Source organism: Cimex lectularius, unplaced genomic scaffold (assembly GCF_000648675.2).
Source record: "Cimex lectularius strain Harlan isolate CLEC.00 unplaced genomic scaffold, Clec_2.1 scaffold141, whole genome shotgun sequence".
Classification (NCBI taxonomy): Eukaryota; Metazoa; Arthropoda; class Insecta; order Hemiptera; family Cimicidae; genus Cimex; species Cimex lectularius.
The window spans coordinates 593,828-715,723 of NW_019392838.1; the positions used below are offsets into that span (position 1 = coordinate 593,828).

Here is a 121,896-nt window from a genome sequence, read left to right on the forward strand (position 1 = left end):
ACAATTTTTGTGATACTAAACCAAAAATTATTAAACACCAGTCTGAGGATTTTTTTAAAGTTATTTAAATACCTATTAAATGTACTTTTTTGCCTTAATTTTCATTTCAAGGTTATTATGTATAAACTGATTTTTGGGTTTTAATGTACTATAACAAAATAATAACTAGGATCGTATAAATACTAAAAAAAATATTTTTTAACCTACTACATAGCTTGGTCAGAAATTATGTACCGACTTTCAATAGATAGCTCGAATTTGGATTTAAATATATTTTTTTTAGCAAGAAACAAACTTGTTAAATAAATTTTGCACCCCAAAATACACGCATAAAAATGTTTTGTAAATCTAAACGTATATTTTTTATTTTCACATTTTTCATGTATATCGATCAAATTTCGTTTCGTACAAAAATCACAAAAAAATTGATAACTTTAAAACGACTGAACTCATCCACGGGAAATTATTTGGAAATCGATAATCTGCATGTTTCCTTAAATAAATAAGATCTGTAGATAAAAATAAAACATGAGAAATTTTATTTATTTCATCCTTATTTTTCTCATTTATAATGATCAATAATATAAAATTTATTTATGTCGGCGGAAAGAGAAATAACTTTTTTTAACGGTTGTGTAGTATTTAGTGACCGTTGATTACCGATTATTTAGAGATCGGGAGATAGAGTCTGGTGTGATGTACGTTTAGAAATACATTTCCTTTATCGTGCCAACGTTTCGACCTTTATTGACATCATTTTTAAGGCCTGGGATTTATTGTTTAACTTATACAAATGTGTAATGATTGTTTTCTATGTTGAATTAAATGTTTTGTGTGTTATATGTATGTTTTTGATATTGAATTTGTTTTATGATATTAACGTAGCTGCGGCTGAGTTTACATGTGTCTGTTCTGCTTGTTTGTACATGTTTTTTTACGAGGTTTCGCCACAGCAGAGGTCATGCAAACGCTCAGGGTGCTGGTGTTTTTGAAAAAAAGCCCATTTGTAAGTATGTCCAGCGGCCCTGCATTCGAACCCGGGACCTTTACCTTACGAGCGCCGTGTCGCGCCTACCCTTTTTATATATTTAATCTCATTTAATACGTTTTAATATGATAAACTATATAAAAAAACGGTATTAAACTGATACATATGAATTAGAAAGTACGATGTATAGCTACAGCTTTTGTACTAATAAAAAAATAAAAATACACTCACGAGAAAGGCTGGAAATCATTTTTTAATATTTAAGTTTTTTTTAAATTATGTAAATTGGTTAAAATATTTTTTTCAGTTCCTTGGGCTCTTTGGCAAGAATTCGGATAAGTGAACTACTAAATTTTTGACCTAGTAATCAAAAATTGATTAATCGAACATTTTGTTAGTCTATTTAGAAAAAAAAATTCAACAAGCAAAGAAATATAAATATTCACCTTTTAATTAATAATTGTTGATTAATATATTCAGAACTGAACCTATGAGATCTCGTGGCAAATCGAGACTCAGTCACTTCGTGTTTAGAGGTCATGTGTCAGATCTCGGTCTTCAAACAATTGTATTAATATTAACCCATTGGTCCTCTCACACTGACCAATCACTCTAATAAATACATATCGTCTAAATGTCAAGAAACACAAGAAGAGATATCTACCAAGTACTACGTACAATAAAAAAGCCCTTTTTCCTACGAAAATTGGACAAAAAGTGCCGTACTCAAGCTTAATTCTAAGTTCAATTAATTATTCTTTATTCTCGGCAGAATCAGAATCGAATCCCGATTACACGACATTTGAAAAATGCCAAAAAAGGAGGGAAAATTCGAAAGGTTGTAGGTTGAGATGGGGAGTTGGTGTCCGAGTGGATCGAAGTCACGATAGCTCAAGTGGGAGAGCAGCGGCGTATTTAGCCGAAGGTCGTAGGTTCGAATCCGCTCGTGACACTAACTTTTTCATTTCAACCACGACCTTACATACAAAGAATAATTAATTGAAAGAATCAAGATCAATCAGACCACTAAACATAATGGACTTAATTAATATCGGCTGGCATTCCTTATGGCGCCAAAGAATGACACCCTTCAATTAAACGGATCAACGAGGGTATTTCAACTAAGAGGTTATATAAAGCCTCGAAGTACTTGTGTTTTTTAAATATATTTTTTAAGCCTATTTGTAAGTGTAATGTAGGACTCCTGGATTCGAACCCGGGACCGTTACCTTACGTGAGCCGTGTCAACGCCTAAAGCCAGGAACACACTTACCCGATGCTACACGACGCAAATCCAAACTCCGATTTTCCCTAAGGTTGCATTACCCCCGTGCACATCTACCCGATGCTATGCCACGCTAACTTACCCGACGCTCTGCGATCCCCACTGTCCAGATTTTCGTCGGGTCGCATCGAGTACAGTCGAAGACAAAAGAACCGGACACTCATATTTTTATTCAAACTACATGTATTATTGTCGTTATATTAATTACAACATACTTATTTTAATATAAACCAAATTAACTGTGATTAAAAATTAATTAGTTTTTATTTAAAAAATTAATTTTAATGGTTTGGTAGAAAATTAATCAAAACACCGGAATACGATTTTTTGATATAATGAATTTAACTAACAATTTATTGTACTCGCTTCGGCGGTACATATACTAAAATTGGAACAATTTATTACACGGTTTTGCTCATAAAATTTAATTAACAATTTATTTCATAGTTTTGCTCGTAAAATTACACCATTTTGTAATGTCGGGTAGCATCAGAACAGGACACTCATATTTTTTGTAGTTTATTTCAAACTAAGTACATGTAATTTTGTCGTTATATTAATTAGAACATGTTATTTTAATGTAAACTAAATTAAACGAGATCAAAAATGCATAACTTTTTATAAACATTGTTTAATTATGATGGTTAGAAGTAACTTTAATTAAAACAATTAAGTTTAACAAACAATTTATTAGATGGTTGTGCTCATAACATTTAACTAACAATTTATTAGAAGGTTTGGCTCAAAATAGTGCATTAAGAACAAAAGAGGCGTTGCGATTGTGATAGTGATTATTGTGATAAACGCTGTGGACTGTACGCGACGTATGCTTGCGTCGGATAGATGTGCACACCCCACCAAAACGTGGCAAGGCGTCGGGTAGCATCGGATAGCGTCGCATGGCGTAGCATCGGGTGTGTTCCCGGCTTAAACCGCCCCCCCCCAAATATAAGTATGTTTGCAGTGCTTCATTATCAAAATCACGTATCTATATTTTTAGTAATTTTTGAAAGTTAGGCTTATCCTCGTCAAATGAAATTACGCATCAAACCTCGCAAAAATATTTAATCAATAATGTTAATTAAATAAGCAAACGTAAAAAGGGTTTACATACCCCAACCATGCCACAAGAAATGAGATGAATTTATTTTCCACGAAAAATCTTTCGTATCTTTCTGTTATTAAAATGATAATAAAAGGATTAAATTGATGCGCTCTTTGCATGGCTGAATTGTACTCTGACGTCAACCTACATTCATCAAACTGTATGAAAGAGAAGTCCTTATGAACGGTTTATCCTTATCAAAAATTCCATATGATGAACTCCCTCTCCATCGCTCATTTTCGCGAAATTTCCTATCTCTACACGGGTGTATTAAAAATGAAACGAACAGGCGTTAATCACATTTAAACATTTCGTTCCGTCGTGTTGTCTTTGTATGTGTTGGAAGAAAAGGAGGAAATTTATAGACATGAAGAGACAAGTCTGAAAGTCCTTTTTCTTTAAGTAAGTTGTTCCTTTTCTTCTAGAGTTCGAACTTAGTAGTTGAACCTAAAGGTTAGAAACTCAACTACTAATGTTACAGAAAGGAAACCCCCCCAGCATATAAAACATAAGTATTAAGAAACATGTCCAGTTTGCTATAAAATAAATTTAAAATTGGGCTATTGCCTGCGACGAAAATTATTTTTATGGGGAACTAGACATTCTAGCTTAAAAAAGTGATCTTGGGAACAATAAATAAGCCAAAATATATTTTGGCATAACTTATAACCACGTTAAAAAATAAATAAAATTTTAGGCTACTAAAGAACACAACAAATACGATGAACGTATACAGGATTGAAACAAGTAAAAAGAATAGTGATAAGAGATACCCAATGGGAAAAAATCCTACTAGACAGTTTTATGGGACATGCCTACCCAGGAAGGAAATTTTTATGCAATATAGATACCATACCCATGAGAACAATACTTCACTGGCAACGACTTTTGACTATATAACCACGTATAATACCTATTTTTGAGGGTAAAACTGGTATAAAACAGACATGGGAAGGAGTCAAAAATTAGATACAAAATATAACTTATAACGGCTTAAACGTTTATTGAACTGAAATGGTAAGTTGAGACTCGTTTAAAAAATTCCTAAATCTCAGAATTAGAGCAAAACCAACATTTGAGGTTAAAACCTGATATAAATATACTACGGAGGCCTAAAAAGTTTTCCTAAAATATGAAAAATACCGTAACACTTACTTTTGAGGTTAGATCTGGCATACAACAGACATGGGAAGTTGAGACTCGTTGAAACGAATCTTGAGTCTCAAAATAATTGAAACAGGAAAAAAGGGGCAGTTCAGATCCAGCTTAATTAATGCCAAAATAAGACTAAGTAAATTGAAAAAAAATTCTATTGCAGACAGTACAAACATTAAAAAAAGAAAGGACATTCAGAATTCTCTAAGTTTTCAGGATATATATCCACCAATTTCTTTGTGGCTTTAATGCTTGATTTACGTGATTTTTTGCATCAAATTCTTGCCTTTATGAAACCTCATTCTGAATTAACCCATTCAAGAAAAGAAAGAAAAAGATGCCCAAGTTAAAATGAAAATGGGCGGAAACTGAGCTCGAAAACGTTTCTTCTGGAGTTGAACCATGAAATCGATTATTTTATTCTTGAAACTATCAAAAAAACCAAAGATTACATTGAAACACCATATTGACTTTCAGTTTTTCACCTCTACTGAAAAACCACGTTTTCACGCATAAAAATACACTTTCTCCAAGTCCTATCAACCTATTATGCTAATTAATTTTTACAATCATTAAGCAGGTGTTTTAGATAAGTTAGGGCCAAGAAAGTATAAAAATGAAACATTGTTTATGATAAAAAAAATATTCAAGTTCGAAACAATTGTCCTTTTTCCAAAATTATAACTCTCTTAGGAAAATTTTGTTTGCTCTAATTATTCGAGGTACACGCATCCATATCATTACATCAGTAAAATATGAGTGTAATTAATTGAACAATTTTTTGAGAACAGGGTACCGATGTGGAGGGTTTTCATATATTAATAGTTAATATTCGTCTGAATGTACTATTCTTCGGGTAATTCTAATTGCTCTTGATTTATCTGAGCATTTCAAATATTTCCTGGCAAATTTAATTTTAATTCTCTTTCATCAGAGGCTGGATTTAATTTCTTTCCTTTCTCGTTGAGAGAATTAGTTGAAATTTACAACTACAATACAATATCAGCTATCAAGTTAAACGTAATTTTACCACCAATGAGAACTTTGTACTAAATACATACAAGTCCAAAATATAAATATTATATTTTTTAAGTATTGTATAAAATTTAGTTAAAGTGCTATATAAAATAAAGGTGATAGATTCCAGTTTCTATGCAAGTTTCTTGTCCGGAATCTGGTGTCAAGAAACTTTTCCTTTGTAAGGAAGAGAGCACTTTGGTAGCTTTCTTTGTACATAATACAATATTGGATTCGTATTTATATTGGATTATATTTTCTAGAAGGCGGAAATAAAGATACCAACATAAAGGTACCCAAAGCACACATGAATAATATCTCTAACTGCAAGGAATTTGCATTAATAACACTGAATTTAAGATGTTTGGACTACGACGTTTTTCAATATTTCATCGGAGTAAAACACCAGTTTGTCCATATAGGATAATATACACTGAAAGGCAAAAAATTCCACCCAATTGAGTTGTCATTTCTCATTGTGTTTCCCAATGTTTGTTTAAGCTACGCTCAAAATTGGAAATATCAATTAGAGGTAAGCACACCTAAACCTTAATCCAAAAAAAGGATAAAGGATTTTTTAATGTTTAAATTTTCTACGGAATTTAAAAGGATTATTCAGTTTCATTTGAATTCTGAAGGAATAAATTGTTTTCTTAATTTCAATTTGTAAATTTAATAATGCCAATTAGTACTGAGGATGTTGCGCGTGGTGTGGCACTTATTGGTGATGGACGTTCCATCAGGTATGCGGCTTCCATACAAAACATTGCGACACGCCGTTAGACGTTTTCAAGAAACTGGGTCATACTATGGAAGTCCCGGTTCTGAACGCGCAAGGGTAACATAACTACAGGGTGACAGGTTTTTTGACTTTGAGAATTTTGCGAAAAACCAACCTTACTGTTGTTCAAGCAATTCATTAGAAGTTCAAGGTGTCCCAATTTCTGAACGCACTGCTCGAAGCAGATTAAATCCGTATGGACTGATGGCTTTTCGCCCCGTAAGAAGTCCAGAATTGAACAGAACACACAGAGCTCGCATTTGCTCCAGAACACAGCCATTGGTCTTTAGACGATTGATCTGCTGTACATTTTACAGATGAATTCACTAGTTTTCGTGGTCCGCTTGACCAATTAACATCTTTCAATTAATTAACGTTTTTAGTTGAGATAAAAAAGTCAGTGTCACGAGCGGGATGTGAAACCACGATCTTCGGCAAGATACCACTTGAGCTATCGGGACTTTTGATCCACTCGGACACTTACTTCCCATCTCAACCCCACCTTTTGAATTTTCCCTCCTTTTTGCCATTTTTTAATTATTCTTAATTAATTGAATTAATTGGTCAAGCGGACCACGTGAATTAGTGAATTCCTTAATGATTAACCGCGACTGCTGGCACAAAATTAGTCAGACCATTATAAAGATTAACTAAGTCTTATTGTCATAAATACTTAATTCTAAAAACTGCGACCTACCAAAAGTTTCCTTTAGAAAAACTTACAACTAGCTGAAACATGCATGTATAATTATCTTCCAGCTAATTCCCAAGCCAGAATAAAACTTATATACTTCCTTATTAAAAAAAAGTTGTCAAAGTATTTTAATTTATTAATTAATAAAGCCATTCTGACCTCGTAAGAAATAGTCTGAGCTACAGCACGAAGTGATCCTAATATAGCATAATTAGAATTTGAAGATCAATGGGTTAATAGGGCTTCTTTAACTAATTAAGGGGTTAGTTAAGAAGTTGATTTAAATATTATTTTTCATATCGGAGCTATTTCTCCTCGTTTTGATTATTTTGCCTGCGAAATTGGGAATGAGTGTAGGATTAATGGGTTTTACAATCGATACCCTAAATATTTGATTTTTAACTAATTAAGGGGTTAGTTAAGAATTCAAAAATGGGTTGATAGGGCTTCTTTAACTAATTAAGAGGTTAGTTAAGAAGTTGATTTAAATATTATTAATTCTAGTACGAGAGGACCGAATAATTGGAATTTTTTTTTGTTGATTATTATTGCTATTTTGGCAGATTAGTGCAATAAGTTTAGAATTTATTTATGTAACATAGGTTACAGATAGCACTGAATTTAATAAGTAAAAATAAAGTATACCTTCACTAAAGCTCTCGGTGGTCATTTCATTTGTCGCCGAGAATCAAATAGATTACACGACATTTGAAAAATAGCAAAAAGGAGGGAAAATTCGAAAGGTGGGGTTGAGATGGGGAGTTGGTTTCCGAGTGGATCAAGTGGTAGAGCAGCGGCGTATCTAGCCGAAGATCGTGGGTTCGAATCCCGCTCGTGGCACTTTTTTATCTCAACTAAAAACTTTAATTAATTACAGATGAATGTTGATTTCCTCTACGATCTCCAGGTGGGCGTGAAAGAGTGTGGAGAAGGCGAAATGAAAGATACGAAGCTTGTACTGTCCCAGAGCCAACCTTTTCAACGTAGCTCAGTGATGGTGTGGAGGGGAATTTCAATGGAGAGTCGCACAGAGTTGGTTGTTGTTCGCAGAGGATCTTTGACGGCCACTCGCTTTGTGGATGAAATTTTGGAAATTTTTCATGCGTCGCCTATCCTGGATGAAATCAGCGACAATCCTATTCTAATGCACGATAATGCCCATCCGCATGTCGCTCGCACCTTTCCATTGCTATAACCATATTTACAGTAGGATTCCCATTTTATGAGATAAGGGAGGTATAAAGGAATAAAATTTTGAAAGTTGAAGAAACGCGAAAAGGGAAATATCTCGAATAAAATTGAGAATCAGTCTAGTGAACAATGAAGATTTTTTAGTCCTATTTGACATGTGGGATAACCTCCTATTGACTTTTTCCTCTGGACATCCCGTATAAATCAGGTCGACAAGAGCCGAAATTTCAAGCATTTTGTTTCAATATAAAATTTTATAATGGTGATTAGTGACCGTCAATGATTATTCGGAAATCGTGAGATGCGGTCTAGCGTGACAAGTATGTTTTAGAAAAACATTTTCTTTATCGTGCCAACGTTCCGATCTTTATTGAGATCATCTTCAGGGCTCAAAGTGTCTGTCTTCTGTATAATTGTGCCATTCTTGCGTGTCGTGTTGTTGGTGTACAGAAGACAAACAATTTGAGCCCTGAAGATGATCTCAATAAAGATCGAAACGTTGGCACGATAAAGAAAATGTTTTACTAAAACCTACTTTACACCAGACCGCATCTCACGATCTCCGAATAATCATAAAATTTTATTATCAACGGCTAGTTTATACCAGGTGTAAAGAGACTATTTGTTTTATGTAAGTTTTCCCTACTCGACAGGTATAGAAAGGGACGTCTCAATCGGTTCAACTTGGAAGGTATCTCGTTATAAAATGGCTGTTTGATATCCCACGCCTCAATCGAATCATGAGTTGACTCAATTAGGAAGTGCGTGGTGAGCGATGATGAGGGGTGCGGAATAGCCGCTCCTTCGGTTTTCCGGTACGACCTGCACGCCTGGAGGTGAGAATGCCGCCCCCAATCTGAAACATTTGACGTTCTCACCTTATCAGGAAATTGGCGGGATCCCTGGACTTTGGACGATTGGACGTTGATTTGGACGATAACAGAAGGTCTACTCGTACAATTAGCTAATTTGGTCGAGAGAAGTCTTCGTGACCGTATCACCAGTTTTTTTTTTTCAATGCCGTTACCCCTTTAGGCTATACAGGAAGTTAACTCCGTTTTGTTTGTCATTCACCTTCACTCAGCAGGCTTATCAACAAGAAAGCCCGCCTTGCGAAATGGAATATCTTATGCTTTTCAGATTATCCGAACAAAGAGAAAAAAAAGGAAAAAATGATGTCATATTGTGAAATTTTTCTATGAGATTTGATCTCAGTTGGCCATTACAAGATTGAAAATCTTCTCTGTTCATTTGTTCGACAATAAATTAATAGATTATTGATGCGATGAAAGTGTTGAAAACATGTTTTGGAATCTCTGCAAAACGCCAGATAAAAAAAAGGACGACGGGCTACCCCCTTTCAAACTTGACCCTCAGCTCTCCTCATTCCTGGCGCCACGGACGATAAATCTTAGCTGTTGTTTAGGAAAGGGGATGGAGTGAGAGAGCATGAGGATGAGGGAGTGTGGGCCGACAGGGGGAGGCCCAGGAGGGTCGATAAAGATCGTTGTGTTTGTGTGTTTGAGGCTGACTCAGAGAGGGCGGTGAACCAATTTATAATTGGCGACAAATGAGCGAGGAGTGAGTTGAGTTTGATGTTGGACGATGTGTACACTTTCTCAATTTCGTGCCACTTTGGAGATGATTAAAAGGACAAACAATCCTACCTGCTTAAAACGCTCGATTAAATCCCAGTCGGACAATATTTTTTATGGATAAAGAATCTTTCCTGTGAAAATTTTCCTAATTAACGTTTATTTTCGGAAAAGCAACATTTGCAAACAGAAAGTAAGTAAAGAGTTCAATTTTTGAAAAGACTTCTTTTCCTGAACTGTCTACTCTTGAAAATAAACACTACTTTTCCCCTCTTTTTTCCTCTTTATAAGAAATATCCTTTTTCTTTTTATTATTTTTATTTTAACAAAATTGGCTTCAACTTTGTTTACTCATAACTATCATTCTTATTTGTGAATGATACTTAAATATTATGAACCAAATCCAAAACATAGCAAAATTAAATTGCAAATTTTTCTTGACCGCTCATTTCAGTTGTGTTGAGTGAAGTTGTCCGTTTTGTAAACGGATTTACTATCCATAAAACCATATAATTAACATTGAAAATTGGTTTAAAGCTTTATTGATATTCAACCTTTGATGATGGAGTTCCACCACAAAAGTACAACGAACCTCGAAAAAATCGTAATTGGTTTAGAAAACGGTTTAACAAAAAATTAAAAACAAATCGTTATGGTCAAAAATTAAGCTTTTGTTGCTCAAAAGTCATCGTCAAATTAGCGTTAATTCTACGAGGATAAGGTTAATAATTGCGATTACAGAACAACGCAATTTGGAGTAGTAAAGAAATGATAGGTCGAATAAATTTGGTCAATGACGTGGTGGTGGCAAAATTAACAAAAACAGGAAATATTTTTAAGTGTTATCTGTCGCAAAATTTTTAAATTTTGATTATTAATTTGTATTGAATAAATTAATAAATTGAGAAATCGCCTGTTTTGACCGTTCAAACTCAAGGGACCGGACTAGGCATTGGGTTAATTAACAATGAATTGAAAAAAATTAAGACCGTACAAAAATGAAAGGTGTGCTTAAATTAAGTGCTGACGTTTTAGATATGATATGAAGCGATTTAGAAGTGTCAAATTTTACGCTGTTCTTTACTTGCCTTATTAGAAATTACAGGGGTTTCCTCTCGTTAGAGAACTGTAGTATACCAACTTTCAAACTCCCAATTCGCAAATTGTTGTACTTACAACCTATTATAATACTATAGTAGTAATTAGTTAGTAATTTAACTGCACGCTTCATCATTAGTATATGTTTGGTTACATATATCATATTTCACTTCCTAGTTGGACTTAACTTCAATCTTAATCCGTGGATATAAAAATCGATGTTTTTCAATCATAATATTGTATCATAATTAAGTCGTCCGATCAAAATCGATATTAAGAACATCCATGTTTATATGATGTATATATGATCAATCATAATCGATGGTAGAAACAAACATTAATGTGTTCCGATCAAAACCAGAATTAAGAATCGACGTTTTTTCAACCATAATCGATGGTAGAAACAAACATTAATCTGTTCCGATCAAAACCAGAATTATGAATCGACGTTTTTTCAACCATAATCGATGGTAGAAACAAACATTAATCTGTTCCGATCAAAACCAGAATTAAGAATCGACGTTTTTTCAACCATAATCGATGGTAGAAATAAACATTAACGTATTCCGATAGACACAATATCCTTGTCGATCCTTAGATCGATTCAATCATAACCGACGGTTGAAACAGCTATTTCTTTTGACAAAATTTATATTAACAATCGATACATTTTCAATCATGAACTATGGTCAAAACATTGATGTGTTCTGAGCAAAATTGCATTAATATATTACAGATATTTTGTGTGTCATAATCAATGAGAAAAACATTAATGCATTTCAATGACGATAAATATCAAGAAATCGAGGTTTTGTCAATGATAATGGGTGGTAGAAACAGTAAAGTATTTTGACCAACATAAATATTAAGGAATCGATGTTTTTCAGGCATAACCGACGGTTGAAACATAAATGTGTTCTGAGTTATTGGAATCGATCTGTTTTTCAACCATAATCAATGGTAAAATCTTTAATACATTTTAATCAACATAAATATTTAAAAAATCGATGTTTTTTCAATCATGATCAATCATTAGAACATTCATGGGTTCTGAGCAAAATTGATATTAACAATAAATACTTTTTCAATGACACGATGGTTAAATCATAGCTGTATTCCGATCAAAATCGATATTAAGAATTGATATTAATTGCCTTGTTAATCATAGTCGATGTTTTTGAGAAAAATTGGTATTAACAATCACTATTCAATCGTAATTGATGGTAGAATTATCAACGTATTTCGATCAACATAAATATTATGAAATCGATGATAGAAACATTAATATATTTCGATCAGCATGAATATTAAGACATCGATGTTTTCTGAGCGAAATTGGTATTAATAAATATTCCTTTTCGAATCATAATCAACTGTCAAAACTTTTTGCATTTCGATTAACATAAATATTCAAAAATCGATGTTTTTTCGATCATAATCAGTGGTCAAAATAGTGATGGATTTCGATCTAAATATATATTAAGAACATCCGTATTTTTCAACCATATTTGATGCTTTAAACAACGATATTTTTATACTAAATCGATTTTTAATCACAGATACCCGACTACACAGTAGCATACTACGTGAAGCCGATATGCTTTTCCTTCCTGAAGAGCTGGCTTAACACGGATCTTCCAATTCCCCTGAGTTAGAAACCCACTTGTAAATTCTATGAGAGTCCTTTAATGAACTCCTTCCTTTGGTCGGTTCGCTTTGGTGGTTCAGACTTTCTCATAGAACCCATTTATTGATGAATCCCTTTTCCGAGGGCTGGGAGGTGCCAGAGAATAGCTGAGAGAACATGTTGAATTCTCTTTGGCTATTATGTCAGCCTGTTCATTGCTCCTCCTCATCCCGGTTTGCCCCGGAATCCAGCCTTGGGTCAGTTTATTGTATTCTCCTCCCTTGTCGAGTCTACTAATACAGTCCCAGACTGCATTAATTTATTTTAAATGTTTTAATTTAATAAAATGGAACGAAAGAGATATTATTGAATTTCATCATGAAATGTAATTTGAACATTTCATTTTGACGGGGGCTTTGCGCAGTGATGATTAGATCTAATTGACCAACATTACCCCGAATGACCAATGTGGATGACATCAAACTAAATTAGCGAAATATCTCTCATTTAAATGTTTAAAACTCTGTTTATACTTGGCATTTTTATGCTTGCTTGTATATTTTATTTGTGTATTTGACGGAGAACTTTGTATCCAGTGCTTTCAGGTGTAAATCGAGAAAGAAAAACTAGGTTCGATTACAACAATGAAAAAATCAAACGTCAATATCTTTGACTGAGGGGGAAAAGATTTGATGAAGATATACGTAAAAAGTGAACAATGGATCAAACTTTTCCCCTTTCCATCCCAAAAGTCCAGTCCAAGTTTTATTACATTGAAAGGAGATCATGGTTAGAAAATAGTGACTGATAGAAACAAAAACAAAACAAAACAAAAAAAATCGGAAAAGAAGAATGGAACGGCTGACAAGGGTTGAGAGTAAAGTTTTTCTTTGTCGAGTTTAATTTTAAAGCCCCCGAGGAAAAGCCACCAGTCTCCAGAGTAAACGTTGTAAAGAAAGGATGTAGCTGCTTTTAATTTCCTTTAGAAATTAATCAGATTGAAGGGGTTCCCGATGGCTCGAGGGCGGCCAGGAAGGGATAGATCGGGGGAAAGGGTGTCGTATGGTAGAATGAGGAATACTAATGAGACTTAAGTTACCGTGTCAAGCCACTGCTAACAGCACGACCTTTGACCGCAGACCGCATCTTATAAACCGCAATCACCGATTTAAACCACGAAGAAATTAAACAGATTTTTTTCCTCCAAGAATACTTCCTTAAACATAAATTTTTCTTAAACAGCAAATGTCATGATTATAGACCAACTACGTTCAATTTACAAAATGTCAACTAGCACAATAATATAAGGGATAATATTGCATTTATTGTTTCAAAAAATAAGCAAACTATTATCTATAGTATACTTTATCTATAGTCTCGACAAATGTGCCACAAATGATATCAGTAAATAATCTCTCTATTATCTTAATTATTTGATCTTGTTTGGTTGTGTAAGGCTAAGTGGCTGAAGCGTTTCCCGAGATCGGTGAAAACGCGCATGTTTTCCACTTGGAAGTTCACGATTACAGGGCTATCGGCTCTGAGCTTTGTACTCGACGGATATGGTTCACCGAGTTTTAAAAGAGAAATAACCCGCTTTGATCATCGGGATGCAACCCAGACAACGCACAACAATCTTGCCTTACACGTATTATAACCCGGAGGTCGCCCCCGTCTGCCTTTTCCAGACAAGTTTTTCAAATAGGCATACTGAGCTGGCTATCCTGAAAAATAATGTTACAGTAGGAGTTTCATGTTTGATTATAAGGGCCATGGATTTATGAACAAGTTGTGACAACCTAGTACACAAATGTAACTGGTTTGGATGCAATTTTTTAATCATTTGTACGACCACAAAATCCAAAAAACAATTTATCTCTGTCATCGCGTCTGGTTGTTGACACCAAAAAACGATGTCCTGAAGGATGGAGGAAGGAATGGGCCCTCACTGGCCAGTGGCCCGTCCCTCCCATCCGGCTTCCGGCCGCCGAAAGACGGAAAGGATAAAATCAGGTGTTGTGCAACGTTGAGTGAGAGAGAAAGAGTGAGGGAGAGGGAGTGAGAGAGAAAGGCAGAAGAAAGAAAGGAGAGAGGGCGGGAGGGTGAGAGGGAGAGGGAGAGAGAGTGAGAGAGAAACCGATTAAAGTATATTGATTAGAGGTGATTATACCGATAATATTTCTTTATGGAGAGTCTCTAAAATGTTTATTAATTTGAACGTATGCAAAGGTTTCATTCTAATTTATTCATTATTTTGTTGTAATAATTCCGAGTGATTTTAGTTAAATAAAAGTTTTATTAATTTATTTCGCGTACATTTTGCCTTTAAATTTGCAAGCTGGTTGAAGGTTTTAATAGGTATATTAGAATTATTATTTTGTTTAAGAAGTTAGTTATGTTTCAGTCTCGATTTTATGGCGAATAAAAATATCTCCCAACGTCCTACCGTCTTTACCGTCCCGTCAGCCTGCTTCCCCAAAGTGCTCGAGACGCTTCTTATCAAACTACCGTTTTAACGTAAATTGAAGGAATTTACAACCTCTCTCGAAACGAAATGCAAAAGTCAGTTCGACATCCGTCACTACCACTCCGGCAAACCACAAACTAATCGCGTTGTAGACGCTATCACTATCTCCATACTAGACAAGAACGTACAGACTATGAGATACAAAATGATGAAACGTCTTCTTGACAACCGTCCTAAACTGGTGCTACATAGCAAAACAAAACGATATAATGCACTATTTGCACCCATATGGACTTAAGACTAGAAAAACCATCCTACACCTAGAATTCTACTGGGTACAACGGGCGTTCTCGCACTAACACCACAAAATCACTCTTCCAACTTCAAGACGAAACATAACGAGATCTCTTCTGAAACGCATAAAATAATGAAGAAGTAACATGTATGGACAATTGGAAGAGGACTGTTTTCCTCTTAAAACCACAATAAACTTTCTTCTAGAATGAAATTTCTGATAGAAATGATCAATAATGGAGAGAGTGTATTGTTCAATCTTTTAAAAAAGATAGTTCCTACTCACATTTAGTTGTTTTCAACGATCCGGATTTCAGGCTGAAAGCTCATCATCAGGATGAAGGAACATCGTTTCTCGACATGAATTGTATGAGGGAACCTGCCGATACCCCCGCCAACGCGACGTTCCAATGACAAGCCTGTTTTTAATGCTGCTCAATTTTGAACGTGCGAAAGGGGGGATTACAAAGTATGTTAAACGTTATTTTTCCGCAATGCTGCGCGTGGCGATTGTTAGAACCAAAAATAGAACTATGACAGTCCTTGAAGGCTTGTTGTTATTTGTTTTAGTTTTCTTTTGTTCTAAATTGTAGGATGCCAGAAGTTAATAAAAAGGAAAATTAATCAACTATTTCATTCAAAATGCTATCTATGCACTCAAAAAGTACTAACAAATGACACGCTTCAATTCGTGCCTAACTTGTATCCTAACGTCTAAAGCCAGGAACACGCTTACCCGATGCTACGCCATGCGACGCTACCCGATGCTACCCGACGCCTTGCCACGTTTTGGTGGGGTGTGCACATCTATCCGACGCAAGCACACGTCGCGTACAGTCCACAGCGTTTATCACAATAATCACTATCACAATCGCAACGCATCTTTTGTTCTTAATGCACTATTTTGAGCAAAACCTTGTAATAAATTGTTAGTTAAATTTTATGAGCACAACCATCTAATAAATTGTTTGTTAAACTTAATTGTTTTAAATAAAGTTACTCCTAACCATCTAATTAAACAATATTTTTAAAAACTTATGCATTTTTGATCTGGTTTAATTTGGTTTACCTTAAAATAACATGTTGTAATTAATATAACGACAAAATTACATGTACTTAGATAAACTACAAAAAATATGAGTGTCCTGTTTTGATGCTACCCGACATTACAAAATGGTGTAATTTTACGAGCAAAACTATGAAATAAATTGTTAAATTGTTGTTTTACAAAAAAAGTCCATTAGTAAGTATGTTGGGTTCGAATGCAGGGCCTCTAGATTCGAACCCAAGACCTTTACATTACAGTGATAAGCGCCGTGTCAACGCCTCAAGCCGGGAACACACATACCCTATGCTACGCCATGCGACGCTACCCGATGCTACCCGACGCCTTGCCACGTTTTGGTGGGGTGTGCACAACTATCCGACGCAAGCACACGTCGCGTACAGTCCACAGCGTTTATCACAATAATCACTATCACAATCGCAACGCATCTTTTGTTCTTAATGCACTATTTTGAGCAAAACCTTGTAATAAATTGTTAGTTAAATTTTATGAGCACAACCATCTAATAAATTGTTTGTTAAACTTAATTGTTTTAAATAAAGTTACTCCTAACCATCATAATTAAACAATGTTTATAAAAACTTATGCATTTTTGATCTCGTTTAATTTGGTTTACATTAAAATAACATGTTGTAATTAATATAACGACAAAATTACATGTACTTAGTTTGAAATAAACTACAAAAAATATGAGTGTCCTGTTCTGATGCTACCCGACATTACAAAATGGTGTAATTTTACGAGCAAAACTATGAAATAAATTGTTAATTAAATTTTATTAGCAAAACCGTGTAATAAATTGTTCCAATTTTAGTAAATGTACCGCTGAAGCGAGTACAATAAATTGTTAATTAAATTCATTATATCAAAAAATCGTATTCCGGTGTTTTGATTAACGATTTTCTACCAAACCATTAAAATTAATTTTTTAAATAAAAACTAATTCATTTTTAATCACAGTTAATTTGGTTTATATTAAAATAAGTATGTTTTAATTAATACAACGACAGTAATACGTGTAGTTTGAATAAAAATATGAGTCACCGGTTCTTTTGTCTTCGACTGTACTCGATGCGACCCAACGAAAATCTGGACAGTGGGGATCGCAGAGCGTCGGGTAGGTTAGCGTGGCATAGCATCGGGTAGATGTGCCCGGGGGTAATGCAACCTTATGGAAAAACGGAGTTTGGATTTGCGTCGGGTAGCATCGGGTAGCGTCGCATGGCGTAGCATTGGGTAAGTGTGTTTCTGGCTTAACACTCATGAATGAGAGTATAGGGACAGGTCTGAAATTAACAAAACAAATGTATTGGTCTGATTTAATTAATGCGTATTTAAGAATAAAAATAAGTGTAAATAAAAAACAGCTGTTAAATTCTGGGACGCCGTGTTGGTTGCCTACTCCCAACGGCTAGCAATGTGATTTTCGACCTAACATCTCATTGGCCCTGGCCTGTTAGAATGAGCAATGTTATCTAGCCGATTCTTACAAATTTACGTCATCTCTCATCATTTTTCTCGATCTAATAGGACTTAACAGAGTTAACAGGGTTAACTTGGGGGCGTCGGTGGCCGCAACGGTTTAGGTGTTGACACGGCGCTCACGTACAAATGGGCTTTTTTTCAAAAACACTGGCACCCCGAGGGTTGATATAACCTTTGCTGTTGCGAACCCTCATAAAAAAAATAAATAAAAAAAAACAGGGTTAACACAAAGATCGTGAATACCCTATTATATTAGCAAATACTGTACGAAAATAATTACAAATTATGGATTAATTTTTTGTTTTTTGATTAATTACTACAAAAAATTAAAAGTATACATTAATAATAGATTAGTAAATTAATGATAAAATTAATAAAAATTAAATTAATTAATACGATTATTTTGTACGTCTAATATTATTTATGTACTTAATTAAAATAGGAGTTAAATCAAAATCTGTTACATTATTAATGCATTTATCTCCATGTTCAATCTAGTGCCCTCCCTTCGTTGAAAATATGTAACACTGTTGTATTTCAATATAAATTTAAATCGTGTTTTTGTTTCATTTAGACGGTCCTTAAATTCCGAAAATTAGTCCGATTTAGGCAAATGTTCTTTAACTCTCGTTTAATTTCTCTATCGATATGTTGCAATCATTTCCATTAAGTTGGTAAACCCCGTTTTTTGCCATGTTGTCATTGCTTGTCTTTAGGTTTTAAGAGGATGTTAGTTTCTAAGTGAACACGTACCTCTAAAAGCTATTCTAAAACCTTCTTGTTTAAGAATTTCACCTGATAGTTCTAACTAGCAACCCATCATTAAATATTTCTTGATATCCATTGTGTTTTTCTTTTTTATAGCTAGCGAGTGTTAATGGAAGTTGTAACACATACGGTCTATGAGCCAACTGAAAGTAGCAACTTTTTGGGTCCTTGGGTGAGAAGAATCCGCTCGTATCATAGTGTTAGTAGTTGCAGGTTTTCTATATACGTCTATTTCAATTTCATATTTCTGATGTTGACGAGACGAAGATACTTAACTACGAAAAAGCTCGCCTAAAAACTTTTTAACATTTAAACCTTGTACAGAACAAAGCCAAAAGCTCTGGCTTCCTTTTGGGTTCTTAAGGCGAATTTTAACGGAACACTATCAACCTGGCAGCTTAAATTTTGTAATCAATATTATCCTCAGACAGATGAATTGAAAAATTTGCCATTTCTTGTAAAACTCTCATAAAATGTTGATTTTATAAGAAAATCCGATTTTTTAAGTACAGCTCAGTCCAGTTAATCCGAACTAATTGGGAGCGGGCGCGGATTCGGATAAGCGGAAATTCGGATTAGCCGAAAATTTGAATGAGAAGGAAGCAGCAGTAAAAATAGTCAAATCGTAGATAAATCGGATCAGGTTTCACTAGTGAGGGATGAAAAATAAGCTGGAAGTTTGCAGAAAGCCTGGACAGGATGCATGTGTAATTTTTTTTCGTTTTTGATCATTTTATTTCGCCCATTTTCGCTATTTTGTTTTTCCAGATGCGACTCAGTTTCTCGCTTCAGTTTTCAATCATAGTTTGCATTGAAACATTCCACTCAGGATGGCGAGAAACTGAAACGCCTCTGTCTAATCAAATGGCGAGGAAAGACAGTCCAAAAATTATCGAGAACCACTACAGGTTATTACAGACATTAGGACAAAAGGAGGGAAAATTCAAAAAGGTGTGGTTGAGATGGGAAGTTAGTGTCCGAGTGGATCGAGGTCACGATAGCTCAAGTGGTAGAGCAGCGGCGCATCAAGCCGAAGATTGTGGGTTCGAATCCCGCTCGTACCATTGACTTTTTTATTTCAACTGAAAACCTTAATTAATTGTAAGTTATTACAGACAGTTGAGTTTAAAGCCATTATGAAAAAACCCTTCTGTTGGCCAACTCAGAATTGTTTTCTCGATGGTTATTTTTTTCTTTATTAACACGATGAAGTATGATAGTAGTAGTATGATGTATATTATTGGAGCATGAGCACCAAAGTTTCCGTTTAACTTTGCCTTCTCTATTAGTTGCTTCTTCCAGAACAACTCCTGCTTCCATTAAGCTGGGCGCTTGGGATGCACGAGGACGAGTACAAAAAAGTTTTTAGACCAGCGAGTAAGCCGTGAGCTGCAGAAGACTTCAAGTAAGTCCGATCTTCTAAACATCTTATTTTGTAAGTATTCACTAATTTCGTGGTCTGCTTGACCAATTAATAGCTTACAATTAATTAAGGTTTTCAGTTGAGATAAAAAAGTCAATGGCACGAGCGGGATTCGAACCCACGATCTTCGGCTTGATACGCCGGTGCTGTACCACTTGAGCTATCGTGACCTCGATCCACTCGGACACCAACTTCCCACCTAACAACATCTTGGGTTCGGATCCCGCTCGTGCCATTGACTTTTTTATCTTAACTGAAAACCTTAATTATTTTATAAGGTTTTTTCCGTCCGTTTATCTCCAAGGTTTGACAAACGAAAGCAATTATTGTTCATAGATTTTCTAGGACGCTAGAAAACTGTAGTTCTCTCACTGTTCAATTTGATTAATAAAAGAATTATAGATACATACAATAAATACAAAAATATATAAAAACATAGTTCGAATTTAAAAAATGTGTTGAAGATAACTGGGTTAAAACCAAAATTATGAGCTAACTCTTCTTATTCTTCATGCAAAAGCTGGTCTAGAAAAACCGTAAAAACAGTTTATAAATAATTAAAATATTTTTACTTGTTCCTGTTGCTGACATCGCCATAGTTAGGAGAGAGGTAGCGTAGGTCCCAATGCATGTAGATCCATCATGCAAGCATAAGTCTGCTGCCAGGAGCATACAGCTCATTCCCTGCGTTACAAAAAAATATCATTAAAATACAAGAGTTGTTTTTGTTTCGTTTTGTTACAATAAAAGAAGTGTGATCTCAGAAAAAAGAAAACCTGTTTATTATGCCGTGGAAAATTCAAGAATAAAAAAATCAACTCAGTGTCTCTTAACTATGTTATATTAGTTAATTTTTTTAAATTTGTTTTAGATTCAATTTATCTTTAACCCTTTGATTATTTGGCTTTAAGCAATGCTTATCCGTTTTTACTTACGGAAAGTGAAAAGTAACCAGTTAAACAAGAAAGAAAAATAATGTTTCTAGAGAGATGTGACAGAGGAACTTTCCAGAGTTTGCCAAAAAAAAAAGACGACCAACTTTGACGGTTTAATGGAGAGTAATCCACATTATACCACAGGGAAAGTTAGTAGAGAAGATCGGATCTGCGGCCAGTGAAGTGTCCCATTTGCGGAAACTTGGGTATGTCAGACCCTTCGAAATTCGGGCGGTCCAATCGTTAAACGAAAGACATAACAATTCCCCTTTGCAATCTTACAATCAAAAATTAACGATTTAACCTTTTGACAAGCGGCAAAAATTAAAAACAGATTTTGCACGAATTCATCGTACATTGACGTTAATTTCATTTTTAAAACAGACATAAATGTAGAAAAAGATGAGCGAATTAAAAAATTAATGCATGATAAAATATTAACATGTCTTTACTTGATGTTGTCCGCTCCATGATTATGATTTTATGAGATACACGAGTACCAAATTTTGATCAATGATGCACGCCGTCCAGTGGCTGGAGCTGAGTCAAAGCAAACGTTTTAATTATGCAATCTGTCGTTATTTGTTAATTGCGCTTACTAAATGGTGATAAGTTATTTAGGAAGATATTTACGTCGGTGTTTTCAAAACGCGAGTTGATTTTAGACTGGCTTCTTAAGCAACACCACCCGACGTTGACTCGATGACTTATCATCTTATCTTAATTCTCAGAATGGTGCCACTAAAGAAACTTTACGCTTTACGAAAGCTCGACTGGCAATTTCGTTCCCGAGATAAAACATAAGCAAAATTAAAGGATATTTTACCATGTACTTAAAATTGAAAATATTACGGATAAAGTAAAAACTGGCGACTAAAGTTTATACTGAATAAGTAAAAGACTATTCATCAAAGTCAGCAAGTTGAAACGTGCTTAAAAAATAAATTAAAATTATCTTCTAATTATTTTACTAAACTGCTTGATTAATCTTTTTCTTTCATGGCGTTTAGTTAATGATCTAAGTGGAGCTTCAACTATAAAAAGAATTTAATTAAAAAATTATATATTTTAAACAATTCAAAAGGGTAGAGACAATTTTTCGAGTTAAAATATTTTTTAACTTAAACTACAACCCTTTTTACATGTCCCTTGGGATTCCGTGTTTTTAAAGATCTAATATTTTTTGAAGATTGCGTCTCTTTAGCTCGTCTTTTTAAAAGATCGATAATATAATTTTAATATAATAATTATAATGTTCTATATCAAAAAACATCCAAAGAAATAAATCTATCAACTCTACGTTGGAAAAGAAATCGGTACTTCGCGACGTTTTTATCAAGTAAATTGGGCGGCAACGGGGAAAAAATCGAGGTAGATTTGTAAAATCGCTTCTCCTGAAATGTTGTAATTTTTCATACTTCGGTGAGCTTTCCGTCAAACTTCTTCATCACATCGAAACGATTGATTTTTTCATTTTGTATAGTAATGATAGGTAAATAATCGTTGCGAGCAATTATTTTAACCGCCCAAGAGTGGAGAAATAAATGTCTCTCTCCTTCTCACACTCTCTCTCTCTCTCTCTCTCTCTCTGATCCCCCATCAAACATTTAACCCTGTAAATTATTAATAGCAGTCAAATTATCAATAAATGTCCGGATGATGGGATATGCTTTCTTTGCTATGTAATTGAGAGTTTTCATTTCTTGTCTCTCTCTTACGCTCTCTCTCTTCCTCTCTTTCTCTCTCTCTCTCTTTAAGTAAATATTAGTCTTTTTATTATGAAACAAAAATATATATTCACACTCACACTAACACTCAAAATGATAACTTTACACATACCTAATGCCTCAAAAATTTCACAACAAAATAAAGTAATAATCTGTTTTTCATTTGAAAATCCATGTTTAATTTGTACTAACACAGCTTCAATTTTTGGCACGATAAATAAATTAAGTAAACTTATGTTTGATCATTGTTATTGCTGGAATATCAATACCATCAAAAGTAGAATTGTTGTTGATCTTCACTGGTTTATTTTTATAAATGCATGCTCAATGTATTTTTCGCTTTTGTTTTGATATCACACTATCAGATTTGTGTATTGTTAACGTTGTTGATTTGTTATATTTATTTCTTTAAGACACAATGAGCGAAGGACTATCTGAAAATATTGTAAAAGAAAACAAATATAATGTAAATATCGCTCATGTAAATGCTAGCTCTTTAGTTAGAAACTGGAATGAATTTGTTATTATGTTTGGCTCCGGGAAATTTGATATTATTGGGGTATCTGAAACTTTCTTAAAACCGAATTTGAATGTAAATTTGAAAAACCTTCCCGAATATCAGTTTATTAGAAATGATAGAACGGATAAAGGAGGTGGAGGAATAAGGGTATTCATTAAAAAAAATTATTCATGTAAAATCATAGACTCCTCTCCCTCAAATTACGACCGAAAGCCTGAATACCTATTTCTTCATGTTAGAAGAGGAAGTAAAAAGATATTGTTATGTATGATTTATAAGCCTCCAAAAATTGGTTACTTAGAGTATGTATTTACTAATATCAGCAAATTGATCCCTTTATATGAACATGTTGTTTATTATAGGCGATCTAAACTCTAATGTGAATAATGTAGCCTGTAATTATGAAAATATTCTGAAGAAAGAAGTTAATAAGCTAAATATAAAAATCCTACCTTTTACAAATACTCACCATACGTCAATTTCCGACACATTTATTGATTTTATCATAGTAAACGATATTAATATAGTAAAACATCATGGGCAAAAACAAGCTACAGGTATATCACACCATGACATGATTTTCTGTACTATAAATATTAAAACTAATAGACAACTAAGAAAAATAATGTATAGAGACACAAAGAGTATTGATGTGAATAAACTACTACTTGATGCTGAGCAAATGGATTGGAATCAAGTTTATGATAAGGCTAAATTGGATGATAAAATCGAGTCACTCAAAGACTTAATTACTGATCTATATTATAAACATACCCCATTAAAACTATTTTCAACAAAAAAAAAATCCGGCGCCTTGGATTAACAAAGATATTAAGGAATTGATGAAATATAGGGATAAACTGCATAAAATATTCAAAAGAACGAAAAGCGAGGATGATAATACAAAATATAAGAAAATTAGAAATAAGGTAAAACAAGTATTGAGAAATGCACAGAATAAATATCTTAGAGATGTACTTGATCAGAAAAATAACCCTAGTGACTATTGGAAAATCTTAAAAAATAATGGTATTATTAAAACAAACAAAAAACAATAAACCATCGAACATCTCGCTTAATGAATTGAACAAACATTTTGCTGGAAAAAATATTGAAATCGATATAGATTGTTTTAATAAATATGTAAAATTAGGAAGAGAATCGAATCTTGCAGAATTTAATCTAACAAAAATAAAAATAGATGAAGTGGTAGCTTCACTGAAAAGTATTAAGTCAAAATCGGTTGGTATTGACAATGTGCCTGTAAAAATATTACAGTTACTTAAAGATATTATTGCACCAGTTTTGTTGCATATATTTAATTTTTTTATTAGTATTAATACCTATATATAGAAAAAAAACAATTATAATTCCGTTAAAAAATAAAAACAATCCTATCAGTTGTAATGATTATAGAGGAATTAATATTATAGGTGTCATGGCAAAAGTATTTGAGAAAATTATATTTAGACAATTACAACAACATATTAGTAGAAACAATATCCTTAATGAATATCAATCTGGATTTAGACTGGGTTACAGCACAGAGGCTGCATTAATAAGGGTTATGCGCAGGTGCCCCTTATGCAGAGAAAGGTTGCTCGATGTGTCCCACATAATAGAGGCGTGTCATGCCTTGGCTCCATACAGAGAGCGTGTAGGCATGCCGCCGGATTTAAGAAGAGTCCTCGAGCACTGTAGCGAGTTTCAGAGTCCCCTGTTCCGCTTTTTAGGGGAAATTGGGTTTTTTATTGTATATAGTATGTCTTATGTGTTATGTGTCTATATGTTTTGTCTGTGTTCATGTATTTATTAGCGTGAATGGCGAGGGGTGAGGGTGAATATAACGTCATCACCCCTCGAACGATGAAAGCGAGTGATTGTGTGTTCGGGGTCGATGGCGGAATATTTATAAAAGTACCCCATCAACCCCAATCTAGTTTTGTTTATGTGTAGTTAGAATATCAAGTACTCCACCGACCAAAAGGAATGAGTGTACTGTATGGATGTATTTAAGTGTATGAATGTATTTATTTGTATGAATGTTGTGTTTGAACGGGTATAGAATATAGAATATAGACTTAGTGGGGGACTGAAATGACCTAGATGTCGGTAGCCCCAGCAAAAAAAAAAAAAATAAGGGTTATGGATGATTTAAGAAAAAGTATAGATGAAAGAATGGTCTCACTTTTAGTCTTAATTGACTTTAGGAAGGCTTTCGACTCTGTGCAGCATACTCTATTATTGGCAATCCTTAAGTCACTACATTTCTCCGATGGCACGATTAAATGGTTTTCAACATACTTGATAAACAGGTGTCAATGTGTTAAGGATGTAGATGGAGAGGTTTCAGAATGGACAAGGTTATTATCTGGAGTTCCTCAGGGAAGTAATCTATCAGAGATGCTTTTCATTTTCTTCATAAACCAAGTTTCACATGTTTTAAAAACGTCAAGAGCATGATGCTCGCAGACGACCTTCAAGCATATTGTTCAGATAACAAAGAAAACGTGCATCTAATGGTTGATAAGATGAATAATGACTTGAAAGAACTAAACAGATGGTGTGAACAACATAGGGTATCAATAAACTATGATAAATGTCAAGCAATGCTGATAGGAACTAGAAGAAACTTAAACTATGTAAATGTTAAAAATGTAAATATCTTAATAAATAACCACAAAATACTGCTGTCCAAATCATTAAAGAATCTTGGTGTCACAGTCGATGAAACATTGTCTTGGTCAGAACAAACCATCGATATTTGTAAAAACACTTTCCAAAGCCTTTGTCAGCTGCGAAAAATCCAGATTGATCTTCCACCTGAGGTAAAATTACAAATTATAAAATCTATGTTGTTCCCAATCTTTGATTATGCTTCCCTATGCTATTGTAATATAAGTAAAAAAATTTAGAAAAACTACAAAAAGCACAAAATGCTTGTATCAGATATGTTTGTAATATCGAATAAGTTGATCATGTCACACCATATTATGCCAAAGCAAAAATTTTAAAAATTAAAGAAAGAAGAGCACTCAATGAACGATTACTTCTTGCAATCCGGATCTCTGCGAAGCTAGTTTGTTCATAGTACCATCCTTTTCAATTATCGAGTCTTGATTTATTCTCGTACATTCCCAATCTGGACGTTTTATAGTTCAGTTTTAGCTAATGATTAAATCTGATGAATCCATTTATACTTATCCTAGTTTCCGTTTGTGCACATCATTGATCACGACGCAAACGAGCCTCCAATTGGAAATCTCGACGGGGGGAAAGCTTCGATTCTGGTCCTGATTACGATGCACCCTTGACCTTTTGCGGAAATGAAAACGCCGTTAAGATTCCCTGAATGGGGATGGGGGTAAGATTTAGATTCACAAGGGCCCGAAGGGGCACAGAAAAGGTTCGATTACCCAGGGGATACGGCAACAGCAGTGAAAAAAAGATCTGGTCGTTTGACAACGGAAGCACCACCTTCATTACTGACACCTCTCCCATCATACCTTACAACATTTATATATTCTTTTTCAAATATCTTCATATTCGGTCGAATTGTTGTTTGAGGTTTTAGTTCAGATAAGAATTGAAAACAATTAAACAGATCTAATCTATTTCGGCAAATATCCCCCCAACAGGATGTTATACGTCCAACAGAAGGCCATCTTTTAAACTTTCATTTACAATTCAATGCTACGAACCTCTAATTTTCTACACTATACAAATTTTCCGTCGTCTCTCTCAAACCTAAACCCCACAAACCGCATAGCCCACATCGTCTTACATACCTAACTTCTCCCAATAATGTCCGAAAAACCTTTACATAGCCATCCTAGATTTGCATAAAACCACTCTATTACATCTATTCGGATGAATATTTGCAGAACAGACAGAACTGCAATTTGTTCTGAAGCCTTGTTCCCAAGGCGTCTGAGGAATAATTATTTGCTGAAATCGTGAGAAGCCGTCAGTTTGAGATAGTTTAGAAAAACACCTTTTTAATCCTTTTTAAAAAGATAGTTTCTACTCACAGTAAGTTGTTTTGCAACGATCCGGATTTCGAGCCTTTTAGCTCATCATCAGGTTGTAGAGGTCCTTCAACCTGATGATGAGCTAAAAGGCTTGAAATCGGGATCGTTGCAAAACAACTTACTGTGAGTAGGAACTATCTTTTTAAAAAGGATTGAACACCACACTCACTCCATCATTTATCATTTCTACACCTTTTTAATGTTTTTGCCGACGTTTCGACCTTTATTCGGGTCATCTTCACGATCTGGGTGAATTGCAAAACATATGTCGATTGGAAAAAATACAATTCTGATGTAAATATAAATTTTGAACCAAGTATTTCATACTCATATAAAGTTTGGTGCCATTCTTGTGGTATGATATTGGTTCTGTGTGAAAATGTTGTGAAACGTGAATTTGTTTTCTGCTGTTTTTATATGACAGGGTGGGGGACGCGGTAAATCTGAGAAATTTTCTTTGATCATAGGCGGTTTTATTTAACTCAAAGGAAGTCGAAAATTGGGATTTTTCTGGATTGGATTTGTGATTCGGGGTTATTCAATATTGAAAAGGAAGTTAATGATTAAAGACAATAACGAATGAAAAGGAAATACAAAAATAACGTTTAACAATTTATTTGCTTTATGATGTTGGCGTAGCGAAGGCTGTGATTGAATGTACCTGTTCTGTAATTAATGCTGCGTGTGACTCTATTAATGTAAACCATTTCTAGAAAGTTTCGTTTGTATTTTTTTTTTCATTGTTTACTATTTATATTTTGTGCCAAAGATGTGGGATTGGTTCTAGTTGACGTTGATCGGCCTACGTAGTTTAAACTGATACCGATACTGATAACCGTAGTTGTATTGGATCTTCTTGAGCTCATTACAGGTGAATAAAGAACATCACTATTGGGTTTCACCAAGCTTTCGGCGAATGTTCCGCCATCATCAGGGCCTAATTTATTAAAAAACAAAATTTACATGAACAGAGTTACATAACACATCTTATATAAATACATTACAAAAATACAATTACGTACTTAACCCAGTTGTTAGGAAAATTCAATTTATTGCATATGTTTGTTGTTTTTTTGAAGTGAAGGTGAAAATGAATCTGTATAATAAAAAACAAAAACCGCCTTGCTTAAAGTCTAGTGACCCTCATCGGTCATCCTTTGGTTTCACTTTTTCATAAGTTAACACTAAATCTCAGGTACATGTATTTCTCTATCACAGATACGTTATATATATATACAACTTTTTTTTACTGTTTTTTAACTTAAAATTATAATTTAACTATATACATCTATGTTCAAGGATTTGACTTGTAAGGACTACTACCATGGCGCCCTAAAGTTTACAGTGGAGGAGGAGAACAATGGTAAACTTCCATACTTGAATTTGGTCACTGAAAGAAATGATTACAGATTAACGACCAATTGGTACAGAAAGCCCACTAGCAATGATAGGTTCCTGGATTTCAACTCTTCCCATTCTTTCTCTCTAAAGGTGAACTGTGCCAGAAATTTGATAAACCGAGCCTTGGGCTTGAGCGACTCATCATATCTGGCACAAAATGTAGCCAAGTCCAAAAAATGCTAAAAACAAACCACTACCTGTTGGCACTGGCAAGTAGGATCATAAATGAATTTAAAGAAAAATATTTCAGAATACTGCTCTAATGGATAACATTACCCCCAATGTCATGTTGGAGGGAAGTGATAAACCAATTTCATTTAGATCAATCACATATGTTTCTAATGTATCCCCGAAAATCAAGAAATTGTTTAAAGATAAGATGGAGAAAATTGGTATCATATAAATTAGATGTTTGCATTCAAACCTAAAGGCGAAGAGCCAATAAGCTCACAGTCGAGTGTGATTTACAAGGTGTCATGTGCGGGTTGCCATATCCAGTATGTCGGGCAAACAAAACAAAAAGTAGAAATAAGAATGAACCAACATAGACTGGACTGTATAAATAGAAAGAAAACCACGGGATTGGCAACACATGCGACTGAAAGTGGTCATTTCTTCAAGTTGGACTCCCCTGGGATCCTGGGCAGAGAGTTGAACTTGGAACTACTTTTGGAAAAAGTCTTTTGTTCATGTTACGAAAAACACTTGTAATTTACAAATGGATCGACTGGGTTCCATCATGGCATATTCGGGAAACCTACAACTATTCATGAATCGAAATAAAGCGCAAAGTGACGTTGGTGTGTCTAATCACACCCGGATTGATAACAGGGATAGGTCCCTTATCATGTTATAATCGTCCGATGTGTGTTCTCAATTTTCTTCAAATCCTTGTACATAGTTGTATATAGTTAAATTATAATTTTAAGTTAAAAAACAGTAAAAAAAAGTTGTATATATATATAACCTATCTATGATAGAGAAATACATGTACCTGAGATTTAGTGTTAACTTATGAAAAAGTGAAACCAAAGGATGACCGATGAGGGTCACTAGACTTTAAGCAAGGCGGTTTTTGTTTTTTATTATATAGATTCATTTTCACCTTCACTTCAAAAAAACAACGAACATGTCCAATAAATTGAATTTTCCTAACAACTGGGTTAAGTACGTAATTGTATTTTTGTAATGTATTTATATAAGATGTGTGTTTTTTAATAAATTAGGCCCTGATGATGGCGGAACATTCGCCGAAAGCTTGGTGAAACCCAATAGTGATGTTCTTTATTCACCTGTAATGACTTCAAGATGTGGGATTGGTTTTTGGTGTTTGCCACCACTGTTTTTCTAGGCAATTCCCTGAGACCTTTTTCTTCCTCTATCACAATGCAATTATTGTCGGCTGGCTTCATGTAACACGTGCTAGTTCTGTGCTCGGGCTTTCTAGCATATGGAAAAATAAGTAATACGTATATGAATAGACAAGATACAAATAAGCAAAATTAAAAATTAATATCTTTCAATTAATTAAGGATTTTAGGTGAGATAAAAAGGCCAGTGTTCGTATGTCTTTTTTTTCGAATCCCGCTCGTGACACTGACTTTTTTAACTCAATTAAAATCCTTAATTAATTGAAAGATATTAATTGGTCAAGCGGACCACGAAAATTAGTGAATTTAATAAGTTAAAATGAAGTATATCACTAAAGCTCTCCGTCGCCATTTCATTTGTCGCCGAGAATCAAATTGATTACACGACATTTGAAAAATGGCAAATACGAGGGAACATTCAAAAGGTGGGGTTGAGATGGAAAGTTAATGTCTTGACCAATTAATATCATTCAATTAATTAAGGTTTTTAGTTGAAATAAAAAAGTCAGTGTCACGAGCGGGATTCGAACCGAGCTTCTTGAGCATAAAGCAAGAAGTCACGATAGCTCAAGTGGTAGAGCAGCGGCGTATCTAGCCGAACGTCGTGGGTTCGAATCCCGCTCGTGACACTGGCTTTTTTATCTCAACTAAAAATCTTAATTAATTGTAATATATTAATTGGTCAAGCGGACCACGAAAATTAGTGAAATCAAAAATTAATAATGTTCAACCTACCGATTAGAAATTCAGAAATTGCGAAAAAAAACCCAAAATCTTTTTTACAATTAATTAAGGTTTTTAGTCGAGATAAAAAAGTCAATGGCACGAGCGGGATTCGAACCCACGGTTTAGGGATGGTTAGGGGTTTTGCCATTTTTCAACCATATTAATTGGTCAAGCGGAACACGAAATTAGTGAATTCAATGATTTGAAATTAAGTATCCTTCACTAAAGCTCTCTGTGGCCAATTCATTTGTCGTCGAGAATCCAATCCGATTACACGACATTTGAAAAATGGCAAAAAGGAGGGAAAATTCAATAGGTGCGGTTGAGATGGGAAGTTGGTGTCCGAGTGGATCGAGGTCACGATAGCTCAAGTGTAGCGGCGTATCTAGCCGAAGATCGTGGGTTCGAATCCCGCTCGTGCCGTTGACTTTTTTATCTCGACTAAAAACCTTAATTAATTGTAATATATTAATTGGTCAAGCGACCACGAAATTAGTGGAACTAAAATCTTTAGTTTTTCGATGTAATTTTTCAGGACTTAAACGATTATAATTTAATGCCAATGTTTAAAATATTGAAAATAATTGACTCTAACAAATTATTATGTGATAATTATACAAGAGTTCGCCATAAATATACTGATACTTATTTCAGCAAATATTTATAATGGAGAATTGAAAAATATTATGAACTGAATAAGGTTTGAAAGATGGACTTTAAACGTTGGCAGTGTGCATTCTGTTCCATTTCCTTTTTCCTTTGGAAAGACGATAAATAAAGTATGATACAAACACACTGGAAAAATATAAAATCATGCCAAACCGATAATAAATCGTTGTTATCCTTTTTTCCCTTAACGAAAATGCGGACGAGACGACTAATGCTCGTACTTAACCACCTCCTTAATTAATTGAAAGATATTAATCAATCGGTCCACGAACTTTAATGAATTTAATAAGTAAAATGAAGTATATCTTCACCTACGAAATTTCGAACAGTTGTAGGTCGAGATGGGAATTTAGTTTCCGAGTGGATCGAAATCACGATAGCTCATGTGGTAGAGCAGCGGCGTATTTAGCCGAGGGTCGTGGGTTCGAATCCCGCTCGTGACACTGGCTTTTTTATCTCAACCAATGTCTTATATAAAGATTAATTAATTGAAAAACGTTATTCGGTCAATTACACCACGAACTCTAATGAACTTATTCAAGTATATTCATTGTTTTAAAAAATATGAATTTAATTAACAATACAGACAAAAATATTATATTTCTTCATTATAAAACTAGTCGGCTATGAATTCGACAAGAAATGCACTTCCGTGAATTTGGGCCAAGTTGTATTTACACAAGGGCAGAATAACGTTAAGGGATACTCGTTAGTGAGCATTGATCCAATTCTGGACACGCAAACGTAATTATCTCCTCCCTATAATCTGAAGAAGAAGAGAAAAAAGGCAAAAATTCGCCATGAAAAAGCCGAAAATTGAGTCATTTCTCGATTTGATGCGTCCCTTGATTAAAAATAACGATCGCTTTGTCTGAAACCGAACTGCAGGCAAAGGAGGAAGAAAGATATGCGCAATATCAACAGGTCTGCGATATTTTTAGGAAACCGTTTACTTACAAAAAGATTTCATTAGTCTACCGGCTATTTTTTCTTTCTAAATACATCACCTGTAAAATATTTTCTCTTTGTGTGATTCTACTTCGTACGAATCGTCTTATTCGATTATAGAACACGATGCATCTGGCTTCTCACAATCCTCACTAGATCTGAATGATGTAAATGAAATGTTTTCATACAATTTGATTATTAACATGTAACGTGATAAGAAAAATTATACATAAATAAACTAATATATCGTTCTGCACGTATTTTAAAATTATTATATAATAATGGACTTATTTTTCTATGCAAGGTAAGAAAATATTAAAATACAGTCCTGTGAAGAAATATAAACTCAATCATTTAATTTTATTCCAATTTTAATTTAATAACAGTTTTGAAGCCAGTACGATATTTTAACTTTGAATAATAATTCCTAAAAATTCCTTTTCCAGCCTTAATCTTCCTCGATTTGACAGTAAACTCAATGTTTGTTATGCTTAAATATAACAAATATGTGAAAATAGTGTTATATTAAATAAAGCCTTGTTTATTTTGTGAATAATTATAAATTCAAGATACTAATTAATTCCATTATTTTAGTGGTCTGATTGACCAAATTACTTCTTTCAATTAATTATCCGTTTTATGTAAGGTCTTGGCTAAAATGAAAAAGTTAGTGTCACGAGCGGGATTCGAACCCACGGCCTTCCTATCCTGCTAGTGACACTAACTTTTTCATTTTAGCCAAGACCTTATATAAAAAAATTATTTATTAATATTTAAGTTCAATTAATGTTCATATTTATGAAAGAATATCATTTCAGTTTAGCATTTTATATCAAAGAGCCAGTGCTTCTTTTGCTATTTTTTTAAATAATGCCGCGTGGGAGTGAGTGAATGAGATTGAGGGAAATCGAGGAACAGCGAATATTCGGCTTAAAAAAACCAGGGATGACAAAGGTAAATCCCTCGCGAGTTAAACCGCCCCCAGGGTGTTGATAAAAAAATTTACATTCAGCTAAGGAAAATTACGGAGCAAATAAAAGAATTCGAAGACCTCTAAAATTTTCTGGTTAAGTAAAATGTGCAGTTTTGAGGGAAATGGCCAAAACCGATATTTCTTCCGCTCAAATTGTGAGGCGTTTCAACTTGTAATGTGATGCCAGCCTAGGAATAGCACAGTTGAAAACAGGTATACTAAGTAGAGCAAAAGTGAGAGAAATCTAAACCTAAAAGAACATTACATTAAATGGCAGTTGCAATTTGCTGAAAAACATTCAAGAAAGCAAAAATTATCGTGAAAAAAGGGCCAGAGGCGACGGTGGGGATCGAACCCACGACCGCGGCGTGAGAGTCTCTCATGCTAACCACTCGGCTACCGCGGTCCCCAGTACAAATACTTTGATTGAATATAAAAAATATTTTTTTGCATTGTATAAATTCACGTTTTTTCCATATCCTACATGTATTTGTTAAATTTAAACAATGTTTGTAAATCCCAGGCCCTAAAGATGGTGTCAATAAAGATCGAAACGTTGGCACGATAAAGAAAATGTTTTTCTGAAACCTACGTCACACGAGACCGCAACTCACGATTTCCGAATAATCATAGACTAACGGTCACTAATCACCACACATTTATTAGTAAGCAACAAAAATGAGATCCCTTCTTCTCATAAAGTGAACATAATTAAAGAAAAATTACGATGAAATTTTTAACTTAATTAAATTATGCATTTTTTGCAAATTAACTGGTGTATTGTTCGAAATGTTATCCTTTGTATCGGATACACAAGCAGGAATGTAGAGCAACCGACGTGACTGCATGGAGGACTTCTTCCCTTCTTTCCCTCATTTCATTGCACGTTATTTCAATTTTCTCTATGTGCTGTTCCCTTGTTTCGACGGGTGTGCTGTACACGGCACTTTTCAGAGTTTCACATATGTAAAAATCTAGTGGGCTCAAATGAGGGCTCCTCGCCGGCCATATCACGAGAAGGATATATCTAATTTTTGTTGCCAACTAATAATATTAGAAATATGACATGTACGATTTTCTTGTTTTGCTGCTCTCCTTGGGTTCGATATCACGTTTTTCAACTTTGCGAAGGATATTTATATATATAAAACACAAAATATATAATACAACATATAAAACAATCATCACATTCCATACATCAAACAATTCTACAGAGTTTAAATTTCCAACAATTTGCCTCTCCTTTCCCTAATAATCCCGTCTATAATAATTCTGAAAATCTAACCAGGCCCGAACGACAAACCATTTTTTCCATTTTAGGTCCCTTTCACCTCAAAGAAGCCGACTCCTCATAGAAAAATGGATTTTTATCCATACTTCCGTCCCCATCCTTCAAAATCAATCATGTATAAACAAAAAACATAAATATCTCACTAACACTCTCAACACCACACACAACAGTGACACATCCACACAAAAAACACTTTGAGTGAGTACAAAAAAATCTAAAATTTCTATTGTGTACATCGCTGTATAAATTCATACTCATATCTTACGTGTATTTGTATAATTTAAGCAATATTTAGAAATCCCAGGCCCTGAAGATGATCATAATAAACATCGAAACGTTGGCACGGTAAAGAAAAAGTTTTTTCAAACCTACAGCACCAGACCGTCTCTAAACAATCATTACTTGATAACATGATACAATCTAAACATTATTGGCACAGAATAAAACAAGAGTCAATCGATCAATCATCAATATGAAAAATCAACCTTTACTATTGAGCTTGGAGCTGGCACACCGAAAATCGAAAAAGGCGCCAATGAAAAAGAGCTGATTAATTTCACCAAAGGAGTGGTTTTGATCCGGTCCTTAAAAAGATCCGTTTTTCCACCTCTAGTTAATGTTGCCACCGGCTAAACCAGCCCAAAAATATCTAATTTTTAATGTAAATGAAAATTCGTATTTAATGTTCGCATTTAACGATGACTAAAAAGAATCTTATTTGTTTAAACCTAATTTACAGGAAGCGTCTATTGGTTTTTGTTCCTTTTTATGTATCTAACGTCATTCTCACTCTACAAACTATTTCTTTTTCCAACTTTACTGTCCTACAGAATGTTTTTCTCTAGGTCAAAATCCCCTTTTTTAAATATTCTTTATTCAAACAATTACATTAACCGACAATCTGAGCGACTGTCTGTTGTGTCGGTTTATAGAAATCAATTGAAAAATTCAATTTTCTTTTTGCCTCGACAACATTTTGATCCTCGTGATTAAATAGGAATACAACCTGAGGGACATGAAGCTAAACATAAATGCTATCGACGTCTGGCTAAACGGATTCTGATGATTGATCATTTTCTTAAAGGATAAGATAACGAGATTCGAAAGAGTTTCAAGAATCAAATAATCTCCCACGGCCGCAACTTGTTTTCAATTCAATAAGTCCCTCGCCGTCGGGGCCTCGTAAATTAAGTAACTTCGGAAGGGTGAGCTTTCCTTTTAATTTATTCATAGCGGTTAGTATCGTTGACGTTTCCACAGAGCATTTTTCTATTTTTAACTTCCCATTAAAGGTGTTCCTTTACGTTTAATTACCTACGTTAAAATGAAATGAAATTAAATCTGTCACCATTCTCGAAAAATTACAACGTAACATCAGAAAAAAAAACTAGATATAAACATTAATAGTTGATTTAAAACTTAAACACAAAATTAACTTATAGTTTAGCTGTATAGAGTGTTACTAATTCTTTTATTCTCTTTAGATTAGTGATGGGAAAAACGACTATTTTTAAGGATCCAATCAAAACTCAGGGAAATGAATCAGTTCTTTTCGTAACTCTCCGCTCGTAGTCGCCAAATTTATCTTTCACGTAATTTCCTGGATAGACTTTGGTGGGTTTTTCAATTTCGGTGGGCCATCGTCAGGGCCAATGGTAAATCTACACTGACAGGCAAAAAATTCCACCCAATGATTTTTTTTCATTTTCTCGATAAAAGAAAACTCTGCCCTCAATTTGACTCAGTGTTTGTATAAATAAATATTTATTTCTTTATGCTATGTTTTAAATTGGGAATATCAATTAAAGGTAAACAGACTTAATCATTAATCCAAAACAAGGATTTTTCAATGTTTACTTTTTACGGAATTTAAACTGTTTATTCAGTCTCATTTGAATTCTGAAGTAATAACCTGTTTAGTTTTCATCTTCGTTTTCTTAATTTAAATTTTTAAACTTAAAAATGCCACTTAGTGTTGAGCATGTTGCGAGTGGTGTGGCCATTATTGGATCTACCATAGAAGCTCAGGTTCTGGACGAGCTAGGGTAAAATAACCACAGGATGACCGTTTTTTGACTTTGAGAATTTTGCTAAACCGGCACCTCACTGTTGTTCAGTTGTTCCAGGAAGTTCGAGGTGTCCAAATTTCTTAACGCACTGCTCGAAGAAGTGTTCAGTATGTATGGACTGATGGCTTTTCGCCCCGTTCGTGGAAGGTCTTTGACGGGCGCTCGCTATGTGGATAAAATTTCACGCGTTGCCTAACCTGTATGAAATCAGCGACAATCTTATTTTAATGAACGATAATGCACGTCCACATGTCGCTCGCATAGTACAAACGAACATTCAACAGCATTTCATCAGGGTCTTACCCTGGCCAGCACGTTCTCCAGACTTGAACCCCTCGAACATTTATGGGATAACCTCAAAAGCCGAATAAGAGCACGTCCATCACTTCCTGATACACTCCACGCTCTTGAAAGGATTCTCTGTGAAGAATGGGCTAACCTCCAGCAAAGAGACATTTCCAGATTGGTAGAAAGTAGGGCAAGGCGTCTTCTAGATTTAAATTTTAATTAAGGCAAGAGGAGGAAATACGCGATATTGAAATGTCAATTAAAAATCTAAAACAAATTTTATCTGTCTTTCTTTAAAAAAAATATTTTTATTTTCGTTAGCAATTTCCATGTTTTTTTTTTACTTTTTTAGAGAAAAACTCAATTATTAAACTTAAAAAAGTGAAACTTTGATTAATATATAAAAATATATGCAAATCAAGTTATATTATGAGTGGGTGGGTTTTTTTTGCCAGACAGTGTATAATCCGAAAGTTGCCTATCATCTTGGTCTACCTACCCTCGCTGATTTGTCAGTCATAAAGGTTTGTTTACCCATAGACCACAGGAGAAAAATCGTAAAATGTCTGAATTACAGGGTTGGTACATGAAAGAACTGACGAATTGTTCAACCTTTCTACATTTTTCTTGTGAACAAAACACGAACCAAAATATATAAACTAATAAAAAAGCATATATGATGGAAATTTTTTGTTGAACGGGCGTGAATGCAGAAAGGCTGTATCCGATATCCTAACGGCCTGGACGTGGAGTTGTGAATCAGGAGAGCGAAGAGGGTTCTGAGCTTTAGGAGAGAAAAACTGAAGGAGGTTGAAGCTGAAGCGAAGAGCTGTAAGAGCTAAGAACTGTAGGAGTGAAGAGATGTAGGATAGAAGAGCTATAGGAGTGAAGAGTTGTAGGAATAAAGAGATGTAGGAGATAAGAGCTGTAGGACCGAAGAGCTGTAGGAGTGAAGGCATCGCCCAGACTGATGCTTTGATCCGTAGCGTCCGTTTGGCCCAAATCCTAGGTCTACGCGTTCTACTATCCACAATGGTCTACATAGGTTTAGCTGAAGAGCTGAAAGAGCTAAGACCTTTAGGAGCTAAGAGCTTTAGGAGTGAAGAGTTGTAGGACCGAAGAGCTGTGGGAGCTGTAGGAGTGAAGCGTTGTAGGAGGTAAGAACTGAAGGAGCTAAGAGTTTTAGGAGGGAAGAGTTGCAGGACCGAAGAACTGTTCGACCGAAGAGCTGTGGGAGCTAAGAGCTGAATCAGTAAAGAATTGTAGGAGAGAAAATCTGTCGAAGTGAGGTCAGATGGGCAAAGAGGTGGTCACTTGTCAATTTACTGAGAGGTGGTAAGCACAATTCAAAATTGAGCGGCAATCGTTGAAGGGCTGTGGATATAAGAGCCACTTGCTGCCGGACTACTACTCACTTTCATCACTCGCTCAGTGAATTAGCTATTTTGATCAGCTTGGTAGAATATATTTGCGAAATAAAGAAAATCAGTTCAATCAGTTCAACTTTCCATAGCAAACTTGTCGAGTGAGTTAATTGGTTTTTTTATATGGTTTTCTTTGATGTAACAATAAATTTGAGAAAAAAAAATTGTTAATTTTTTCTCAATAGCATCGTTTTAAGTCGAGAAGATTTCGCCCAGACTGATGCTTTGATCCGTAGCATCCGTTTGGCCCAAATCCTAGGTCTACGCGGTCTACTATCCACAATAGTCTGCATAGGTTTAGTAACACTGGAAGTTTCGACCGAAGAGAAGGTAGCGCTCGACCGCGATTTACAAGGCCTAGAGACGATCGTTATACAGCTATTACCTCCCTACTCATTTAACGGGTTTCCTGATATGTAGTCGACTCCAAACGGCGCGTAATATAATGGTTCGCACAAAAACAATTATATGAAGGCTTTGTAAGAATAGTCTTGTCTCTAGACGTTATACGTTATATTATCGCTTATTAATCATGTTTTGTACTACTGGAGATTACTATTCGCAAATTAGCATCTCGCTTGGACAATTAAACAATGAGAGGGGGCTGTTTTCTTCACTGATGAATGCCGGTTAGGCCTGTGGCAATCAGATGAACGGGACCGTGTTTGGAGAGAAGACGCGGAGAATGCTTTACTTCATGTGCCTTTTCAAACACAATCAGTTACAGTATGGGGAATCAATCCGTACCGAACTGATTATCATACAAAATGGATCTTTGACTGCATTATGTTACATTCAGGATATTCTTCCGGAAGCTGTGGTCCCATTTCCTCCATTTATTTCCGACAACTTCGTGTTAATGCATGATAATGCTTTCCCCTTGTAGCTGGAGTTGTCATACCTGGAGGATGTAGGGATTACCTCCTGACATGAAGCCCATACGAATGGGACATTATAAACATTGCATTGAACAGCTTCAACCCTTGTTGAAGAATGGTTTTAACAATCCTGTTTCGCTTATTTATTCAATTCTTAGGAGTCTTAAAGCCCTCTGCGACGCCAGAAGAGGTAATACGTGTTATTAAGAGCAAAACCAAATAATAAATTGTTAGTTAAATGTTAATCTATCACTAAATGATTTTCCGGTGTTTTGGTTAATGTAATTTTAAACCATTATAATTGCATAATTTTTTTATTAAAACTCATGAATTTCTGATTTCATTTAATTTGTTTTACATTAAAATAAGTATATTGTTATTTATATAGCAATAAAACATATAGTTAAATAGCACACTGTAATCTATTCAAATTTGATCAACATCCAATTAGAGAATTCGACATTGTTTTCGAAGTGTGTGTAATATTGGTCGCTTGCCCATTACAAGAAGTTTTGGCCAGAGACATTGACGTTGTGTCAATAGATTACTGCCGCCAGAATTATAGGTTAACGAGATTGAGCTGCTATAACAAGTTTAATCCAAAGTCATTTTAGGATTCTGTATGGGACTTTGATTTGCACGATGTTCAACAATGAATATTCAATGCGGATACCCGTTCAATTGCCGAAGAATCCGGTGGCTTTTGAGAATGGAAAAGAGATCACGGTACGGATGAAGGTCATTTAGTTACAATTTTTTGGCGGTATCATTTTAAACCCATCTACAGAAGGCGGTGAACAGAAACAAATATTTAGCGTGTATTGAGTATGATACTGCCTGAGGAAGACGTTTTGTTTACACTACAATACAATTTAATTTACAAAACCAGATCGTCGAGGTTCTGTAATGAAACTTGTGATAAATAGATTTTTTTCAAGGTTCAGGTACCACATTCTTTTACAGAGCCAATTTCCCTTTTCTTTAAAAAAAAAAATTTCCCCGGCTCCAGTTTAGACATAAACTCTTGATCCCATATTCGCTATTATATCGCCTCGGATACGACTACGTATATTGGGCAGACGGTGGTGAGGTCGTTGGGGGTCCCGTTAAAGCTAGTGAGACTGGCCTGGGATGATAATCGCAGGTAAAAGTTCCAAGTCGCACGTGGGTTGAGACAGGGGGACTCATTGGCACCTATTCTATTTAACCTTGTACTCGAGTAAATAGGAGAAATGAAGAAATCCAAACGAACCATGAACAATCTGTAATAGGTTGACTTTGGTTATGGCATGAGAAGACGTCATAACAGTGCGCACTTTATCCGCCCTAGAGGAATCTAAAAAGATTGAAAGGCTAGATAGAATAAAACGAATTATATAAAAAGAAGAAAGGCGGACAAGAAGAAGTGCGGATAACCATATCTTCGGACGCTGCAATCGTTTTAAACTGGGTGCCAATGATATATACGCCGAAATTACAGGACCAATAGCGACGGACAGTAGGTGTCTCTCAAAACGGAGTGAAATTTGAGAATTCGTAATAGTTCAGAGCACGTAGTAGCCCATAAGAAAGAAAACCAGACTGAGATGGGTATGACATGTTCAAACGATGCTACTGTCTAAAGCTGCCATTAGGGCGTCGGTAGCCGCAACAGTTTAGGAGTTGACATGGCCCTCACACTGTAAGGTAGAGGCCCCTGGTTTGAATCCAGGGGCCTTTCATTCCACCCGACATACTTAAAAGTGGGCTTTTTTTTAAACACCGGCACAACCCTCGGTTGCCGCGAACCCTCGTTGAATTAAATAAATAAATAAAAAAATGGACCCAAATACGGTTATCAGGTGGCATTCCTGCACGCTCTCTCCATGGAGCGATGGACTCATACGCGGTTTTTGGACTAATACTAAGTGTCCATGTGTTAACCTCATCCCGCTTGTATGACTCAGATTCTCCTCTACGGAACAGCTTGTCTTCAGATCAGACCCACTGGACCTTCCATTTCGTTTTGATCATTTATTTTTATTGTATTTTTAATTTCAGATCTACCGACAGATCTTCAAGTATAAATTATTATGCCACTTGAAAGTATTAACACAAACAAAGTACAACAATAATTCGGTTCCTCGGGTCGTATGACTCATGGTTATGGCTATACAGCATATACCATGAAAAAACTATAATTCTCTAGCTATGTTCACAACTACGTAATGTCTAGCGACTGAGTTTAATAACCTGCATGGGTAAGATTCTTTAGCGTGCCAACAAGTGATCAGTTTTTGACTTTTTTAAATAGTTTTCTTACACATTTTATTCTATTGTTTTTCTGTCTCTAATGTAATTTTTTTATGTAAGTTAAATGATTCTAAAAGTGGTTAAATTTTTATTTTATTTTATTTTGCTTTTTATCTTGTTATTATTATTAGGTTTAATTTTTTCAGGTTCAGGATTCGGATTTAACCTGGTAACCGTATATCGTTAACCTTAACTATTGTCCATTTCATGTCATTGTCTTTACATATTTCTTTTTAAATTTTTATTTTGGTTATTTTATTTTTTTAACTGCCATTATATTTTAAATCGATATGTTCCCTCGTTGGGCTTAATGGAACTTCAAAATCCCTTCATGATTTTTGGTATAGCTTTCCTTTTATCACACTATCGATCCATTAACCCCTTGATATCCGATATACATGACGACATGATTTCCAAAAGCTTTTCAGTCGCCAAGGAGACTACTATTGACTCCAAACTTGACTTGTTATAATAACATGTCCACCTTGATAGAAATTTGGCCCTACTTTGGTGTCATTCTATCTTATTTGTACCTCTAATAGAACGGTAACAAACATCAATTGTACCATACTTACAATGGTAGACGGACGAGGGTTCATCGATTTTAATCTTTTCCCAATGATATCAGAAAAAATTACAAGACACCTGTCTGAGAATTTTTGATAATGAATGTGAAAAATAAATGTTTTTGATGATTCGAGTAATTTTTTTTTTAATTTTTGGTTAATACTAATTATGACCAAAATGTTTAGGCGAGATTTTCTTGGCTGAGGCTTTTGCCTGCCATTGAGCAGAAAACACATCAAGAATTTCATCGCTCAAAAATTGAGAATTCGGGTAGGAATAAATTACAAAATTACTTGGAATATGGTATCAGTTATTGGAACAAAATGGTGCATATTTTGTTGATGAAATTTGTTTACAAATACATGAAAAATTTCATTAAATTTGCCATAAAAAAGTTTGGGCTTATTTTACGACGTGATACTTTATTTTTTTTTTTTTTTTGAATATCAATAACCTTTCACATTTCACTTTAATTTACTTTTTACAGGTGTTTTCGTATTTGTAGCAAATCCTCCAAGAGTCCGGTGACGCATTAGAGTCAGTAATTAACACAGACCCTTCCGAGTTTATCGATCCCGAAGAATAATGCCTCGGAAGCCTCATTTCTCTCTTGTTTAATGAATAATTAAAAGTTCGCGGAATACGTTAAGCCTGGTCAATGATGTAAACGGAGGGAAGGACACGAATGATTTAAAATATTGTGAAAAGGAAAAAGTTTTTGGGGTGGATTCCCCTCGGGGGTTGGGTGGATAATACTAAAAGTTCACATTCCTCTGAGCGGTAATTAAAAAAGTCGTTTGCCTTTCAGGCTCGCCAGCTTCGTCGCTAATTAAAACTGCATGTGTTATGCAAAAAGGTTTCGATTTAGTCATCAAATTTACATACAACGAGCTACTGAGAAAAGTATTTCCTCAGCAATTTACAAAACGAAAATTAACACCAATTTCAATTCAAAATTCATAAAAATAATAGACAACGATCTTTTCTTTCACGACGAAAATTTGCAAAGCTTTATTTAGGCATGATCTGCCTATGCTCGCTATGGTGGTCAGACGTTGAAGGCGTTTTTCCCATAAGAAAGTGTAATCCCCCCCCATTTTATTTGAATATTCTGCATTTCGCCATTTTCAGTGTTGTGTCTGAGTGATTTTTGTCGAGTCTCTTTTGGATGGTTATAGGACAGCCCAATGCACACTACATTCGCTGGTTGGAGAGGATACTACTGAAGTAAATGGGAGTAGTGTTTATCGTAGGTGGAAAATCTCTATTTCCATTTTGATTTTTGTCGCTTTCCACTGATTGAACCACTGCTCAAGGGACGTGATATTTGTGAAAATTAACAATGGTGGTATCGTGCATGGGTGGTTAAGATAATTTCAGAAAGGGTAAGAATGTCTATGTAGAGAATGGGTCCTAAGTTACTGGGGTACTCCTGAAAGTCAGTTAAGTAGGATTTCAGGATCAGGCGGTAGGTAAACAAGCGGACTTTCTAAAAGCGGGGCCACACCAAATGCAACGCTCCGCGAGGCAATTCCAAAGTCCAATTTTCCATAAGACTGTATTACCCCGTAAATATCTGCCGATGACACGCAACGCTACCCTACTCTACGCTACGCTGTCCAGATTTTCGTCGAGTAGCATCGAGTACAGTCGAAGACAAAAGAACCGGACACTCATATTTTTATTTCAAACTATATCTATTATTGTCGTTATATTAATTACAACATACTTATTTTAATATAAACAAAATTAAGCGAAATCAAAAATTCATGTTTTTATTTAAAAAAATTAATTTTAATGATTTGGCAGAAAATTGATCAAAACACGGGCATACCATTTATTGATAGAATGAATTTAACTAAAAATTTATTACATGGATTCGCTCATAAAATTTAACCAAAATTTATTACTAGATTTTGCTTATAAAATTTAACTAACAATTTATTTCATGGATTTGCTCACAAAATTTACCTAACTATTTATTACAAGGGTTTGCTCAAAATAGTGCATTAAGAACAAAAGAGGCGTTGCGATTGTGATAGCGATTTGTGATACACGCTGTGTGACTGTACGTGGCGTGCGCTTGACGTCGCATAGATGTGCACACCCTACCAAAACGTGGCTAGGCGTCGGGTAGCATCGGGTAGCATCTCGTAGCGTTGCATCCGGGTAAGTGCGTTCCCCGCTCTATGCTCCCAGCGCAGCCCAGAGTGCCATATGGACGAAGTCCACATTTAGGAGGTTCGAAGAGAGGCAAAACGTTACCAATTTTAAGTACAATTTTCTCAAAATCTATTAGATCTATGACAAAAAATATTTTCTTTCTTTTACTTTTCTAATTATACTAAGAATTTTTAGCTTTGGGATTTAACAAATAGTTGATTCGTTAATTTTTGTGCTAAAACCTAAAGTTTTGACAAAATTTAACAAATTAAAAAAATATATATTTCCGTTCCTGGGCGTTTAATTGAAATAGTTTCTCAGTACGGTTATTTATCCATTATTGATTTACCCAATGAAAAAATGAGATTCAATATGACGAATAGGCTCAACGCCGAAGATCGCAAAATGCCGAAATGCGTCTGACAGACGTAACAGCGAGGATAGACAGTCTAAAATGAATGGTAAGGACAAATTTCAAGTTCATCACCCCTCAGACAACACGATTAAACCTGTGTTGTTTAAACTGTCACTGAAATTTAGTTCTGGAACTGATTTTATACCCAGGTAAATTATCATCTTTGTCCAGGCAGTAGTGAACCACATGCTAATATTTTTTGTGGAGACCAACGGCCTGGTATTTTGGATGGATGCAACTAGTTTTTAGTTGATTTTCAACATCCTTCACGTGCAAAAAGCGCTTTATTTTCACGGGTTCTTATTTAACACTTTAAACCCAATGTCATCCTACAGGCCAAACACTGGTTTAGCAAAATGTTCAGAAAAATGGATAATAGTTTTGGGGTAAGGACTGAACCTTGTGGAACACCTGCTGCTATAAAAAAACGTAGAAATCAACAAAGGTAGACATACTAATAGGAGAGGATTAATGCTAGTAAAACAAAGTAATATAAAACAAGTAAAAAAGGGTTTAACTTGTTTTAGATTGTTTTCGATCTTTCTGAACGTTTTGACTAAATTCACTAATTTCGTAGTCCACTTGACCAATTAATATATTACAATTAATTAAGGTTTTTAGTTGAGAGAAAAAAGTCAATGGCACGAGGGGGATTCGAACCCACATCTTCGGTTTGATACGCCGCTGCTCTACCACTTGATCCACTCGGACACCAACTTCCCATCTCAACCGCACCTTTTGAATTTTCCCTCCTTTTTGCCATTTTTCAAATGTCGTGTAATCGTGAGAAAAATGGAAAAAAGGAGGGAAAATTCAAAAGGCGCGGTTGAGATGGGAAGTGGTGTCCTTAACAATAATAATATAACAATAAATAACGACGATAGTTTTGACTAAAAGTTCAAAAAATGAAGAAATGTTTTGGGCTCAGAATTGAACCTTGTGGAACACCTGCTATTGTATTGGAGAGTAACACGAAAGGACCTTATTTTGATATACACTTCTAAAATAAGTGCAGAAGTCAACGAAGAGAGACATTACGTCAGAAATGAGTATCAGTATCAGAAATGAGAAAAAATCAATAAAATATAACATTGGATAAATTAACTTGTTTTAGACTATGTTCCATTCTCTCACGTTTTGCCTGAACCTTCAATAAAATGGAAACAGTTTCGAACCCAGGATTGAACCATCTGGATCACCCCTACTATACTGGAGTGCAATCCGAAAGAACCTTATTTTGACATACAGTACAAAATTAAATACGGAAGTAAATAAAAGACAGACATACTGTTCAAAGAGGATCCAGAAATAATAGTAAAACAAAATAAAATAGTTAAAAATTGGAAAAGGACTTAATTGAGAAGAAAAAAAATAAAACAAGCAAATTATAAAGTACAAGTTGTATGTTAATCATTATAGAAACAAAACACTAGGATATTTCCACGGAACAGAAGAAAGAGATAAATTTTTCAAAACAATATTATTTACACGAGTAAAAATAGAACTGTATTGAAACAAAGTTAGAATAAAGTAAGAAAAAAAGTCAAAAAGGTAATTTAAGAAACCTATTCCGCATTCTGTTATATTTATACTGATTCTATAAAAAATTTATAATCTATTGTGATAAAATTCCTCTCATTCCTTTACACGTTTCGAAGGGATGTAGTAAGTGAGAAGTAGCCGGAAGGAGGTTCTGATGGAGGGGAATATGTATCCGTAAATGCCGTGAATACAAAAGAGAGTCATTTGCCAGAAAAGAGTGGCCCTAAGATAAAACGAAAGCGACTTATTTCCTCCTTTTATCTCTTTTTGTTTTAAAGGGGCGTGACCTATCGCAATATAGCCCGAGCGATGTGACTTGAATAAATCCCCAAATTTGTATCCTTCACCAGAATAGCTTGATGTTTTTAGTGTTGTACAGCGTTTAAATTGCTATGATTTATAACAAAAAGGTAGCAATTGAAAACGAGTGAATTGAATGATACGATTGTATAGGAGCAATAAAAAGCTGTCGAGGAAAAGAAGGATGGAGTGTCGGGCGAGATTTTTACCTTACCACTTTATCGTTTAAGCCCATGGATGTAGCTTTCACATATTTTTTTGGGGTTTGGGACGTTTTATCGTCAGGAACGAGAGAACCAATTTGTGCCACGGAACCAACTTACACTTAAGTTATAAAAACAGTTTTTACCATAAAAATTATGATGTAGACGTCCACAGCAGATTGTATGTGTCTATTTTATATTAAATTTTAAAACATTTATCATTTTTTACATTAACATTAATGATAATTAACTAATGACAAAATGCCTATGTTTTTTTACAATGGATACCAGGAACTGGAGGAGTTCCCCATAAGCACTGCAGCTGTACAGCATATTGTAACTTTATCCCTGGCCTATTTTTGGGGACTCGCAATATGAGTGTGAATTTGAGTCGATTTCTTCCATCGAAGAAACTCATTTTTGAAGAGGCTTGGGACCAAATTCAGGATCGCTGAGATCTGATCTCTCCTCCTTCCATTGATGAATGTGCCATGTCAATTTCTTTCAATCGCGGCCACCGCTCCCCTTAGACGTCAGAAAAAAAGTCCGGAGGCGAAGGTGGGGATCGAACCCACGACCGCGGGATCTACAAAACGAGGGTCTGATGCCATAACCACTCGGCTACCGCGGCCCCCTCGAGGCCTATCTTTCGGATCTGTAAAAAAAGTAAAGTAATCCCTTTCATACAGGAGGGCTACATTGAACATCGACATGGTCTTGTCGACGAGGCAGTTTGCTCGTTCATTACCCAGAACTCCTTATTAAACAACCCAGATTCTTCATCATATATACGCAAGTGACATACACAGAGACCTGAAAATTCCTCAAATCGATATGGAGTCTTGTAGCTCCTCTGGGGAGATAGTCTACTTTTCATTACTAATAACTCCTTACGAAATAAAGATTCTCCTCGGTATGTATGCTCAACATGGTGTCTTGTAAGTCCTCCCCGCACGATTGAGGACCAAACGAACTATCCAACCGTGGAATTAATACGAAAAATTTTGACCTTGCGTTGTCTGTGGTTAGGGTTGGGACATTTTTTTAAATTAATTCCTCCCTGTATCGGGGGAATTTTCTACCTATTTGATCTGAAATGACGTATTTTATGTCTGGTATGCTGACAAACGGTATGACTTATGCTATCCTTATAACCAACTTCATATGGGGCCGTGTGTGAAAAAAGTTCCATCCTTGGTTTCGTCCATGCATCTTTCGTTCTCAGTTTTTTTGTGTTTTTTTGTGGTCTTGTCTATATCAGATAATATATTGTAAAGGGGGATCAAATTTATGATCGTATCATTTAAATAATCTGTAATACAGAGATAAGCCGGTCGACGAGAGGTATTATAACTCCGATAAGCCTAATTCTGTCCTTACGGTTTAACACGTCCCGTGCCTGTCGATTAACAATTAAAATCAAATATGCTTTCCAATTAGGGTAAAATCATTTTTCGATTGCTTTAATTAAAGACCCAATAATAATATTTAAAATATATAAAAAAATATTTACACCACCTGTTATTGATAACAACGTAATTGCCGGCTGCTTTTTAATTTAATTCTATTCCATTTATTGTTTTATTTTTTATATTTTTTTTGTAGACTTGTACTCTTTCCTACCATCTAAGAGGTCTCACTGCTAAATTTCAAGAAAAGACCTCAATTGGTAAGAAAGAACCAGGAAGTTCCTGTGGTTCCTTCCTCCCAAAAATATGGAAGAAGGTGAGTAAAAATCTTAACACTTAAGCCAGAAACACACTTACCCGATGCTACGCCATGCGACGCTACCCGATGCTACCAGACGAAAATCCAAACTCCGATTTTCCATAAGGTTGCATTACCCCCGTGCACATCTACCCGATCTATGCCACGCTAACCTACCCGACGCTCTGCGATCCCCACTGTCCAGATTTTCGTCGGGTCGCATCGAGTACAGTCGAAGACAAAAGAAACGGACACTCATATTTTTATTCAAACTACATGTATTATTGTCGTTATATTAATTACAACATACTTATTTTAATATAAACCAAATTAACTGTGATTAAAAATTAATTAGTTTTTATTTAAAAAATTAATTTTAATGGTTTGGTAGAAAATTAATCAAAACACCGGAATACGATTTTTTGATATAATGAATTTAACTAACAATTTATTGTACTCGCTTCGGCGGTACATATACTAAAATTGGAACAATTTATTACACGGTTTTGCTCATAAAATTTAATTAACAATTTATTTCATAGTTTTGCTCGTAAAATTACACCATTTTGTAATGTCGGGTAGCATCAGAACAGGACACTCATATTTTTTGTAGTTTATTTCAAACTAAGTACATGTAATTTTGTCGTTATATTAATTACAACATGTTATTTTAATGTAAACCAAATTAAACGAGATCAAAAATGCATAAGTTTTTATAAACATTGTTTAATTATGATGGTTAGGAGTAACTTTATTTAAAACAATTAAGTTTAACAAACAATTTATTAGATGGTTGTGCTCATAAAATTTAACTAACAATTTATTACAAGGTTTTGCTCAAAATAGTGCATTAAGAACAAAAGATGCGTTGCGATTGTGACAGTGATTATTGTGATTAACGCTGTGGACTGTACGCGACGTGTGCTTGCGTCGGATAGATGTGCACACCCCACCAAAATGTGGCAAAGCGTCGGGTAGCATCGGGTAGCGTCGCATGGCGTAGCAACGGGTAAGTGTGTTTCTGGCTTAAAATAAACCTTTGAAGTATTTCCTTTTATTTAAAACAATAAATTGCAATAAATAATATTCCACAAACTATCTGTATATAAAATAATGAATTATATTAATAAAATAAAAATGTACAATATCTTAATAATAATTTTACGAGTTTTATTTCCTGCTTTGGGGTTGCAACAAAATACGTACTTCAGGTTATTTCAAAATATGACAATTAGAAATGACTAAATGTGAATGTGATTAATAAAAGGTTAAAATCGGCTGAAAATTCATAATTAGGCAAAATTGCCTCTGGAAAAGACCTCCGTCCTGATAAAAGTCAAATAGTGAACACTTGAAAAGTCTTAAATTTTTCTTACCCTATATTGGTCAGTTTTCTCATATATTCAATCTCAGTTAAATATTTATATTACAAACATTTTCGATATGCGAGTTTTTTATTTTTAGATAGATTGTGTTAGGTTAAAGGATTAGATTCGCCCAACAAACCAATTCCTCAGGATTTGCCACGCCAGCAGTCCTGGGTTCGGATCCCGGCAGATCCCATGGTTAATAGTGTAAAAAAGGTATTGTAAAGTGGTTTGATCTAAGTCCGCGACTCCCAAAGTGTAGGTGGACGTTTAGCCTTCCTTTATGACAAGAATTACTTTACTTACTCCTTTACTTTATCGATATAAAATTGATACCATTATATCCTCCAACTGCGAACCTGCTCTCCTACAGACCCTAAAACAATGTTCAAAAAATAGCAAACTAAACACCACTAAGTCCCAAAATATAACTTTTACCCTCCGTCCAATCATTGTACCTCTGATCAACATAACCTCAACCGTCTTCCTACCCAACGATTCGCTACCTTGAGCTGAATGTCGACCGACCTCACATCCCCGTAAATGACTCAAAAGTACTCGACTGAACCGACGGCACCGATTACTCAAAATTCTATTACACAACAGATCTAAACTATCCCTCGACAGCAAAATACTTACATAAAACTCCAAAACGGCAAAGAATTAAGTGATCTAACCAAATCTTCAAATCTACGTGGAACTCCCTACAATCACGGACTACTAGTTTCAAAATGCATTCAAATCAAATTCAATGCTCCCTTTATAAAATATTACAAAAATTCTACATTACACTTCAATACCAGTCTAATCCTTAATAATCTTCCCCGACTTTTAAAAAGACAGTGGCACAAAAACCCGCTCTGAGAAACTGCGATAGATTAAAATGAATCAATGATTTAAGAGTGGTAGAAAGAAAGGCCCAATGAAAGAAATAAGAAATGCTTAGAACTTGAATGTTTCTGCAAAACACACTATATTGAAATATCCATTTGAACTTTACAAGTCTCCTATTAATCCAAAAATTAATTTCATCAATTTGATCTCATATCAAGAAAATAATCCTTTTTAAATTTAATTTTTAATTTCTATCAAGAAAAGTATGTTTACAATGATAACGGTGTGGAAATTCCAATGGGGAGATAATTAGAAAAAAAGAATACGTCTAAAAAACGAATTTTTATTCGACAAAATTTTTCCCTTTCACTATTTTTATAATTTGTATAGAAATGACAAAAAATTATTTTCTTTGGGCTCATCCCCAATTACAGCTCTTGGAAATCTTACAGTTCAATCAATGGTTTCAACCACGGTTTTTTATCCCAGAACGAAGTCCATTTACATCGACTTTCATCTTGACAACGGTTTTAAAAGAGGTTTTCTTTTTCGCTCATGTCAAAGAGTTGCGTAAATTTTCATAAAGTCATTGAATATGTATTGATCATATGGCTTAAACGATTATTGTTATTGTACGCTTCATAAAGGCTTGTTATAGTTGAGTTAGTATGAACTCTTGGACGTTAATATTAATTTATAAATCGATAACAGTTTCTTCAGCGACGGTACATGTATGTTTCATTCCCAAGGGTATAATGGCATGATATTACCCAAGGAGGTAAGACATGAGAGAGACAACAGGTTCAATCCTAGGGCCATGCTTGTTCCTCCTTTTTATAAATCCACTCCCCTCACTGAGAAATTGCAAAATTGCGCTTTATGCGGATGACATTGCTGTCTATTGTTCATCCTGGAGGCCTATGATAATTGTGAAAAGATTAAATGACAGCATCACCAGGATTTGCATGTTTTGTCACCGCTGGAAACTCAGAATTAATGTCCCGAAAACTGAGGCCATATTTTTCACAAAATGACGCCCAATATTCAAGGAAAGCATTTCCATTCACGGACACAAAATAGAATGGCGTGAGGTGGTAAAGTACTTGGGTCTAACTCTGGACCGAAAACTTAACTTCTCTCGGCATATAAACAATATAGTAACGAAAGGTAAAATAGCTATAAAATCCTTATTTCCGCTCATGGCCCGTGAGAGTGGAATGAGCTTTGCAAATAAACTAATTATATATAAAGTAGCTATTAAACCTATGCTGCTGTATGCTTGCCCAGCATGGAGTTACACGTGCGAATCGAACATCAAAAAACTGCAAGTGGTCCAAAATAAATTTCTAAGGTTTGTAACCTCACTACCTCGATACACTAGAATTGGCCTCCTCCGTGAGAAAGCGGGAGTGGTGTATATTAATTCCGAATTAAAACGTCTGTCCAGGAATTTCTTTATGGGTCTCTCCTCCAGCAAGAACACTACTTGTAGGGATATAGGAGTGTGTGATGTAAACTTTCCATGGAAACATAGAAGGATTAGGCACAATACATAAATTTAGTATCTGTGATATATTTATTGTTTCCTCTAGAGCTGTGATACTATAAGACAATTTGTGATAATTCAATTACCCGTGTAGCATTGTTATTGTTATTCTCATTTATTTATTTATATTTTTGTTAACACATTTTCATTAATTCATTTGTTAATTTTTATCCTAATTGATACCTAGTGGGTTTTTTAAGAAGATTTTTCCCACTATTTTCTTGTTTGATTAATTAAAAATAATAACAAACTAGGACTAGGTGCGTTGATAGGAAAATGTTTTGAAATGGGACGTAAAAGTGTCCCGCCACTTCCCCTGCTTAATGAATGTTATGTAACACAATGTATAAGTATTTTTTTAATAAATGTTTATTCATTCATTCAGAGAGACAACAATTGAAATTAACATTTCTAAAGTACGCCATCTTTTCACCACCACACAGGCAATACTAACCTCGAGTCGAAAATAATAATAGATTGGATTTTTATTTTACAATAGTGCAATATGAATTACTTTCTACTTACTAACTAACCTGAAAGCCTAAATGAGGATACCCCTTGGATTCTCAATTAACTTTAAATTTAAACTTGAATTTTCAATTTTTTCCTTATGCTAATATAGAATAAATAAGCAATTTAAATTAAAATTATTAAAAGAAAGTTATTAACGAGTCAGTCCGAATTAACGCAAAATGACCGAGAATGAGGGTTAATGAACCTGACTTCAACCAAAACAACCCTTGGCCTCCTATTCCTACACACATGAAGTACATCAAAACCGAAAGAAAACCTTGAAAGGTGCGAATATCGGTCATAACCCTAGATGAATAGGCAACGTTAAAGTTATTACCTACGCCGTTCCATATCATTATGGTCTGACAGGCGCGTTTTCGCTATCAGATATTTTCAAAAAGTAAAAAAGCAGCAGGTTTTGAAAAAGTAGGACAAGGGTGATGTAACATAAGTCGTTTCCGATCATTTTGATCTTACTATCCAAGCGGTTGTTCGTTTCTTGTCATCCTGTGATGCCAATCTTAGTCGAAAGCCGAATTCAAGAAAGATCCCTAAGCAGCAATCCTTCCTGTCATGGCCTGTAATGATGTCCACGACACGTTGTTACTATTGGTCAATAAAAAGTCTGCTGTCTCACAAGATTCGTCCAAGAATCGGCCAACTCCGACTATTGTCCGCTGGGATCGGGAGTACGACAGGGCAGCGTACTTGGACCAACCCTTTACCACCTCTACACCTCCACCATCCTTGCATCATTTGTCGACGACGAAGCTGTGCTATCCTCTGATCTCGATCCCAGAATTGCTTCGTGGAGCTCCAGGCACATTTCCTGCAAATAGCGAATGGAGCAAACACTTGCGTATAAAACTTAATGAAAGCAAAAGAACCCATGTATCATTCCCTTCGAAGCAAAACCCTACATACAATATTCCTCAATAATATTCGCATCCCTAAAACAGACCGAGTCCTCTACCTTGGTTCCTACTAGACTCATGACTAACCTGGAATCAACACATAAACGACAGGAAAACGTATCAGACTACTGGCACGCAAACCTAACGTTTCAACAGAACACAAACTGACAAGAACAAACTACAAGACTATGCTAAAACAAGTCTGGACGAACAGATTAGAACTGTGAGGCACCGCTACGTTTTTGTAGCATCCAATGAATGGGGTCCTTCCAATCCAAAGTCCTCAGAACCGTACTCAATTCTCCTTACTACGTATCCAACATCACACATCACAATTATCTCAAAATCATTCTCATGCAAAAAATAATCCCATGATTAATTTTCCGCTTTCCACAATAAACTCTTCTCAATCGAGCTGCCCAATCTTTATCCAATGGAAACCATCCCTACAAAACAAGGATTAGTTCTTGCATGTTGGGAAAAATACACTGGTTGTTAGCTCATTCCATAATTGAAATAAGGTGTACAGTGTAATAAATATAACAACTTAAAAAAATAAATAGTTATCGATAGTTACCTAAAGTTATCACAAGAAAAGATAAAGTAAAAACCTAATCCTCAGGCAGGAAACGTGTTTGGTGGATGTTGCCGAAGTAGCAAGAAATATAAACTGGAACTGGGCAGAACAAGCTGCAAGGCTGGAATAATATAAGGGTAGCCAAAACGTGTTTCAGCCTGGAAATCCAGAGAAAGAAAAAGATGTAAATAAAGAAAACACATGAACAACTTTACAGTTATTAGCTTGGCTCCTACTATTTTAGGTCGTAAGGAGTCCTTGTTCACTATGGCACAAACATTCACTCAACAACGTTGGGCCACTGTGTACAGGGGCCATTACACTATCACCCTTGCCCTGCTTTTATTACTTGCAGATTGATTTCTCTTCAAACGATCTTAAGGTGGCCATTCACGATCACTCCAAATGGAACCGCGCTAAGCCGTACAACTCCATTTGGAGTGCCTGAAATTTGAGGGGCATTCACGACCGCTCCACAGCCATTGGCTCACAACGTCAACCAGTGAATTACCTTCTCAAAATGGATGACGATCTCTTGTGCTATTCTTCTGTTTATTTACATATTAAAAGCAAAAAATCGAAGAGAAAATGGTGTAAGATGTGGCTCCTGAACGGAAGCCGTAATACCCACACCAATTTGATTAAAGAACTTTCCCTTGAACCCGCTGATTGGAGGAACTATTTAAGGATGGATGAAACGTCTTATTCATTCTTTTTTTAGTGTTCTATTGACGAAATTACTTCTTTCAATTAATTAATATTTATAAGGGTTTGTTTGAAATGAAAAAAGCTAGTGCCACGAGCGGGATCTGAATCCATGGCCTTCGGATAAATACGCCGCTGCTCTACCACTTCAGCTATCGTGACTTCGATCCTCTCCGACACCAAAAAATGGCAAAAAGAGAGAACATTCGAAAGCTTGTAGGTTGAGATGGGGAGTTGGTGCCCTAGTGGATCGAACTATCGAAGTCACGATAGCTCAAGTGGTTAGAGCAGCGGCGTATTTAGCCGAAGGTCGTGGGTTCGAATCCCGCTCGTGGCACTAGTTTTTCATTTCAACCAAAACCTTACAAAAAAAGATTAACGTGTTATTTATACTCCAGCTTGTTACCCCCTTGATTAGAAAACAAAAGACAGTCATGAGAGAAATCATCACTACATGAAAGGTTGGCAACCACATTACGATTTCTCGCTACAGGGATGAACAACAAAGAACTTAAGTTCTCCACTACGATTTCTGATCATTGTTAGGGGTTATCAATACCGTATCTCTCATTGCATTTGTATCCTTTGTTTTGAAAACGTCGACCAACTGGTTGAGGATCGAATTTTTTTTATTTCTATCGTGTTAATATAATCATTGTCCACCACTTCCATAAACAGGGTAAACTTTAATACAATTCAATCACCTCAACAATAAAATCTCGATTGGATGTCATTACAAATAAAGAATAAACGTTTTTGACTTTTTGAGAATGTACGACGGAGATGTTTGCTCAGTGACAGAAAGACGTAGACTGCGCCAAAAAAACGAGATTTTTCCCATTCACGACCAAGCCAGCGCTCCAATATTCCACCGTTTACGCCAGGTTTTCCCATTCACGAACGCGCCATGCCGTCGTAGCGCCGTAGATATTTGGAGTGGCGGGATGGAGTTTGGACCGGTCGAATATTCGGCACAGCAGAGCACGCCAGTTCAGTGTTGCCATTGACGTGGTTTTTGGAACGGCGTCGCTCCATTTGGACTGCTAGGAGCGATCGTGAATGGCCACCTTTATATTTTTTCTGTTCTTTTATTTGTTTGTCTAGAAACCGAAACACGCCTGACGGAAGGTTGGAAATGGTGTTAGGGAACATTCGCTTTGGCAGCTGTCTCACTGAACACATCAAAGGAGGCCCGCCAATATGCGCGAATAATGTGCGCAGTAGATAGGTCGTCCATGCACTGTTCCAACATTGCTCGGCCATTGTTTGTTATTTCCAACCAGGTTTCTGTCAATAACCATTATACACACTAGCCAAACATAAAGCTGCAGCAGTTCTTGGGCAAAGGGTTCGCCTATGTATTGGCCCCGTGTATGGATCATGGCCAGCGTGACATGGTGTCCAGCTTGGTGACCAATGTATATGTATTGGCCTGTTATGGCCCATAGTGTAAAGTTCCTTTTAGTCTGCCTATACAAGCAGTTTTGACCTGTCCGGTACATTTCGGCTTCTCGTTATTTTTTGACACCAGTCTCGATCGAAAGCCTATATCAAGAAGACACCCTGAGCAGGATTTTTTCTTCTCAGGCCAGTGATCCATGAAAAACTTCCATGGCTTCCAAAAGTGAGTGGTATAAGTGCATTATACAGAATAGTTAAGAAAGCTATTGCATTTATTGGTTATTTACGGTGGCTTCAAGGGGAAATGAGGTCAAATCAGAGGTAGATTTTTAATTGTGTATTTGACGTTAGAAGGAGTTTAGGGGACAACAGAGTCGGCCGGGATTAGAGATTCTATTTTTGAAACTTAATACAAAAATTCATAACATGAGAAGTTTTTTTTTAACGAATTGTTTTAATAAACAAAAAAGAATAACGGATATACAAACGCCGTCGATCGGCAAGCCAAAACGTTTTATCGGCGAATTTTTCAAGTTTCCATGAGTTAGATTTTAAAATCAACTTACAATTATATTCGTCCCCAACTTTATTTGCACCTTTGCAAACCTGAAAAATCAAGATTTTTATCATTATTTCAAAATTAATGCTATTGAAACTCAAATATGCTAGCACAAAAATGACTTGAAAAACGTGCATTGTAATATTTTTTTAAAATATTGTGGTGAAATATACGTATATTTATTTATTTATTTACCATTACCCTCTATAAATATTACATAACTAAACTAATTGAGGGTCGATGGGGTACTCAATATTGGACCATCAGCCCTCACAGACTACACATTCACGCCAATAAATACATTCACTCTCAACACACACCGGATGACGCAAAACAATCCTTCAAATATCGGAACGGGAGACACAAATACTTGCTGTGTGCTCGAGCACAATTCTCATTCGACAGAGCTCTTAATCCGTGAAATGTTGTTTATAAATAAAAGGATAGTAATTAACAATTAAATATAAAATAATTTCAAAACATCGAAAAAAGTTTTGTTTTTTCGAGAGAAAGAGAAATGTATAGGCAGAAAGGATGGCATGATATCTATGAAAACGTCTTCAATAAACAGTTTCTCCAAACTGAGTCTTTTACCAACAAAAAATTTAGTATGTATATGATGAATTTGTTCCTTTTTAACTCTTTCTTACTCAAAGTTGCCCCAGTGTAATGCCAACTTTAGAAATTCGGTTTATGGATAGCAAAAATTCACGTTAGTTTAGGACGGGAGCAGTGTTGTCCCAGCTCTGTTACGGCCGGAGTATTGGCAACATTGATTTTTTTGGAGCAAATATAAAATCTCCATCTTGGAATCTCTCCACTGCACTTTGTAACGATTGTTATATTTGGCAAACATAAAATTAGTCAAATCCAGTTTATAATTTAACCCTTTCTTGTCCCAAATGTTTTAGAATTTTTTTAAGTAAGCAGGAAATCTTGTGAGTTTAGGGCAGGCAGTGTTGTCACTATTCCGTTTCTGATCGTGTATTGGTAACACTGGTTTATTTGGCGCCAATCTAAACTCTCTCTCTCGCTATATTTTCACAGCAAGAATCCGTTCATATACATGAATAATAAAAGAGAGAAAAGAAAATTCGACGCATTGGGCTCGAGTTAGCTAAATCGACGGATGGAACGCGTTCCTAGCCGGTTATTTTAAGGGCAGTGGAAAAAGTTAACGATCAATGTCCAGGGAAAAAAGGGTCGAGGTTGTTTGTGTTCGACGGCCACATGAGAATTGCTGTATAATAGAGCAACTTAACGAGAAAAATCGCACAAGTAGTACAACCCGGAAAAGGGACTAGGAAAAAAAGAGAAATTACACAAAAAGAAAAAAGGAAAATTACTTCGATCCCATTACAAATACTGTTATTATCATTACATACCTAATCTTATTAGTTTAGGATCTGTTATTGCCTTATGTAATGATAATTTTTGTATGTAAAAATAGTTAAAATGATTATTTGGTGATCGTGAGATGCGGTCTGGTGTGATGTAGGTTTCAGAAAAACATTTTCTTTATCATGCCAACGTTTCAATTTTTATTGAGATCATCTTCAGGGCCTTTTTCACATACTACATGTATTTGTAAAATTTAAACAATTTTTATAAATCCCATTCCTTGAAGATGATCTCAATAATGATCGAAACGTTGGCACGATAAAGAAAATGTTTTTCTAAAACCAACGAGACACCAGATTGCATCTCACGATCTCCAAATAGTCATTAACTAACGGTCACAAAACACCACACAAAATAGTTACAGGATTTTCATCAATAAAAGTGAAAACCAAAACGAAAATATAAAATATACACACACCAAAAAACCAATAATCAATTAGAAAACATCTTTAAATATTTTTTCATCATTAACTAATAAAATAATTTTCAATCAATTGATTTTCGAGTAAAAATTAATTAATGAATAGTAATTAAGGTGAAAAATGTGTGGTTTCTTGCGTACGATTTCTCAAGGAGAAATATTTCATTCTAGTTTAATTTGTTGCCTTATCAATGATGTAACACGTGTACATCCAGGAAAATGATATCAAATAGTAAACTCAAGTAAATTTAGATTTTGTTCCAATAATGAAGGAAAATGCCATTTTGAAGAAAAGAAAACACTCATTTACTTTGCCAACTTATCGAGAACTATATCCCTTCATCCGGACATTGAGACTGCGATCAATAATTTACAGGATTAACGAAAAGTAGGCAGACAGAGAGAAGGATAATGTTTGATGAGGAGGAGGAGAGAGAGAGAGAGATAGAGAGGGGGTGAAAGGGATGGAGTGAGCAAGAGACAAACAGACAGAAAGGAAAACCAGCAATCCAAAAACAGAGAGAAAGTTTGATGACAAAGGAGAGATCGAGTAACAGTTAAAGCGAGAGTGGAAGACAAGGTGAGAGAAAAGGTAGAAAGATAAGAAAGAGAAAAGGCAAAATGGAGGGAGTGAGAAAAAGAGAAACTGACAAAAAATGACAAACAGACAAATAGCATTAATGTAGGAAGAGGGAGGAATGAGAAAGTGAGGGTGAGAGAAAGAGAAATGCGAGAGAGACGGTTGGAAAAGAGAGAAAGTGAAAGGAATGGTATGAGCAAGTCATAAACAGACAGAAAAAAAGAAACAAGCACGCACAAAGGTAGAGAGAATGCCTGATTAGGAAGGGATGATCGAACACTTCAGAGAATGAGAGAGAGGGAAATTGCAACTCGCCCGAGAAAAAGAGAGTGTGAATGGACGAAAAGAAGGGAGTCATAAAGAGACAGAGGATTAATTTTGGACGAGGGAGCAATGTGAGAAAGGATGAAAGAGAGAGAAGATGAAAGGAGTAAAGAGAGCAAGTGATAAACAGACAGAAATAAAAGGAAGCACTCAAAAGACGAAGAAAATGCTTGATGAAGAAGGTGTGATAGAATGAGAGAGAGAGAGAGAAAGAGAGAGAGAGTGAGTGAGTGAGTGAGAGAGAGAGAGAGAGAGAGATAGACAGACACACAGACAGAGAGGGAGAGAAGGAGAGATAGATAGATAGATAGATAGATAGATAGATAGATAGAGAGAGAGAGAGAGAGAGAGAGAGAAAGAGAGATAGACAGACAGACAGAGAGGGAGAGAAGGAGAGATAGATAGATAGATAGATAGATAGAGAGAGAGAGAGAGAGAGAGAGAGAGAGTGAGAGAGAGAGTGAATAGTGAGTAAGTGAGTGAGTGAGTGAAAGAAAGAGAGAGAGAGAGATAGACAGACAGACAGAGAGAGTGAGAGAGAAGGTGAAATAGATGGAGTGGGCAAGTCTGGCAGACAGAAAAACAAGAACACAAAAAGAGGAGAGATGCAAATAGACAGAGGATCAATGTAGGACGAGGGAGGCGTGAAAGAGGGAAAGTGAGAGAGATCTTCCTCTCCCTAGCAATTTAGATCGCAATGCTTAGCCAATCTATCTTTAATTCTTGTATCTTTAATTGTAATAATTTAAAACTTCTCCAGTCAATGGTTTGAATTGACCCGTCAGTCAACGAACAGTACCAACCGCGGCAGCTGAGTGGTTAGAGCGTACCATTCTATTTCTTTGTATTTGTCATGCTAACGGTTAAAGGTTTGAATCCAGGTATCCCACGAATTGTTTTGTCGATTAATTTGTTATTAATTATTATGCGTGCCTATAAAAAATTCAGGATTGGATTAAGAATATTACCATACAACAATATCGGTACTGAATGAAATACTTTAAGTTGGCAAAAATGGACCGGCATAAAAGATCGATATTTCTTGTTCGATGTGCATCGCTTGCGTATCTGTAAGGAACGTTTAGGAGATACACGTGTCATTTTGACTTTCAACCTTTTTCAGCTATTGCCTCGAGCCAGAAATGAATGTTTCACTTATTTCTCTTGGGCGGACGATTCAAATCACGGAGAAACTAATCGGTATAAAATGTTTTGGCCGTTCCTCGCAGGTTCGTGGAATGATTTGTTTACGCGCAAATAACGGTGTTTATTGAATCTCATCCTATCCGGTCCAAAAGGTCCGGAAACGTTCCTAATCGCCTGTGTGTGTCCAATTGAATAGCTGTAACGAAGAGCCTGTTTTGCAACACAAGCTGTTTCCAATTCTTGATACGCCAGATCCAAAAAAGAACCTTGTACTTTATTAATTGTCTTTGTGTCAAGTGTGATGGAGGAATATCGAATGCATTACCCCACTTGAGAGAATAGAAACTTTTCTTGGCTCTATATAGGGAACGAGTGGGAAAGCCACGCGATATGAAAACTGTCCATGAGCACAGCCTGTCTTTGGCTTTTCCAATTTGTAGAATAAAAGGGGCTGTTTTTTGCTTACAGTACTTGATTGACATCTCGTTTTGTAAATGTATCCATTAGAGTGAATATGCAATTAATACCTTATCAACCTTCGATTAGATTACTTATAGAGAATGTGTAAACGGTGGAGAACTCGTTATTCCTCCATCACCTTACTTGAGTAGAATGTAGAGTGCCATTTGTTCACATTCCAACTGTTTCAGTTCTCAGCAATGTTCTGTTTTGTACTATTTGGATTGTTTTCAACAACAGGTTGGGTTTGTCATGAATCATGATCAACGGTGGAAGGGCGACCAGAACGTAGCAAACCACTTACGGAGGTTGTTTGTTATAAGGTCATCCCCGTTGGGACTTCCTGACCGTCTGTATTGTGTTATTTCCTTTGCGGATGTATAAAAGAAGGAAATCCCCTTAAATTATAAAAAAAGTTATCAATATATTTCGACATGTATTTTCAAACTGAAAAACATTTTCGACGCATCATCTAGTTATGCGTTAAAACTGGTTAACTAGTAGAAAACACATTCGGGCTATTCACAGTGTCGAGACATGATGACACTGACCTCATGTCCCACTTCACACCTGAGCACTCTTGAGTGAAAATTAATAGCTTTTACAAGGGTCACACAATCACAGCACCGTAAATTGAAACCAGTGCCCGTCCTGATTTATGATCCTATAAAATTAAAACGTTATAATAAAGTGTATTAAATCCCTTAACTGAAAGCTTAATAAAGTTTAGATTGATTGACGAAATAGCGAAAATGTACAGCCAGATATAATTTAAAACGTTTTATTTTCTGAAAGCTCTTCTTTTTATGGCAACTTTCCAAAATGAGATGCGGTCTGGTGTGATGTAGGTTTCAAAAAACATTTTCTTTATCGTGCCAACGTTTCGATCTTTATTGAGATCATCTTCAGAACTCAAAGTGTTTGTCTTCTGTGTAATTGTGCCATTCTTGCGTGTCGTGTTGAGAGTTTTATGGTAACATCATTATTTCCATGTATACGAACAAGACAAAATATAAAATCTGGGATGGAAGTTAATATAGTACAAGATCAACAAAGCCCTTCCTGCCCTACCTATTGCATTCAAATTTTACTGGCAGATATTTCTGAATTCAGCAAGGGGACACATATTTGAAATTGAAACTCATCCTTACCCCTACACTACTTAACCTAACCCATTTCTAAACTTACCTAATTTAAACTAATCCATAGGTCCTAATAGGTCCCCACACCTAACCATGACTCTAAACCTAAGCTGCACTAGACAGCCTCAAATTAATGAATTTGAACTTGAAATTCTAACTCGTCGAGAATAAAGCCCAGACCAAACCTGTGATTCTAACTTCTCATACCTCGTGGTACAATTTTTGAGAGGCTAAAAAATCAAAAATGTAGGGTGATGGTTTTTTCGTTCGGTTGATCAGACACTTGAAAAATTTACTGAGTACGTCTACTCTCGCTGGTTCAAATTTTACTAATACATTCAGTTCCCTCATCAGCAAGAAACGACGTACCCTAGTGAAATAGTCGTTTCTATCAGACAAAGTTGAAACCCTTTTTTCCAAATTAACCGCTTTTTTACTTCCAATTAACCTTTTTTAATTTAAAATTAAGTTTTTTTTGTAAATGTGTGGTGATTAGTGAACGTTAGTCCAAGATTATTCAGAAATCGTGAGATGCGGTCTTGTGTGTACAATTACACATAAAACAAACACTTTGAGTGAGTAGAAATACTTTAAATAAATAATAAAAAAATATATATTTTTTGCATTGTATAAATTCACTTTTTTCCACATCCTACTTGTATTTGTTAAATGTAAACAATGTTTGTAACTCCCAGGCCCTGAAGATGATCTCAATAAAGATCGAGCGTTGGCAAGACAAAGAAAATGTTTTTCTTAAACCTACATCACACCTGGCCGCATCTCACGATTTCTGAATAATTTTTTTTAAAATTTCAAATTAACCGCTTTTAAATTCAAATTAACATTTTTAAATTCGAATTAACCCTTTCTTGCTACCATTAAAAAAATTATGGGATAGTATGAAATTTTATAAGCAGCTACAGTAAAATATCCCTGTACTTTTGCGATTTTTTTGAAAATATAGCTTTATTCCATCAAATTACAACTTTTTGACTTCAAATAAACTTTTTTTTTCTAAGTTACCCTTCTTAACATCAAATTAGCCTTTTTAAACTTCAAATTAACTTTTCTTAACTTCCACGTAACCCTTTTTAAAATTTCATCGAAAATCTTTTTAATTTGAAACATACTTTTCCTTTTAGCATTACATTTTTTTAGTTGGATTGAATATATGCATAAAAAGTAAAATTGCACTGTATATATGTAATATAATCCGTCAAATTAAATAAATATGATATTTATTTTAATCGAAATAATTGGGGCGTTTTTTGCATTTAACAATATATTATCTTTAATTTTATTTTTAAATAATTTTCATACGGACTTCTAAGCCAAAAGCCCATCTATTTTTTATTTATTTTTTTTTTTTTACTTGCAGGGGTTTTACTACACTTCCTTACATTTCAAGCAGAGTCTTAAGGGTTTTTGAATGGGTTAATGTGAAAATAAAATGGGTTAATTTGAAGTTAAAAATGGTTAATTTGACGGAAAAAGCCTATGTCTTTGAATATCCCCTAGAGCAGATTCTACTTCAATAATGGTTACTTGTCATAGATATTTTAGGTTACATTGCTTAACTTGATGTTTTCTACCTATTTTCATTTTGTTTTAATTTATTTTTTCTGAAATACCATATGTGATAATTTGGCTCGAATGTGAGATTCGTTTGTTGTGAAAAACTGTACCTTCTCTTCAACTTGTTTCTGTGATAAGAAAGTCAAAATGTCTATCATCAAATCTTAAAAATAACCAAAATACTAAACTGTTGACATTTGACAAAAATTTGCACATTGATTTAAAAATGTTTATAAAGTTTGCAAGAAATGAAACCTTTTTCACGTCTATAATGTATAATATATAACTGATAATTTCAATCCGTCTCAACTCGCTCACTTTTTATTAAGCAAAAGCGGTGGCACAAAAGTGGAACCGAACTGCCGCAATATTAAAAACGATGTTTGACTTGCAGACTTCAAATGACTGTAGGAGAAAATAATGGAACATCTAAGACATAGAACATTCCACATACTATTCAGGGTTATTTGCTTCTCGCACGACAAAGTTCGTCAGGTACTTCTTCCACACCTCAAATGCAACATAGAAGTTCGTACAATACAATGGTCCGATTCTCAACCCTTTCGCAGATATTCCATACTTGGGTTTTTTCAACTATCTATGTCTTTCGACATAAATCTACTCGTGGCTCTTGAACTATTTATTTTTTTTTTTAATGAAACCGTTCCGGAACATTCATTTTAACTAATTATGGTTTTTAGTTGAGATAAAAACCTTAATTAACTGAGAGATATTAATTGGTCAAGCGGACCACGAAAACTAGTGAATTCATTTTAACTCTAAACTTTCAAGAACAGCTAAATTTAAAATATGCTAGAAAACTAAATTTGCAACTTAAGTGGCAAAGTCCTTAATAATAGCTCTATAAGCTTTTTAGCGGCCTACCCTTTTCTGTAATTACTGAAACCAAACGCGTGGCAAAGGGGGAATAGCGTTAATCTAGTAATTCATGTTTTTATCCTGGGCAAAATTTATTTAACTTATTAAAATTAAATTAACTTCATAAAAAAGTACGAAAAGAAAGAAAATGGAGCGAACAACAGAACAATTGGACAAAATACCTACACCAAAAACAGATAAAAAAAAGAACAATACGCAAAAGTTGCAAAACCCAAGATTAACCAAATTAAAAAGCACAAAAATAAGAAAAATTCAACGTAATTTCTTGGTTAAGTATTCAATTAATTAAGGTTTTTAAGTTGAGATAAAAAAGTCAATGTCATGAGCGGGATTCGAACCATCGACCTTCGGCTTGATACGCCGCTACTGTACGACTTGAGCTATCGTGACTTCGATCCCCTCGGTGGGGTTGAAATGGGAAGTTAGTGCCCAAGGGGATCGAAGTCACGATAGCTCAAGTGGTAGAGAAGCGGCGTATCAAGCCAAAGGTCGTGGGTTCGAATCCCGCTCGTGAAACTGACTTTTTTATCTCAACTTACAAAACCTTGATTAATTGAAAGTTATTAATTGGTCATGCGGACCACGAAAAATAGTGAATGTTTATTGTGCCTGTTATATGTGTTTTGCATCGTTTTTACGTTGATTTTTTTTCACCAAAATAATGCCAATTTTTTGGCCGTAAGGGACAGATAATGTTTTGTATTTGCGTTTTGCCTAATTAAATAATCCATGGGGAAAACGCTATAACGATTTGTCACAATCGAAGACGCTTTTGCTGCCTACGTGCATTTAAATAAAGAAAGACTATAAGCATTGCAACCCATCTAAAAGTTGAAACGGCGGAGATCAAATCATTGGTTTTCTATTTAACAAACTTCCTTTTCTTTATTTTTTTAAATTCAATTTGCCCACAAGTTAGTTGGTTGAGATAAAATGCCCCACCCTGTCTACAAAGACCACTCGGAAGTTTTCCATTTACATTATAGATTCTTTGCTGACTACTTATAACGGCAGTGACTTTCTTTCCGACAATTTCGAAAGGAATTATTTCAAATCACGTCATTCCAAATAAAACCATGAACTCAACATGAATCTATGTGTTAATATAAAATAAGCAAATATTCGAATTATAAATGATATTTCGTCTCCTTGTGGCCCTTTGGTCAAACTGACGAATGTATCTAGTCATGCACTTATTCGTTGGCACTTGGTCCTGAGTAGCTCGTACACATTTTAGAAGCCTCGATGTGTTGAGTTTAGTGTTCGACTCGGATGTCCTGAATGACACGAGAAACCCTTCCCTTTTTTAATCAAGAAATCCTTGCTTAACTTAACATTCCAAATTCGGCCTTTCTTGATGTGTGGAGGCTCAATAACTTCCTTTGCCCGAGTTTCGAATGAGCAATCTTGAGTTACTTTACTTGAGCTTGGTGATGGTGATGAGGATGACGATACTAGGAAGCGGGGTTTGTGCTCCCAGGCCCTGCAGACTTCCTAGTTCCTTAATTCAGTGTAATACAATCCTTCTCTCGGAAGGATCAGGTCAGTGACAATTGCCGCTACAATTTCATTCCATAGGTTTTTAATGTATGTTAGGTTATATCTCCATACAGACGTTGCTTCGAAGATGATAGGGTGGCTGTTTCCTCCTCCTCATTGCATAATCTGCAGATGGGATCATCGTTATATATTCATGTTGTGTAGATGTTTTGTCAGATGCCAGTGACCGGTTAATAGTCCTATCACTCCTCTGAGTTTGACCCTTTCTAATAATTGTAGCAGTGAGTTTGCCAGTGGGGGTGTTTTATCATAAGTTTACTGTGTCTAGCGCAGCTGGAGTTTGTCCACTTCTTCTTCTGTTTTATTTGGATCCATTCTACGATGATGGATTCTGTATTTGTTTTTGTTATCCAAACTTCGGGGCCTGAGTATGGCTTTGCAGGTCCTCCTCTGACCAGAGGCTATGTGAGGCGTACAAGATGTTTTATTATCACCTTCCAAAAATTTACCATTTACCAGTATGGTATGTTTTATTTAGGATAAGAGCTTACCTTGTTAGATTTTAGTCTGGCTTCTTTAGAAATAGAAGAATTTATTTTTAAATAAATTACTACTAGAAAATACCCGTGACTAGACACAATCTCAATGTATAAAAACTAAAAATTTTCTTTCCGTATGTATATACATCAGAACCAGAGATATAAATTTTAAAAAAGTTAAAGGGTTTTCGTTGATTTAATTCTTAATTTTCCCCATATAATAGAATAAACTTGAAACATTGCTGACACAAGTTGAAATAAGCAAACAAAAAAAGCATCATTCCAATAGTTATAATAACAATGAATTGGGATTCAAATTTTCAAAAATCTTCAACTTTTTTAGTTTATATTTCTGGTTTTGATTTGTATGGGGAGACCAAATTTATGTCATTAAGTTAAAATACGTAATTTTATAACGTTCTTAAAGCGGGGAACACACTTATCCTATGCGACGCTACCCGACGCAAATCCGAAGTCCATTTTTACATAAAATTGTATTAGCCCGGTGCACATCTGCCCGATGCCACGCAATGCTACCCTACTCTACGCTTTGCGATCCCCAATTCCAGATTTTCGTCGGGTTGCATCGAGTACAGTCGAAAACAAAAGAACCGGACACTCACATTTTTATTTAAAAACTATATGTATTATTGTCGTTATATTAATTACAACATACTTATTTTAATATAAACCAGATTAAGCGACATCAAAAATTCATTAGTTTTTATTTTTAAAATTTTTTAATGGTTTGGTAGACAATTGATCAAAACCCGGAATACCATTTTTTGACATAATGAATTTAACTATATATACAGGGTGAATTGCTACTCGTGCTACAAACTTCTCCAGTAGATTCTTCACCCTAAAATGAACAAAAAAGTTCATATTGTCCATGGTCCGATTCTCAACCATTTCAGAGTAATTTCGCTTTTTATCGATTTTGAAAGATATCACGTCCTGGCGTCGGAAAATCGTGATATCTTTTAATCTAAACATTTCTCTGAAAATCTAATAGCACCGTTGAAATTCCCGTTAATTTTTCAATAAGAAGATGACGGTGGCAAAATGTTTGGGCTAATTTTTTGTGTTTTATTTCAGCCAGAACTACAAAAAGAGTGGAAAATTGTGTAAATCGGAAAGTGTATAAAGTAATCCAGAGTTTCTAATTTTAGTCTCAGAAGGCAGCAAATTTGAGGAAAACTACCTGATTTAATAACGCTTCCAACGCACTCGTCATTTTCTTATTTAGTGGTTGTGAGACCAAGATGTTGATGACAAAAAGAGAAAAAATGGTGGTTCAAGGATTGCTAATGTTTGAGAGTGACTTGCTACTCGTGCTACAAACTTCACCAGTAGATTCTTGACCCTAAAATGAACAAAAAAGTTCATATTGACCATGGTCCGATTCTCAACCATTTCAGAGTAATTTCGCTTTTTATCGATTTTGAAAGATATCACGTCCTGGCGTCGGAAAATCGTGATATCTTTTAATCTAAACATTTCTCTTAAAATCTATAAGCACCGTTGAAATCCCCGTTAATTTTTCAATAAGAAGATGAAGGTGGCAAAACGTTTGGGTCTTTCTTCCTTGACCTTCTAGCTGTTTGTAAACTTCTTAAGCATTACATACTAAATGGGCATTAAATTAAATTAAAAAATTTCAATGGAATTATGATTTTGATTCTCTCTAAAAATTAACGGGGATTTCAACGGTGCTTATAGATTTTAAGAGAAATGTTTAGATTAAAAGATATCACGATTTTCCGACGCCAGGACGTGATATCTTTCAAAATCGATAAAAAGCGAAATTACTCTGAAATGGTTGAGAATCGGACCATGGTCAATATGAACTTTTTTGTTCATTTTAGGGTGAAGAATCTACTGGAGAAGTTTGTAGCACGAGTAGCAATTCACCCTGTATACACTTATCACACTATGCGAGGTAGTGCCTTGCCGTTTCTTCTTTTATTTCGCAGAAGCGGAAAAAGGGATCTGATAGGATACCCATTACGAAGAGGTGATTTATTGAATGAAATTTAACTAACAATTTATTTCATGGTTTTGCTCATAAAATTACACCATTTTCGTCGAGTAGCGGCAGAACAGGACACTCATATTTTTTGTAGTTTATGTCAAACTATGTATATGTCATTTTGTCGTTATAATAATTGCAACATTCTTATTTTAATATAAACCAAACTAAACGACATCAAAAATTCATAACTTTTTATAAAAAAATATTTAATTATGATGGTTAGAGAAAAAATTTATCAAAACGCAGGAATAAATTTATTTAAAACAGTTTAATTTAACTAACAATGTATTACATGGTTGTGCTCATAAAATTTAACTAACGATTTATTGCGATTGTTTTAGTGATTATTGTGATACACGCTTTGGACTGTTCGTGACGCGCGCTTGACGTCGCATAGATGTGCACACCCTACCAAAACGAGACGCGCGCTTGCGTCGCATAGATGTGCACACCCTACCAAAATGAGACGCGCGCTTGAAGTCGCATAGATGTGCACACCCTATCAAAACCAGACGCGCGCTTGACGTCGCATAGATGTGCACACCCTACCAAAGCGAGACAAGGCGTCGGGTAGCGATACTTCCCGCACGTGGTAAGTGTGTTCCCCGCTTTCGCTTAAAACGTTAGACTTCCGTCAGTACCATTCCACCACACATTCCTTCTTGTTGCAGATACCAATCACTACGACTTAAGGTTAAAACTACTCAAACTATTTAAGGTTAAAAGGATTCGGATTCTAATAGCCTTACACACCACGACCACTATTGGTTATTTGGACTCTATTATTAGCTAGAACCCTTCATTAAGCTTAAGGCATCATATCAAATTTTATCAGGCTTTTTTTACGGGTTTGTGGATCCTTCCTGCTTTGGTTTTTCAATTCCGAGGAAGGAGTACGTATCCCACCCTGCTGGCTTTGCGCCAATGCTGTGATGTGTCTGCTTTTATCTGGCAATACCTGCACCGAATTTATCCATATGCCACCAGTGTCCTGTCAGCGCAGTCCTAACATTAGTGCTCACACATCCTAGTTTGTTTTAGTTTTTCGAACCCCAACCCACACGACCGTCACTCAACGATCATCAGCAGACCACCACTATAATTACTATTAGTTATTTTTAAAAGCCTAAGGACAATATTGTCTGTTTTACAACAATAATTGTTTTGAAAGTAAATCTTTCCAATACTTCTCAGACGTTGAATTGTTACTAGCTAAACAAATCCTTATATGCAATTACTCTCTTACCCTCAAGAGAAGAATTGCAATACTGAAAACAGAAACTCTCAAGAGAGTTAGTTGTTTGTATGAACACTTGACTATAAATCCTTCTTCGCATTGATGCTTATTGTCTGAACCAGGACTTTCAACCCTCCAAACAAACTGTCAATGAGGGAAAATTTCGCCAGAGTTCATCGACGTGGTGAATGTTATTCTTTAATTGCAAATAAAACGATTGAAAAGAGACATTTTCGAGCTATTTATTATTTTTGTTTAATAATAATACATATATGGGTTTATTTTGAGCGAGGAGAACCGCTACTGTATATTAATTATTCTCTGTGTTTATCATTGTACTTGTGCTCTCAAACCCAAAGTAGAATCGCCTTTTGATAATAGCGTTTATGTTTGTTGGCGTGGTTAATCATATAAATTTGTTATTCACAAAGACCAGAGAGAATCAGAGAGAGAGAGAGAGTCCATCGAACTCCCATATAATCTCCCTAATTAGAATTGCATAAGCGGCTTTTGGAAATACACAATATCTATTATGTGTGAGTCTAGTATGTTGCATTAATATTAATATATCAATACATGACAAAAACATTTTCAACTATTCATACTGCTTTTGTATTTTTCCGAGCTACTCACCACGCACTGAGACGCGTACCACATTCTCCAAAGCTGAAACAAAAAAAGCCAAGTATGTTCAACACAATATAGCCAACAATTAATTTTGTCATTTGATAATAATGTATAAAGTACACAGCAATATTTTCACTTATGCTTAAAAAATCTTAAAAACTCGAGGCTAATCTAGTGGCCCGGGAGTACGCTCTAGTACAGGCCTTATTAAAAAGCCGTTTCATCCAAAACCATGGTCGCATGATCATGGACGCATCCCGTCGGTATCACAGACTTGGAAGGCGATCCAGTGGAAAATGATGGCTCTCCAGAAGCAACGGTATACCCATGAATAAACAAATAGACTGTGCTTTCCTTAACCAGAAGGACGGTACCGACTTGGAGAGCGATGCAGCAACATCAAGACAAACCAGCCGGCAGTATTAAAGTTTATGTAATTACTACTCATCAAAGGCAAAATAATGAGAACAATTTCTCACTAAACACCCCCGGTAGACTTGCATGAGCAATTACCCTACGTCATCAAGGGCGTGAACTATGGAGCTTGCAAGGGTATGTGACATCACTAGGTAAAATATACGACGTTCGTCACGACTCTCCTTAAAACGTCATGGAGGTGGAAGAAAGAGAACGTGACCAAAAAAAATGTGAACTACCCTTGTCCAAGCTCCGAGGAGGCGGAAGAAAGAGAAAAGTGACTTCACATGGCAAAGGAAAGAGGGGGGGGGGCATTACCATCATCAAACCCGTCGTGATGGACGGGAGAACAGTGACGTCACAAGGCAAAAAAAGGGACACTACCCTCGTCAAACCCCATGATGATGGAAAATACAGTGACGTCAGACTTTTATTAATTTTAATTGATAATCATTTGAAAAAAAGTATTCTTAAGCGGTTTGACCGCGACATCCTGTATGACAGGAAATGCTTAACAATTCAAAACATGTTGACAAAGTGCAGATTAAATTATGAGATTCCTCCATGTGGCCGGCGGGGTGATGAACACGTAGTTTGGTCGTTCCTATCATTTTCAGCTATATATCCTACCTGGTTTTGAACATGACGAAAAGCGTTTGACACACGAAAACAGACCGCATTAGGAAATGTCACATTTGAAAATATACACGTAGCCTGGTTAGTTTTTTTCATGATTGAAGTTGTACATAATCGATTCACTAATCTCGTGGTCCGCTTGACCAATTAATACCTTACAATTAATTAAGGTTTTCAGTTGAGATAAAAAAGGAGGGAAAATTCAAAAGGTGCGGTTGGGATGGGCAGTTGGTGTCTGAATGGATCGAGGTCACTATAGCTCAAGTGGTAGAGCAGCGGCGTATCAAGCCGAAGATCGTGGGTTCGAATCCCGCTCGTAACACTGGCTTTTTATCTCAACTGAAAACCTTAATTAATTGTTGTACATAATGTTTTCCATGCCTTAAGTATATATTTGTATTTTTTTATGAGGATACATTTTGATAGAAAACATCCGATGCCATCCATCTAGCACGGAAAACGGGACTATTAAAATAAGCAGATTGCATTATTTATTTCAAAACCGCTTTTGGGGTCGGTTAAGCTAAACTTAAAATTGCCGAAGCACGTGGCGTTATTAAACGAAAGAATATCTCGTAAAGGAATAATACAATAAAAGTTTAGAACTCAATGGCGTACAAAGTTAATTAAAAATATAATGGAACGATACTCACTCTCAGTGGCTATTCTAGCCTTCCTGAAATCTCCGGAAACAATGGCCAAAGATTGGGTAGGCAAGTGAGAATCGGAGGAGAGTACCTGCAAATAGCCGGCGGAATAAATTCAAAAGGTAATCCGGCCAGGCCGGGCGGAAACGCCATAAAAGGGACGTTTATGTTGCTAAGGAAGTCCGCGGGCTCTAACAAACACAGGAAGTTGGAAGCCCGCACGTTGAAAAAAAGTACATTGAGAGAGAGAGAAAAGGGTCGGAGTGTGACGGTAGTCGGAACCCAAATCTTTCTAAAAGGGTTTTAAAAGGGATTTTTTCTTACTGGCTCCACGGTGATGCCCCTATACAAGGAAAACAACAGATACGAAACACTTTTAGTTTCATTTATGAAACAATGAAATTGCCCTTGACACTATTTACAAACTGGAACAAATTACAGTTGTGTTTACAGTCAAAAGCATATACCCACTAAACTGCGTCACACATTTTCACATAAGAAAAACTTTCTTAAAATGCAAAAAGGCATTAATGTTTATATAAATTGTAAAATTTAAACATAAAATTCTAAATAGAAAAATTCAGCAAGTACAATTGGTACAAGTGGTAATTAGTGACCGTTAATCCATAATTATTCAGAAATCGTGAGATGCGGTCGGGTGTGATGTAGGTTTCAGAAAAACATTTTCTTTATTGTGCCAACGTTTCGATCTTTATTGAGATCATCTTCAGGGCCTTGTGTTGTCTGCATTTCAGCAAAAAAGTTCTCTGGTTGATAGCCGATGCGAGTTTCTTCTCATTGTTGACGATGTCCTTCAGAGTACTTTTAGCTGCGTGTCCATATGCAGTTGAAATTTGTTCATAGAATCCCATGTTCTTCGTTCTTCTCGTGTAGAAATGTGTGGTAATTAGTGACCGTTAATCGATAATTATTCAGAAATCGTGAGATGCGGTCTGGTGTGACCTAGGTATCAGAAAATCATTTTGTTTATCGTGCCATCTTTACCTACATCACACCAGACCGCATCTCACGATTTCTGAATAATTATCATATTTGGAAGGTTTGAAATGTGGGAACTTTTTCTCAGAAAATACTACTCCACATTGCAAATAATTGAAATAATTAAAAATATACCATATCACCTAGCCCTAGTCCTAAACTTAATCCTACCTAACCTAACTATGACCTGACCTACCTAATCCTAACCTGTCCTTACCACTAAACCTAACCACTAATTTAACCCTACCTAACCAAAATCTGTTCATCCACATATTTCACAATTGCAATTACAATTAACCAAACCTAACCCTAATCCTACTTAACCTAACCATTCCGTACCAAATCTAACCCTAACCCTGTATAATTTAACCATTCATGACCTAAACCTAAATTAAGTTTTTAAATTGTTTCGTAAGGAAATAAATTTTAAATAATTACATGTTTTTCTCAAAATACAAAATAAAATATTTGCATTAATTTTTCGTTTCTATCAAAAATACAAAAGTCAAGTATCCAATTTAATTAGCTACAATTCGTTGAAATTTTGTTATAATCGATTCATTAAAATAGAAAAATTAAGAAATAAGCAGTTTCCTTTGGTAAAATATTTTACTAGACTACTCCCGTTGTAATTTGATTCTTTTTCCTCCACAAGAAACTATTCAACGTAAAAATATTCTTCGCGTGCTGCATCTCATTCGTTAATAGAAACACATCACTGCCTATTCGTCCCAACCTGGCTGGAGCAACAAGGTAGCGTGCAAGACCACCTCCCCTCAACCTTTTCAGCATACACTTCTCATATTCCAAATAATTCCACGCTTTCGGATGGAACAGTCGTTCAGGACTGTTCATCCAATCAGTACCCGTCGCCATTCATTACTAACTCACTTAAGATCCCTTGAATCCCAGTTTCCAAAGCGGTGGATTAATATTAATGCCGGCAAGAGCCTCACTCTCACATTACAACGCGGTATTCTAGCCTCTATTATCCCTCTTGGAACTCCGGTAGCGGACTGCAAACCGAATTAAATATTTATTCTACTTGACAAAAGACTTACTTGTAAACCTACACTCACACGAATAAGTGTTACACTCTCGAGACTATTTCAAAGTCCTTCAATTTTAAACATTAACAAATCTATTCACGATACATTTAAAAAGTTAGATACAATGTTAAAACCTGTCTAGACATGGAATTTTGATTAAAGCTTTAGATTCTGCACGTCTAACCAACGTCAAGTTTTAAAAATCTAAATAGATATCTCTAAACATGTTCCCAGAGGGGCGTTGACGGCCGCAATGTTAAGCCTAACCTAAATTTTCTACCTAACCATCATAATAATTTGTAAATAATATGAATAATTTTGTATAAAAACTCATGAATTTTTGACCTCGTTTAATATTATTTATATTAAAATAAGAATGTAGTAATTAATATAACGACAAAATTACATACACATAGTTTGAAATAAACTCCAAAAAATATGAGTGTCCTGTTCTGACGCTACTCGACGAAAAGGGTGTAATTTTATGAGCAAAACCATGAAATAAATTGTTAGTTAAATTTATGATATCAAAAAATGGTATTCCGGTGTTTTGATCAATTTTCTACCAAGCCATTAAAATTATTTTTTTTAAAATGAAAAGTAATCAATTTTTTATCTCGGTGAATTTGGTTTATATTAAAATAAGTATGTTGTAATTAATATAACGACAATAATACATGTAGTTTGAATAAAAAATATGAGTGTCCGGTTCTTTTGTCTTCGACTGTACTCGAAGCAACCCGACGAAAATCTGGACAGTGGGGATCGCAGAGCATAGAGTAGGGTAGCGTAGCGTGGCATCGGACAGATGTGCACGGGAGTAATACAATCTTATGGAAAATGGACTTTGGATTTGCGTCGGGTAGCGTCGCATGGCGTAGCATCGGGTATGTGTGTTCCAGGCTTGAGGCGTTGACACGGCGCTTATCACTGTAATGTAAAGGTCTTGGGTTCGAATCTAGAGGCCCTGCATTCGAACCCAACATACTTACTAATGGACTTTTTTTGTAAAAAACACCGGCACCCTGGGGGTTTATATGACCTCTGCTGTTGCGGAACCTCGTATTTAAAAAAAAATAAAAATAAACATATTCTCAACAAAACACTATCCGAGCCAACGGTTACCAACGCGATAAGCTCCAAATATTGAACATATCTTACAAGGGGAGGCTAAAGACGTGAGAAAACCGATTTCATTCAAACATTTTTTTCCGTAAAACTAGACAAATATTAGACCAATCCTCCTTGGCAGTGGGCCTTAGGAGTCAAAAAAAAATTAAACAATTCGCATCATGTTTTTTAAATACAGTTTCCTGCCTTTGTTGTGCAAGTATTTCAAAGATACATCAGTCGATTTGGTTTTTCCCTCAGACAAAAAAATAATAAGATGAAATGTATAAAAACTAAAAATTCCCTTCCGTATAACATATACATCAGAATCAGAGATATAAATTTTAAAAAAGTTAAAGGGTTTTCGTTGATTTAATTCTTAATTTTCCCTATATAATAGAATAAACTCAAAACCTTGCTGACACGAGTTGAAAAAAAACATTCATCATTCCAATAGTTGTAATAACTTTTAATTAATTATTCTTTTTATGTAATGTCTCGGGTGAGATAAAAAAAGTGTCACGAGCGAGATTCGAACTCACGACCTTCGGCTAAATACGCCGCTATTCTACCACTTGAGCTGTCGTGACTTCGATCCTCTCGGACACCAACTCTCCATCTCAACCTACAATCGTTCACAATTTCGTTTTCAACTTTAAAACTCTTAAATACGAATTTTCATATAAGGCTGGAACTGGCTAAGGCATTTTTTCTCAAAAATTCATCATTCCTCTGGATTTTATCCATATTCAAATATTAAAAGCTGTATGTCTCTTGAATTGAAAAGATAAGGATGAAACGAACAAAAACATCCAAAAGTTGTATTCCTCCCGTTAAACTTGACGATTTTTCCGAACAGTGTCATTCTTAGTGATCAATGAAAGGCCACATAAATAACGATGTGGTTTATTTAAGGTATTCTCCAAAAATGAAGAAGTACTCCTTTTGTCGTTTTCTACCGATGTATCGCTACTAAAATGGATTCTGTTTACTTAGATTTTTTAATTATTTATTCCCAAGGGCGAGATGGAAAGGGATATTAATGACATTAATTGACATCTGCTGAATATTCTTTAGGCACTTATGTCGGCGAGTGCTTTTAGTAAATTGCATTATGGCGCTCAGTCATCTAAGAGGTCACTAATGTTTCGCTAACTTCATCTAATAAGTCGAGGCTAAGTGTATTAAGGATCAACCCCGTTACGTAGCTAAAGATGATAATAGAATTAGGCTAACTGCCTTACGGTCTAACTATTAAATTATTATCGCACTATAATTGAGGATGGCAAAGATACCAGGGGGAAGACATGATTGTAATATATCGATTCCTTTCTAAATCAGTTTGTCGTTTTTATTTTCAGTTTTCCTTACAGATAAAATTACGTTACTCCTGTTATTAGAACCTTGACGTACATATACTTAAACCTCTAATACAATTATTTAATTATGGCGGGGGCGGTGATGATTAGATAATTAATAAATTTTGCCAATCATGGTCATTTTTATCATGTGAAAAAAATATTTTCAAATTAGAAACTAAGCCGTCAATACATCGTCTTCATATACCCGGAATTAAACGATATACTTTAATGAACAGAATATTGTCCAGTTTGTGTAAATATTGATATATTTTGTCGTAAATAAAAACATTATTGAACCGTTGTTTCAGGTTTTTATTCGGCATCCACCGAGGGTTCAGGGTATCAAGGCTGTATTCGTATCTATTCTGGCTCTATCCCTCTTCCCGTCTATATTTGTCTATATTTCCTTGGTTCCTTTCTTTACCAGACCATTACAACCAATCGTCCTCATTACATTATCCAGTCCATCCAATTCAAATCTTCTTTCCACTCCTGCAATACCCGGTCATCTCCCTGTGATCCCGGCATAAAATATTCACCTTGAACGGTCGTTCCTTGTGAGAGCATCAAAATTTTGTAACTCCCTCCATCTAGCTATCCGCTGCTTCGCTTAACTCTTTTAAACATCTCCTGTACATGCTCTCCTTCCAAACAGAGTCTACGCAGTTTAAATTTACTTAGTAATTATTATTTTTTAATTAATTAAGATTTTTAGTTGAGATAAAAAAGTCAATGGCACGAGCGGGATTGGAACCCACGATCTTCGGCTAGATACGCCAGATCTAGCTAGATACCACTTGAGCTTTCGTGACCTCGTTCCATTCGGACACTAACTTCCCATCTCAACCCCATCTTTTGAATTTTCCCTCCTTTTTGCCATTTTTCAAATGTCGTGTAATCTAGTTGCCGAGTGGATCGGAGTCACGATAGTCCAAGTGGTAGAGTAGCGGCGTATCTAACCGAAGTACGTGGGTTCGAATCCCGCTCGTGACACTGACTTTTTTATCTCAACTAAAAACCTTAATTAATCGAAAGATATTAATTGGTCAAGCGGACCACGAAAACTAGTGAATTATTTTCTAAGTGAATTTTCAGAGTAACTCATTTTAGTAGTTAACCCCTTTGGGTTTTTCGTTTTATATGTCCATTGTTATTACATTGATCACCACGACAAAGTTTATTTTTGTGTCACAAGGTTATTAACTTTTATTTTAACCTATGTACTATTATAAGGGGACACTCCTGACTCAGAATAAATTATTTTTTCTTCTTCTTAAATATAGGTCTAAAAACCAATTTTGAAATTCACAGCTTTTTCCGCCAAATCAATTATTTTTATTTTAAATTAAAATCTTTTAAGATTAAATTAACAAAATTTAATTAAACTTCTCTTTTGAACATTAAAAAATTTACAAGACGCTTTGATAAGTAAACATGTAACGTAATATACCTACCAAAAAATAGTCTATATCTTTTTTTTAGAAGACGGCTTTAAATATAAGCAAGTAAAGGAAATTCCTGTACATTTGATTTATACAAAGTGCAAAGATTGCCATTGGCAGATGCAAACGCCTTTGTGGGAAAAGCTGGGACTGAATCCAAAGATGTCCCTATGGATATACACAGCGGTTGTTAGACCCAAGATAGCCTCCAGAGCAATGGTTTGGTGGACTAAGACATTCCAGCTAAGGGCGATCCAGATCCTCAGTACTGTTCAAAGTCTGACGTATCAGAGCATCACTGGGGTAATGAGAGCAACCCCCACGGTTGCCCTGGAAGTCCTTCTGAATGTGTGGTGGTAGCACCACTATACATCCTTATCTTGCGAGAGGCCAGAGCCACAATTCATAGGCTAATGCAAGAACAGCCTCCAATAGCCTACTCACATAACATAAGAGCAACTGAAGTTTCGGGGGGGGGGAGCTTCAGCTAGATAGAACTGATACCCCTATATTCAGTTTTGACAAAAATTTCTAATCAAAATACCCTGTAGAGCAGACTGGGAGAAAGGGATTCCAGTCAATACCGACCGTATTTGGTTTACGGATGGCTCCAAAACAGAATATAGGTCAGGAGCTGGTATTTATGGAAATACACCAAGGACTAGAATTTATATAAGCCTTGGATTATCCCACCGTTTTTAATCGGAAACTGTGGCTATTGAACACTGTGCCAGGGAGATGAAAAGGCTGGGGATGATCAATAGAAGAATAGCCATTTACTCGGAGAGCCAGGTGACCCTGAAGGCAATTGTCGCATTGAGTAAAGTCCAGAGTCGTTTGGGACTGAATTAGAGCCCTATCAGACTATGGAGAAAATAACAAAAATTACCTTGTCTGGGTGCCAGGGCAGAGGAGCAACGTAGAGGCCGAGAAATTGGCCAAGGTATGTTCAGTGAGAACAGTTATTGGCCTGAACCTGTTTGTGGTTTACCAGACTGCCATAAACGCGGATCCATCAGACAATGGAGTCATAATAAGTCTTCCACTCAACGGGAATGTAGCCCGGGACAGTGGCATGCGAAAACGTTTATCAAAGGATCTTCGAATATCTAGGACGTGCTACGACTAGAATAATAGTTGGACTGCTAATTGAACACTGCAGACTCCGAAGGTATATGCATAGACCACAAGCCTAAGCAGATATTGCCAAGAAGAAGAAGAAACAGAATACGTCCTCGGTTGGTGTGAAGGCGTATGTGTCTGGTAGAAACCGTCAAGCTTAACGAGGAGCTATAGATAAAAAAATAGTGATGCACGATAGATCAATACTGGTCCTAACTGGTGTCGTCAATCAGTCGTCAAACTGGTGCACAGGTCGTAAAAAGTCATGCTCCTATATAATCTATCTATAATCTAATCCTTAGATCATATGTATATTTACATGATATTACCAACACATACGATAATAGGACACAACCTAGGAAGTCAGATGTTTTAATAATTTTAAAAATTCAAGTATAAACGCCCAAAATAAAATACAAATACAAAAATGTATAAACACATGCAAAAGTTTTAATGATGTTGAATGAATGAATTACAGAGGGAAGGTCAATGGCATTCTTGACAGGTCTGTTTCATCAAGTGCTAAAATCGATTTCTGTAAATGTCAGAGAGTAGCGACAGCTGAAACCTTACCAGGATTTCCGTTTTGTTGTTTTCCATACAGAACGAACAAAGGAAAATAATCTAACATTCAAAAACAGTAAATTAAACAAATGTTTAATTCCACGTCCGGAAATTTTCGGCGAAATCTATGTATTGGGAATGTCGTAAATCATCTGGGAATGCTACATCATCTAACTCGTCAACAACAATTTCCCGTGTAGTCGTGCCATGCTTTTCATTTCAGCAAAGGCCGGTTCGTTAGGGGAAATCATTTGTACACGTGGTGGTGAATAGAGAAGGGACTTGATGCATGAAAGGACAAGACGTTAGCTTTTTTCGTATTCCTTCCCAAAGTAACTGACCGACTGGTAATCAGTATCAATTTAATTTTAATTAATTTTTAACACATATATATGGAATAAATATGCCAGAATCAATTACAAGATAGAGAAAGAGAGGATGAGTGAGTAGGCAAAAACAAAGAGAGTGTCTATACCAAAAACAAATATTCAAAATGATAAACAACCAGGGAAACGTACAGAAGTCACGTGTAACTCAGAGAGAGAAAGAGAGAGAGAAATAGATAGATAGAGAGAAATAGATACATAGAGAGTGAATGCCAGTTAGAGAGTGAGGGTGAGTGAAAGAGCGAGAGAGAGAGAGAGAGAGAGAGAGAGAGAGAGAGAGAGAGAGGGAGGGAGAGAGTGCTGAGTGAATGAGTGATGTTTGGGTGAGTGAGAGAGAGTGAGAATGAATGGATGAAAGCGAAATAAAGAGAGAGAGAGAGAATGAGAAAGTGAGTGAGAGAGTGAGTTAGTGAGTGAGTCAGTGAGAGTGAGAAAGAGAGCTTGAGTGAGCCAAACACAAATCGCCTGAAAAAAAGACAAGTAGGGAAACATACAGACATCAGGCGTATATCGGGAAGAGAAAAAGAGAGAAAGTGAACGTGAGGGGAAGAGATGAAGGGAGTGAATGGGAGACAAACAAACAGAAATATATTCAAGAAAACATACAGAAGTGAAGAGTATGTTACAGCGAGAGAGAGAGAGAGATAGTGAGAGCGTAAAAGTAGAAAGACAGTAAATAAGTGGGTGAGTGAGAGAGAGTGAATGCGAGTTAGAGAGTGAGGGTGAGTGAAAGAGCGAGAGAGAGAGAGAAAGAGAGAGTGAGAGAGAGAGAGAGAGAGGGAGGGAGAGAGTGCTGAGTGAATGAGTGATGTTTGGGTGAGTGAGAGAGAGTGAGAATGAATGGATGAAAGCGAAATAAAGAGAGAGAGAGAGAATGAGAAAGTGAGTGAGAGAGTGAGTTAGTGAGTGAGTCAGTGAGAGTGAGAAAGAGAGCTTGAGTGAGCCAAACACAAATCGCCTGAAAAAAAGACAAGTAGGGAAACATACAGACATCAGGCGTATATCGGGAAGAGAAAAAGAGAGAAAGTGAACGTGAGGGGAAGAGTGGTAGGGAGTAAAATAAGAGACAAACAAACAAACAGACAGCAAGGACCCTTGAGGCTAGGCTAGATACACCTGACGGGCAAAAGAAAGTGAGTGAACCGTCATTTAACCATACAACATTTTGATTTTCCAATGCTTCCCCCTGCAAGAATGAAAGATCTCAGAATTCCATTTTAAAAATCTCTCCCAATCTGACGAACTAATTTTATGTACCTCGATGTTATATATGGATACGACGCTTAGGGGAGATGTAAATTTTTTAAATTTAATCTGAATACCTGCACACATAACTTTTATCATATCGCAGTTTAACTTAATGGGAGAGAAAGAAATCGAGTTTCGAATGAGTGTACCGACCCCTGTATATCACTCCTGTCTATCTTTTCGCACGAAATGGAAACCCTGGAAATTCACCCTGTGTTGAGAGGATAGCCATGTTTCAGATAATAAAAAGATATCGATCGACTACTGATCAATAAGTTTTTCCAACGAGCTTCTTTTGGCAGTTCCATTGCATAAAACAAAGTTCTGCTAATTTTTTTTTATAACTAATTATCTGGAGAATAATCAAGAGATGTTGCTCTGTTATTAATCTGATCGAAATCCTTAATTCGACTTAATTAACTGTTCTTAATTACTGTTCTAGACTTGAAAGATATTGGGGAAAACTTTTTTTCTGGGGTATCAGTTTCATTTTCAATTTCCTGCCACCTTTTTAGACCTTTTTAAAAATAAACTTAAGTGTCATTCTTATCGCATTTAGCGGATAGGGATTGATCTTTGTAGCCGAAAACAGATTCTTGGATTGGGGTTTCCTCGCTTTATTCGAAACTTATGACGGACTAACAGATAATAAGTTATTCTATAAAAGTGCTTTTTTAATCGCATATGGACTATGACTAGAACATGACCTGACTTTCTTCGAACGACGTTTATGTGTAGACTGTTCATTTTCAGTCTCCAAAGGGGGGAAATTCGCCATTAGTTAATAAATTAAATTTATTTGCAGTAACCGTAGAGTATAAAGTATATGTCACATTTTATCTTTTCAAAGAGATGAGGGGGACATACTCAGGACAACTACTATCCGACGTCTTACGATTTCCTGAACAATTCGCACACTTTATTAATGTGTTATAGGGAGATTTTTCGTCGTAAGGCCACAAATTTCACACCTTCGTGCACCCCTACATTGATTCTGAAAATGGTTGAATTTTCGATTTGCGACATTGTCGGAAAGGAAGGAGGTAAGGATCATTTTACATCTCGTACATTGTTACAGTTCCGTCAATCGAAAGTCAAAATCCAAGTACCTAAGTTAACTTTACGAAAGCGGTTATTATCTTCAGAAATAATTTTGGCTATTCTTACAGACTTTACACTAACGTTAAATTTTATAATGTTCAGAATTTCTTTTTCCGGAAGGTCCTCTTCTAACATCAATTTTGTGAATCAAATAGGGTGGGATGTATGCTGAAAGATTTTGCTCTTTTAAAAATGAAGAAACAACAAATTTATTAGCCGCTGCCGGAGTTATATATAGCTTTGTTAGGCTAACAAATTTTGACATTTCACGTTCGAAAAATTTCCTGGTTTTAGGAGTATTTTCTTGAGAGACAGACTACCAAACAAAACGCGTACAAAGCATGAGCAGTATTGAATTTGGGTAAAAGTTCCGTTCGAGGTACACACATTGGGGGTGCTATAAAAAAAATTGAAAAATGGGCGAGATATTTTGATATTATTGGTAAAGGGAAACCTCCTCCCCAGCTCATAAGGAATCTGAATGTCCGCATAACTGTGAGCAAAAAGATATATATCTACCAATACTAACCTCTGCGGCCATATTTGTTTGCCGTTTTCGTTAGACCTTTTAATGAACTTTTTTTCTCTCTACAATAAAAGTTTTTTCTTCAAATCCTCTTTGACCGTGATGTGGTTAGATTTCAAAAAGTTTATAAAAAGGCTGTGGATGAACCTAGGTCCTCTCTTCCTCAGGAAGTCAGGAAAAAAACACCTCTTGTATCCAAAGAAAAGTTAAAATTTTAAAAAGAGCTGGTTATAAAATTTTTCCGGTATCTGGTATGGAAACGTTAAATGTAGAATGATGTCCAAGTTTCGACGAGATCATAGAATGTATAACTGATAACTACATTCACATTATCCTTATGCATTGATGAAATTACAACCTGATGATGAAATTAGAATTGCATTTCAACACCATGATATTTACACCTTAACATGCAAGCGTCTCTCTAATAAAACAAAGGGAAAATTCGAAAGGTAGGTTCAGATAGGGAGTTGGTGATCAAAGTCACGATAGCTCAAGTGGTTAAAGCAGCGGGGTATTGGGCCGAATGTCCTGGGTTCGAATCTCGCTCGTGACACTAACTTTTTCATTTCAACTAATACCTTACGTAAACATTAATTAATTAAAAAGATAAAAAATCAACAAAAACATATTTTTTTATATAAAATAAACATTACAGCACGGCATAGCCGTCTGCCAAAAGTTCTGATCTACTTTGATAAGGAATCAATTGGAAAATTAAATAGAAAAATAAAACAAAAGAAAAAAGGACTTGAACATAAGTAGAGTCAGAACTGCCAACAGAATGCCAAATGGCAAAACAGAAGATTTAATTAAAAATAAAACGAATTCCTGGAACTTATGAAATAAATTAAAAGTACTCTTGGGTCAAAACATTGAATTGATCGCCACATGCAGAGTGGAGAGTGTCCATTTTCTTGTCCATGATGTTTACTGCATGCCTTTATCTTCGTCGGAGGGTTAGGCGTTAAGGTTAACACTTTTCTCTAATTAGAGGGGAAATTTTTAAAAAAAGACCGATCGGGTGTACCAGCGAATTGTAAATTAATTCAGAATGCTTTGGTTTTGATGTTTTGTTCGATGAAATTAGGTTGGAAATATGTGATTGAATTAAAAATCCAGGGATTTCCAGTACTTTAAAGGGTTTGGGTTCTATCAAGCGTAACGGCGTAAATGAAAATTCTGGATGGTTCCCGCAAGAGGCAAAAACTCTAAATTTGATTTCGGCAGAAGGATTTCAACGCTTGCATCCCATTACAATTGCTACTGGATTTTGATTAAGATTATGAAAAGTTCACTAATTTCGTGGTCCGCTTGACCAATTAATACTTTACAATTAATTAAGGTTTTTCTTAGTTGAGATGAAAAAAAGTTAATGGCACGAGAGTGATTCGAACCCACGACCTTCGGCTAGATACGGGAAAACTCATAAGGTGGGGTTGAGATGGGGAGTTGATGTCCGAGTGGATCGAGGTCACGCAGCGGCGTATCTAGCCGAAGGTCGTGGTTTCGAATCCTTCTCGTGCCATTAACTTTTTTTTTCATCTCAACTAAAATAAAAAAAAACCTTAATTAATTGTAAATTATGAAAACGACATCATTAACGTGGATTATGTGCTCATATTGAAACGGTCTAGAAGAGATGACAGTTCTTACATTTCCACAGAACTATCGGAAAAGGCCAAAATTGAGTTGACGGATCTGTCTTGGAAAATACCTTATCCACATTTAAACTAATATCAAAGACTTGTACACATGGGTTCTTCAATTGCGCAATCGATCGCTCGTAAACAGGCGATTTTCGAGAACACATGTAGCTCATGGACAAGAGCAATTTTACAATGGAAGTCAGAAAAGTCGGTTGTCTGTGGCATCTCTATCGCCTCTATAAACTACAAAAGAAATATTTGGTCCATACTATTTTAAGAGATAGATTCACAAATAGTTTGTTCGGTACTCTCTACCCAAAATTATGTGGTTATGAACAAAAAGATTTTCACTTGTTTTAGAATTTCAATTAATAATGACGACATTTTGCAATTGATCAAGGGCGATATTTTATCAAGACCTCAGTGTGTGAGGGATTCCATCCCGACAGAAAAGAAGAACTTGCCATGAAACATCGATAATGTTGTTATTGCAGAACAAGAGTGCATGAACTTTTAAAAATACATTGGAGAACAAGTTAAAATCTCCAGATATTAAACCAGTTTAAAAAAGCTCAAGAATCGACTCTACTCCTCTCTCCAACACACTTTTTTCGTCTCCCGGGGACATGCCGTTGGGTCCATCGAATACATTCTTACACCTCTCCGCAACACACTCGCCTTCACTTCTTGTATTCCAGAAGCTCAATATCTTACCTACTAGAAGAGAGGTGAAATTTCAAGCTGTCCAATCTCACGAATGCAATGACTACACCTCTCACGACACCTTTTTTCACCTCCTTGTGATATATCGTCAGGTTCATTGAATACATTCCTACACCTCTCCTCACCACACCTTTTTTCACCTCCTGGTGACATATCAGCAGGTCCATCGNTCGAATACATTTCTACACCACTCCCCACCACACCCACATTCACCACTTCTTTTCCAGAAGCTCCATATCCTTTCTACTGACTCATGGATATCCTCAATTTTCAGACGTCAGAATTTGACCAACTCAGACAGAATTACATAAATTTCAGGAATGTCACGTGCTGGCAGTTAGCCATAATTAACTTTATTTTTAATAATGAAACGTTTCATTTAAAGAGAGAATCAAAATGGGCGAAAAAAATTATCTCTGAGTTGGCATAGTTATGCAGGAAAGAAGAAGCCTTTTTCCATAGGTGAAGCAGCAAACGAGACTCCTTTGGTATTCATTTATCAGTTATATCTTAGACAATGCCAGTTTTAATTGGTTCGAATCGTATTTGCTTAAATCCTTAGAGGAAAACCGAGCTTGGCATCTCTTTGTGGACGGATTTCTTTTGTCAAGACGGTTTATTAATATAAAAACCGAGATGGGCGGACATTGTGATATACAAGGAAATGCCATTTGGAACTACACTTATTTCTTACCGTCTGCCCTTTTCCACAAGAGGAGCTCGAATTTCTCCCTTCATATTATCCAGCATGTCGACAAATTGAAAAATATTTCGCGTGAAACTTGCCCCTTCTCAGAAGTTTTCCCTCCCATTGTACCTCGATAAATGACTTCAGGCCGTAGAGATAAGTATTTATCAGTTTTCCTCCACGGCTCTTTTGTTTTATTTTCGCAATCACCTCGATTGGAACGCTTTGTAAATTTATCGTATAAATTGGGCGATAAAGGGTTAAAATAGATAATACCGAATATTCAATTTCTGGGGTATTACGCGACCAGATCAATTCCTCTGTCGACTGATAGTCAACGCTCCCCGGTGGTGACGAGATAACAAGCAAGACTTCACCGATAGGGCAAGAGTTTCGGGCCTCGAGTGAATATCCTCACCCCTCTGTTTTTTTATCTAATGTAAAATACATGAAAACGTCAGTTAACAAATTGATAAAATAAACATATGTTTAATTCTTCTTAAGGCCTTAGTAATGGGCCTGAAGTAACATCAGAGCGCGCATTATCAGACTCCGACTGGACGATGGTGGAAGTTATAAACTGATGAGGAAAAACCGTTCTTTTTAAGGATTGGATCAAAACCGCTCACTCAGTGAAATGAATCGGCTTTCCTTGCTCACCGCACGCGCTCACCAAATTTAATAATCCCATGGGTAAACTTCGGTGTGTTTTCGAATTTCGGTGTTCCAGCGCCAGGGCCAATCGTAAAGATCGATTGTCTGAATTACAGGATTGTTATGTCAAAGAAATGACGAACTATTGAACCTTTTTATATTGTTGAAAATAATAAATTTTAATTTAAAAAAGAAATAAATAAAGGAAGGAAGTTGAACAGCTTGTCATTTCGTTCGCATAACAATTAACAACCCTGTAATCTTATTGTTTCTTTTTTCTTGTGAACGAGTGAATAAAAATAGAAACAATACTAAAAATAGCATAAAATAAAAAAGCATTAACATATATTTTTTAAAAACTTGCATAGGTCATCTGTCAAAACTGTAATTTCTTTTAACTGAGTATAATCATATAATTGAATAAATAAGAGCAAGAGTAATGATAAATGCTGAGACGTGGGATAACTGATAAGGAGAGTTGAACGTTGAACGGGCAAGAATCCAGAAAGGACTCCGGAAAACCTGGGGAGGTGAATAAACAGAGGGAAGAGCGTTTGGAGCTGAGAGTAGTCAAGTTACGGTTTGACGGTAACGACAAAATTCAAAATTGAGCGGGAATCGCTGTTGGCTTGACATCGGGGTGGTTGAGATATCGGGCAACCGCTTCTTTTCCCCCTTGGGCGGTTCATCGCTTGCTCAGTAAAGTGAGTTAACTCTTTTGATCAGCTCGCGAGCTTGTGTCCCATCTCCAGTCAACTTTATACATCGTCCAACAGCAAGTAAAAGCAATATTTTTATGAATGGACTAATGAAGCTAAACTATATCGAACATAAATAGAATGTATATAATATACTGATGTATATATACATGATTGAAATGATTACCGTGTACATCAGTAACAGTTTACGATCCTCCTAGTCCTGTCCGAGTTCATGTCGTTTTTTCCCAATAAGCCTTCAAATAATACAAATGATGAAACGCGAATGACAGAACAAAACCGCAAGGATCCGCAAGAAAATCTAACGATAAAAATTGGGTGGAATCCGACCAGTCTTTCCTTGCTAAATTAAAAAATCTTGCATGCTGCGTAGCAGACTTGAGATCTCTCACTCACTACGTTCTCGTTCTTCCGCTTTACGAACGATTTTTTTTTACATTTACTCGCCATTTTCGGCAAACGGACGAGAAAGTTTATGATATTTGCTGTAGACTGAATTCACTTCGCTTCGGACTTACACTTGGTGATGAAGTATTTATGACATCAAAAGGACCCGCAACCACGTATACAACGTGCCTGTCAGGTCTTTCTTCTTCCTGCACCTTCACCCAAACGGCTCTACCAGGATCTATTTTTACTCGGTCAAATGGCTCTGCCTAGCGGTCTTTTCCGCTCCCCCGGAACTTTGTCACGCTTAAGCGTGTCCAGGATGGCCCTGTTGGCGGTATCCGGTCGGGTTGAGGGAGCGGAATTACTATTTGTTCATAGTTATTACGCACTCCAACGAAAAACCTATTTATCGCTTGCTATTTTTAGGTTGTCACCCACCCTTTGTGTTCCATGATTTTGTAAATAAGTTTTTTGTAGCTATAAATTTTTTTCTGTGGCAAACATGTTTTGTACTCCTCTTTCAGCTTCGCTTTTCCAATTACGTCTTAGCGCATCAAAATTTGTGCACTCAATGAGCGTGTGACTAGCCGGCTCCTGAGGTGCCCCCATGAACACGATGGGTCTTCCTTTAGACGAAATGAACAGTATACAGCGTACCATAAAGCGTACCATTCAACGCTTAAATGCTTTCTTGTGACGTGTGCCAAGCTTTACACCATCACTCAAGGTCCCCAAGAGAAGAGTGTCAGAAATCGAAAAAGAGTGGAAAAGAGCTGACCTTTGCTAGCTGCATCAAGATGTCTTCAAAAGCACCCTCGCCTTCACAACGCTTCGACTCAGCCCCAACATGAAAATAACAATAGTCTAGGTGGAAAATTTCAAGCTCTCATAAATATAATCCAGGATTTTAAAAGATAGGTAAGAAGCTCCATCTAAAGTATAAAGGATAATCTTAATAGATACTCTGATATTACTGAAGAAATTGTCATGTCAATTAACAATGTAAGTGCAAAATTAAACTATCAAAACATGTTCAAGATATTGGCAGCAAAACAAAACATTGTTAACACGCATTGGTGCATTAGAACCTAATTTCAACTATCTCTAACAATTAAATTTTGAGAACATATTGGAACTGCAATACCTTCCTACATCAAATGGCCTATCTTTTGAATTTTCCCTCCTTTTTGCCATTTTTCAAAAGGTGGGGTTGAGATGGGAAGTTAGTGTCCGAGTGGATCGAGGTTATGATAGCTCAAGTGGTAGAGCAGCGGCGTATGTAGCCGAAGATCGTGGGTTCGAATCCCGCTTGTGACACTGACTTTTTTATCTCAAACAAAACTTAATTGATTGAAAAGAATTTATTTGGTTAAGCGGAGCCGAAACCTAATAAAATATATAAATAACTATCTCTCGTATCAATATTTTTAAAAAAATCATTCAAAAATGTAAAACTTTAAAAAATGAAAAGAGTATGTGTTCATACTGGTATTCAGGCCGATCAATATCATGATAAGAAAAGTCAATTTTAGAATACCAACGATAAGAATAAAGAAAAACGGAACGTAAACATTACCGGACCACGAGTTCAAATTACGAAAAAAGGCGGTAACATCCCCCTGGATTTGAAACCCCAGTCTTCAGCAACCGATCCTGAAGATAGTACGATGGAAAAAATTTACACACTAACGAAATTAACACTTGTAGAACAAAAAGGTAAACTTCAAAGTAAAGGAAGGCAAAAAAGAAAAGAAAATGAATTTATCTTATATAACCCATCACCGATATGATATACAACGAAAGCTATTGCTGAGTAGGAAACGGATACTATTTTCTTATGAGATGTGTGTAAATCCCCGTAGTTGTACTAACCTCGGACCACCCCGTCTTCTCCCGGAAATACCTCCTGTATGATTCCATGCCAATGGGTCGGTGGCAATTTGATTGATCCATGATCACGATTGATTAATTTTGGAATTGGTTTATCCCATTTGTTTCTTCTCTGTAGTACATTTAAATACTCTCTCCTCCATCTTCGCTAGACGCCCTGCACGATTAGGTCTAACAATTGAAATCTATCGAATCGATTCGTCGCCACATGCGTCCCCTCTACTGCTGGAAGGGATTTTAAAAGCGTGAGCGTGAGGAAGTGTGCTGGGGTCGGCGCGCCTGGATCAGACGGATCTGAACTGAGGTGGCAAAGTGGACGCGAGTTCAGCAAGACTTCTATTTGGACGAAGACCGTACTCATCTCTTCATACGTTAGGACCGTTAGGGAAATCCGCCAGTTCATGGGTTAACTTATTCTTGAAATCATCTGACCCAAAGAATTGACAAATTCGCTTCAATTCTGATCGCCCCAAGGAAATTCGTACCGCGATCCGACAAAGTCCACGTCGAGTCAGAAGCTTGAAGCCGGCCAGAAAATAGGAGTAGATAAATCGGATACCAATTCTAGGCGTATCGCTTTTGTGGCCAAACAAACGGTCATATGTACGCCTTGTACTGCCCAGCGTTCTTGACCTTTCGAGCGAGTTTTTATGGGACCGGCAAAATCCACGCCGTAGTTCAGAAACGCATTGGTTCTCTGTAATCTTACGGCCGGTACCCATTATGCTGGACCCCCGGCTTACATTACGTGGACTGATACGAAAACATATATTGCACAACCGAACGCGATGACGAGCTAGTGACCTAGTAGCAAGATCCAAAAAAACTTTCTTTTCACTCTCTAAACAAGGCTATTAGGAGTTGTGGGCCGTAATGACAATTCGCTTTATATACATGATCTTAAATAGGTCGACGAAGGGGTAAAACCGTAGGATGGCAATTACCAAACGCCAGGGATGAAATTTTTCAACCCACTCCCGACCCGAACTAATCCGTAATCTAAAAATGTAGCTAAGTGTGATAATTTGTTCGAACACAACTCGAAATGCTCCCGTTGAACCACACGACAGAGAGTCAGCGGGGTTGTACTATTCAACGTGGAACGTGGATTCGGTTCAATAAATATCTCGTCCTGAAATGCATTCCAATGTGAAACGATCACAAGTGGTGGGGTTTCATCCCAATATATGCTCGACTGTCAAAGATGTTTAATAAGCCCCATGAAATATAAGTTAGTTGGGGATAGGAATCCTAGAGGATCAAAAATCCCCATTCCAGTTGGACAACATGAGGTGATAGATCCAACCGTTGTTGTTACGATCGTATTTAAATCCCAAATGATCAGACCGAGGATCACACTTCAAACCCATAACGGAACAAGCACCACTTCCGTTCTTTCAACTCTTCACAATTTTTTAATTATGGTGTCTTCCCGATCACCCAAGACCAAACTCGCAACATTTGACGGCCGTTCTGTTTTGTCAATTGAAACCCACCGGCACCGAACAAATCTTCTGCTTGGGATTTCAATCCCACGGCCTCGTCCAATGAATCGACCTAGGTAATGAAATCGTCAATGTCCATGTCTTCCGGCAACCAACTCTTGGTCAAAGGGAAACGGTAGCCTTCCAATATGATAAGTTAATGTGCGGTTCTCAAAGCGAGAAGTGGGGTTAAAGTTAATTTTAAGTGTAATTCTAAACACCACACAATTGATCTTATAACTTTCCTTTTCCTAGAACCTCCTCAAGATTTTAAATCCATGACCACGGACATGTGGTCTTTATGTAATTAGTCACCTCATGATATGCCCTACGTAAAGCCAGGAACACACTTACCCGATGCTACGCCATGCGACGCTACCCGACGCCTTGCCACGTTTTGTTGGGGTGTGCACATCTATCCGACGCAAGCACACGTCGCGTACAGTCCACAGCGTTTATCACAATAATCACTATCACAATCGCAACGAATCTTTTGTTTTTAATGCACTATTTTGAGCCAAACCTTGTAATAAATTGTTAGTTAAATTTTATGAGCACAACGATCTAATAAATTGTTTGTTAAAATTAATTGTTTTAATTAAAGTTACTACTAACCATCGTAATGAAACAATGTTTATAAAAACTTATGAACTTTTGATCTCGTTTAATTTGGTTTACATTAAAATAACATGTTGTAATTAATATAACGACAAAATTACATGTACTTAGTTTGAACTAAACTACAAAAAATATGAATGTCCTGTTCTGATGCTACCCGACGAACATGGTGTAATTTTTACGAGCAAATCTATGAAATAAATTGTTAATTAAATTTTACGAGCAAAACCGTGTAATAAATTGTTCCAATTTTAGTATATGTACCGCCGAAGCGAGTACAATAAATTCTTAGTTAAATTCATTATATCAAAAAATCGTATTCCGGTGTTTTGATTAATTTTCTACCAAACCATTAAAATTAATTTTTTAAATAAAAACTAATTAATTTTTAATCACAGTTAATTTGGTTTATATTAAAATAATATGTTGTAATTAATATAACGACGATATGAATTTGAATAAAAATAGGAGTGTCCGGTTCTTTTGTCTTCGACTGTACTCGATGCGACCCGACAAAAATCTGGACAGTGGGGATCGCAGAGCGTCGGGTAGGTTAGCGTGGCATAGCATCGGGTAGATGTGCACGGGGGTAATGCAACCTTATGGAAAATCGGAGTTTGGATTTACGTCGGGTAGCATCGGGTAGTGTCGCATTTCGTAGCATCGGATAAGTGTGTTCCTGGCTTTAATCGTGATCACGAGAAAATCGAGCTTCCAAATTGAGAAGTCCGCGTTTGCCGATTTCGAATAAATTCCCAAAACGAGAGGGATTATCCTTGAATGGCAGCGAAACACCAAACCGCCCCGTGGTTTTTCAGCGAACGGTTGATCTAAACAATCCCTATCCCCTTAAGGCTCGACTCTCGCAAAAGAAGAATGTTTCAATTTCGAAGAAATTTTTTGTTAGCCCTGAGGCAAGACGAAACAACATTGCTAGGCTCTCTTTTTCCATCTAACGGTCCAATTGCGAATGACGAATGTTGTATCCAGCATCAGGGTCAATTTTAGAGGCAAACCTCCAAACGGATTTAACCAAAATGGGATTAAGTCCTCCGCCAAAGCCTAGAACCGACCTAAAAGATTTAATTGGCAAGCCTATTTTTTTGCCGCGTCAGAATATTGCTCTCACTACCCACATCGAGTTAGAGTACGTTTATGTTGGAGCTATAAATGATAAGAGCTGTGATACAAGGGAAGCCCAAAAACGATGTTTTTATTTCATATGTAGGTTTTATATTGAAGCGACTGTTTGTACTACTTTTCTTGTGTCTGATTATGTTTTGCTTTACCTGTTATAATACATTTTATAAAAACAATGTATATAAATTTATTTATTTACCTACTTGACTGAAATTATTAGCCGATCTTCGGATAAAATTGGTCCACTATGACAATTTTTTCAATCCCATCAGTGATTTGCGACAGTATGTAATCAAAGGTATATTTGAGAAGAATTCTTATTCTCATGTATTCCATAAATTTTGTAGGGTGTTGCCTTAATTGTTTATAAAAATGACGTAATTCTCCAAACATCTACCTTCGAGTTTTTGTAGGGTGTGCAGAAAATTTGCGCTTTTTATTTGTATTTTCAACATTGTAGTATTGAACAGCATTTCAAGTTGAAAATATTTCTTCTTTAGAATCACTCTTTTTTTAAAGAAATATTTTCAATTAATTGGTTTGATCTAAAAAATAAAACGTCACCTACTAAGCAGAGATCGTCGCCATAGTCGAAAACCCACTATAAACTGCATATCATAGAAATTAATTTTGCTCTGCTCTTGTCGCGGCTTTCATCTCTGCTCTTATCATTTATCGCAGATCCAGCATAAAGAATCGTACAGTATGACCTTGACTCTGACTGTCCAACACAGTCACTTGGACAGTGGAGAACAACACGGTGGAAGGTTCAATCGGGGTTATTCCAACTTCGTAATAACAATGAATATTATTGGCATCCTTCGTATTTTCTTCTCCTGAACGCGTAGCTGAGGGTTTCGAAAATTCGAAATGTAGTAGGTTATGATGGGCTTGGTGGCACTTCAATCACGAACCATTCTCTTCACATCCAGCCGACAAATGCTGAGTCGAAAAGCAACATAAACAAATCGCCCTTTGTTTAACAAACCAAATATCGATCCCAGGGGGAAAGCTTGAGGAAAGGCCTACAATCTGCCAAATTATGGGGCCCCTATTTACAAAACAAACAACCATCCTTAGGACTCGACTGAAGCAGAAATTCGTGGGGTTTAAGCGCCAATCGAACCCGATATTGTCTTCACCGATTTAACCTGTTTTACAATAAAGAATACATAATCCATAATAAATACATAATCCTCGTACACACAGCCTTTTCGCGGACTGCCGATTCGAATGAACGGCGAATGAAGCGCGGGCGAATGAGTTCCAACAATTTCAAACCCCGATGTAAGAAAATCTCTTCACTCAGAATAGGAAATTAAAACTTTGACAGCTGCGATGTGGGGACAAATTGATCGAAAATTGTGATCAATCCCTCCCTTGTTTCGGCATGCATTGGTTTGACCTGGAAAATCTTCTGCAAACACCCGAGGGTCATTAAAACGTTTGACCAGCGGCTCCCACATGAGTTGGTAGTTAGTTGCGACTGGTATTTACAAGCATTTAAGGCGGATTGTGACAATTTACATACTAGGTACTGAACCCTTTCCTGATCCGACAGGTTGCTATTCTCATAATCGAGGGATGTGAATAGTTCATAAAAAAACCAGCCAATCTCCGAAATGAGGAAAATCAATCTTCGGAAGCCTTATAAACTGGATCCAAAAAGTATTGGCACATAAAACTTTTTTTTGGTTTCAGTTTTAAAAAATCAAACATTTATTTTTAAATATTTTTATTTCATGAAATATTCAGAAAAATAATTTGAAAAGAAAAATGAAAAATTTACATAACGTAACAACTAAATTTAAAAAAACTTTATCCAGTCAAAAATGTATTGGCACACTTTGTTTTCTGGAAAACAAATAACTTTCTTAGCCTAGCCTCTTTTGTAATTATAAAGATTCAAAATTTGGTATATTTAAAATGGTCATAAATTATCTGATACATCATCAGATGTAATTTTACAAAAATGGCTTATTGAAAATAAATATAATAATAAATAAACATAAGTTTTTTATGAACTGGATACCACTAATATTTTGTCATCAAACCATTGGCACCTAAACTGCTCAAAAATGAATAGGGATATTTGTAATTTACTCTTATTCTGTTAATTTTAATTAAATTAACCGATATGTTCCTGTTAGATGGATAAAACAAATAGAAAATGCAAAACAAAAATGAACGAATGTCAATCCTCATTTTTAATAACGAATTTACTTAGGAATAGTAAACATAAAGATAACTCATTTTGAAAACAAGCACCTTTTTTCATCTTTCTTCCATTTTAATCCAGTTGTACTTTCTTTAACCATGGAAAGACATCATCTTGGACCAAAAGTTCGCAATACTATTGTGAAAATGAGCTGATGTCACCGACAAATGGATATCACAGGGGCAGTTGTTGTATATCAGAGGGTGATCTGGGCTTTAGCACGATTCCGAGAGATTGGAAGTGCCAATAGGAGGCCTGGTAGTGCTCTCAGCGCAGTTCGACAACTAAGGGAGGACAGAAATATTGTCATTGCTGCGAGACGGAACCCTTTCTATAGTGCTCGCCAGATCCTAATGACGTGTAAAATGTTTCACAAGGCCTTTATCAACTTGGCTGACATCGTATGCCTCTTTGAGACGACCTGTAGCAACAGCCCTCCACCAGCAACTCAGGCGAATATGGCGCAGCAAACGCCTTGAAAAGAACACCAATTGGAATGCTGTAATATTTACACATGAGTGGCGTTCTATCTGTATAGTGATAGCAGGCGCCGAAGAGTCTACCGAGAACAGTCATGCGTACAATGCCCCAGTTCGTGCGTCCTTCAGTGCAGTTTGGAGGTGGCGGTATAATGGTCTGGCTTGGGATTTACACTGGAGGACGAACTGGACTCCATATTAATGAAGGCAACCTCACCGCACTCCGTTATGTCCAAGATATTTTCGAGGAATACATCCCTCAAACCAGGGATCTAATTGGCCGTAATTTTCGATTTCTGGATGACAAGAGTTCTTCATCATTGTTTAGAAAACCTGGGAATTTCTCATCTGCACTTTCCCCATTGTTTCCAGACCCATTGAGCACATGTCGAATGCGTTCCTGAGAAGCTTTTCGGTCAGCATCCGCAGCCAGTTGACCTGCAACAACTGAGTGCAGGGTTGCATCATCTATGGAGTGAAATTCCTTATGAAATTAGTGACAACCTTATTAACAGTAGGCCTAACTAGTTTCAGCTAACAGTTGGCATTATACACGGTATTAATTGTTTAAAAAAATTATTGTGTCCAGTAAACAATATTATGGAAATAAAACATTTTATTTGTTATTTTTCAAAATCCCTTGATTAAATTTTACTTCAGTAAAAAACAATAATTTCTAATACAGTTTAATGCATAATTTATAATAAAAATAAAACAAAAATGCTGGGCTAAGTCCCCTTTTTTTTCTTTTTTAGTTGAGATAAAAAAGTCAGTGTCACGAGCGGGATTCGAACCCATGATCTTCGGCTAGATACGCCGCTGCTGTACCACTTGAGCTATCGTGACCTCGATCCACTCGGACACCAACTTCCTATCTCATCCTCACCTTTTGAGTTTTCCCTCCTTTTTGCCATTTTTCAAATGTCGTGTAATCGGATTGGATTCTCGACGACAAATGAAATGGCCACGGAGAGCTTTAGTGAAGTATACTTCATTTTAAATCATTAAATTCACTAATTTCGTGGTCCGCTTGACCAATTAATATATTACAATTAATTAAGGTTTTTAGTTGAGATCACGAAAGCTCAAGTGGTAGAGGAGCGGCGTATCTAGCCGAAGATCGTGGGTTCGAATCCCGCTCGTGCCATTGACTTTTTTATCTCAACTAAAAACCTTAATTAATTGCAATATATTAAAAATATTTTTAAAAAATTCGTCTACAAAATATTTTAAAATTGTGTAATCGTTAAAAATAAAAATATATAAATAACATATTAAGTTGTTTAAAAAATTAAAGAAAGAAGATCAATTAACTTAAATGATTGAACTTGGTTTAAAATAGATATTTTATTACTTATAAAATGATGTTATTCATGTTTATTAAGTAAAATTGAATGCATTTAATTTATAAGATTGTTTAATATATCTTATTTATACCTACTGAATTTAATTTTTAAAATGTGTTATCATACCAATTAAAAACAATTTATATTTATAATGAAACCTCTGAGAAAACATTAGCACTATATGTTGTGAGGATAATTGTATTGCCCTAAATTTGTACACAAAAAATAAAAGTTCAGTTCATTTCACTGTACTTACTCTACTACACTTACTCACACATTCTCTTCCCCTTCTCTATCTCCTCCTCTCTATCTCCCTCTCACACTCTCTCCTTTCTTTCTTCTGCCTTTCCCTCTCTCATCGTTCACTCTCTCTCTCTCTCTCTCTCTCTCTCTCTCTCTCTCTGTCTCTAGCTTTTCTCTCTTTCTCTCACTCACTCTCTCTCACTTTAACTCACTCACTTTCTCTCTCTTTCTCTCTCACTTTAACTCACTCACTCTCCTTCTCCCTCATTCTCTCTCGCGCGCTCTCTCTCTCTCTCTCCAGTTACAAAATTTTATGATGGTGGTAACAATAAAACGTTAATATGCTTAAAAAAAGATGATAACGTTCAAAAATAAAAGTTCCTCAAAAAGTAGCTGGTTTTCTTTTATGACCGTTTGAATTAAATAAAAAATAGATTTTGTGTATAAGGAAATATAATTTTCTTTCTATTAAAAAAAAATAAAATAAAAAAAAATTTATTCCGGTACCGGGAATCGAACCCGAGCCTCCTGGGTGAAAGCCAGGTATCCTAGCCACTAGACCATACCGGAGTTGTAATAAAATGTGAATTATAGTTTTATCACAGAGCCAATATTATTTCTAAAATTGCGATATTTCCTTTTGACGACTTGCCGCGTTGTGAACTTGCAGTTTTGTCGTTTCCGACCCGTCTGTCGTTTTGGGCTGACTATCACTGAAGTTGGCCGAAGCACGTCTCACAGGGCAAAACCGCCAGGATAGGACGGGCAAATCGGTTGGAGACGACCAAAATGTACATCATTCCATAGAGAACATGGAAAAATCTTTTGAACTTGTCATTTTGATTATAGGCGAAGAATCCACGCTTTATTATAAAGCCGGTATGGTCTAATGGCTCGGTTACCTGGCTTTCACCCAGGAGGCTTGTGTTCCACTCTACCAGAATAATTGTTTAAAGTTTTTTTTCTTGTCATCCACAGATAATTATATTTTCTTATGTACAAATATATTTTTTATTTAATTCAAACTGTCGAAAATGAAAAACTACGACTATCTGACAAACCAATATTTTTTACACTTTTTTTATTCTACCTACTTAACCTTCCTTTCCTATCACCAAGCGAATCAGCAACCTCAGTAATTCTTCCTGTCACGGTTGAGAGTAAATCCGCTCCCTTATCACAAGGTGAATATGCATATTAATTTGTCTGCTATTGTCAGGAATTGTTTTAGCAAAGATTTTCGAGCATTTTAGATGTGAGAAGATAATATTTTCTAACTGGGACCAGACATTTTGCATCCTTGTACATATCGCAGTTTTCCTTCGTCTTCAGAATAAGAGAAATATGTTGCTGTTCAAAAATTCTCTACTTACTGTGCTTATTATTTAACTAATAGGCAGAGGTTTTCTCTTTCTTTCATAAACCTTCACCGATTCTGAATCAGTTTTACAAGGAGTATACAAAATCTCAGGGTTATCAAAGAAATGATTGGAAGAGCCCAGGACGCTAATTCCCTCGCCATTAATGGACCGATCTGATAGTCGCTGTAATTCAATTCTTAATTTTTAAAAAAATTATTAATTCGATTGAATGATCTCTTGATCTTGATTTTTCTTTCTTTTGAAATACATAGCAACCTTATCACAAAGAAAATCTCTTGTGTAAACGAAATGATCAAAATCGTAGGTGAAATATTATTTTACAGATGGTTCTTTAAACTGTCCCAACCCGTATGATGAACCCTTGTGTCTGGGCTAAACGTCATTTAACGGGATGCTGAAGTTAGGAATAGTAGAGAGGCCTTGAGCGGAGGGGTTAGTACTAAGAATGATTGGAGTGGAAATTTGGAAGCGGAGTCGGATCAAATCAGAAACAAAAGGAATGTTGATGTCGCTGGATAGTAAGGTTGGTGACGGAGAAAATTGCTATGGAAGAAATGGATCGATTGGTTTTTGGATGGCATGTTGGAACCCCAAGATGCCTAGAGCGAGAAAAGATACAATCTTGAACAATGTGAATGTTGAAGTCAGTGAATGAGGAGTAAGTAGGGAGCGTGGAGAATGCTTCTGATGATTTTTCATTGGAATTGTTGGCTAGGTTGGGCGTTGGTTTCGGATACTACCAGGTTTTTTTTGTACCCTATGCAGTGCATATTACAAACGTGATCGAAATATTTTTTTCATTCGATCATACACACTATTGCACCCGGAGGACACTTTCCTTGGGAAACCAGAAAATGCTGACACTCAGTGTGACAGATTAAAGGGTAAAGAGGTCTCGAGGCCTTCGTCGATAAAGGTGACGACATCAGGATGGAAATGGGTAGAAAGGATACGAGCAGTAGAAATAGGACGGATCGAGTGGTTGATGAAAAACTTATGGAATCTGGAACGGATCAGTTCGTTAACAAAAGGAATGTTGAGGTCGTTGTAGATTTAGATGTAGCAAGGATTTTTGGTGGATTTTAATTTGGAAGAATTGCATGGGCTTGATAGCTTGGCAGAACCCCACGGTTCCACTCCGTATTTCTAAAGTGGTCGGAGTAAAGTCTTGCATAAGGTAGTTTTAGTGTTGGCGGTCAAGACGTATTTCGGTCCTTCTTAGTCTTCTGATAAGTTGTTATCTTGTGTGGGGATTCTACTTTAATTTGATGTCTTAGGAGGTATAGTCCTAAGTATTTGGCTTGACGTAGACGTCGACAGGACATTATTTGGGTTCCAGAACATATATGGCAAAGGGACAACAATAAAAATGGCAAATTGGCTAAGGAAAGCTCGATGAGGAAACTTATCGGCCCTGAACACTTTTGCGGCATGCCAAATGGCCAAAAACGTACACGCAACATAAAATGACTTAAGAATAAGTCGTCGGTTAAATGGGATTGTTTTCCAGGACTGAGGTAGACTTACTTATTCCACTCAAGTCAGATAGGACTATAGCTAGATAGCAGACTGGCATGTTATGTCCACACAAGACTTAAAGATACAACATCTTGGACAACTGCGAATCATAGACGTCAAAACTAAACTTTACTGCAACCACACTGGACAGTGGACAGTCGCAGTGTAACCTTGGGGTTATATATATTATGCAGGGTGGGCGACCAAGACCCGAGGGGTTAAATGCCTGGGTAGACTCGTACCCCGTCCCTAAAAGGTCCGGGACTTGGTCGGCTCACGTGTCCTACATAAACCTCTTGGACTTGTTCACAAACCCCAAGATTTTGGACCATTTAATCTCGGGGAGTGATTTGGTGATATCCTCTCCTTCAAAGATTTCAAATCTAGACCTAGCTTACCTATCACATTCTGCGAGGTAGTGCTTTGCCGTTTCTTCTTTTATTTCGCAGAAGCGGCAAAAGGGATGTGGTAGGATACCCATTACGGAGAGGTGTCTTCTCAGTGGGCAGTAGACCGTCAGAATACCTATCAGCCTCCAAATTCTCTTCCTTGAGATAGAGAATAGCCATTTCGATTCAGCTGGTTTGATCGCCTTAACAAACTCTTTCGATTGCCTGTGTCCGGGGGATAAATTCCACTCCCTAAGGAATTGTTTCATGCCCCAGTTATTGATACTCTCTTTCGCTGTGCTCATAGAGTGGGGTAATACCGGTTGTGGCCCAACAAACGCAGTATTAGAACCTTCTTTGGCTAGGCCAACCGCCTTTGCATTGCCCTGGTGTCCTTTATGTGCAGGTATCCAAATAAGGGTTACCTTGTTCTCAAACCTGAAAGAGATCCTATTGATAAGATCTATAGTTTCCTCCACCAGTCGTGAGGTTGACAAATCTTTTTGTAATGCCCTAAGACTAGCCTGACTGTCAGAAAAGATTTTAATATCTTTTCCCATAATTTTATTTTCCATCAGTGTTCTACAACACACGTTGATGGCCCAGATTTCCGCCTGAAAAACGGAGGTGTTATTGCCAAGACGGGAGGAGATGCTGATTCCTAATTTTGGTATGTAAATTCCTGCACCACTCCCTCTATCTTTGATAAGTGATCCATCTGTGTAGAAGTCTATGTTACGATGGTCATCATCCAGACTATAATCATAATCACAAGGGGTGACTACCTGAAAACTGGGGTTCCTACAAGCATACAAAATCCAACGAATTTATTCCTCCCACACCCAAATCCTCCTAAGTCACCAACTTACTATCCACAACTACCTCAACATTGCTTTATTCCACTCCGATCACGATCACGCTCCCCCAAGTTCCAGATTAAGCTTTCGATCCATCCAAACCATACTGCCAATGCTATATCTACACTTTTCCATCCTGAGGACCTGAAACGCGGCTTAGATGACCTCCTGGTTCCTTTAATCCTTCATATTGAGCAAGTACATACATATAATTTACAATAAATAGAGAATGGTATCCATAGCATAAAGATGATGATGAGGATCGTTTAAGGGTCACAGATTTTACAAAGTTAGAGTTGCCGAAAAACTTGGATTATATACGTCGACATTTTACAGTCTGTAAACTTTAAGATCGTCTTCATCTTCATTAATAAAGTTTTCCGTACTCTATCTAATTCCTAAATTCAACAACCTCACACTACCGTCACACTTACAGCCAATTATTGGTAAACTTCAATTCATAGGTACGGTTGTATCTTATAATTCGCATCCTCCCTTGAAAAGAAGGAAAGTTGCTGGCTCCCGTCAAGATATTAAGTTAAATGAATTTCATGAGAACAGCCATATAGAATTAGAATTTAGTCCGCATTTAATGCATGTAGCGGACCAAATCACTATATGAATTTCTGTAAAAAAATAAAAAAAAATAAAAATCAAAGTCCAGTTATAGGAGAAAAGCAGGGGGTAAAAACCGAGCTTACACCCCTCACAACTTAAGTAAACGGCTGACGCAAAACACCAACGACGCAGACCCATTTTACAAAAACGGCGTAAACAACACACAAAAAATTCCAGGCTTGGGACAAACATACTACAAAGCGGGCAAAACTTCAGGACAGGTCAAAATACACGTCAAATCGTATTTCAACATCTAACACAAAAATAGCACCCTCTCAAACAACGCGTATCAAATAATTTCATATAACGCACAAAAAAGGACAGGATTTATATAAAGCATAGGTTGACGAAAAATTGTCCCAGACTCAAAGAGAGATTAACCCGTTAGTTCTGCCTTCCTCCTATTTTCTCAACAAAATGATAAAATCAATGACTCCATTAACATAAAACCTATGCTGTTAGCGCAAAACGAGAGAAATCCCGGTGGAAAATCCTACCATCGATTACATCCAACAAACACGATCGTTTCACCTTTCCGAGGAAATGTTTGAAGAGGACAACCGACAGCTCTACCAACATAGTCCCGCTGTGCTTAATAGAGAAAAGCTGACAAAAGAAGGTAAAAACCAAGCGATCAATTTCAATCAAACCGCAGTCAAATTTATCTTGGTCCAACCAAGTCAATTTTATGGTGAATAAGCATAGTAAAAGCACGTAACAATAGGCATATCTAGGTCACGATAGCTCAAGTGGTAGAGCAGCGGCGTATCTAGCGGAAGATCGTGGGTTCGAATCCCGCTCGTGCCATTGACTTTTTCATTTTGACTAAAAACCTTAATTAATTGTAATATTAGGCATATCGTAACACTTTTGGTGCAGGGCATAGAGCGTTGGACTTCTAATACAACTACCGCGGGTTCGAACCCCGAAAGGGGGGTATTTTTATGGATCTTCTTCCCCACCTAAACTAAATATAATTTTTATGACTATTTATATAGTCATAAAAATTATTTTTATATTGATCGTTCACCGGACTGATCGATTATGCTGCTAAAATTTCTGGATAATCCATTCCTTTCGAACAGTTCTCCTTCCAGTGAAAAACCAACAACGTCGCCTATCTCACTATCTACTATGATGTCAACTTTCCTTTTGTTAATGAGCTGATCCTATCCCGCTTCCAAAAGTTCCACAGCAAGCTTTCCATCCATCCTAATCATACTGCCAAAGTATTATCTAAACTTCCCCACCTGAGGAGCTGCCACATACCTTTAAACAATATAGCCTCGAAATATCCCTTCCAATATTTAGTGCCAGCGTTAATTGGTTTCTGAGAAGAGTGAATGGTAATCACAGCATAAAAATTTTAGGACCGAAAACTGCTTTGACCGTCAAAAGCACTGCAACTACTTTAGACATATAGAGTGAAAATGTAGAGTTCTTACAAGCTCCTCAGACCAATTGTGAAACCGTTTTAATACGTAACTAACCTCACTATCCACAACGACCTCAACCTTACTTTCCAACGAGCTGACTCCATGTAGCTTCCAAAAGCTAACCATCAAGCTCTTGATCCATCCTAGCCATACTGCCAAAAGCTTACCTACCCTTTTCCATCCTGAGGACCGCAAAGTCGCCTTAGACGACGATGACCTCGATACCTCTTCGCCCTTTCATACTTCATATTAAGTTCCAGCGTTATTTTCCCTTAAGTTCCTCCGGGAGGACAAAAAAATACGCACCTTTGTTCATGTTAATATGTTTAGATTACAAATAAATTATGTATATTTACCGATATATTAAATCAACCGAAAAGGAAAGCAAAATTTATTAAAACGAACACTGGCCAGGCGGAGTTTTTAGCGGTTGGTCTGCATTGTTTCCACTGCGATTAATTATTAAATAATTGACCGTTGTTTATTATATGAATAAAGGAAAAATAAATAAAAACGAAAGTGTTACTGAACTTGATAAACATAAGAGTGAAATTGTTCCCGTGAATATAAAAATTAGAATATCAATTTACAAAAAAAATGGTTCTTTTAGTTTCATTTTTTTGGATTTTAGTTTGTTCCAAAATATTTCAGGTCGAAAGTTTCTAAGCGTGTTATGAACTTAATTCTCTGCGCCATGCATCGTTAAACACTCGCCGGTTATGAATCTTTTCATGTTTGTAAATGTTCAAAAGGAAAACCGTGTTCTTCGATTTGACCCCAAAACATTGCCAAGAGGAAAACATTTTCCTTAAGGGAGGGAGCTTAGGGTTAAATCGGCTAATGGTATTCGGTTTAGTCGTGGTATGAATACAACAAAAGGAGGCTTACTAGACAAAAAATTTTCAAATAAGTCCCTCCGAATGTTATGTATATTTTTCAAAAAATTTCAAATGCCACATGATTGGTTGTTTATTTATACGCGGCATTCGATGATTTTGTTATTCTTTCATGCTTGAAAGCCTGATTTTGGAAAACGATTTTTTTAAAATTCTGAAGTGGAAAGCAATGGACTTTTTTCGAAGGAAAACTAAAATAATGCCGATTCTTATGGGAGATAATGAGTGGGGCGGCTGAGGAATGTGTTTACACAGCAAGGCGGCGTCGGGTTGAAATGACAGTCACCACTCCACGGCATAAAACCGGCGGCCTACAGGCCCTGCTAGTGGTGGATCTCACCGAAAAACAAACAACAACAAAACAAAAAAAAATTGACAAATTCGAAATTTTTTTAAAAATCCCGGGTAAAAATGTTGAAAATGTAATGTATGTTTCCATTGGTGAGGCTTAAACGTATCACAGATCTAAGGTTAAAATCTAAAACAATGCGTCAAACCTTACCTGTAGTCGGTGTATCCATGGTTTATGATGAAACTCGGACCATAGTGTGTACGACACGCCCAGAGCTAGGGCATGACTGAGCCTCTGGTGGGAGGAGAGAAGTTGGCGCGTGCGTCTCCGTTCCTTAGGGCTTTACATCGAATATCAATAGTATCAAAGAACTGCCCTATTGAAAATTATCGGGTCCGGATCGAAATTTCGGGCAGGATCCTTCACGCTTCCCTATTGACGGCCGATCTCCGGTTAAAGGACGACGCCGGCAGGTGACGGATTCCCCAGGGGGTCAAAATGACTCCTTCCGCTCCTGGAAAGGAACCTCAACCCGGTCGAAATACGCAGCCCAATTACTTATTAACTGACTGGTCTTTGGGTAATAACATTTTTAAGGTTGTATGGCTACTAAAACATAAATTCCACCCGGGATGCAATACCTCTTATGATTGAATATTATTATGGCAATATATCGTGCAACATTTACAACTATTATCTCAGGTAGAGGTGGATAAAAAATTAGTATGTTTTTGTATAATTAATATATAACACCATAATTGTTTCATGAAAGCGTAATTAATTAACAATATTTATATAACTTGCACTACTTATATTTAAATGCTGTATAAATATTTTTTTTTTTGCTCGGCACATGAATTTGAAAATTTTATCATATATATGTTTGTTGTTAGAAATATAGATTCACATTTTATATCTCCTTTCCCTCCCATGATAATACTCCTTTTTTCTCTATATCTTCTACATCTCAATATAATGTGTTGAAGATAATCCTCGGTACCGCATGCGTGACATTTTCTTTTCCCTATTTTGGTGAGATATTTTCCATATAGTCCAAGGTTAGTTACGAGTCCATTGATAGTCGTGGTCTGGGTAATAATCACCTTAGTTCAATGCTCTTTTCCCACTAGGAGGAAAATTTCTTTAAAAAACTGGCCTGCTCGTGTAGTTGCATGTGCCGGTTGCCAGTCGATTTGAAGGGTAGGCTCCTGGGTATCGACACGCACGGAGTTTTAACCTAAACAGACTCGTTCAGCAGAAATGCATCAGCTTGGATCGTCCCGCCGAGCTTCCTAGATAGTGAAGGCAACTATATCTCCCAGAGTATTGTGGCTCCTCCACCGTAACTACCGGATCCGTTCAAAGTGGAATGTTTAACCACCCACTAGAGGAACGGTGCCCTATGAAGGAAACCGATAACGGCACCACCCAGCAACAGGATCACATTACGTTTTCGTCAGGAGCCTCGCCACTAAGCCTCTACGAGTCCATTCCCATATAACAGGGTTTCGACATTTTCTGCTACACCATAGTTCAGATGGTTATGCACCCTCCCCCTCAGACAGGATCTGGTACCGTACCTCTAGTGTGCCTCTGATGCAGCACCCGCCGTCTGCTGCCGACCCGGAGGCCGACACGAATCCAGCTTGTGCTTTAGAGAGGGTGACATGCTCTCAAGGCTACACCATTATGTTGCGCCTGGATACCCCCTTGCATCCCAGGGTTGGGAGAGGGATTATGCCGAAGAGCCTGGATTGAGAAAAGGAAGTGACCGAGGACACAAGGCTCACCTTTTCAGGTTGCAGTCTTGGCCACACTGCACCACCTATAGTCACCGTAGTCATTTAATGGGGTATGGCTCCTCGGGGTGGATATCCTACTCACTATCAATAAGCAGCCAAGGAATCACGCTTGAATTAAGTGCGACACATTAAGCAATCTTCCCCTGCATGCCGGACACATACTTGGACTATCGCCGAAATTGTCTACTAATCGCAAATAGTTCAGAAGTGTAAATTTTGATTTGGAAGATGCAAGGCGCTGGTCGTACTTCAACCGTTGATGATGACCAAATGTAATCTATTGCCATAAATAACCCACACTCAACGACACAAGAAATCACAGAGATTAATATATATCATACGAGCATTTAGTCGTGAGACGAGCTGGATATGATGTCGGAGCGTTATTTGGGTTCCTCGCATGTTGGCAGAATAATATACTGGACCGCTTCTCCATCAGCGATTCCCTCCTAAAAGCCAATGTAAATGACCGATATTTAAACGAGTGATGTGATTGTTTTCTAACAATATACCCTTCGCCACCACGTGTCTTTGCAGATGCTCCAGAATATGTTGAAGCTGTCTTGTCATATGCCGCCCATCATATTCGTCTGATATTGTCTCCATATTTTCACTTATTCCCGGGTCTGACAAATTCCATTATTAGGAAAAGCTTTATTTTATTTAAGCATTTCAGAAAACACATCGAGGCATGTCTCAAAAACCTGGCGAAAAACGTTCTCAGAGGACGCAATTACAAAATTAAATGGAAGGTGGCAATAGGTAAGATTAAGATTAGAGTAGGAGCCTATTTACTACCTGGCTTAAGGCTTTTACCAGATCCCAAAGCTTTTTCAACACTTCCCGTGTCTATCCTTCATCCTTTCGCCTCTCCCAGGAGAAGAAAATCTGTCTTCGAACCAACAGAAGAAATGTTCCGCTCTTTCTCCTTCTTTGTGGTAATAGCACAAGCCTGTTTCTCCCACGCCGAGTATACAGGGTGTGTTAACGTCAATGGTAGATTCACTAACCTTAAAACGTAGTTCAGTGCCACCAGGAACGAGGTTTCCATCTTGATTCTTTACTGAGTTATTAACGTTTTTATGATTTTAGTCTAAAATTACATTTTTTTTACATAAAATCGTAATTTTAAAGTACAAATCTAACCTTTATTTCGCAAACTACATTAAATATTCCATAAATTAACAACATTTTCGTTGAAAAATTTGCTCTTCCGAATACATAGTAGCCGTTCAAAGAATAACAAATGGCAAAACCGTGTTTTTTTTTGGAAATCCTCAATTGTGGCTCGTGCAATGGTTTTAGCAGCAAAATTTTCTGGGATTTCACCAGAGTCGCCTTATTTTATCAATATTCCAAGTACATACTTACTTTTAAAATTTTTCTAACTTTTCTTAGTGAAACATCCTTTGCAAAGTTGAAAAACGTAAAATCGAACCCAAGGAGAGCAGCAAAACAAGAAAATCGTACATGCCATATTTCTAATAAAAACATTTATTAGTTGGTAACAAAAATTAGATACATTCTGCCCTGATTTGAGCCCACTAGATTTTTTCCATAAAAATGTTTGTGTATTTCACCAAAGTGGCCTTATTTTATAAACATTTCAGGGATATACTCCCATTTCCATTTTTTAGAACTTTTCTTAGTGAAGGTTGAAAAATGTATATCGAAATCAAGAACAACGTACATGTCATATTTTTAATAAAAACATTTATTAATTGGTAACATAAAACACTCGTACACCGAAATTCGAAAACCCGCCAAAGTTTACACATGGAATTATGGATAAGATAAATTTGGTGAGCCATGAAACATTGATTCATTTCACTGAGGGGGTGCGGTTTGGCTCCTATCCATAAAAAGAGCCATTTTTTCCATCTCTAGTAGGATGGGTTTGAAACGATTTGAAGGGAATCTGGAGGATTTTTGTACTGCGCCCGCCATAAACTCACGGATTTCATGCTAACCTTAAAGAAAATTGCTAAAGTTGACAATGTTCTGAAGCAAGTTTGACGAAAAAGAGGGTTAATTCCTATTACAGATATAATGACTATTAAAGATAAATGCCTATGGTATATATAATACCTATTATAGATGTAGTGCCTGTTATATTTATCAATAATCTTTCAAATCGAAAAAAACACTTTCGATTCGATATTAATTTTATATTTATTGATGTTTATTTACTTATCAATTGCTTTTATTTTCAATAGATAACAATCAGACATTGTCTTTATGATGAACGGTTGTACGCCATAGACTAGAGGAGAAATACATCAGACGAAAGGCGAATATGCCATGAACCATTTATCAAGAAACATTGTCAACTATCACATGCAGTTAATTAGTGTTAGGAAACCTCATTCTGCGATGGTTATGAGAAGGATATCATTTCAAGTCAAAAAATCAACGAACATAAAAAACATAATTACCATTATCCATATATATAAAATTATATTTCACTTTTATTTTAAATTTCAAAATGATCTATATTGATTTAGAAATCGTGAGATGCGGTCTGGTGTGATGTAGGTTGCAGAAAAATATTTTCTTTATCGTGCCAACGTTTCGATCTTTATTAAGATCATCTTCAGGGCCTGGGATTTACAAACATTGTTTACATATAACAATTACATTTTGGATGTGGAAAAGTGAATTTATACAATGCAAAATATATTTTTTATATATTCAATCAAAGTATTTCTACTCACTCAAAGTGTTTTCTTCTGTGTAATTGCGCCATTCTTGCCTGTCGTGTCGAGAGTGCCAGTGAGATGTTGCTATTTTGTGTTTATATACGTTGGATTTTGAAGGGGTGGGGAAGGATTTCGGTACAGAAAAGAAATTTTTGTATAAGGCGTCGGCTTCTTTGAGGTGAAAAGAGCCTACGAAGGGAAAAAATGTTTCGGCCAGATTATCCTTTCAGGATTATATAGAAAGGGATAAATAGGAAAAGGAAAGCTAAATTGTTGGGAAATTAGACTATGTGAAAAATATTTGATGTGTGGAATGTAATGTGATGATATATGTATATTATCTGTATTGAATTTGATTAATGATATTGGCGTAGCTGCGACTGAGTTTACATGTGTCTGTTCAGTAATTGATGCTGTATTTATCTCTGTTGATATAAACCATTTCTAAGAAATTACGTTTATGTTTGTTTTGTTCTGTGTGTAATACTTTTGGATTTTTAAAGTCGAAATTATGTTGGTGTTCAAGATGGTGGGTAGCGAGTGCTGTAGGATTTTGCTTAGGTTTTTTGCAATCATAGATATGTTGCTCTACTCTCTTATCCAGATATTGGGATGTAAGACCGATGTAAGTTGCCGGACAGTTTAAACAGTTGATCTTGTAGATTACGTCAGATTTATTTGTTATTGGTGTGGGATAATTAATTTTGGAAAAAAGTGTTTGAATTGTGTTATAATTTTAGAAAGCTATTTTGAACTTATCGGACAAGAGAAATGTGTTTAATTTGTGTGATAGGCCTTGGATAAATGGTATGGAAATGTATGCTGGTTTGTTTGTGTTCGATAGATTTAATGTGGTATTATTAGTAATAGCGGATGGTGTTAGGGTTGAGTTGTAATAGTTGATCTGTTGATTATGTGTTTAGGGTAGAGATTGTTATGGAGGATTTGTTTGTATATCTTTATGTTTTTGTGTTGGAAAGATTCATGGCTTAAGGTAATCATTCTATGAAGTAACCCTTTGGCCGTGTTTATTATTGTATGAAGGGGATGGTGAGATGTAAAGTTGAGGTAGAGATCTGTTGTGTGTAGAGATTAGTGACCGTTAATCGATAATTATTCAGATATCGTGAGATGCGGTCGGGTGTGATGTAGGTTTGAGAAAAACATTTTCTTTATCGTGCCAACGTTTCGATCTTTTATTGAGATCAATTTCAGGGCCTGGTGTTCCACATCCTAAATGTATTTGTTAAATGTAAACATTGTTTGTAAATCCCAGGCCCTGAAGATGATCTCAATAAAAGATCGAAACGTTGGCACGATAAAGAAAATGTTTTTCTGAAAACTACATCACACCCGACTGCATCTCACGATATCTGAATAACCAGTAGAGTTCTGTGTTTCTTGGTTTCTGATACCAATCTGTGATTAATGTGCCATCTGGTTGTTTTATTACGAGTGTATCTAAAAATGGTATTTTTTTGTTGTTTTCGATTTCATGTGTAAATTGTAGGCGTCGGTGGAAGATATTAAATGTATCTAATGTAGTTTGATGATGATGCATATATTGCTTTTGTAAAATGTTGACATGTATGTTTCCTTCTCTGAATCCTCGGAAATTCCGTTAATCCCATGAGGATTAGATTTATTAGATTAGCAATCTAGTTACGTACTTGGCTGTAGGGTCGTTTTCAGTGTGGTTTTAGCTTATTTCGAATTCGTTGGCGCCAATTTACACTGAATGACATGACGACAGAAGTTCTATGTCTTTAAAAAAACAAATATATTATTTAAAAAAATAAATAACTACTTCACACTTATTATTTTACAAAATCATAATTAAGTACTATAACGTTTGTTTAGACTTGATTTGTCTTTTGACGAATCAATTTTGTTTATTTATGACTGTAGTTCTTTATTAAAAGAATGCCAAAATGGAAAATTAGTGATTTTCCTCTTCAGCTTTGAGAGGTTGGAGCCCTGAGAGAAAGGCTACTTTGGCACATAGAGACAAATCCCTTCTCTCGAGAATGGCTTTAAAATAGCTTTTTTAAGACAAAAACATTGCCAATTCGTGAACAGGCGAGAGATAAATCATCGTATGCTGAAAATTACTAGAACGGAAACGCCACCTTTTTCCTAAAGCAGAATTTTTTATGGAAGAGTCTGTTCATATTTGTAGGTGTGCCATAATGTTGCTCGGTACAAAAATAACAGGAAAAAGCAATGTTGAAGAAAGGAAAAATCGTAATTTTCCATGAAATCTATTTTTTAAATCTTCTGGTCGATTCCTCCATCTCTAACGCAAAAATTATGAAAAATATGTTGATCCAAGACAGTAAAGAATGATTATTCAGAAATCGTGAGATGCGGTCTGGTGTGATGCAGGTTTCAGAAAAACATTTTCTTTATCGTGCCAACGTTTCGATCTTTATTGAGATCATCCTCAGGGCTCAAAGAATGGGCACTCTCAACGCTATGTTTTTCTGAAGCCTACATCACACCAGACCGCATCTCACGATTTTTGAATAATCATCGACAAACGGTCACCACACACACAGTAAAGAGTGTTAAAGTATAATCAATAATATTGATGGGGGTCATTGATGATGGTTGATCGACTTACAACGAAAAATTTTAAACAATTTTTTTTCAATTTTGAACTGGAGTGATTGTCCTGTCAATTAAATTTCAAATCAAAAAGCAATTAGCTTTTGTGTGATTTACCATAAATTACTTGGAGGTCACTAGAATCACTCACCCCAGGTGTTAGCAGTCCTGGGTCAGATCTCGGTCTACTCAGTCCAGCCACTGAGGTTGTGCTCCAAGGGATACCAACCTAAGCCTACTCACTTTTAAAAACATTTGTGTGGTGTTTAGTGACCGTTAGTTAATGATTATTTGGAGATCGTGAGATGCGGTCTGGGGTGACGTAGGTTTTAGAAAAACAGTTTCTTTATCGTGCCAAGGTTCGATCTTTATTGAGATCATCTTCAAATACATGTAGGATGTGATGTATTTGTAAAACTTAAACAATATTTATAAATCCCAGGCCCTGAAGATGATCTCAATAAAGATCGAAACGTTGGCACGATAAAGAAAATGTTTTCTAAAACCTACGTCACACCAGACCGCATCTCACGATCTCCAAATAATCATTAAAAACTTTTCAATTAATTAAGGTTTTGGTTGAGATAAAAAAGTCAGTGTCACAAACGGGATTCGATCCCACGACCTTCGGCTAGATACGCCACTATCCTACCACTTGAGCTATCGTAACTTCGATCCCCTCGGACACAAATTTTCCATCTCAACCCCACGAAGTGACGATAGCTCAAGTGGTTAGAGCAGCGGCGTATTGACCCGAAGGTCGAGGGTTCGAATCCCGCTTGTGACACTGACTTTTTTATCTCAACCAAAACCTTAAATAATGGAAAAGAATTTATTTGGTCAAGCGGACCACGAAACCTAATAAAATCACTAAAAACTTCATTTTTATTTACATACTCCTCAATTATGCTGGTAGATTGCTCAATCCGCCACATCTTCAAGCTAATAAATACATCTATTCTCAATAAAACCCAAAGACACAATACGAAATACCTATAAATTAGTATATTCAATAAAACAGCCCATTTTTTTCTAAAAATTGAGCAACCTGTCTATTCCTTCTGAAATTTCCTGAAAAACAACACAATAAAGATTAACTATAACGGTATGTAAGAAGAAAAATAAGACCAATATAACGTTTTATTGATTTGATCGAAAATCATGTTTTGGCTTAATTTCGATATTTCTATCATAATAATGATGTCTTTTAAATTATTTATATGTAACTTGCCATGTTTGACCTACAACCCCTTTTCACATAGCTACTGAACGTTGAGGACTTGGTGCTCTGATGGCTTCTTTCCATTGGATTTTTGAAAGGGGTTCCGAGGCTTCTTGTTTTCACTAAACTTTCTTTTAGCACGGTTTCTCGGCGAACTCTTCGCCAATTGGTTTCTTCTTTGTCGTTCTCTCTGCCAATTTGTCCACAAATACGTGCGACTTTTAGAAACCCCACCCCAGCTTGAAAGGGGGAGAATGTTTTAGGCCCCACCTGCTACGGATCGTATCTTAGGAATGGATATCGAGCGCAAGTTTCTGTTTCCGTATCTGATTGAGACCGGTCTCGCTTCGTGTCCTGTATTTCTTTTCTTTTCCTTGGCTTCGTGGCCCTTTAAGATTCAAAACCATGGCGCCTAGCTTTAAGTCTTGTCTTGTGAAAACCAGATAAGGCACGAAGCTCGGCTCTTCATCACAAAAACCGCTTGCGACCAGGGGGTATTAACTATATTATACCACGAACTTCAATTTGTGTAAAAAAATCAGAAAAAAATCACGTAGCTGATTAAACGTTGTTTGATTTCAAGAGTATATGAATATGTTCTAGTAACAATTATTATGACAAGTCTTTTTCCGTTTAGAAATTTTTCCAACCCTTTTTAACGTTAAATGACTTTTTTAAATTCTAAATAAACTTTTTTATTTCAATTTAACCCTTGTTACCTTCAAATTAACTCTTTTTAATTTCCAACTAACTTCCTTTTTGAAAGTCAAAAGTTAAAATTTTATCCATTATATATCGTGGTCCGATTGACCAAATAACTTCTACCACTTAATTAATATGTATGTAAGGTATTGGTTGAAATGAAAAAGTTAGTGTCATGAGCGGGATTCGATTTGAAAAATGGCAAATAGGAGGGACAATTCGAAAGGTAGGTTGAGATGGGAAGTTCGATCCTCTCAGACGTGGACGAAGTCACGATAGCTCAAGTGGTAGAGCAGCGGCGAATTTAGCCGAAGGTTGAGGGTTCGAATCCCGCTCATGACACTAACTTTTTCATTTCAACCAATACCTTACATAAAAATTAATTAATTGATAGAAGTTATTTGGTCAACCGGACCACGAAATATAATGGATAAAATTTTAACTTTAACTTAAAAAAAGTTCATTTTAAATGTAAAAAAGTTAAATTGAATTTAAAAAAGGTTATTTTGAAAGTATAAAACGTTAACTTGACGGAAAAAAACCATATAAGCATATAAAGGAAAAATTCCTACATACTTGTGAGTTCTTTTTAATATAAAATAATCGGGATCTTAGAAAACCATATGAAAATTAATTAAAACTACATTTTAAAATTGTATAAAATTAGTACAAAACCAAATAAGTACTATATTAATGATGTAAAAAATTAAAAATAAATATTTTATAGACGAATTATTTTATGTTTTAAAAAATCTGGAATTAATAGAATATTCATTTGGTTTTATATTTAATTGTATATAACTTCACTAGTTTTCGTGGTCCGCTTGACCAATTAATATCATTCAATTAATGAAGGTTTTTAGTTTAAATAAAAAAGTCACTGTCACGAGCGGGATTCGAACCGAGCTTCTTGAGCATAAAGCAAGAAGTCACGATTGCTCAAGTGGTAGAGCAGCAACGTATCTAGCCGAAGATCGTGGGTTCGACTCCCGCTCGTGCCATTCACTTTTTTATCTCAACTAAAAATCTTAATTAATTTTAAAATATAAAGTAGAAGCTAAATACCATATAATAAAAATAAAATAAAAAATCGCGTATTGTACGAGAAAATATGGCGATGTTTATTATACACGGTGATCAAATTCCTTCTAACTGAACATAAAAAATTGATGCAATTTTAAATAGAAGAAAAACGAAGAAAATATTGAGTGCTGTATAGAAAAAGTTCTGGGAGTATCAGATTAAAAATGTACAACTTCTTTCATGTCTCATTTTGTTAAGCAAAAGCTAAAAGATTGATGAAACGTTTAAATTTTTAAAAAACCCGATTGAAACCTTGAGATTAAACCCAGAATTGCTTTCTATTAAAGCACAGTGATAACAGTCAACGACAGAAATAAGAAGACATGAACTGACGTTACAACTTGCTGGGATCCCACCTAAATATCAACAACAAACTTACCCTGTACAAAACGCCCATTAGCCCCCTGCATCTACCACCACTATATATCCTCAATTCACAGGGAGATTCACGAGAAGACCGATAAATTGGTCGAGTAAAGTTTGACGATTTATATTAGTACAGAACTCTTGTGCGACATACCAAATTGCTAAATATCGTATATCCATCATACAATGGATTATGAATAAGTCCTCGGTTCGATGGGAAAATATTTCATGATAGGACCATAGAAAATACAAGAGACAGATCGTTTAGTAGTCGTAAAGAGGCCGACTAGGTAGGCCGATCGAAACGACGAAGCTACAAATTCATCACCCCACACCCATCAGAAAGAATTTTTTGATGACCGTGTGTTTTATAGCCAGGCAGAGGCATAGAGGCAACGGTTGAAACCACGACTAAATGGACGAAGTAGCAGGACAAGGCCATAAGGACCAATCTCTCAGTATCTGTGTCAACCCCGAGAACACACACAAAAGCACTCTGCATCAACGTATAGTCTTTAAGAAGGCAAATTCAGTTTTTAATACCAAACAACACTGTCACTGTTCTAGGCAATGTTGGGGCTCAGTCGGTCTTCAAGGAATTTGAGATCGCCTGTAAAAAACTGAAATATGTCAATCTGTAGACAATTTAGGATCGTTTGCCCTGATGATGACTTTAAAATAGGTTGAAAGCTTGGCAGCTATAACTGAATTTCCCTTCTTCTTCAAGCCCAGGCTTTATACAGAGTGTCCGTGAGTGAAAAAATGGTCTATATTTCTAATACACCAAACAGAGATACCAGAACTATTAAACATTTTATAAATAGAAGGGCAGTAAGTCTGCTGCATTGACCCTACAGACTCGGAAATAGGACAGAAAAAAGAAGAAACAGCTGAGCATGGCCTCTGTTGGTACGAAGGCAGCATATTCCATCTTCTGAGAAAAAAAAGCCAAAGCCTGAAGGATACACACGGGCATACTTGATTGACAAAGCTTTAGGATCAGATAAAAAGCCTTAAGCCGGGAACAAAGCCGATGCAACGCCATGCGACGCCACCCGACGCTACCCGACGGAAATCCAAAGTCCATTTTTCATTAAGATTGTATTACCCCCGTGCACATCTGTCCGATGCCATGCTACGCTACCCTATGCTACGCTTTGCGATCCCCACTGTCCAGATTTTCGTCGGGTCGCATCGAGTACAGTCGAAGACAAAAGAACCGGACACTCATATTTCTATTCAAACTACGTGTTCTATTGCCATTATATTATTACAACATACTTATTTTAATATAAACCAAATTACCCGAGATCAAAAATTCATTAGTGTTTATTTTTAAAAAAAAATTAATGTGTGGTGATATTCACCTCAAAGAAGCCGATGCTTTATACAAAAATGTCTTTTCTATACCGACATCCTTCCCCACCCCTTCAAAATGCAACGTATATAAACACAAAATAGTAAAATCTCACTGGCACTCTCGACACGACACGCAAGAATGGCACAATNATTTTTGTAGTTTATGTCAAACTATGTATATGTAATTTTGTCGTTATATTAATTAAAACATACATATTTTAATATAAACCAAATTAACCGTGATCAAAAATTCATTAGTTTTTGTTTAAAAAATTTTTATTTAATGGTTTGGTGGAAAATTGATCAAAACACCGGTATAACTTTATTTAAAACAATTAAATTTAACTAACAATGTATTACACGGGTTTGCTCATAAAAATTAACTAACAATTTATTACATGGTTTTGCTCAAAATAATGCATTAAGAACAAAAGAGGCGTTGCGATTGCAATACTGATTTGTGATACACGCAGTGTGACTGTGCGTGGCGTGCGCTTGACGTCGCATAGATGTGCACACCGTACTAAAACGTGACAAGGCGTCCGTCCGGTAGCATCGGGTAGCGTCGCATAGCGTTGCATAGTGTGTGCCCTGCTTTAAGTCTAACATAAAGCTCTGGATAAGACGTGATACTGCAGAATAGACCCAATATTGGTCGCGATGCGTAAGGCCGTAAAAAGACCTACTCCTTTTATTTTTAACCTTAGCCGATATGGCTAGTGCCGGTGCACCGCTCACGGGCTGATCAAAAGAGTTAACTTTACAGAGTGAGCGATGAACCGCTCACGAAAAAAATAGCGGTAGCTTTGATATCCCCTCCATTCCGATATCAAACCTTCAATGATCACCGGTTAATTTTGTTTTTGTATTTACCACCATTCAATGACTCGACCAGTCAGAACCACTTCAATAGAGAGAGTGATTTCCGTCTCTATAGTTTGGCGCATCGTTCTCGACTTGTGTTCTTTTAAAAGATATATGACAATTTTGTATTTGTAATTTAAGATTTTTTAAATTATATTTAAGTTTTTGTTTACGAGGGTTCACAACAGCAGAGGTTATATCAACCCTCGCGGTGCCGGTGTTTTTGAACAAAACCCATTTGTAAGTATTCGGGTTAGAGATTTGGCCAATATGCTAGACCATAAGAGAAAAAAAAAATTGCAGGGCCGAACTCCTTATCGGTACCTTACAGTGATGAGCGCCGTACCAACGCCTAAACTGTTGCGGCCACCGACGCCCCGAAATAATATTTAACAAAGAAAAGTTTTAAAAAAACCCATGGAAGAAGGTTACTTTTTAAGTTTAAGTTTTTATTTAGGAATCTAATGTTTCGGTGTATTTATAATATTTTATAAAATGCATTTTTTTAAACATTTTACTTTTTTTTATCATTTTTATTTTACATAAAGAAAGTTTTTTCAAAGTCTTAATATTATTTTAATCGTCTGCGCTAAAATTGGATTTTTTCTTTTATTTTTATTTATGAAGTTTTTAATGTTTTTCAAATTTTTTAAAAAATGTTTTGTCAATTCTTAGTTATTTTTTTAATATTGGAATATAATAGTAAGTTTTGGTTGCAATCAGTTCTTTTGCAAACATTTTTTCACTAGTTTTGTAATAAAACTTGCATTCTAATATTTGGTTTTTAAAAGGGTCGTGTTCAAAACTGAAAATCCATGGGTTTTTTAAATTGATTGTATGTTTTGTGTGCTTTATATGTTGGAAAAGGACTGTGTTATGTTTTTATACATTTTATATAATTGCTGTGAATCTTTAACCGGTTACAAAAATTTTTTGTTTGACCGATGTATATTTTATCACATTCATCACAATTAATTGAGTAAATTACATCATATTTTATTGGGGTATATGTTATTTATTTTATTTTGTGGTTTAAATCCAAATGTTATGTATTCTTCTACATACTTATGAAAAGTTCTGACTATTTTTCTGGAGTATTGTTAATATAAGTAAGCAAAGAGATTTTTTAAATATTATCATTTTGTTTTTCATATTTGTATTATTTGAGCCCTGATCACAGTTATTAATATTTTTTTACATTATTAGAATATCCATTTAATGTAAGGGCTCTATTTATTAGATTATTATTTTCTTTTTTAAGGGTAATTTGAGAGAGTGTGTAATAAGCAGCCTGGTAGTTTTTTTTTTCAGTGTGCCAACAAATGATCAGGCTTTTTTTAAGTAGTTGTATCTGGATGCTACTTTGCCTGTTTCTAATGCAAATTTTACATTTTATGGTGTGAGTTTAGCGATCCTAAGAATGGATGCATTCTTGCATTTCATGATTTTTTTTTAAATATCATCAATACATTTGATGAGGACAAGGGGCTTTATATTAGTAGTGGACAAGGCAGCCTAGACAAATTGGTCTTAAAAATGTTATTAAACCAACGCCTATAAATCTCTAAGTAGGTTCTATTGTATCAGAAGGAAATTGAAGAAAGTTGCTAAGGCGAATATAACAAATTGAATGCAACCTGATCGGACCTTAACGATGTACTGCCTTACGCAGAAAATAAAGGATTTAGTTTCAAGATAATCGCTACATTTTCGAGAAAAAATCTTACAAAAAAATTCAATAAATTATTTAGTTTAATTTTACCCTTTGTAATTTTACAGACGAAAATGTAATTTAAAATGTAATGTAAATTAACGACAAACCCTTATTATAAAAAACAATTAATCTAATAATAATTAATTTGTCCGAAAACATTATAAATAAAAGATTAAAAAAATCGATATAAAAATGAAATTAGTATGTATAAATAAGTGCTTAAACGGAAGAGGCCTGTAGAGCCAATAATAATAAAATTACGCAGTGTGAATGAAGCTTGGTGTGTGAATCTCACTTATTAGCGCGAATGAAGGGGCTTATACCAAATCACAGGGAGTAATATAGAGCCCTCTGCGGTTCGTGTGAAAGAATCTATGAAAGTAATTTATTAGCGTGAATGGAGGGGTTTATTCGCAATCACCCAGAGGGATATCGTCTACTCCGGGGTAATGTGAAAGAATGTTTGAATGCAATTTATAGCGTGAATGGAGGGGCTTATTCCTAATTACCCATAGAAATTTCGAGTACTTTGGCGTAGCGAGAATACTAACCAGACAATTCAATGGAAGCCTCCCTGGGGTAAAAACACGTAGACCGAACCACATCTAGATGGATTGGAGAACTGCTAAGAACCAGAATAGCTGAAACAAATGTAGGAATAAACACTATAAAAGTTAGAACAACAAAAGGATGTCCTCAAGGAGGGATATTATCACCTCTTCTATGGAGCCCAACAGTTGATGAACTGCTCGAAACCCTGGACCGCTCAGGAATAAAATGTCAGGGATATGCGGATGACATAGTTCTGACAGCCAGGGGAAAATTCGAGGAAACCTTCTGCGATATAATCCAAGAGGGACTGAAAATCAAAGAAGAATGGTGTAAAAGCGCAGGCTTAGAGATTAATCCAAACAAAACAACTATAGTCACTTTTACACGGAAAAGGAAACTAGATCACATGAGAGAAATAACTCAATAACACTGTGATCTGATATCAATCAAAAATGAAGTCAAATATCTGGGCATCACAATAGATAAAACACTAACATTTAAGAAACACATCAGCTCCATCATCACAAAGGCGACACGAGCTTTGATGGCGTGCAGAAGAATATCAGGAAGAAACTGGGGATGCAGGCCTGAAACCCTGTTATGGATGTACACCATAATAGTAAGACCTTTACTTACATACGGAGCTATAGCCTGGGCTGATAAAGCAGAAAAATAACCAAAAGGAAAGAACTCACAAAAATACAGAGACTTGCATGCATCTGCATAACGGGAGCAATGAGAACATGTCCTACAATTAGCATGGAAAAGATATTAGGACTAATCCCCCTACATCACATGGAAGAAAGGACAGCACAGAAAACCATAATCAACTTTATCAGAGAGGAACCTCCAACAGGAATAAAACTGAAATGGAGAGACAGAAACAAACTATGGAAAGACCATCCTTCACTCATTGCTCCAAGAGACGACATGTACAGGATGTTTGAATTTAACCAAAAATTCCGAATACATTTGGGTACCAAAAAGGAATGGGAAATAATTCCTTTAAAAATGGAACCATCCTCTGGTACACAGATGGATCTAGAACACAAGAAGGTACGAGGGCAGGAGTATTTGGACCCGAAACCAAATAGTCAGAACCCATGGGAAAACACACCAGTATCTTCCAAGCTGAGATTCACGCAATTGAAAGATGTATCTAATTCAATCTAAGTAAAGGATACAAAAACAAGAATATAGCTATCATGTCAGATAGTCAAGCAGCCATCAAAGCACTAAGCTGAAGTATCATTAGTTCAAGGATGGTGCTGAACTGCAAAAACAAATTAAACACACTAAGTATGCAGAATAAAGTCAGCCTCTGCTGGGTCCCAGGACACATGGGAGTAGAATGCAACGAGAAAGCGGACCCCCTTGTAAGGAAAGGGGCTGCCACACCGCTGATAGGACCCGAACCCTTCTGTGGCATAGGAATCCACACTATTAATGAATATCTCAGACAGAAGGACAAAAAGAAAATGAAGGAACAATGGAATTCACTCATTGGACATAGACAATCCAAGAATCTTCTAACCAATTTGGCAAGAAAGAAATCACAGAATGTGTCAACAGAAGCAGGAACAGACTGCGAATCCTAACAGGATTCCTAACAGGACACTGTAGATTAAATGGACACCTAAAGAAAATTGGAACAATCCAAGATGGCACATATAGATCCTGCAAGGAGGCAGAAGAGACACCAACACATTTACTAACAAACTGCGGAGCTACATTAGCCCGCAGGAGGAAATGTTTTGGGATGTATAATGTGACCATAGAAGAGCTTCAACCACTAAAACCGTGCCTATTAATCAAGTTTCTTGATGAAATAGGACTCACCGATGTGCTTTAGGCAGAGCACAGGGGATACAATAGCTCTTAAAGGGCGCAGTATACCATACCCTGAAAA

General features: G+C 36.1%; 1 protein-coding gene and 1 non-coding gene across 2 annotated transcripts; both read right to left on the reverse strand.

Moving 5' to 3' along the window:
- Positions 1-20,541: 20,541 nt before the first annotated feature.
- On the reverse strand, positions 20,542-106,861 carry LOC106671176. Its single transcript, XM_014402068.1, has 6 exons — positions 106,808-106,861; positions 105,228-105,292; positions 70,787-70,819; positions 56,902-56,941; positions 20,612-20,723; positions 20,542-20,564 (listed from the first exon to the last, which is right to left on the reverse strand). Exons 1-6 carry the CDS (start codon positions 106,859-106,861, stop codon positions 20,542-20,544), a joined length of 327 nt encoding a protein of 108 aa, XP_014257554.1.
- Trnae-uuc lies at positions 98,128-98,199 on the reverse strand. The gene has a single exon. It is a non-coding gene; the product is annotated as a tRNA-Glu (tRNA).
- Positions 106,862-121,896: the final 15,035 nt, after the last annotated feature.

Bases quoted from the DNA above. Each gene is read 5' to 3' on its own strand.
- LOC106671176 (XM_014402068.1), bottom strand. From the start codon at position 106,861: ATGACTACGGTGACTATAGGTGGTGCAGTGTGGCCAAGACTGCAACCT. The intron at 70,820-105,227 runs GTAAGGTTTGAC...TTTTTGTTTCAG, and splicing joins CATGGATACACCGACTACAG to CTTTGGAGAATGTGGTACGC. The intron at 20,565-20,611 runs GTAAAAATATTT...CGGTTTTTCTAG, and splicing joins GATGTCAGCAACAGGAACAA to ACCAGCTTTTGCATGAAGAA.